Source organism: Rana temporaria, chromosome 3 (genome assembly GCF_905171775.1).
Source record: "Rana temporaria chromosome 3, aRanTem1.1, whole genome shotgun sequence".
NCBI classification, from domain to species: Eukaryota; Metazoa; Chordata; class Amphibia; order Anura; family Ranidae; genus Rana; species Rana temporaria.
In genome coordinates, this window is record NC_053491.1 from 340871782 (window position 1) to 341015960 (window position 144179).

The 144179-nt window shown below is 44.2% G+C and overlaps 2 protein-coding genes and 1 long non-coding RNA gene across 7 annotated transcripts in view; 2 read left to right on the forward strand and 1 right to left on the reverse strand.

Annotated features, from left to right (window-relative positions):
* Positions 1 to 6637: 6637 nt before the first annotated feature.
* MFAP3 (microfibril associated protein 3) lies at positions 6638 to 29605 on the reverse strand. The gene is made up of 3 exons (XM_040345106.1): positions 29511 to 29605; positions 24576 to 25117; positions 6638 to 7535 (listed from the first exon to the last, which is right to left on the reverse strand). Exons 2-3 carry the CDS (start codon positions 24988 to 24990, stop codon positions 6778 to 6780), a joined length of 1173 nt encoding a protein of 390 aa, XP_040201040.1. The 5' UTR covers positions 24991 to 25117; positions 29511 to 29605; the 3' UTR covers positions 6638 to 6777.
* A 31-nt stretch (positions 29606 to 29636) lies between these two features.
* Positions 29637 to 109769, forward strand: FAM114A2 (family with sequence similarity 114 member A2). Of its 5 annotated transcripts, none has more exons than XM_040345104.1 (15): positions 29637 to 29742; positions 39374 to 39634; positions 39665 to 39771; positions 43004 to 43097; positions 49285 to 49383; positions 55098 to 55204; positions 61044 to 61178; positions 67891 to 68049; positions 73903 to 74023; positions 79726 to 79805; positions 83187 to 83294; positions 84825 to 84961; positions 93236 to 93308; positions 95604 to 95657; positions 109234 to 109769. In XM_040345104.1, the coding sequence occupies exons 2-15, from the start codon at positions 39385 to 39387 to the stop codon at positions 109318 to 109320; spliced, it is 1611 nt and encodes a 536-aa protein (XP_040201038.1). In that variant the 5' UTR covers positions 29637 to 29742; positions 39374 to 39384; the 3' UTR covers positions 109321 to 109769. The 5 variants fall into 5 exon arrangements, with proteins under 5 accessions (XP_040201038.1, XP_040201037.1, XP_040201039.1 ...); XM_040345103.1 differs by having other exon boundaries at positions 29638 to 29742; positions 39374 to 39490; positions 39521 to 39771; positions 109234 to 109768; XM_040345105.1 differs by having other exon boundaries at positions 29638 to 29742; positions 39374 to 39477; positions 39538 to 39771; positions 109234 to 109768.
* A 30203-nt stretch (positions 109770 to 139972) lies between these two features.
* Positions 139973 to 144179, forward strand: part of LOC120932603 — a 16120-nt gene continuing 11913 nt past the window's right edge. The window contains exons 1-3 of the long non-coding RNA XR_005748018.1: positions 139973 to 140079; positions 143441 to 143509; positions 143757 to 143857. This is a non-coding gene — a long non-coding RNA (uncharacterized LOC120932603). The remainder of the gene's footprint in view (positions 140080 to 143440; positions 143510 to 143756; positions 143858 to 144179) is intronic.

Genomic DNA, 144179 nt, shown 5'->3' on the forward strand with positions numbered 1-144179 from the left:
CACTCTGTGCAATATCACTGCACAGAGCAGGTGATTATAACAGGTTTGTTATTTTAATTTAACTACTTCTACACCGAGGACGTCATATGACATCCTGGAATTCGTGAGGTGATATCTGAATGATGCCTGAAGCTACAGGCATCATTCAAATATTGTTGTTTACTGCCAGCGATTCTGTGCATGATTACGACGATCATAGCGGCAGTTCTGCCGATTGATCATTCTTAGAGGTGGCGGGAGGGAACGTCCCCCTTCCCGCCGCCGCCATCCGGTGCTTCTCCGGGCTCTCCCGTGGCATCGGGGGCCCGGAGAAGGAATCGGCCGGCTCACGACGATAGAGATTTCCAGTGACCAGATGGTCACCAGTCATCTCTATGACCGTCGGAGGCCTGGGCGCCACGTTGTGACGTCACGCCTGGGTACCTGGAAGTAAACAAAGTCGCACTTGCAGCATGAGATCGGTGATTTTTTTTCCCCGATCTCATGCTTTCCAGCCTGGAGGAGAGATGCAGGGTCTTATTGACCCCGCATCTCTCCATAAAGAGGACCCGTCACAATATATCCCTATTACAAGGGATGTTTACATTCTTGCAATAGGAATAAAAGTGATCAAAAAAAAAAAAAACTGTTCAAACCCCATGTGAGGTATCGCCGTGTGCGTTAGAGTATGTCCAACAATTGTAGCATTAGACCTCCTCTGTAATTTGAAAATGGTAGCCTGTAAAAAAAAATGAAAGTGTCGCCTATGGAGATTTTTAAGTCCCGAAGTTTGGCGCCATTCCATGTGTGTGCGCAATTTAAAAGCGTGACACGTTAGGTATCTATTTACTCGGCGTAACATCATCTTTCACATTATACAAAAAAATTGATCTAACTTTACTGCTTTTTTTTTTTTTTTTTAATTCATGAAACTTTTTTTTTCGCCGAAAAATGCATTTGAAAAACATTTGGCCAAATACTGTGCGAGAGATAAAAAGTTGCAATGACCGCCATTTTTTTCCCTAGGGTATCTGCTAATATATATAATGTTTGGGGGTTCCGACTAATTTTCTATCAAAAAAATAATACTTGAGAGGAGTGCTAGAATAGACCCGGTGTTGAAGTGGTTAACCACTTCAATACCGGGCTTTAAAACCCACCTCCTTCCCGGGCCTATTCTGGCACTTCTCTCCTACATGTACAAATCATCATTCTTTTGCTAGAAAATTACTCAGAACCCCCAAACATTATATATGTTTTTTTAGCAGACACCCTAGGGAATAAAATGGCGGTCATTGCAACTTTTTATCTTGCACCGTATTTGCGCAATAATTTTTCAAACGGCTTTTTTTTGTAAAAAAAATGGTTTCATAAATTAAAAAATAACAAAACAGTAACGTTAGCCCAATTTTTTGGTAAAATATGAAAGATGATGTTACGCCGAGTAACTAGATACCTAACATGTCACGCTTTAAAATTGCGTACACTCATGGAATGGCGTCAAACTTCGTTACTTAAAAATCTCCATAGGCTACACTTTAAAATTTTTACAAGTTGCCAGTTTAGAGTTACAGAGGAGGTCTAGTGCTAGAATTGTTGCACACGCTCTAACGCACGCGGTGACACCTCACATGTGTGGTTTGAACGACGTTTACATACGTGGGCGGGACTTGCGTGTGCGTACGCTTCTGAGCGCGAGCTACCGGGGACAGGGGCATTTTAATTTTTTTATTATTATTTTTTATTTTACATATTTCTTTATTTTTTACACTTTTTTTCACACTTTTTTTTTTTCAATCGCTTTTATTCCTATTACAAGGAATGTAAACATCCCTTGTAATAGGAATGTGTGTGACAGGTCCTCTTTAAGGAGAGATGCGGGGTCAATAAGACCCCACATCTCTCCTCCAGGCTGGAAAGAATGAGATCGTGAAAAAAAATTCACAGATCTCATTCAAACTAGCCGCAATTGCGGTTTGTTTACTTACGGGGACCCGGGCGTGACGTCATCACATCGCGCCCGGGCCTCCGACGGTCATAGAGATGACTGGTGACCATCTGGTCACCAGTCTTCTCTATCGCAAACATCCGGCGGACGGCGATCATCTCTCCGGGCCCCCGGTGGGACGGGAGAGCCCGGAGAAGCACCGGATGGCGGCGGGAGGGGGGGATGTCCCCTCCCGCCGCCTGTAAGAACGATCTAGCGGCGGAACCGCCGCTATGATCGTTCTTACGGTGCGCAGGATCGCCGCCGCTAAAAAATAATATCTCAATGATGCCTCCGGGTGCAGGCATCATTGAGATATCCCCCCGCAAAGCCCATGACGTCATATGACGTCCACCCAGGATAACAGGTCCCCGTTTTGGACGTCATATGACGGCGTGCTGGTGTCAAGTGGTTAAAAAGTGTTGGAGCAACAAGGCAAGAGAGGAATAACTGTATGGGAGTATTTTGATCAGGCTTCAGGGCTGCCACAAATTGTCTACAAGTGCGACACTTACAATAATCAATATTTTAAAAAATTAAGCAAGGTTTCTTTTTTTACTACTAGGGTCCCTTTTCTGCATTGTTTTTTATGCAAAAGGGTGAACCTAGTCTTTTTATAGCTCTTTCTTTCATGGTCATTGCACAAAACTACAAAAAACTGATGGGGAAGAAAAAATAAACAAATTATAAAACGTCAAGAAAAGTTGGTCAAGCAAATTGTGTGGCCTTTCTGCTTTACAATACAGAAGGGACAGGAGGGCCCTGCTCATGGAGCTTACATTCTAAAGGCCTGTGACATTCATCTAGCAAAAGTTTTATACAATTTGACCCCCTTGAAGGGCATTTCCACTTTTGCAGTCATAGTGGCATAATAAATACTTTATATTTGTTACATGTTGCCATTCACATAGCAAAATTAAAAAAAATGAAATAAATATGGAGCTTAACTTCAGATGCTCATTTCTGGAACTTTTAGCAAAGAAACATTTTACTTGGTCCTCTTTGTTATGAGGGGGGCTGGGAAGCTGTGTTTATCAGAACTAACCTGTCTGGAGGCAAAACTCTCCTTAATTGTAATGCATTTAAACACTTTAAGAGCCCTTTCAAACTGGGGCGGTGGGGGCGTCGGCGGTAAAGCGCCGATATTTTTAGCGGCGCTTTACCGTCGTTTTCGCGGTGCTATTCAGCCGCTAGTGCTTTTAACCTCCACTAGCGGACAAAAAAAAGGAGTTAAAAGTGCCCGCAAATGGGCAGGGGCGCTTTAGGAGCAATGTATTCAGCGCTCCTACAGCGCCTCAATGATGCAGCTAGCAGGACTTATTTTTACCTTCCTGCCAGTGCACCGCTTCAGTTTGAAAGCCCACGAGCTTTCACACTAGAGCCGCTCTTTTAGGGCGCTTTGTAGGCGCTAATTTTAGCGTTATAGCACCTGCAAAGCGCCTCAGTGTGAAAGGGGTCCAACAAAAGGTTTAGGAGTGCTGGGCTTCACCATTGTATGGTAATTACAACTGGACTCAGAGGGCTCATACAGACGGACGGACTGTCCGCTCAAAACGGTCCGCCGGACCGTTTTGAGCGGACATGTCCGCCCGGAGATTTATGTTTGATGGTTGTACACACCATCAGACAGAAATCCGCGCGTACACGATACGCGGGGACGTGGCCGCGCCGTCGCCGATGACGCGGCAACGTGCGCGGCCCTGGAAGTTCAAAGCTTCCACGCATGCGTCGAATCACTTTGACGCATGCGAGGGATGGCGGCCGATTGGACATGTACGGTGAGTCTGTACAGACGACCGAACATGTCCGACGGACAGGCTTCCAGCGGACAAGTTTCTTAGCATGCTAAGAAACATTTGTCTGCTGCAAAACGGTCGGCTGGACAAATGTCCGCTGGAAACCTGTCCGGTCGGCCGTACACACGACCGAACATGTCTGCTGAAACTGGTCCGCGGACCAGTTTCAGCAGACATGTTCGGTCGTGTGTACAAGGCCAGACAGTATCCAGCTATTGGGACAGAGCACGCCGAGCTGCAAGAAAGGCAGCCAGAGCACGCCGAGCTGCAAGAAATGCAGCCAGAGCACGCCGAGCTGCAAGAAAGGCAGCCAGAGCACGCCGAGCTGCAAGAAAGGCAGCCAGAGCACGCCGAGCTGCAAGAAATGCAGCCAGAGCACGCCGAGCTGCAAGAAATGCAGCCAGAGCACGCCGAGCTGCAAGAAATGCAGCCAGAGCACGCCGAGCTGCAAGAAATGCAGCCAGAGCACGCCGAGCTGCAAGAAATGCAGGCAGTCAGCTGTGGCACCTTATCCCCTGAAACTCCTAAAAAATAAGAATATGTTTAAACTTTTTTATGCTGTGAAAAAAGGAACACAAACATACAGTGGGGATTTCTCAAATTTGACTACAAAAGTGGAAATACACTGAAAAAGTACCTCAAAATAGTAAAGACCGAGGCTTTGATATAAAATGTGCTGCATCATAAGGTGAAAACCCTTTCAATATCAAAACCATAAGCCATGCTTACAAACAGACACACTAAACAGAAAGAAGTATTTGCCTATATACAATTTAAGTCAGGGGTGCCCAACCTTTTGAAGAGCGAAGGCCACTTAAGTGACCTGGTAAAAGGTCACAGGCCACAATGAGCACAGCGAGTGGATGACAGGTCCATGTCTGCTCTGTAAAAGCAGAGCGGACACGGATACAGACCGCTCTACTCTATGAGACAGCCAATCCGCCCAGACACATCAGATTGGACGTAGGCGGGTGGAAACAGACATAGGTCCATTTATATCTGCCTCTCTATAGAGGTGAACGGACAGTCCGATTAGAGTTGGCTCTATACAGAAAGCATTGGCTTATGCAGCTCTGCTCCGTAGCCACTTGCTTCCTCTACCGCCGGCTTCATTCACAATACTGATGCTCTGGGATGGTGACAATAAGTGCCAGGATCAGTGGTTGTGGCCGGTGACCTCATGCTCTGGGACCCGCCATCCCAGAGCATGAGGTTGCGTGCCACATCAGAGGGCTCCACTGCCCACCGGTTGGAGACCCCTGGTTTAAGTGGATGTATACTCAAATATTAACTTAAAGTTATGTTAAGTCTATCTGGAAAAAAAAAATAAGTTGTACCGAAGGGTTGAAACATTTTGCTGGAAAAAAACACGGATCTGGATACTTATTGTCATGTAACAAAAAGCATTTATTTAAAATTGGAAAAACGAAAGGATCAGAGTTTCTAATTGGCTGATCCTTTCAGCAGAGATCATCTGACCAGATGGAGGAAAACTCTTTCTTTCCCCTTTTTTTTCCCCCATTCATACCACATGATGCAGCAAGATTTTTAATATTTGAGTATACATCCACTTTAAGGAGTGTTAATACGTTTAATCAGTAATAAAAGATATGAATTTGCAGCAAAGTGACAACATATGTTTTTTTTTTTTTAACTATTGAATCAAGGTGGAATGAACAAAAATCATACTATCTGTAACAAGTTTAAGGTGTCAGTCCACCCAAAGTGACATTTCAGATATTTGTATAGACAGGTAGGGAGACGCGCCAAATGGCATCCAAGATCCCTCAAGATCTTCTCAGAGATCTTCGTGACTTTTCCTTTCACAGCGGTGGGATCTCATACCTCTGGCAAGAGAGACCTTTTCATAATGACAGCAGAAGGAAGTCTGTACTGGGTGTGTAGGTGCTCAGACCCTACATAGGAGTCGTAGCCAGTTAATACAGGGTAAAAAGACAAAAAGCATATCTGAAGTCAAAATGTTTTTTTTTTTTTTTTTTTTTTAGTTTTGCACTGAATGGTGATGGATTAGAGCTTAAATTGCTGTCTATGTCTCTGTCTCACTGGTTAGATTCACTCTCTCTGCTTTAAAAGCAATTGTCACAGGGACTAGGGAAGGCCATACATGGTTTGAATCTCGGCCTGGTTTAGCAGGAACTGGACAAAATTTGAACCATGTATGGGCAGGCTGAATGTACCAAGTTGACTGACTGATCAACTGGAGTACAACCAGCATGCAGGGTTTTACCTGCAATTATAGCAAGCATCACCGTCTTCTCACGGCGGGGGCAGCTTACATGCCCCCCACCCACCAGGAGAAGACAATGACCCGGCAGGGGGGGGATTCCCGCATCAACATGGTCTGTGGTTGCAGGAAAGAAATCCGCTCCACCTGTATGGCCTAAAAGTGAGGAAAAATCCTGAATTTTGATTCATCACTGGGACAGTAATAGATGTAAGGACTAAGTAATTTGTTCTGGTGAGAACTGTCCAAGAGGGGATTATCCTTACTTTGGAAAGAATGTGTTTACTATGTGTTGTGTATGCAAAACACCCTCCCCTACTTTATGCAAAATGAAAAAAAAAACAAAAAAAAAAACTTTGACTTCAGATATTCTTTCATTCCATGGCTTAGAGCAGGGGTCTCCAAAGTTTTCAAACAAAGGGCCACTTTATTGTCCTTCAGACTTAAGGAGGGCCGGATTGTGGCCACCAGGGGCAGAAAATGTCACAGCCCAGCGACAATAAATATGGCCTCAGGGTTGGTGGTCAATAGGAGAAGGAGTATTCCCGCTATTAATAAGGGGTATAGTATCCCATCATTGGTATCGGTGGAAGATATAGTGCTCCATTGTTGGTGTCAGTGGGAGGAATAGTGCCCCAAGGGCCAGATAAAGGCTAGAAAAGGGCCACATCTGTCCCTCGGGCCGCAGTTTGGAGACCCCTGGCTTAGAGCCAAAACTGAAAAATCAATTTGGGGTAGAAGGACTAAAGTGGCCCAAAAAGCTAGTGTGTTCATGCACTGGCTTCTGGTGCCAGATCCTGATCCACTATAGAGATGACTTCCTCAGGACACACTATAGGAGGACACTCCTGAGAATGGTTGGTGTTGATGCTCAGTGTCTCACACTGAGGATGAACAGACACATTAACTGCTATCTCCTGGCCTTGGACCGAGCCGTCTTCCGAATCACCAGCTGGAGATCCGCTCCGAGCCATATCAGGACCGATGGTGTAAATCCCCGAGCCGTGCTCCTTCTCCACCTGGTCCGGATCATCCAACTTCACTGCTTCAAACATCTCCTCCATGAAAGCTCTGCAGTTAAATATGAGAGGGGGCAGAGGAATACTTCTGGCCAGTTCTTCTATGTAACGGGCAAACTCCATGGTTTTGAACTGAGTCACCTTGGCCAGCTCCAGAGTCTTAGCAGAGGTGATAATTGGAATACGTTTGGCAATCTCAAATGCCTTCTGGAGCTTCTCAGCCCCTTCTGTGCGAAAGAACTCATTTATAGCCTTCTCTGTCTTGCGGAGGTGACTGCTCATCATGCAAAGCCGTGTGATGTTCAGGATCAGGGTGATGGTAAAGGTCACCAAGCAGACTATCATGTAGTATATGCTCATGTCCCCAGAAGTGTAAGTCACCCGAAGAGTAATTGTGTAGAAGGAGGTGCCATTGCCAACTGGACAAATGCAAGTATACCGTCCTCGATCAGCAAAAGTTACACTCGTAATGTTAAGGGCTCCAGTGGAAGAGATCAGCCATTTCCCTCCTGTAAAATTTAACAGAAAAGACAAATTTAATTTAAGCAAACCCAATCACTAAAAACATTTCACACGTTTATTTGAATTTTAAAAATGTATTTAATTTTCGATCTCTAAATATGCAGCAGGGGTCCCATTGACAGCATGCCATAGGACAAAACGCATCAGCACAGGATACTCTGCACTGTCTTGCCACTGTGCGATTTTGGGTAGCCAGTGGCTGCCCAAGTGAGTCATTTTACCTTTGTTTTTTATCTAAGGAACAATAAAACCTACTGAAAATCTATCTGATATAATTGCAAATATCAGTGTAGATATCCAGCATGATATTTTTCCCCATTGAGAGTTGATGAGTTTTAAAAGTGTTCCTTAAATTTTTTTTGAACAGTGTATTTAGAGTAGTGTTTCTCGACCTTTTTCCAGTCGGGGCACCCTTAAAGCGGGAGTTCACCCATTTAAAAAAAAAAAAAAAATCTCCCCTTAGCTTCCTGCTCGTTCGGTCTAGGGGAATCGGCTATTTATATTAAAATAGGTGCAGTACTTACCCGTTTTCGAGCTGTATCTTCTTCCGTCGCTTCCGGGTATGGGTCTTCGGGAGCGGGCGTTCCTTCTTGATTGACATTCTTCCGAGAGGCTTCCGACGGTCGCATCCATCGCGTCACTCGTAGCCGAAAGAAGCCGAACGTCGGTGCGGCTCTATACTGCGCCTGCGCACCGACGTTCGGCTTCTTTCGGAAAATCGTGACGCGATGGATGCGACCGTCGGAAGCCTCTCGGAAACCTGTCAATCAAGAAGGACCGCCCATTCCCGAAGCCCATACCCGGAAGCGACGGAGAGGATGCGTCTCGTAAACGGGTAAGTACTGCACATATTTTAAAATAAATTGCCGATTCCCCTAGTAATAACGAGCAGGAAGCGAAGGGGGAAAAGTGCCCTCTAAGGGTGAACCCCCGCTTTAAAAAGTATTTTCTGTCTTGAGGCACCCCAGTTCAAGGCTTGGTTCACATTACGGTGTGTCGCAGAACACTCCTGACATACAGACAAATGCTCTGCTCTTTAGGGTACCCCCACACATTGGAAAACATGGGGTGCTTTTGCTGCAGTGCAATTAAAAAAAAAAAAGTTTGGGGACTTGTTTCCTTGCATTTGTGGGTATGGAAATGAATGGACTGCCCTACATGCAGCTACACAGATGTGAACCAAGGGCTTGTTCACATGTCATAGGGGCGGTAAAACCACATGGTTGAGCCGTTTGTACCACCCCCAACTTCTCCACCTTTAGCTGCAGAGGCAGCAGCTGAGGGTGTTCACATGCTGTGGCTGGAGGGTAAACAGAGGGTGAATAGGGCTGCACTGCACTACGGTTGCGTTGTAGTGATGCTGCATTAATGGGCTTAAAAAACAGGTGGTAAAGAGGCAACATAATGCCTCTTTACCGCTTGTCAAATGCCTCTGAAAAGCGATCTGTGCATGGATTGCTTTTCAGAGGAGCAGCAGTCCTTGCTGCTATCAAACAAGCCCTACAAAAGCCATTCTCATGGTACAGGAATGGGGGGGGGGGGGGTTTGTCAGGATTAAAAGACACACTTATATACACATGCACACACACACATACAGACAGACACTCACATGTGTGCGCGCGCACACACACACACACACACACACACACACACACGTATAAAGCCATTTTAAAATGAATCTAGCTTCTAGCTCAGTACCTTTCCAGATTCCTCATTCAGCTGGGTACTGCACTCTAGGGGGAAGCAGAGAGCACAACACGCTCCTCTGCACTTTACTTTCACTTTTGAAGCCGACAGAGCTTCTCACAGATCGGCAGGAGAGCTCATCTGACAGCCTTCTCTCCACTGACCACGCGGCACACCCGAGAACCTCTGGCGGCACACTGGTTGAGAAACGCTGATTTAGAGATCACAGTGGCCGACATCTTACAATTCTATGCGATTCATTTCATGTTTATCTTATATTCTGTGAATTTTGCATACATGTTCACTTGTATCATTATTTTGGTTTAAAATATATGTTGGGCTCTACACTTTATATGGTTTTGCCTTACGACCTTTGTGTCAAGGTGCATTTGATAGTATTAAATTTAACACAGCGCAGAATTTTGCACATTATCACAATACTGTATAATGACTTTGGAAATTCTAGAGCAGGGCTCTTCAAACTTTCTAAACAAAGGGCTGTTTACTGTCCTTCAAACTTTGAGGGGGCGAAGTGTAGTCAGTGGCAGCAGGAAATGTCCTGGTGTCAGTGGGAGTAAACAATGGCTCATCTTTGGTATTAGGGGAAGGAATAGTTGCCCATCAATGGCGTCAGTGGGATGAATACTAGTAATGGGAGGAACGACGCCTCGACAGTCGCGTCAGTGGGAGGAACGGTGCCTCGACAGTCGCGTCAGTGGGAGGAACGGCGCCTCGACAATTCGCGTCAGTGGGAGGAACGGCGCCCCGTCAATCGTGTCAGTGGGGAGGAATAATGTCCCAAGGGTCGGATAAAAGCAAGCAAAGGGCCGCAGTTTGGAGACCACTGTTCTAGAGAAATGCATTACAAGTCAACTAAACCCACTGGATTTTAGTCAACTAAATACGACGAATAATAAAACAATTCAGATGACTAAAACTAAATGGCATTTTTTGTCAAAAGACTAGGACTAAAACCAAATTCAATGCCAAAGTTAACACTGCTGCCAAAACACAGTTTAGGAAGGTGGCGGCTCAAAGTAGATTCTCATTGATCAATGCAATCATGTGGCCACATTGACCAATGTCCGCTTGATATTGGAACTTACAGGGCTCCAGTGCTGTTAGTGCAGTGTATCGATCTTCTGTAAAAGTAAGCTAACCCTTTACAGCTCCGTCACTGCTTGTTAAAGCGGGGGTTCACCCGAAAAACACATTTTTAACATTAGATTGAGGCCAATTACGGGAAGCACAATCCGTTTTTTTTTTTAAATCGAAGCAGTACTTACCGTTTTAGAGATAGATGTTCTCCGCCGCTTCCGGGTATGGTCTGCGGGACTGGGTGTTCCTATTTGATTGACAGCCTTCCGACCGTCACGAGTTGCCGAAAGTAGCCGAAACGTCGGTGCGCAGGCGCCGTATAGAGCCGCACCGACGTTCGGCTTCTTTCGCCAACTCGTGACGCGCTGTATGTGATGGTCGGAAGGCTGTCAATCAAATAGGAACGCCCAGTCCCGAAGACCATACCCGGAAGCAGCGGAGAACATCTATCTCTAAAACGGTAAGTACTGCATTGATTAAAAAAAAAAACGGATTGTGCTTCCCGTAATTAGCCTCAATCTAATGTTAAAAAAAAAATTCGGGTGAACCCCCACTTTAAGGACATGCAAATACATAAATATCTATAGCCTGGGCACAGATACACTTTAAAAAGATGTCTGGTATTCCATACACAGAGAAGGACAAGCTAAAACTCAAAACAGGTCAACTATGTTAAATGAAAGTGAACTTTGCTAAATATTTTAATCCAACCCAAGCTCTTCTCCTCAATTCCCCACTGCAAATCATCTTATCTGATCATGAAAAGCAAAGGAGATTAATTTTATATAAGCCGATGTATATACAAAACAAGATCTATAATTGGATGCAGGAGATGAGCCTTGTTTTTAATTTGCGGTATTCTGATAAAGTAAATTGCCAGCTGACTGCTATGGGTTAAATCTCTACCTTACCGCCTAACCTTCTATGAAAGCTTCCTACGGGTAATGATGGTAATCTCAGGAAATAAATTTGCTCAGCCCAATAACGATTCTTTAGTACATGCATCACCAACGAGGAAGCCAGCCCAATAAAAGGTACTGTGGCAAATGATAATACTAGGACTGTGGCAATTCTATGAAATGACTTACCGTATATACTCGAGTATAAAACGACCCGAATATAAGCCAAGGCACCAAATTTTACCACAAAAAAACTGGGAAAACATATTGACTCGAGTATAAGCCGAGGGTGTCCATCTGCATGCCTCACTGTGCCCATGTCTAGACTTATGTTTAACATGGGAGTATATAGAAGGTGTAAAACGGTGCTCGGCGGACGTAGGTCTACCAGACAGAAAACTTTGCACACTTATAGAGGAGAACTGGGGCTACACGTGTGCCAGGTTTTGGGTCCAGGAGACCTACAGCCGGCCAGTACCGGGTAACTAAATTTACCAGAGAAATTACCGTTTAACATGGGAGTCTATGGAAGGGGTGCCCGACTTTGAAAAATTGGTGGTCCCCCGGACAACAAACTTCACGCACTTGTGGAGAAAGAGTGGGGCTATATGAATGCCAAGTTTGGGGTCCAGGGAAGCTATGGCCGGCTGGTACTGGGTCCCCAAATCCGGGAGATCAGGCACAAAAAGGGGACTCGAGTATAAGCCGAGGGGGGCATTTTCAGCACAAAAAATGTGCTGAAAAACTTGGCTTATACTCGAGTATATACGGTATATCATCTCATAAAGGCAATGCTCAGAAGTTACAAAAAAAAAAAGAGCTGTGGATCACCTTCATGAACTGAATCAAATGTATTGGAGACTTGTGCCTAGATTCACAAACATTGCCGCAACTTTGCGGCGGCGTAGCTTAAGGCATTTAAGCTATGTCGCCGTAAGTTAGCGAGGCAAGTACATGATTCACAATGTACTTACCTGCTAAGTTACGGCGGCGTAGCCTAAAGCGGGCGGGCGTAAGGGCGCCCAATTCAAATGTGTGTAAGGGGGTGTGTTTTATGTTAATGGGGCTTGACCTTACGATTTTGACGTTTTTTTTTTAACTGCGCATTCGCCGGGCGCCTACATTTCCCAGTGTGCATTGCGGCTAAGTACACCGCACGGGCCTATTGATGTGGACGTAAACCCCGATTCACGGACGACTTGCGCAAACTACGTAAAAATTTCGAATTTCGACGCGGGAACGGCGGCCATACTTAACATTACTATTCCAACTAGGGCCTAGCTCTAACTTTAGGCGGCCTATGTGATGGACTTTTTACCTATATGCTTCAGTTTAATCCTCCCTGCTTGTTTAAGGCTGTTAATTGTATTTACTCTTCTGCAGCTAGCCCTGTTTCAAATGTTAATTGTTCTAGCCCTGTGTTTACTGGTTACTGTGATTAGATAAGTGGCTCATGTTAATTATGCTGATTGCTTCATTGTGATAATTATCTCTCTATATGCGGTGCCGAACCGGCTAGATACTGACTAGTTCAAAGAAATATCTTTATTTCAAAGGAGCTGTATTGAAGACCCCCCACTGTGTAAGGGGGGGCGGAGATTTGTCATTGTAACAGTTGTAACCACATATAAGCTCTGGTTTCTTACGATTAAAAATCTGTGTTATACCAGCATTAAGCCTTGGCTCATGTATGGATGCTTCTGTGATTTATTTTATGGAAAGAAGGGACTGTTTAACAGGGATATCATACCAATATCGTCACAAATTGGTTGGCAGCGGCGGGATCTTCCCTTCTACTCTCCTTTACACCCGGATTCCAAGCAGACACTGGGAACAGTGAATGGAAGGCTGCTACACCCTGCCTAAAAGAAATACACTGAAAGAACTACTGGAAGTTCGTGGAAGGATTGCTAGCAACAAAACCAAGCGGGTCATCATAGCAGAATTAATGGAGCTAGACCAGGAGAACGTGATTGCAGCAACGCCAGCGGTACAAGAGATGGAGACACCAGTGATTCAGGAGGAGTCACCAACCAACAAGCTAATGAGAGAGAAGCTAGCGTGGTTCGGCCCGAACCCAACGCCGGATGTGGTGCTGAGAGTGATGGAGCTACAGGAGGCTAAAGAAATAAGAGACAAACAAATAAGAGATGCAGAACTACAGGAGGCTAAACAAATAAGAGACGCAGAGCTACAGTTAAAACTGGCAGCAGTCCAACAAGCAGCCGCACCTTCTACGAACAGTGAGTACAGCACAGCAGACGCAAGGAAGATTCCGTTTAGCGCTTTTAAAGCTTTTGATGAAAAGGACTGTGAGATTGATAACTACCTGGCGGATTTTGAGCGACAATGTAACCTGCACCGAATAGCTAGAGGAGAGTGGGTTTCAATATTGTCAGGCAAACTGTCAGGCAAAGCTTCTGATGCTTTCCGGACCGTGCCAGATCAGGATATCCATAGCTACGCCAGGGTTAAAGAAGCGCTCCTGGCTCGTTATGCAGTAACCCCAGAGTCCCACCGACAGAAGTTCAGGGACTCACGCAAAACCACGAAAGACTCTTACGCAGAATGGGCATGCCAGCTGTCCCTGTCGGCCTCTAACTGGGTTAACAGCAGCCAGGCCACCACCGCAGAGGACATTTTGCAACTAATGCTCCTGGAGCAATTTTACAATCACATCCAGACGGATGTCAAAGATTGGGTGAGAGATCGCAGGCCCATGACTCTACCAGAGGCCGCGAAGTTGGCGGATGAATATGCGGATACTCGCAAGACAAACCAGGTCACACCACGGGTACAACCTCCACGACCAACGGCGCCCTCACACCCACCAGCCGCTAGATACCAACCTCCTAACAGACCGATGACATCTAGCCCTCGCTATCCACGCCAGGAGGACAACGAACAACGCTGCTTCCGGTGCAAACAGCTCGGTCACTTCAAGCAAAATTGCCCCATGAACGACAACACCAGGTCAAATTGGTCTCAACCTGGGTACCGCCCACCAGCAGCAGCCCATTGTGTAGACTCGGCTTGGGATCCCCAGGAGCTGGGTCAGGAAGAACCATTGGGCCCCCTTTACGAAGCCCTCACGGTACAATCTGTTATTACGGACAACCGGAAACACCATTGTCAGCTGGTCATGGTTAACGGAAAAACCGCCCGAGGATTAAGAGACAGTGGGGCGACCATCACGTTGGTACAAAGACACCTTATTACTGCATCAGAGAAACCGGGGGAATCAATTGCTGTGAAAGTGGCAGGGGGGGCAGTATACCGTATTCCTACTGCACAGGTACACCTGGACTGGGGTGCGGGAGCTGGCGATGTTCATGTGGGCGTCATGAAAGACTTACCTTCTGAAGTCATCTTGGGCAACGACATTGGGCCCCTGACTTCGGCGTTCGCCTCTACCACCGCTCAGGAGGCCCACGCAGTAACCACCAGAGCACAAAGTCGCGCTGCCGAGAGCCATCCGCTTCCTACTGAGACCCAGGTAAGCCAACCCAACCTACCCTTGACTGTGGAACCCCTACCCTGGGACACCCCAGAGGACTTTGGGCGGGAGGTGACCGGAGACCCTTCCCTCAAAGTATCGAGAGAAAGCCAGGAGGGGCCAAGGGGGGTTAGAGAAGGAGCAATTTATCTGGGAGGAAGGCCGCTTGTACAGGCTCACCGAGACCCGGGGTAATGCCCCAGGGCCTAAGCAAAAACGCCAGCTGGTAGTTCCCCGGAAGTACCGGCAGGAGTTATTGAGGATTGGGCATGACGTACCCTTGGCAGGCCATTTGGGAATACGCAAGACAGGGTATCGGATAACCCAGAACTTTTTCTGGCCTGGGGTATCCGACGACGTCAGGGCGTATTGTCAAACGTGCGAGGTATGCCAACGTATAGGTAAAAAGGGAGACCACCCAAAGGCTAAACTAGTTTCCATGCCCATTATTGAAGAACCGTTCACAAGGGTAGCCGTGGACATTATAGGGCCCCTGGCCCAACCTAGCCGTTCCGGCAAGCGGTATATACTCACCGTAGTAGACTACGCCACCCGTTACCCCGAAGCGGTAGCTCTCTCTAACATACAGGCTGAGACTGTAGCAGAGGCCCTAGTTAAAGTATTTTTCCGAGTAGGCTTTCCCAAGGAGGTTCTGTCTGACCAAGGTACCCAATTCACGGCCGAGGTAACCCAGCAGATATGGAAAACCTGTGGAGTTAAATCCCTGACTAGCTCCCCATACCACCCCCAGACTAACGGCCTGTGCGAGCGCTTCAATGGAACGCTAAAGCAAATGTTGAAATCGTTCACAGGGGCGTACAAGGATTGGGAGCGATTCCTGCCGCACCTTCTCTTTGCCTACCGAGAGGTACCGCAGGAATCGACCGGATTCTCACCCTTCGAACTTCTCTATGGGAGGCGGGTGAGGGGGCCCTTAGATCTCATCAAGGATCACTGGGAGGGGCAAACAGAAATTGAGGGGACCCCGGTTGTACCTTATGTCCTGGAGCTGAGGGATCGCATGGAGGAATTAGCCCAGACAGTGCTAGAGAACCTCCAGGCGGCCCAACAGCGCCAGAAGGTATGGTATGACCGACGGGCTAGGCACCGGAGCTTTCAGATAGGCCAAAAGGTCATGGTATTAAGGCCGGTCCGAACAGACAAGCTCCAGGCTGCCTGGCAGGGCCCCTATAAAGTTATAGGACAGATATGCGACACTACCTACACGATAGCCAGTTGCGAGGATGAAGATGTGAAACGAACCTTTCACATCAACATGCTCAAGGCCTATCAGGAACGGGCAGAGGAGGTAGCCGCTATCTGTGCACCAGCAGGAGAAGACACAGAGACCCTACCCCTTCCCGACCTATTGGGCAGTAGCGAAGGGATGACCCAGATAGAGAAAGTCCAGCTAGGTGAACAGCTGGAGCCGCAAGAGCGGGCTCAAGCTGGCCGCTTACTAGAAGAAAAACAGGCCACATTCTCTCAGGAGCCTGGATACACACGCCTAGCCGTACACAAGGTGGAGACTCCAGGACAGACACCCCTGAGACAGCCTCCTTACCGTATCCCCGAAGCAGTCCGGGAAGGAATGCGGAAGGAGATAGATGAGATGCTTCGGCTAGGCGTAATCGAACCCTCAGAAAGTCCTTGGGCCTCGCCGGTAGTCTTAGTGCCAAAGAAGGATGGGACAACCCGCTTCTGTGTAGATTACCGGCGCCTCAACGACAAGACAGTTACGGACGCCTATCCGATGCCACGGATGGACGAGCTGCTTGACCGTATCTCTGCAGGGAAGTATCTGACCACAATAGACCTATGCAAGGGATATTGGCAGATTCCTCTAGCAGAAGATGCCAGACTCAAGTCGGCCTTCATCACCCCGTTCGGCCTATACCAATTCCGGGTTATGCCGTTCGGGATGAAGAACGCCCCGGCCACCTTCCAACGGATGGTGGATCAGTTACTTGGGGGTCTCCAGAGCTTTGCATGCGCTTATCTGGATGACATCGCCATCCACAGCGATACATGGGAAGCGCACCTAGAGCACGTAGGGGTAGTATTGGATAGGATCAAGGGGGCCGGGCTGACCCTGAAACCCGACAAATGTCATTTGGGTATGGCAGAGGTACAATATTTGGGCCACCGAGTAGGATGTGGTAAGCAACGGCCGGAGCCGGCGAAGATCGAGGCCGTTGCCAATTGGCCCACTCCCCACACCAAGACACAAGTCATGGCTTTCTTGGGCACAGCCGGTTATTACAGACGCTTTGTACCCGACTATAGCGCCCTGGCCAAACCCCTGGCCGACTTGACCAAAAAGAAGCTACCCCGACAAGTCCTGTGGTCCCCGGAATGCGAGGTGGCTTTCCAAACCCTAAAGACTGCTCTGGTTAATGCTCCGGTGTTGGTTACCCCAGATCCTAACAAAAGATTTATTGTCCACACAGATGCTTCAATGTTTGGACTGGGGGCAGTACTAAGCCAGATCGGGGAGGATGGAGGAGAGCACCCGGTGGCATACCTGAGTCGGAAGCTGTTGCCAAGGGAGGTCAGTTACGCCACCATTGAAAAAGAGTGTTTGGCCTTGGTATGGGCACTCAAAAAGCTCACACCTTACCTTTATGGCCGGGCTTTCACTCTCATCACCGATCACAACCCCTTGGTGTGGCTTAACCGGGTTTCAGGGGACAACGCACGTTTGCTACGCTGGAGCTTGACCTTACAGCCCTATGACTTTACGATTCATTACCGCCCAGGCAAGCAAAACGGGAATGCTGATGGATTGTCACGCCAAACGGAGTTAACCTCGGACTAAAAGCTCTGAACCCGTCAACCCTACTGGACCAGGAAAGGTCCAACCGGGTTTTCCGGAGCAGGGAGAAGAAGGGGGGCCATTGTGATGGACTTTTTACCTATATGCTTCAGTTTAATCCTCCCTGCTTGTTTAAGGCTGTTAATTGTATTTACTCTTCTGCAGCTAGCCCTGTTTCAAATGTTAATTGTTCTAGCCCTGTGTTTACTGGTTACTGTGATTAGATAAGTGGCTCATGTTAATTATGCTGATTGCTTCATTGTGATAATTATCTCTCTATATGCGGTGCCGAACCGGCTAGATACTGACTAGTTCAAAGAAATATCTTTATTTCAAAGGAGCTGTATTGAAGACCCCCCACTGTGTAAGGGGGGGCGGAGATTTGTCATTGTAACAGTTGTAACCACATATAAGCTCTGGTTTCTTACGATTAAAAATCTGTGTTATACCAGCATTAAGCCTTGGCTCATGTATGGATGCTTCTGTGATTTCTTTTATGGGAAGAAGGGACTGTTTGACGGGGATATCATACCAATATCGTCACAGCCTATATCTAACGTAAACGGCGTAAAAGTACTGCGTCGGCCGGGCGTACGTTCGTGAATCGGCGTATCTACTAATGGACCGCAATGGAAGCGCCACCTAGCGGCCATCCGAAATATTGCAACCTAAGATAGGACAGCGCAAGCCGTCGTATCTTAGATATGTTTAAGTGCATCTCTGATTGAGAATACACTTACCATATGCAACTAAAATGACATCAATTGGTTTTGTAATACAGTAGTAAATGTTTATTTTGTGAATTCTTCATTTACACAATTATTCAACCCCTTAAAGACTACCACTCTGAAGAACAGAGGTTCATTGAAGTGTTTTCAATCAGGTATTGAAAACACCGGTGGATGTCAGGGAGCTGCAATAAAGCCTAATAACCACCAATCAGGCAGCTTTCAAATGACTTTGATACTCGGCTCCTTCTAGACATTTACTAGTGTGGTTACAAACATGGTGAAGTCAAGGGAATGGTCTGGGAAGACAAGAGAAGAGGTGATTACTCTTCACAGGAAGGGCAATGGCTATAAGAAGATTGTAAAGATGTTAAACATACTAAGAGACACCATAGGAAGCATCATTCACAAATTAAAGGCAAAGGGCACTGTTGAAACGCTACCTGGTCGTGGCAGAAAGAAGATGCTGACTTCGACTGCTGTGCGCTACCTGAAGTGTAGAGTGGAGAAAAGTCCCCTTGTGACTGCTGAGGAACTGACAAAAGATTTGTCAGATGTGGGTACTGAAGTTTCTGCTCAGACAATACGGCTCGCACTGCATAATGAAGGCCTCCATGCCAGAACTCCCAGGCGCACCCCCTTGCTGTCTCCAAAGAATAAGAAGATTTGACTGCAGTATGCCAAAAATCATGTGGACAAACCACAGAAGTTTTGGGATTGTGTTCTCTGGACTGATGAAACAAAATTAGAAGTGTTTGGGCCCATGGATCAACGCTATGTTTGGAGGAGGAAGAACAAGGCCTATGATGAAAAGAACACCTTGCCTACTGTGAAGCATGGCGGGGGGTCAATCATGCTTTGGGGCTGTTTTGCTTCTGCAGGTACAGGGAAGCGTCTGCAAGGTACCATGAATTCTCTTCAGTAACAGGAGATATTGGATAACAATGTGATGCAGTCCGTCACAAACCTGAGGCTTGGGAGACGTTGGACCTTTCAACAGGACAATGATCCCAAGCATACCTCCAAGTCCACTAGAGCATGGTTGCAGATTAAAGGCTGGAATATTTGGAAGTGGCCATCGCAGTCACCAGACATAAATCCGATTGAGAACCTCTGGTGGGACTTAAAGAAAGCAGTTGCAGTGCGCAAGCCTAAGAATGTGACTGAACTGGAGGCTTTTGCCCATGACAAATGGGCGAAGATACCTGTAGATCGCTGCAAGACACTTGTGTCAAGCTATGCTTCAAGTTTAAAAGCTGTTATAACTGTAAAAGGATGGTGTACCAAGTACTAAGATTGAATGTCACTTGGGGGTTGAATAAAACTGATAATGATGTGAGCACAGAAAAGACATTTGTGGTTATTTCATTATAAATGTTATGTTATATTTGTCTGACCTACACGTGCCTCTTTGATTTAATTGTAAGCAGGATGACTGAATGATCAAAATCAATGTCAAACTGGCCAAAACAATCAATTTCAGTGGGGGTTGAATAATTTTGAATACAACTGTAGGTCGGCTTATCTACTGATAAGCCGGCCTAACTCTTACTGAATCTACCTATAGGTGTAACTCCAATAAGTCTGAATGGAGGTGTGCTTTTGTGCCGAGACTGAAATGTCTGCCATCAGAGGTCAAGCCCATCATTTGCTTCATTGTACATACTTTTCACAGTGGACCATACGTAAAATGTGCCTACAGAGCTTCCTGATGAAAACTGGCTCAGCTCACAAGTCGTTACTAATATCTGCACTTTGTGGTAGGTTGACATCTCCCACATCACTTCTAAAAGCTAGAGCTATGTGTGCGATATTTAGCAGCTCAGTCTTTATAATATAATTGCAAACGAGTGGTCACCATGGCTTTATTCATTCTTTTTTTTTTTTTTAAAAGGGCAATTAAGCACTTCAATAAAGATCTATGGCTTCAACAAAGCTGCTTAAAGGATAAGTTCACCTTCTGTAACATGTCACATCCATATTCAGGGTGTAACATGCTCCTGTTGCAGCAGTCCCCCACTACCCTCCGACCCCTGTTGTGCTAGCCAGCAAGAAATCTGCTCCCTGCACTTGCTGTCAGAAATTAAAACAAAAAGCCGCTGTGCAGGGCTCTGCCCACCCGGCTGTGTCATTGATTCACAGAGTTCTGTAAATGAGAGAACTACAGGTACCAGCATCTGTAAAGCAGAGAAGAAGGGGCTTCTAAGTGCAGTAATAAAACACTGAGCATGCTCCAAAACTTGTACCGCTCACTCTGATGTAACTTCCTGGTTGCTTGGATTCCATGCTTGTCCTGACAGCACAGTCCTCCATTTTGGATCAGAGAGACAGTGTTTACCTCCGCTGGAACTTCCACCTGTAGCTGTCTTTACTCCCAGGAGGCATCCCGCTGGATGTTATGGATTCATTTATATGCGGGTTTTCACTTCCATCTTGTAAGTGTTTTTAACCCTTCCTTGTCATTAAAGTGTTTTATTACTGAACTTAGAGGCGCCTTCTTCTCCGCTTTGTTTTTTCTATAGAGTGCGCTTCACTTTTTTGAAGTGCTGCTGTGGTGCAATAAATCACATCTCAAGAGCCAGTCATGTACTCTTTGTTAAAGCCTCCTCGTTATCCAGAGCGCCCTATTTTCCACACTCCTTGATACAGCTTCTGTGGCTGTCGGCTTGTAATTCTCAATGAACTACCAGGGCGCTGTTGAGCTCTCTAGGTAGTTCACTAATGCTTCCCGTCAGTGTGCAACTACCTGCCCGTATGAGGTACGAGCAGACCGCTTACACCGACTGTCTGCAAGAGCCCTGCATTGCACCCACAATCGGCTGATAAATGCACAATTTTTTACCTGCAAAAAGATGTGCATTTATTACATTTTTTCTTTTAGAAAAAGGTGAACGTATCCTTTAAAAGCTTTGCAAATATGTTGTAAAAGCTTGCTGTACACATCACATACCGAAGCCCATATGTACAAGAATGGCGATCAATTGCTAAGAAATGAAACATACAGCTCCCCAAGCTACACGTTAGCTTGCAAGATTAATCACTCCAATATGCTACTTGTGTAGCATATACCATTGGGAGCCATTTGTTCCATCTGTTTAGCGGTTACTCTTAGTGATTCATCTCTAGCAATTTTAGCAGTATGATGAGCTACTAAAAATCACCCGTGCATCTCTAGCTTCCATCAAATATCTATTAGAGGATCACCTAACACACACACGCAAGTGTTTTTAACAGGCTTTTCAACTTGGAAACTACAGATGAAGGCTTAAAATGATGACAGAACAATCAAACAGCAACCTAGCACTGCACCTCTGTACTGTTAGATTCTCCAGATGTAATCAGTCCACATTGAAAACAGGAAAGGAACACAGGGTCACACAGATTGTTTTTTAAGAGCAACATTATAGTCTGTGATTATGGGTTATACTTAAAGCGGAACTCCACCCAAAGGGGGAAGTTATGCTTTAAGTCCTCCTCTCTTGCCACATTTAGCATGTCACTTTATTTGGAGGGGGGGGGGTACCTAGTTTTGACAGGTGTCCACTTCCATCCGGGTCGCATAGTTCTCCCACTTCCATCTTCTGGGACACGCCACAGGTCCCAGAAGACTGCAGGACCATTCAGAAAGTGCAGCACAGCTAGGATGCCAGTGCTGGGAACCTGAAGACTAGTGAAGAACTAGCCCAGGTGGGGATGGGGCTGGATCCCTGAATAGGTAAGTGTCCCTTAATTAAAAGTGAACAACTACAGGATTTGTAGGTTTTTATTATTATTTTTTTACAGACTGAACCTCTTTATAATTCATCTAACAGCTGTCACATATCATGGGGTGCATGGATAATTAGTAAAGTGGTGTGGGGGGGGGAAGAAATCATTTTTGTAAATATTTTGTGATACCTTTTCATGTGACAACACTGAAGAAATGACACTTTGCTACAATGTAAAGTAGTGAGTGTACAGCTTGTATAACAGTGTAAATTTGCTGTCCCCTCAAAATAACTCAACATACAGCCATTATTGTTTAAAAAGTTGGCAAGAAATGTGAGTACACCTCCAAGTGAAAATGTCCAAATTGGGCCCAAAGTGTCAATATTTTGTGTGGCCACCATTATTTTCCAGCATTGCCTTAACCCTCTTGGGCATGGAGTTCACCAGAGCTTCACAGGTTGCCACTGGAGTCCTCTTTCACTCCTCCATGACAGAGTTGGTGGATGTTAGAGACCTTGCCCTCCTTCACCTTCTGTTTGAGGATTCCCCACAGATGCTCAATAGAGTTTAGGTCTGGAGACATGCTTGGCCAGTCCATCACCTTTACCCTCAGCTTCTTTAGCAAGGCATTTGTCATCTTGGAGGTGTGTTTGGGGTCGTTATGTTTGAATACTGCTCTGCGGCCCAGTCTACGAAGGGAGAGGATCATGTTCTGCTTCAGTATGTCACAGTACATGTTGGAATTCATGGTTCACTCAATGAACTGTAGCTCTCTAGTGCCGGCAGCACACATGCAGCCCCAGACAATGACACTCCCACCACCATGCTTGACTGTAGGCAAGACACACTTGTCTTTGTACTCCTCACCTGGTTGCCCCCACACACGCTTGACACCATCTGAACCAAATAAGTTTATTTTGGTCTCATCAGACCACAGGACATGGTTCCAGTAATCCATGTCCTTAGTCTGCTTGTCTTCAGCAAACTGTTTGGGGGCTTTCTTGTGCATCATCTTTAGAGGAGGCTTTCTTCTGGGATGACGGCAATGAAGACCAATTTGATGCAGTGTGCAGCGTATGGTCTAAGCACTGACAGGCTGACCCCCCACCCCTTCTACCTCTGCAGTAATGCTGGCAGCACTCATACGTCTATTTCCCAAAGACAACCTCTGGATATGATGCGGAGCACATGCACTCAACTTCTTTGGTCAACCAATTCTAGTGGATTCTCCAAAGGGCTATACAGAGAACTCACTCTGGTCAATAAGTAGTTCCACTAAAAAAGGCTGTAAAGACTTAGCAGGGGATCGAAAGCTTTTATGCTCATAGTCCTGTAAATATTTCCTATGTGCACAAAAGTTCACGCAACAGTCATAATTATTAGGATATCCATTCCTGGAGTGACGTATGCATTTGAGGTAACCCAGGGGTCCTCAGGAATTACTAAATTGTAAAAGATCCAAGAACTGCTCCACTATAAACTGCCTTGTTATAAAAATAAACTCCATTTAATATTTTTTTTGCATTACAACCACGATCAGAGAATTGCGGATGCAATGCTCAGGCTCCAGCCTCAGGTCCATACCAAGATACAAATGCTCCGTTATTGGGCTAGAGGAAATATCAATGGACTACAAGTGCACACACACACACAATTATCAGCTAGTTTTTCTTTGATTAAAAATGGGTGTGTGTATATATGTAGATAGATAGATAGATAGAGGTGTGTGTGTGTGCGTGTATATATATATATATATATATATATATATATATATATATATATATATATATATACATATATATATATATATATATATATATACACACACACACACACACATATACATACATATATATATATACACACACACACACACACACACACACACACACACACACACACACACTGTTTATATTGTTAATATTCATTTTTAACCCACTGGTGCTGATATTAGGAAGAAATAAGCCTTCTTCCTCTTATCACACCAGCTTCTCTCCCAGATTCTCCACCTCTGAGCTGGTGAATCTGGAAGGGAGATATTTCAGTGGAAGAGCTGTGAAATCTTCAGATCTCGGTTTATTAAACTGGCCGTTTGTGACAAAACAGCCATGTGCTGTGATGAGAAGTGAAGAACATGTTCTCTGCTCATTATCTCCGTTTATTAAACCGGCAATGCTCTGTGATAAGCCGTGATCATCATGATCTCGGCTTATCACAGTTTATTAAACGTACACCGTAGCTTGAATGGTGGAGATATCAGGAAATATCATCTCCAAAAGGTCCAATTTGTTTGAATACAATAGTCAGCAGGGGAAAATTCTCCATGCATGCCGTTTAGCTTGGATGGTGGAATCAATTGACCCATCTCTTTCACCCCGTGAGGGTGAACAAAAGAAAATCTAAACATGTATGGCTATCTTTAATCTGACAATGGGCACGAGAATCAGATTCCACCAGTGTAGCCAACCAGTATCCAACTACACCCATACCGAAGGAATCTATTTTGAGTTGTGTTTCAAGTACCTTATCTAAATTTAAAAGAAAAGAGCAGAAAATTTATCATAAGGATGTAGATCACCCATTTTATTTCAACTTACCTCCTTCCACCTCTCCCAGCGAGCGTCCTTTGGAGTTAAACCACATGACGTCCCCATTCTGGCTGGCATTAAGGTTACACTCTATGACTGTGCTGCTTCCTTCTTTGGCTATCTGGTCTCGATGGGTCGGAGAATTTGCAGAGATCTGCAACTGAGCGTGCATGGAGGCATTGTGGAGATTCTGCAACTGAGCGTGCATGGAGGCATTGTGGAGATTCTGCAACTGAGCGTGCATGGAGGCATTGTGGAGATTCTGCAACTGAGCGTGCAAGGAGGCATTGTGGGGAATCTGCAAAGAGGCATTGTGGATACTAAGGACCTGTGTGAAATTTCCCCTGCTCTGTGCAATGCAAAGGACAGTGCAGAGCAGGAAGAACAGGGTCCTTGAACAAAGGCAGGAAAGAGCCCTTCCCATTTGGTCAAACTAAAGACATAGATTCCAGGGCAGAGGTTTCAAAGACAAATATCCATTGGCAGATCTCTCAGATGACTCTAAGCCGTTGATTCATGGATTGTTCCAGCATATTTGTACAGCTCCATCCCTGTTAAAGAAAAGATAAAAAAAAAAAGGGGGGATTTTAAAGACCATATAAATCACATATTACAACAAAGTATTTTTAGTCAAACAGCATACGATTGCAGTGAAAAACAAGCCACACAAAAGCTAGTTAAACCATATCACATAACGTCAGCAGTTTTATTGTGATCACCAAGCGGCTGTCTACAAATGACTGAAATAGCTCTAGAAATATTAAAATGTATGCAGGTTCTTTGGTGTTATTCAAGAAAAGCATAGTTTTACTGGTTGTTGGGTAAGAATAACACTCGATTTTTGCAGCTAGTAAGCTAAAATAACCAGATTATTTATTAAAGCGGGAGTTCACCCATTTAAAAAAAAAAAAAAAATCTCCCCTTAGCTTCCTGCTCGTTCGGTCTAGGGGAATCGGCTATTTATATTAAAATAGGTGCAGTACTTACCCGTTTTCGAGCTGCATCTTCTTCCGTCGCTTCCGGGTATGGGTCTTCGGGAGCGGGCGTTCCTTCTTGAGTGACAGCCTTCCGAGAGGCTTCCGACGGTCGCATCCATCGCGTCACTCGTAGCCGAAAGAAGCCGAACGTCGGTGCGGCTCTATACTGCGCCTGCGCACCGACGTTCGGCTTCTTTCGGAAAATCGTGACGCGATGGATGCGACCGTCGGAAGCCTCTCGGAAACCTGTCACTCAAGAAGGACCGCCCATTCCCGAAGCCCATACCCGGAAGCGACGGAGAGGATGCGTCTCGTAAACGGGTAAGTACTGCACATATTTTAAAATAAATTGCCGATTCCCCTAGTAATAACGAGCAGGAAGCGAAGGGGGAAAAGTGCCCTCTAAGGGTGAACCCCCGCTTTAAGCACAATTGTGATGTGATGATTTGGGAGACATGTCATCTGCTGGTGTTGGTTCACTGCGTTTTATCAGGTCCAAAGTCAGCGCAGCTCTCTACCAGGGAATTCTAGAGCACTTCATGCTTCCCTCTGCTGACCAGCTTTATGGAGTTTCTGATCTAATTGTCGAGCAGGACTTGGCACCTGCCCACACTGCCAAAAGTACCAATACCTGGTTTAATGAGCACTGTACTGTACTTGATTGGCCAGCAAACTCGCCTGACCTAAACCACATAGAGAATCTGTGAGGTATTATTGTAAAGAGGAAGATGAGACACCAGACCCAACAATGCAGATGAGCTGAAGGCTGCTATCAAAAAAAAAAAACTGGGCTTCCATAACACTTCTATGTTAAAATTCTTTTTTTATTGGACTTATGTAATATTCTAATTTTCTGAGATACTGAATATTGGGTTTTCACTAGCTGCAAGCCATAATCAAAATGAAAAGAAAAAAAAAATGCTTGCAATATATCACTCCGTGTGTTACGCATGTATATAAAATATATGGATTTAACTTTTTGACACCGTGCCGGTACTGAGGAGCTGCAGGCAGGAGTTTTTAAACGAGGCCGTGGCGTCCGCGAAAATGGAAACGGTATATTGGGCATACGATACTTACTAAAACAAAACGGCCACAAACATGGAGGTTTGATTGAAAATGTGATTCTATTAGTGACAATATAGATTCTAAATACCCCACCAAGGTTAATGGTGTCCCGATGTTGTTCCTTAAATATACTTGCTGGCTTATTTGTGAATATAGTGAGATCACTACATGAGTGCATACATAAAGAACATCCAAATGATTATTTAAATAAATCAATGGATAATAATTACTGATAATGTAAATAGATGAATATATTATTGTCTGCAGTCTCTGACTATCCCCTGTACCATGCCCGCAGTCTCTGACCATCTCCTGTAGTATTTTGGGGGAGAGCCCCATAGCTCCTTTAAATTGTTGTCTGCTGTGTTTAGACTTTGCTACATGCAGGAAGTGTTGTCTTTTTTTTTTAAGAACAGATAGAGTTAAAAAAAAAAAAATGGAGTTCGCCTGACTACTTGAATTTTTTTGATGAAAGCCATGCGCACTTGCGCTGTAATCGTGATGCATTGCGGAATTCAATCGTTGACATGATAATCGTAATCGAATCATGAGGCCAGTGAAGATGCGCGCCTCTAATGATCATGGCAGATAATTACATGAAAAATATACATCAAAACATATATAAAAAGACAGTGGGACCTGATCACACAGAATAATAGGATAATTATAATCATAAACACATAGTCTTTAACCCCTTGCCTCTGATTGTACACATACAGCCTCATGGAAGCGAGTCTTTTTTCCATTGGGCCACATATAGGTGTACTTGTGTTTCTGCTGGGAGTACGCTCTCAACAGAGACCGGGCTCACTCCGAGAGCCCCGGGTCTCATACTAAAAATTGAGAAGTGGGAGTCCCTGTTCCCGATCACCTGATCGCTGTGATAGCCTCTGATTGGCCATGACAGTCACTGTACATTGTTCTCTCCTCTTGAATGGAGAAAAAGATACATTGTATCTTTTTCTCTCTGCTAGAGAAGAAAGTCATAAACAAAGAAATGTGTGTGTAAAAATAAAGATAAAAGAGCTAGATGAGGGTTTGATTTAGGTAGTGTCATGTTTAGGGTTAAAGGTCATGGTCAGAGTCAAAGGTCAGTGTATTTTAGAGAGAATAAAATCTGAGCTCACGGAATAATAGGATCATAAATGCATAGTCTTTAACCCCTTCCCTCTGATTGCACACATATAAACAGCCTCATGAAAGTGGGTCATTATCAATTGGGACACATATAGGTGTACTTGTGTTTGTGCATCATCCTGGTATTATTTTCTTTCACCCATCGGTCGACTTTCTTGTAAAAGCAATCCTTGCTGCTAATTAACCGCTGGATTACTTTTACAAGCAGTGGGAGGGAACGTTACTACCACCCCCTCTTCCACGGCTCTCTTGTCCCACTGAGGAACCCAAGAGTGCAGCCGGTGGTTTCGCCGGTTGACCACAGAGCTGATCAGAGACTAGAATGGCTCTGATCAGCTCTATGGTCTAAGAAGGTGGAAGCATGAGCATTTCATTACGTTTGGTTTTACAGGATGTAAACAAACCCTTAGTGGTTTGAAAAAAGCATTGGATCATACCGATCTTGGTATAATCCAGACCGTCCACCCCATGAAAAATTATAAGTCAGCAGCTACAAATAATGCAGCTGCTCACTTTTAATACATGGACACTTACCTGTTCAGGGAGCCCACGATGTTGGCACTGCAACCGAAATGCAGATCGGCTGACGGGTGCAGCCACCGCCATTGCTGGAACGGGAACCCGGCAGTGAAGCCTTTTTCGGCTTCACAGCCAGTTCCCTATTGCGCTTTCTAGTTGGCCCGGCGGAGGAGGGGGCCAAGCTTCGCCACGGCAACATCTCTGAGAGATGAAAAAAAACAGGTGCCAGTATCCCTCCTCCCCTCTGAAAAGGTGCCAAGGCTGACATCTGACGCTCCATAGGGATGCATGGAGCGGCCGTTCAGGTCCGCCGCCAAAACTGACAGGCGGACCTGAACGATCCGTCCGTGTGAATGGGGCCTAAGACCCCAGATCGCTCAGTAAAGAGTACCTGTCCATGTCTACTGCTATCACAGGCAGTATTTATGTTCCCTGTGATAACAAGAAAAGTGATTAAAAACTAAAAGCGCCCCCAACCCCCTGTGCTCGCAAACAAAGGTGAACGCAGGTGTCGGTCCCGCATGCACGCAAACAGCAATCGCAGTACACATGTGAGGTATCACCAAGGACAGCACTAGGCTTCCTGAGTAAATCTAAAATGGTAACCTGCAAAGGCTTTTAAAACGTCGCCCGATAATATAATTTTGGTAGTTTGTCGCCATTGCACAGGTGTGCGCAATTTTTTTTTAAACTTTACCAAACAACTGGGTAATGTATTGTTTTTGTGCATTAAAATAAAAAAAAAGTGTACTTTTTCCCCCAAAAAAACAGCGTTTGAAAAAACGCTGAACAAACACAGTGTGAAATAAAAAAAAAAATTGCAAAAACTTATTCTCTGGGGTATCTGCTTTAAAAAAAAATGTATGTAAAATGTTTGAGGGGTTCTCAGTAATTTTCTAGCAAAACAAAAAAAACAAAAAAAAATACTGTTTTTTACATGCAGCTCAAAGGTGAGGCCTCAGCCTGAGACGAGGTATGTACAGAATGTGTGCACAACGTAAGTAGAGGAAATGCCGCCTGCACCCACAGCCTGGAGCCCTTCTATGCTGTAATCACATTGTACGGAAGTGTCATCTTGTCACAAATAGTGCAATCTAAGGAAAAAGTCATGTACTTCCTTGTCACTATCCACTGCAATACTGGACTGACCTATATCTGTCAGGATAATAAGGCCCAGCTCTGCTCCACACAGATACCCCTAATGATGTGCCCTCCTCCCCGGTACACAGCTCCCCTCACCTACCGATCACACGATCCCCCGCTGCTGCATCCGCACACCTCCTCCGCCGAACTGACAACCACCTTCCGGAAGCGCAGCTCTTCCTGACAAATCACTTCCGGGGCAAGCTGTCCGCCTCGCTGACCTCGGTAGTGTTGGGTGACTGGAGCTGTCAGTGACGTGGCGGCGTGTGGTCCCCATCTCTGGTGACGTCATCGCGGAGGAGAACCCCGGACGGCTGGTGCGCCACACACAGGTAATGTCACGTGTGTCCAACCTGCTGGAGAACTACGAGTCCCAGCGTGTCCAAACATCCTCTGCCACGGCGCTGACCCGCTTCCATTGTCTCTTCTCCCCTCTGATGTGTCATGTCTCATGTATGCTGTGCATGTAGAAGATAATATCACTTTTATTGGTGTATTATATATGTATATATACATATGGAGAGATGGTGGGAGCACTGAGTCTGTAGGTCGTATTAGGTAATGGAAGCATTGATAGGAATAGCACGGTAGGTGAGGCTTTCTGCCCAACTACTGCCAGCATGGACCGGCTTATTCGCACTAATAGCCAGATTCACGTAGACGCGCCTAACGTTAGGCAAGCGTAGCGTATCTCATATACGCTACGCCGCCGTAAGTTAGAGAGGCAAGTGCTGTATTCACAAAGCACTTGCGTCCTAAGTTACGGCGGCGTAGCATAAATGTGCCGGCGTAAGCGCGCCTAATTCAAATTGGGAAGAGGTGGGCATGACCCCACGTAATTGACGTTTTGAACGTACAGCGCATGCGCCGTCCGTGGACATAACCCATTGCGCATGCTCCAAATTACGCCGCAAAGTCTCATTGGTTTCGACGTGAACGTAAATTACGGCCAGCCCCATTCACGGACGACTTACGCAAACAACGTAAAATGTTTACAATTCGACGCGGTTCCGACGTCCATACTTAACATTGGCTGCACCATCTTTTTGGTGGTTTATCTTTACGCCTGAAAACGCCTTACGTAAACGGCGTATCTTTACTGCGACGGGCAAGCGTACGTTCGTGAATAGGCGTATCTCGCTGATTTACACATTCTAGGCGTAAATCAGCGTACACGCCCCTAGCGGCCAGCGTAAATAGACAGCTAAGATACGACGGCGCAGGCGGTCGTATCTTAGCAACATTTAAGCGTATCTCAATTTGAGAATACGCTTAAATATACGACGACGCAGATTCGGAGTTACAACTCTACCAGAATCTGGCTGTAAGAGTCGTTGTCAATGCAGAAACGCAGGAGATGGTCAGATGTTCCTGTCTTTGTATTCTGCAGGATTTCATGAGAACCATCAATAGAATCCCAATGTCCCAGGTCTTTAAAGAGGAACTCCGGCTGTCTTCCCCATTTTCTTTTCTGTCCCATGTACCTGATGGTGGTATCAGGACAGAGACTCACCCATCCAGTGGATCCAGCGTTGACCCGCTGAGATCCTCTTATGCCCACCATGTTTTGTCTGACATCATCGAAAGCCACCCCCCCCTGCATTTTCAGGTTCAGCGGGCGGGCCTCTCGATAATGCGCTGATAGACCCACTCTCTCGTCCTGTTCTTGAATGGAAGGCTATGCCTCTTGGGATATGTGTACATATCCCGAGGGGCACAGAGGCAGTGTGCAGGTCGTTCGCCTAAGGCGGGTGATGGGCATGGGTAGAGCTGCAGGATTAATCGTTAAAAAAATTGCGATCTCGATTCAACCCCCCCTTTGCGATCTTCATCCTGCATTTCCTTGATTCAGTGCAGAGAGTTCTCTGACAGCTGTAAAAAAACAAACAACAAAAAAAAACAGGCAGCCTGCCAAGTTTATCACAACATTGTCAGTGCTGGGGGATAACTATAAACAAAGTATCATTTGGTTCTTTTAGGTCAGTTTCACCAGTTAAAGTGGTTGTTAAATTGGTTGTAAACCCACTTAAAGGTTGCATTAATGCATATGCATTAAGGTAAAAAAACTTCTGTGGCCCCCAAGCCCCCCCCCCCCCATTTTACTCACCTGAGCCCTGGAATGTCTCTGCCCAGGGTTCTCGGCTCTTCATTGGATAGATTGATAGCAGCGCAGCCATTGGCTCCCACTGCTGTCAATCAAATCCAATGATGCAGGGCCAAATCATGCAATTGGCGGCTATGGACGCCGAATGCTGGATTCGGGAGCGAGTCCGCAAGGTAACCCCCTTGGTAGAGTGCTTCTCCTAGGAGGTTATCTTATGCTGGGAGTGCCGCTAGAGCTGCCGAGGGACCCCAGAAGAGGACAATCGAGGCCACACTGTGCAAAACAAGCTGCACAGTGGAGGTAAGTATGACATGTTAGTGTAGTTTTTGATCCCTGGTGTCTATAAATGCAGAGATTTTCGATTTTGCATGGGCTTCCACTTTAAATATACTTTCTGTGGTTTGAGTGCGGGGTCTCCCTCCTTGGTGAACCCCCCCACCCACTCCTTCATCCCCTTTCCTCTTTCCCCCTTCTTCTCTTCCCTTTCTTTTCTTCGCTTCTCCCCCTGTTGTTTTTTATTTTATTTTACCCCATCTTCCCCATAACAAGGTTTTTGTATTTGATGCTCTTATCTCGGGTGGCCCTTTACGTTGACTGTACAGATGTCAGAACCCTATGCCTCAGTTCATGTTGTTGTTGCTGCCATGTAATGTAGAAAATGTACTAAATAAAGAATAAAAAAGAGACAGTTGCCTCTCTGTCCACACTGTAAACTGATTTCAGTGTGGAATTTCGTCAATGCTGAGGTGACTGAATTCCTACACTTGTGCAGGGATGATGTCATCTCAGCCCAGCCAATAAAAATGGCAAGGGATCAAGCCCCAGGGCTGAAGATGTCAGCAGCCGACAAGGAGCTCCGTGGAATTGCAGCACTGGAGAGAAGGTGAATATAGCTCAGTTTTAAAGCAGATGCACCATTGCCCTTTTTCACGTTTAGACAAAAAGTGCCTAGGCAGGTGAGGGGCATCTGTAGATAGAAGCAAACTTTGCATCTTTGACTAAAGTTGAATAATGCCCTTGCTATAGGTGCAGGCCTCACGATGCCTGATTGGAAAACTCCCAGAGGTCTCATCCTCCTGTCCTGTCTTGTTGATAGTATGCTGCTGAGAGACTCTCTACTACTACTACTACTACTACTACTCCCTACTGCTATTACTACTACTCCCTATTACTGTTTTTCTTCACAATCACTGGAGCAAGCGCACAAATACCGAGCTCAAAACTACTTTATCAAGGGACTGATAGCGCATGTGAGGCGGTTTGAATCGGAGAAAGAGCTCACTCCTGTGACGGTGAAGGTGAACAGTAAGAGCCGGGAGTGTTCTCCTATCAAAAAGGCAGGACAGTATGATGCCATCTCTGAGTTTTTTTTATTCAGGCTTGCAGGAGATATGTTAACGGCCTACACCTATAGCAAGGACATTATCCAACTTTAGTCAAAGCTGCAAAGTTTGTTTTTATATACAATCCCAGTTCCAAAATAGTTGGGATGCTTTTTATAATTAACATAAAAACAGAATGCAATGATTTACAAATCTCATAAACCCGTATTTTATTCACAATAGAAAATAGAAAGCATATCAAATGTTTAAACCAAATTTAAATTGATGGCACCAACGCGTATCAAAAAAGTTGGGACAGGGCAACAAAAAGCTGACAAAGTAAGTGGTAATAACAAGGGAGAGCTGGAAGAATATTTTGCAGCTAATTAGGATAATTGGCAACCGGTCAGTAACATGATTGGGTATAAAAAGAGAATCTTAGAGAGTCCGAGTGTCTCAGAAGTAAAGATGGGCAGAGGGTCACCAATCTGTGAAAAAGTGTGTCTAAAAATTGTCAAACAATTTGAGAATAATTAGTAGAAGAAAAAAGGGTTGGGACTCTAAAAGGTGTAAAAACTTCCTCTCAAAATAATCATTCACACACAAACATAGGTTAAAAAGGGATATATATCCCTCAAAACCTTAACCAGCTAATTCCCAAACACCAACACCCCTGAAGGTCGTGATTCATCCTACTATGTGGGAATAGTGTTGTTATATCTATTTTGTATATCCAGAAAACAGAAATAAAACATAAAAATATCAATATCAGATTGGGGAGGATAATCACAAGCCCAACACGTTTCGCCTTGTAGGCTTCTTCAAGGGCTCAGAGGAGTGTGGTAAGAAAGAGCTGTTAGATAGAAAAGAGACATAGACATAAGATACATCTAGAATAAATTAATTCATCATAAATGTCAACATTAACTATTTAGATTCAATACAAACCTACAATGAGTATGAGATAAAGTGTATCTCAGGAGGAGCCAGAAAGATCTCTCCAACTGCGGTCATACAAAGGATGGGCATAAGGTGGGAAAAAAAAGGGGGGGGAGTTGGGAACCCCTAGCATACACACCAGGTATATTTATAGTTCGAGTTGGTATATAAAACACTGGCAAAAGAGGGAGGGGAAATTAATTAAACTTGGAAATCTGTACGCGTACACCCACCAAGAGGAAAATACATAAACACACCTGCTGTACAAGTATACATGTGCATCTAATATAAGGACAAGTGGACTATCTAAAAGCATGGTGGTCTGAAATTGCACAAATAAAATAAACATCAATTCATTCATTAGTAGATCTAAATAGTTCCCAAGGAGAGAGATAATCCCAACATGAGGTAATCCTAAAAAATACTTTCAGCCACAATACCTCTAAATAGTAGTCCAATGGTCTCCTGCCTCAATGTCCACAGAGAGATGGCTGTTGCTCTAAACAAAAGCTCCATCCATATGTCCTACGGGATTGATCGATCGATCAACTTGGTACACTCAGCCTGCCCATTAATGTTTGGAATCTCGGCCCGTGCCTGCTGATTCGAACTATCTATGGCCAGCCTTACCAAGGGTAGTCTGCATGTACAGTTTGCCTAGGAATGCCCACTCCTACAGACTAACATCCACCCACCAAGAGCCAGGCCGCTGCTTGTGTCAGGGATGAATGCTCTTGAGAGGAGTACTGAGGCAAGGTGTTGTGATGTTTTTAGGATGCTGTGTACAGCACCATGCTGAGCACATCCACCAGTCATGATCTGCCTGCATTGCATAGGGAAGCATGAAGGCTTACTGGTGACGTCACTAAAATAAAATAAGGCTCACTGGGTCATAATTCATTTTATGTACTTCAGGGAGGAATCAAGGAAGGCATAATATACAGCAAGAAGATTAACTAGTTCACCTCTTTGGACATGTCTGGTAGCAGCTTTGAGCTTGTTTTAATTTTTACCTGCAGAATCCTGGTTTTAATTTAAACGCATAGGTGTGCGCTAGGTAGGCCTGGGCACACCCTAATCCTGGGGTTGGCAACCCGTCAATGGTGGGCAGGTGACAGGTAAACTGCAATCCTTCCTTGCCAACCCTCAGAACTTGGACTGGAAAAGCGGCGGGGTGGAATTTAGTGGAACCGATCTGTATTTTCCTCCTGCAGCAGCTGAAAGTAGGCTTCTCTTCTTCTCCCTCTCATCGACATTCAACTGCCACAGGAGGAAAATACAGGGAATCTGTACCAATATATGCCACCCCTCTTGTCCCCTTTTCTCTTCTTTCTGTTGCTTGGGTCCCCCTGTGTGCTCCCTGGCTCCCCCTTCCTCCCATTGTTTCAGGATGGAGAGTGGGAAAGAGGCCGGTAAATATGTCAAATGCATATGTGTTGGAGGATTAGGGTGCAAGCCATAATGCAATAGGCTGTGCACACCTATGTTTAAACATAATCGTGGCAGCCGATCATGAGCTGTGAAGCATTTAAAACGTCACCTATTGATTATTTTGAGTGCCGAAATATTTTGCCATTTAGTGCATGCAGTATTGAGGCCTGATGAATTTGGTGTCTATTTACTCTACATTACCTCATCTTTTAAATCTGTACAAAAAAAATTTGTTTAAATTAAGATTTTTTTCCTTTTAAAATATTGATTTATTCAACAGTTGTACAAATATTATTCGACATAAAACATTGCATCTGCTATATTTTTATTCAACAAGGCCTCTGCTTTCAGATAATTTGTAATATTCTGGAAGTTTTAGGTATTTTATAATCAAAAATGCAGATTTTAACCACTTAAGGACCGCCGCACGACGATATATACGTCGGCAAAATGGCACGGCTGGGCACAGGGACGTATATATACGTCCCCTTTAAGAGCCCAGCCGTGGGTCGCGAGCGCGCCACCGTGGGTGTCCCGCGATTGGGTCACAGAAGCTGAAGAACGGGGAGAGGTGAGTGTAAACACACATTCCTAGTTCTTCTGTGTGGCAATGTCAGTGATCGTCTGTTCCCTGATATAGGGAACGACGATCACTGACGTCACACGTCCAGCCCCGCCCCCCTACAGTTAGAAACACTTATGATGTCACACTTTACCCCTACAGCACCACCTAGTGGTTACCACCTTCACTACCATTGTCATTTTCACAGTAATCAGTGCATCTTTTTATAGCGCTTTTCGCTGTGAAAATGATGGTCCGAAAAATTTGTCAAAGGTGTCCGATGTGTCCGCCATAATGTCGCAGTCACGAAAAAAATCGCTGATCACCGTCATTAGTAGTAAAAAAAATTATTATTAATAAAAATGGCATAAAACTATCCCCTATTTTGTAAACGCTATACATTTTCTTTACTAAAAATAGGTAGAAGAATACGTATCGGCCTAAACTGAGGAAAAAATATGTTTTTTTATATCTTTTTTGGGGATATTTATTATAGCAAAAAATTAAAAATATTGCATTTTTTTTTGTCGCTCTATTTTTGTTTATAGCGCAAAAAATAAAAACCGCAGAGGTGATCAAATACCACCAAAAGAAATCTCTATTTATGGGAAAAAAAGAACGGCAATTTTGTTTGGGAGCCACGTTGCACGACTGCGCAATTGTCAGTTAAAGCAACGCAGTGCCGAATTGCAAAAAGGGGCAAGGTCCTTAACCTGCATATTGGTCCGGGTCTTAACCGGTTAACGTGTGTGAAAAATTAAAAAACTTGCTCTAGAGGAGAACTGTTTAGATTTCAGGTTTTAATTTAATATTCTTTATCGGTAATCCATAACATTTCAAAAGTTTGCAGGCAGAAGCTGTGTGAAAAGAAATTTGGCCTGGTGACGGTTTTGTAATTGTGGCAGTCACGTGTTCCGGGTCAGTGAAAAGATCGAAGCCAAAGGATCTGCATAATAGGCAGAGAACTAGATGTTCCAGGTCACATATATCTTTCATGACAGGTGTACTGTAACCTTTTTACTGCCTGACCAACTTTTCCATTTTTCACACACGTTAAAATCTGCATTTATGACTACAAAATACCTAAAACTCCAAGAATATTACATATTATCTGAAAGCAGATGCCTTGTAGAATACAAATATGGCAGTTGCAATTTTAGTCCAATAATATTTGCACAACTGTTAAATAAATCTATATTTTAAAGGAAAAAATATTTAAACCCATTTTTTTTTGTACAAAATAAAATATGAGATAATGTAGTGAAAATAGACACCAAATGCGTTAAGCCTTAAAATTTCATGCCTTGAAAAGTTACCTAAAACTATATATTATATATAAAACTGAGAACCTGAACCTTTTCTTTATTTTCAACACGCATACAGTCTAAAGGAGTGCCATAGTTTAACACAAAAAAAAGTCATTACATCTTGGCATTGTCCAGAAGAGGGCCAACACAGGTAAATTGAATGACAACAAAAGAGTAACCCAGACCAGTGTTTCTCATCTCCAGTCCTCAAGGCATCCAAACAGATCAAGTAAAATAATGGAAAGCCTAAAAACATGACCTGTTGGGGAGCCTTGAGGACTGGAGTTGAGAAACACTAACCCAGACCATAGAGGTGCAAGCTCAAATGCATATATGAGAGATAAGTATCTTGTCTGAAGGCATAGAAATTTACAGGTCAACTGTGATCGAAAGACAAAGGCACTCTCTCCGACTGAATAGCTCCATTTTGCATAAATGGGCAGAACTAAGAGGGTAAAAGACAAGAAGAGATGCTGAAACTGGGGTCCGAACCATTTTTGTACACGTTATGTTTTAGGCCTGAAAAGTATTTAAATTTGTTTCCGAAAGCAAAGAACCTGGACAACAAAACAGTAGTTGCAAATAATAATATTATTAGTATATTATATCAGGGCTCGACAAATCCCGGGTGCCAGGTCGCCATGGCGATTAGAAATAGGGTCCTGGCGACTTGGCTTGGAAGGGGGGCAAAAAAAAAAACATTTTTTTTATTTTTTTTTGTGAGCCGTTGGTATTACAAGTTATTACCACCAGATGTGTAAGCTGGCGCCATCTGGTGGTGGACGTTGGTATTACAAGTTAAGCATTAAGTTAAACAGCAATTCTAATGTAATTTTTCACTATTTTTCACTATTTTCACTGCCATCTTCTTCCCTCTAATTAGAACCCCCAAACATTATATTTATATTTTTATCCTAACACCCTAGAGAATACAATGGCAAACGTTGCAATACTTTCTGTCACGCCGTATTTGCGTAGCGGTCTTACAAGCGCACTTTTTTGGGAAAAAATGACACTTTTTTTAATAAAAAAATAAAACCGTAAAGTTATCCCCATTTTTTTTAATATTATGAAAGATAATGTTACGCCGAGTAAATTCATACCCAACATGTCACGCTTTAAAATTGCGTCCACTCGTGGAATGCCGACAAACTTTTACCCTTTAAAATCTTCATAGGCGACGTTTAAAAAAATATACAGGTTGCATGTTTTGAGTTACAGATGAGGTCTAGGGTTAGAATTATTCCTCTCGCTCTACCTTTTGCGGCGATACCTCACATGTGTGGATTAAACACCGTTTACATATGCGGGCGCTGCTCGCGTATGTGTTCGCTCCTGCACGCAAGCTCGTCGGGACGGGGCGCGTTTTCTGGCTCCTAACTTTTTTAGCTGGCTCCTAGATTCCAAGCAAATTTGTCAAACCCTGTATTATATATACAATATTAGAGCAACTTTTTTTTTTTAAACAAATATTTTCAGAAAAAAAATCAATGAAGTAAATTTTAGTGTGCAAAACCACAATATATTTGTTTGTAAATTATAAAAGATGAAGTTATGCCGAGTAAATAGATACCCAACATGACAAGCCTTAAAATTGTGCGTGTCAGTGAAACGGCAACAAACTTTAGTACCCAAAATTGTCCATAGGCGACATTTTACCCAGCGACACCTGCCAGGCCCATTCCAGACATGAGGGTGAAACAGCAGAGCCCTGGGTACATGGTAGGATGGAGGGGTTGCTTGGGAGGCTGTGAAAGTAATCGGGCAGCTTTACAGCCCCAGAGTCACTTACTTCAGAAAGCTGACATTTTGATTGACAAGTACACATACACTCATGAATGCTGTAGCTGCATTTGGATGCATATTTAGAGGTTCACTTTATTTATCGTGTCACTGCCCCCCCCCCCCCCTCCCCCCCCACACACACACGGTTTATAATCACCTTTCTTGGCTCCCATGCTGCCATATTTACCAGGAAAAAGAAAGAGCCCTTTGTAAGTTCCAAATCAATCTGGTTGGAGCTGATACAAGGCTAAGAACACTTGCCCCCAAGTGACAGGGCTGGGGCCTAGTGATCGGCTGCTGAGGCACACAACATTGTATCACCGAGGAAGGAAAAAGAGAGTCAGATGGTATCCCATACTCTGAAATATCAAGTTTTCCATGTAGCTCTGCGAGTAAAAGGAAGCTGAGTAAAAACAGCAGGTAGACCTGTGAATCTGTAATGTTAAGGTTTGCTCCTTATTGTTGGCTTTATTTAAGAATATCTTCTTTGTTTACATATCTTTTTTACCCCAGATGTTTTAAAAATGTCTGAAAAGGACAGCACTGAAAGCACTGGGGAGCCCAGCCACTCCCAGGAGGAACGAAATGCTGACCCCAAAGACGATAGTCCTGTAGAGGAGAAACATACAGGCTCTGAACCTGTAGAGGAGAAACATACAGGCTCTGAACCTGTAGAGGAGAAACATACAGTCTCTGAACCTGTAGAGGAGAAACATACAGTCTCTGAACCTGTAGAGGAGAAACATACAGTCTCTGAACCTGTAGAGGAGAAACATACAGTCTCTGAACCTGTAGAGGAGAAACATACAGTCTCTGAACCTGTTGCCATAACTCGGAAACGCCCCGAGTCAAAGTCCAGCAGTCTATCCATTGACGAGGAGGAGACTCAAACTACAGACAATCCGGAGCAGGTATGGGGATAAGAGAGCTGCTATTGTAGCTATTAATTCTCAAATGAATATACTGTATATAAATATATATATATATTTTATGTTGACCTGTTATTTTTGGGTCTTTTTTTTTTTTTTTTTTTTACAGGAAATCTTAATTTTGATGACATTGCATTTTAATTAGATAAATAAATTAAAGTCATTATGATAAGATATTACAGACTGCATGGAGATGAAAGGTCAAAAGGACCAGGTCCATACTGATAAACTTTTCTTTATCAGTATTGATGTGTTGTAAGCAGCACCAGGCATTTAGGTAATATTAATTATCACTTATATAGCATCCTACAGTTGTATGTGCAGATTTTTCCTGTTTAGTAAAACATTGATACACGACCGACGTCTAGGCTTCCTTGGTTTTACCGCAAGAACCTTAATAGATAGACGCACAGCATTACATACAGTGGAACCTTGGATTACGAGCATAATCGGTTCCAGGAGAATGCTCGTAATCCAAAGCACTCGCATATCAAAGCGAGTTTCCCCATAGAAGTCAATGGAAACGAAAATAATTTGTACCGCATTGACTTCTATGGCATGCAATACCGCATGTGGCCAGTGGTGGTGGGGTGTCGGAGAGCCTTGGAGATACTCGAAAAGGCACAGGGACAGCTCAGCTGAACTCGGAAAGGCTTGGGAAGGGAGTATTTCCGAACGGCTCGAATATACTCTGCTCGGCTCCAGCGCCCCACGCACCTCAGGCCAAATGCAGTACTGCACACCGCAGAAGCTTGAATCCTGCTCGTTTTGCGAGACAACACTTGCAAACTGAGTCAGGATTTAAAAAAAAAAGTGCTCGTATTGTGAAACGCTCATTAACCACGTTCACTTACAATCTGAGGTTTCACTGTATATAGTTACATTGTTTTATAAGGTTGAAAAAAGACACTAATGTCTTGTAAGCAGTACAGCTAGGCAACTCCTATCCTAATATTTATCAGTGGTTCTAAATAAATAACTACTGCATTAGGGAACAGACACAAAGAGAGACACTCTGCATCTTTCCAAATAACTGTTCTGGTTTTTCAGTACATTTGATATATATTTTTTGAAACCATGCTTATGTAAGTATCACATTGATATTACTATTGTAAACAGTACATAGATGGGCTAGTGTCTTTTCAGGGTCTTAGGAATGGGAGTATGTGGCAGAAAAGTTGGTGTGATGCCAAGGACCTTCCCTGTAGTAGACAAAGCATACAAAATTAACATATACAGAGTTGAAAAAAAATCTCACACAGATCCATCCAGTTCCACCTATGTCACATATTGCTGATCAGTTGCGCCCTATTCACACTTGCAAATTGGGGTGCAATTAGATAAGGAAGACCTGGGGGGGGGGGGTTCCAGACAGTTAGCTGTGGTCAGGAAGCCCCTGAGAGACAAACAGCTCCCGCAGCTATTTGCAGCTGCTCAAGTGTATTTGCAGGTAGAAGCAATTACCTGCAAATGATTGGCCCTGGGCTCAGACTGTCTGCAACCAACGCTGATCCTTCAGGCTCAGCTCGAAAATCAATGTTTCCCTATGGGAGCCGTCTTAACTAGTCCGACGCATGTCGGACCGACTTTGAAAATGCTCCCTGTACTACTTTGATACTACTGCAGCCCATTAAATATCATTGAAGTCGGATCAAAGTCCGAACGCCGTCTTGCATGCTCCGACTTTGGCATGCGACTTGTGCTCTGCTGATCTTGAGGGGGACCTCCACACCAAATTTTAAATAAAAAAACGGCATGGGTTCCCCCTCCAGGAGCATACCAGGCCCTTGGGTCAGGAAAGGGGGTGGGTACGAGCGTGCAGGGGGGGGGGCCTCTTTCTGACAACCCTGGCCATTGGTTGTCGGGGGCTTATCGGAATCTGGGAGCCCTGTTTAATAAGGGGGCCCCCAGATCCCGGCCCTCCACCCTAGGTGAATGAGTATGGGGTACATTGTACCCCTACCCATTCACCTGGAGGAAAGGTGTCAAGAAAAAAAAAACGCACTACACAGGTTTTTAAAGTCATTTATTAGGCCGCTCAGGGGGTCTCCTTCCGACTTTGGGGGTCTCTTCCGACTTTCCAGCTCCCGCTCTCCGGTGCCTTCTCCGCGCTCTCCGGTGCTTTCTGCCTTCTGCCTGGCTCCTCTGCTATCTTCTTCCAGGTCTTTTACTAGCGGTGGCCTGGTCTTCCCCGTTGTCTTCTTCCCTCTTCTCTTGTCCCGATGTTGACACAACGCTCTCTCCCGCTGTAATGCTGTGTGCGTGGTGCACAATGATTTATATAGTCATGGGGCGTGGTCATCTGGTGATGTCACCCGGTGACCCCGCCTCTTATGACGTCACAGTTCCATCATTCCCCGGGACTGTGATGTCATAAGAGGCGGGGTCACCTGGTGACATCACCAGATGACCATGCCTATATAAATCATTGTGCACCGCACACACGGCATTACAGCGGGAGAGAGCGTTGTGTCAATATCGGGACAAGAGAAGAGGGAAGAAGACAACGGGGAAGACTGGGCCACTGCTAGTAAAAGACCTGGAAGAAGATAGCGGAGGAGCCCGGCAGTATGCAGAAAGCATCGGAGAGCGCAGACTCAGAAACACCAGTGCAGCATTGGATGAAAAATGCAAGGGTCTGTCAGGAGCCCAGAAACTCATTGACCTTTTATACACACATACGAATTACAAGCAAACAGATTACAGGTGAGGATGGTTGCCTTTAACAGCCATTCAAACAGCTTTGTGTAATTTTGTGTGCATGTTATCAGGCCAAAAATCACCAGGGTATGTAAACTTTTGATCAGGGTAATTTGGGTAGTTTCTGTTGTGATTATGATTTAAAAAGAGAAAACACAGTTGATTGATAATAAATGGCTTCAGCCAAACACTAAACTAAAGTGATAATGTGCAAAAACAAATATGGGATATGTAGTACAGTAATTAAAATGTAAACGGCAGATTGGACACTGCAAAGCATGCATAAAATCAGAAAGTTGTGGAAAGAGATGGCCTGCAGACAGGCAGAACTCGCAACACGAAAGGAGATTTTTCAAATCAGATTATATTGTCAAATATAACCATTGTTTGTATTACTATTACAATGCTTATGTTAAAAAAATATAAGTGTATGCTGTGACCATAGAACTCCCTTAAATTATTATCTACAAGTTTTATTTTTATATCCTTGTCCTTATATCTATTTCTTCTGCAGGATTCTGCTACCAAATCCTCTTCATCCTGGGGATACTGGGGTAGCTGGGGAAAGTCTTTAATATCTACTGCTTCAGCCACTGTGGCGACTGTAGGTGAGTATTTTTGTCCAACCATGAAACCAGTCATATGAGCCTTAGCCCACAGTGTGTACCTATGTCTATGTAGGGCAAAGCAACAGGTTCCCTAGATCAGTGGTCATCAACCTTGTCCTGCAGGGCCCACTAACAGGCCAGGTTTGCAAGGTAACTGAAATACATCACAGCTGATATCATTTGCTGCTCAGTGATTGCAGTATTCTAGACTGCATCTCCCCAAGGTAATACATAAAACCTGGCCTGTTAGTGGGCCCTGCAGGAAAGGGTTGATGACCACTGCCCTAGATCACCCCCTTCCTCAATGCTCCTTCAAGCTGGACGCAGAATGGTGGATAGGATACTTACATTACACTTTAAAGAGACCCTGTCAACAGACAATTCATTTCAACAACTAACCTCTTTAAAGTTTTATATGTGCATTTAACATATTTTATGCATAAAATGTACTTATAAAAGCCTTTCTTGTTTAAACATCTCAAAGCTCTGAGACTGCCGCTAAGAGCTGCCATCTTGGATGTGATGTCACCAGACTCTTATAGAGCGTTTAGTATTTATTTTGCTCCCTCACTGCCAGTTGTATAAAAGGTTTTAGTGGGAAGTGAAAAGGAAAAGGGTGCAGGAGCTGGGTCAGCACAGACACTGATTAGACACTCCCAGGAAAGGTGGAGGCTATGGTGTCCAAGGGGAAAAAGGTGGTGTTGCTGGAGAATTGATTAGTCTTGCAATTTCTGAGGCATATTGCAAGTGTATCCAACACAATTTATGGAGAAGAAAAACACTCCAAGCAAGCATTTTTAAGTAGGAGAGAGATTTTTTTTTTTTTTTTTTTTTTTTTTTAAGCTGGACTTCATGAGATTAGAAAATATGTGAGGAGGCTAAGTTGTTTGGTGACAAACTGATTCTACCCTACATTATTAAAGGAGATTGGCCTACATACCATGGATAGTGGATGAGCATTTTGGGTAAGCTATTGGTCAAATTAACATGTGATTATTTGGAAATGAAAGACATACAGTGAGGAAAATAAGTATTTGAACAACCTGCTATTTTGCAAGTTCTCCCACTTGGAAATCATGGAGGGGTCTGAAATTGTTATCGTAGGTGCATGTCCACTGTGAGACATAATCAAAAAAAAAAAATCCAGAAATCACAATGTATGATTTTTTTTACTATTTATTTGTGTGATACAGCTGCAAATAAGTATTTGAACACCTGAGAAAATCAATGTTAATATTTGGTACAGTAGCCTTTGTTTGCAATTACAGAGGTCAAACGTTTCTTGTAGTTTTTCACCAGGTTTGCACACACTGGAGGAGGGATTTTGGCCCACTCCTCCACACAGATCTTCTCTAGATCAGTCAGGTTTCTGGACTATCGCTGAGAAACACGGAGTTTGAGCTCCCTCCAAAGATTCTCTATTGGGTTTAGGTCTGGAGACTGGCTAGGCCACGCCAGAACCTTGATATGCTTCTTACAGAGCCACTCCTTGGTTATCCTGGCTGTGTGCTTTGGGTCATTGTCATGTTGGAAGACCCAGCCTCGAACCATCTTCAAAGCTCTAACTGAGGGAAGGAGGTTGTTGCCCAAAATCTCGCAATACATGGCCCCGGTCATCCTCTCCTTAATACAGTGCAGTCGCCCTGTCCCATGTGCAGAAAAACACCCCCAAAGCATGATGCTACCACCCCCATGCTTCACAGTAGGGATGGTGTTCTTGGGATGGTACTCATCATTCTTCTTCCTCCAAACACGGTTAGTGGAATTATGACCAAAAAGTTCAATTTTGGTCTCATCTGACCACATGACTTTCTCCCATGACTCCTCTGGATCATCCAAATGGTCATTGGCAAACTTAAGACGGGCCTTGACATGTGCTGGTTTAAGCAGGGGAACCTTCCGTGCCATGCATGATTTCAAACCATGACGTCTTAGTGTATTACCAACAGTAACCTTGGAAACGGTGGTCCCAGCTCTTTTCAGGTCATTGACCAGCTCCTCCCGTGTAGTCCTGGGCTGATTTCTCAACTTTCTTAGGATCATTGAGACCCCACGAGGTGAGATTTTGCATGGAGCCCCAGTCCGAGGGAGATTGACAGTCATGTTTAGCTTCTTCCATTTTCTAATGATTGCTCCAACAGTCGACCTTTTTTCACCAAGCTGCTTGGCAATTTCCCTGTAGCCCTTTCCAGCCTTGTGGAGGTATACAATTTTGTCTCTAGTGTCTTTGGACAGCTCTTTGGTCTTGGCCATGTTAGTAGTTGGATTCTTACTGATTGTATGGGGTGGACAGGTGTCTTTATGCAGCTAATGACCTCAAACAGGTGCATCTAATTTAGGATAATAAATGGAGTGGAGGTGGACATTTTAAAGGCAGACTAACAGGTCTTTGAGGGTCAGAATTCTAGCTGATAGACAGGTGTTCAAATACTTATTTGCAGCTGTATCATACAAATAAATAGTTAAAAAATCATAAATTGTGATTTCTGGAATTTTTTTTTTTGATTATGTCTCTCACAGTGGACATGCACCTACGATGACAATTTCAGACCCCTCCATGATTTCCAAGTGGGAGAACTTGCAAAATAGCAGGGTGTTCAAATACTTATTTTCCTCACTGTACGTCCCAACTTTTTGAGATGGGAATGAGGGACACCTATTAGGAAAAGTATGCAGGCATAGGACAAACACCCTGCCACACTCCCTTAAAGGAGAATTATACAAAAAAAGATTAGTTAAACCCTCAAGTGCTTTTTTTTACCACAACTATTCCTTTATATTGGCTATTGAAATTTACAAATGCAGCAATTTAGAAATTGGATGAAAGGATTAGAACTGGGAAGGACTTTTTGAAAGATAAATAGTGCATTTTATATACAACTAGAAAAGGAGGCAGTACAACAAATACGTGTAACTACACGTACCAAGTGCATGTAAAAAAAAAAACTACAAAATTTGCCTAATTTAATGAAACTGTGGGCTAGATTCAGAGACATTTGCCCTATCGCAGCGTATCAGAGATACGCTACGCCGCCGTATCTTACCTGGCGGAATTTCGAATCCAGGAAGATTTTGCGCCGTAAGTTACGGCGGTGTAGTGTATTTCACGGCGCGTATTTCAAATTGGGTGGGTAGGAGGGGTGATTCATTTAAATGAGTGAAAAACAAAAGTGCAGCGCCAAACATGAAAATCTAACCAAACATAGGTGTGGCTAGAAAAATAAACACAAGTGTGATGTACTGTATCACACTTCAAGATTTAAGAGGATAAAACGCTGATGCGATATATTCAAACACTCATCCGACATGTGAGAAAAATAATCAATGAATGATAAAGTTCAACGTGAATGGTGAGAATTCGTAAAACACATTAATATTGTGTATATGGGGGGTTATCCACAAAGCCGCGGCGCAACGTAACTTTTCGGATTTAAGTTACTCCGCCGCAAAATTCCCAAGTTAGGTGCCGATCCACAAAGCACTTACCTGGAATTTTGCGGCGCTGTAACTTAAATCCGTCCGGCGCAAGGCGTTCCTATTCAAATGGGCGAGTCCCATTTAAATTAGGCGCGCTCCCGCGCCGGACGTACTGCGCATGCTCCGTCGGGTAAATTACCCGACGTGCATTGCGCTAACTGACGTCGCTCCGACGTCATTTGCTTAGACGTTAACGTAAATGGCGTCCAGCGCCATTCACGGACGTCTTACGCAAACGACGTAGAATTTAAAATTCGACGCGGGAACGACGGCCATACCTAACATGGCTTAAGACAACTAGGGCTTAGCCCTAGTTTTACGCGGCGGAACTCGACGTAAACGACGTAGATTTAGAGCGACGGGCCCGTCGGAGCGTTCGTGGATCGCCGTAACTGGTCATTTGCATATTCTACGCCGGCTGCAATGGCCTCGCCACCTAGCGGCCGGCCTAGAATTGCATCCTTAAGATCCGACAGTGTAATTCAATTACACATGTCGGATCTTCTGCCTAACTATGGGAAACTGAGTCTGTGGATCAGTTCCATAGTTAGGACCAGGGATACGACGGAGTAACAGCAGTTACTCCGCCGTATCTCTTTTGAGGATCTGGCCCATGGTGTCCATCCCATTATATCCAGCCTTCAAAGTTTATATGGTAACTGATGTTAGTAAATTTCAATGCAACAGTGGCTACGATCCCATTAACCGGTATTTCCAATCATCAAGAGGTAGAGAGAAAATAAAATGCCCTTACCAGAAGTGGTGGACCCAGCAACACCGTACGGTGGTGGGTCAAACGTGCTTAATCAACCCAACGAGTGGGGGGCAACTTCTCTCGATGGTTCTGGACCGTAGCTCTCCACGCTGGTAGAAATCTAAACCAACTGGATCCTTGACATAGAAGTGGTATCAACAGCTTCCTTGTAGGCATAGGATGGACTCATCATAAAAAAAGAGAAAGAAAAGAAAAAAACAAAAGAGGACGCCTCCTCATAGTGTAAAAAAGCAACATTTATTGTTCAAAAAGCCACACATGAACACACTCAGCAATACAACACTGAAAATACGTAAAACCACAGCAAGGAAAAAAGCCAAAAATGGAATATAAAAATATAAAAATCCCTGTATTCAATAAACAGCACAGTTAGGAATGGCTGGGGCCAATGTATGTGCCCGAACGGTTTCGTGTAATGACACTTCAACTGGGGCATACTGAGGGGGGGTGATTCATTTAAATGAAGCGCGTCCCCGCGCCCATTCAGATGCGCATGCTTCGTTTTGAAATTTCCCGCCGTGCTTTGCGCGAAATGACGTCGCACCAACGTCATTTTTTGAACTTCGACGTCAGTTACGTCCTTTCCTATTCACGGACGACTTACGCAAAAAATTTTTTTTTTTAATTCGACGTGGGAACGACGGCCATACTTTAACATTGCAAGTCTAACTATAGGCCACAAAATAGCAGCTCTAACTATACGCCAGGAAAAGCCGAATAGCGACGACGTAAGAGAATGCGACGGCCGCGCGTACCTTCGTGGATCGACGGAAAATGCTAATTAGCATACCTGACGCGGAAAACGACGCGAACTCCACCCAGCGGGCACCAAAGTATTGCACCTACGATCCGAAGGTGTATGAAGCCTGTCGGATCGAAGCCAAAAGCCGTCGTATCTTGGTTTGAGGATTCAAACTAAAGATACAACGCTGCAAATTTGAAAGTACGCCGGTGTATCAGTAGATACGCCAGCGTACTTGCTCTGTGAATCTGGCCCTGTCTTGCTATCAGCCTTTTGAAATTTACTGCACAGCAGCACTCAGACTAGAAGTGAAAGCTATTTGGGTTTGCTGAGCCCTTTCAGTTAACATCTTGAAGTGATTGTAAAGTCTTTTTTTTTTCCTATAAAAATAACAAATATGTTATACTTACCTGCTCTGTTGCAGTGGATTTGCACAGAGCAGCCCAAAACCAATTTTCTCGGGTCCCTCCCTCCTGTTCAGTGCCCCCACAGCAAGCAGCTTGCTATGGGGGCACCTGAACTGAGTCACAGCTCCCTGTGTCCATTTAGACATGAAGCCCCGATCCAGCCCTGCCCCCTCTCTCCCCTGATTGGTTAGCTGCCTTTGATTGACAGTAGCGGGAGCCAATGGCGCCGCTGCTGTGTCTCAGTTATTTAGGAAAGAGAATCTCAGAGACAGTCGTGGACATCGCTGCATAGAGGGGGACCTCAGGTAAGCATTAGGGGGGCTGAGGGGGGCTGCTGCACACAGAAGGCTTTTTATCTGAATGCATTAAAATAATTACAACCCCTTTAAACCTGTTTACAGGATGAGTGTGTGGAGTGATAGCCTGCCCCGTGTGCATCTTTTTCCTCAATATCAAGTCACAGTCTGGGATTAGGAAGATGACCGAACTGTATTGCTCAACTGCAGCAGAGAAGTGTGAGATCACTGGCTTGGCTTTGCTGTCTGGCAGGGGCACTTAGATCACAAGACTGAACACAGATAGAAGTCCTTTGATAGAGAGCAGGGTTTATGTTTGTGCATTTCAGAGGTGTATTCTACTATTTGCCTGGAATTCAGCTTTAATAGCCTTCAGAGATAATAGAGCTAAAACCTATTACCTGTTATCTAAACTCAATAAAGTGTGCACTAAATATTTTTTATTTTGATGCTTTTTTGATTCTTAAAAAAAATACATTCCCTTCAACAGGTCATGGAATCAGTACAGCTATTGAGAAGGCAGAGAGCACTCTGGGAGTTCCCAGTCCTGTAGAGCTGTCATTTAGGGACCGAGCTGAGGCAGCAGGAGGCAAGTCAACACTCGTGTTTTTTTCAGCATTCGTGATTGGATAGTATTTTTTTTTTTATATACGGAATTACCGTATTTATCGGCGTATAACACGCACATGTGTATAACACGCACCCTAACTTTAAGAGGTGAGTTTCAGGAAAAAACTTTCCACAACCCCCTGCGTATAACACACAGGCACAGTTTACCCTCTATTATCAGGGTAAAAAAGTGAGTGTTATACGGCAGTAAATACAGTAACTCAGGAAACTGCATGTTTCAATAAACCCTTCTCTAAAATACCTGTATCGGCCTTTCTCAACCAGAGGAACCCTTGAAAAAATGTTCAGGTTTCGGTAAGACCACTTTCACTGAGGCGCTTTTCAGGCGCTTTCACGCAAAAGAAAAGCGCCTGAAAAGCTTACAAAAACATATGTCCATTAAAATTAATGAATGCTTTCATACTGGGTCAGCGCACTGACAGAGCGGTGAAAAAACACCCCTCTCCATTTAAATGAATTGAAAGCTCTTCAAAAGCTCCTGAAAAGCTCTTCAAAAGCGCTCAGTGTTTTACTGGCAGTTTACAAGCGCCTCAGTGTGAAAGAGGCCTAAACCCCCTGCTAAAAGCAATTCATTGTTAGTGGGGAAAATTCCCTTGTTGGTAGTCAGTGAAAAGAATGTGCTCCTTTAGGCCCCTTTCAGACTGGGGCGGGAGCCGCGGTGGCGGTATAACGCCGCTAAAAGTAGCGGCGCTATACCGCCGGGATTGCCGTGGAAATCAGCCGCTAGCGGTGCGGTATTAACCCCCGCTAGCGGCCGATAAAGGGTTAATACCGCCCGCAATGCGCCTATATAGAGGCGCATTGCGGGCGGTATTGCCGCGGTTTCCCATTGTTTTCAATGGGAAGGAGCGGTGAAGGAGCGGTATACACGCCGCTCCTCTCACCGCTCCAAAGATGCTGCTGACAGGAGATTTTTTTGTCTCCCGCCAGCGCATCGCCTCAGTGTGAAAGCCCTTCGGCTTTCACATTGAGGTAGCTGGGCAGGAGTTTTTCAGGCGGGATAGCAGCGCTATTTTTAGCGCTGTACCGCCTGAAAAACTCCTCAATGTGAAAGGGGCCTTACTGTTGTGGTCAGAATTACACTCTTCCAGGCAGCTAAAAAGTTCATTGATGTCATACTGTTGGCTGTGCCAAATGGCAATAGACCTGGAACAATGCAGGCACCATCACATGGCAGGTCAATTGGGTACGGCTAAAGGAACCCCTAGCAACATCTGGAGGAATGCTGGATTTCCACGGAACCCTGGTTGAGAATGGCTAATTTACAGTATATGATAGGGATTGGGTCATGGTTAGATTTATACCACGCCAGACTCATCCTATTGAAGTTTCCACTTATGATAATGTTTGGAATGCAAAATACAACAGGAATACAATGGCCCAGATTCAGTAAGAATTGCGCCTAAATTACGGAGGCACAGGGCAACGATTTTGCCCTGCGCCCCCCGCAAATTTGCGCCGCTGCCCTCGATTCACGGAGCAGTAGCTCCGTAAATTGCGAGGGCGCGCCGGCAGGGGGCGGGAATCATTTAAATTAGGCGCGTTCCCGCGCCGATCGTAAAGCGCATGCGCCGTCGGGAAACTTTCCCGACGTGCATTGCGGCAAATGACGTCGCAAGGACGTCATTTGCTTCAAAGTGAACGTGAATGGCGTCCAGCGCCATTCACGAATCACTTACGCAAACGACGTGAAATTCAAATTTTACGACGCGGGAACGGCGGGTATACTTTAGCATTGGCTGCCCCTACTATTAGAAGGGGCAGCCTTACGCTAAAGACGCCGTACGGAAACTCCGTAACTTGCGTACGCAGGGCTCGCGCAACATTGTGAATCGGTGTTAGTATGCAATTTGCATACTATACACTGAGCACAATGGGAGCGCCCCCTAGCGGTCATCGCAAGAATGCAGCCAAAATTCTGCGTGGCATAAGAGCCTTATGCCACGCAGATTTTAGGCTGCAGTCGGCGTTACGATGTTCCTGAATCAGGAGCATTCGTAACGCCGGCGCAAGGAAGCAATTGCGCTGCGTAACTATGGGTACGCAGGCGCAATTGCTCTCTGAATCCGGGCCAATGGCTATAAGGTCCTAAATGTCCTGGTTTTTCAATGGTGCAGATTATATTGTATGGGCCAGATTCAAGAAGCTATTGCGCCCGCGCAACCATAGGTTGCGCGGCGCAATAGCTGTTTTGCTCCCGCGTAGCGAATGCCCCTGATTCAGGAACATCGCTACGCGGACTGCAGCCTAGGATATGACAGACATAAGCCTCCTTATGCCTTCATATCTCAGGCTGCATTCTTGCGTTGGCCGCTAGGGGGCGCGGCCATTGTGATCGGCGTATAGTATGCAAATTGCATACTACCACCGATTCACAAAAGTTGCGCGGGCCCTGCGCACGCAAGGTACGGAGTTTCCGTACGGCGACTTTAGCGCAAGGTTGCTCTTGCTATAGCAGGGGCAGCCAATGCTAAAGTATAGCCGCCCTTCCCGCTCGTGAAATTTAAATTTCACGTCGTTTACGTACAGTAGGTGTTTGTGATATTGTGCTTTTAGCACGACAGCGTCGCGCTGATACTCGGCGACATGGTGCCGAGATCTCGCACTCACTGGAATAGTGACAGCACATCCCAGCAAGCGCGTCATAGAAGCGACGGGAGATCCGACTTGGATTCCCGCCAATTCTACACGTGTGCGGCGTTTGTTATGAATCCTGAAGGGGAAGTCCCCGCCGGATTTTAAATAAAAATCCGGCATGGGTCCCCCCTCAGGAGCATACCGGGCCCTTAGGTCTGTTATGGGTTGTAAGGAGAGCCCCCCTACGGCGAAAAAACGGCGTAGGGGGTCCCCCTACAATCCATACCAGACCCGTATCCAAAGCACGCTACCCGGCCGGTCAGGAAAGGAGTGGGGACGAGCGAGCGCCCCCCCCCTCCTGAGCCGTACCAGGCTGCATGCCCTCAACATGGGGGGGTTGGGTGCTCTGGGGCAGGGGGGCGCACTGCGGCCCCCCACCCCAGAGCACCCTGTCCCCATGTTGATGAGGACAGGGCCCCTTCCCGACAACCCTGGCCGTTGGTTGTCGGGGTATGCGGGCGGGAGGCTTATCGGAATCTGGGAGCCCCCTTTAATAAGAGGGCCCCCAGATACCGGCCCCCCACCCTAAGTGAATGAGTATGGGGTACATCGTACCCCTACCCATTCACCTGCAAGAAAAGTGGTAAAAACACAAATAAACCACACAGTGTATTAAAATATTTTATTTTTCTGCTCCGGAGGCCGCCCCCTGTCTTCTTTATTAGCTCTTTTACCAGGGGGAGCTTCTTCTTTGACGTCTTCGGGTGGGTGGGGGCCGCCGTCTGGTTCTCTTCCACCGCCGGGGGGGGTGGCTTTTAAAAAAGCCCCCACCCCCCCCCCGGCGGGTTTCCTCCGGCGTCTTCGGCGGGGCTCTTCTTCTTCCGCTATCCCGACGGGTCTTCTCCGCTATCCGGGGGGTCTCGCCGCTCTCCGCTGTTGACTCGGCGCACCCCGGTTCTTCGTCTCGCAGTCCGGTCCCTTCTTCCGTGCTGTACGTCTTCTTCCGTGCTGTGAGTTCTTCTTCCGCGCTGTGACGTCATGTTCTTCACTTCTCTTCTTCTCCCGATGTTGACACGCCGGTCCTCCTCGCTGAAATGACGGATGCGCGCCTTGCATCGGACCTATATAGGCCTCACAGTCCCATCATGCTCTGTACCTACCCATGTGATACCAACCACGTGGGTAGGTATCACATGGGTAGGTACAGAGCATGATGGGACTGTGAGGCCTATATAGGTCCGATGCAAGGCGCGCATCCGTCATTTCAGCGAGGAGGACCGGCGTGTCAACATCGGGAGAAGAAGAGAAGTGAAGAACATGACGTCACAGCGCGGAAGAAGAACTCACAGCACGGAAGAAGACGTACAGCACGGAAGAAGGGACCGGACTGCGAGACGAAGAACCGGGGTGCGCCGAGTCAACAGCGGAGAGCGGCGAGACCCCCCGGATAGCGGAGAAGACCCGTCGGGATAGCGGAAGAAGAAGAGCCCCGCCGAAGACGCCGGAGGAAACCCGCAGGGGGGGTGGGGGCTTTTTTAAAAGCCACCCCCCCCCCCGGCGGTGGAAGAGAACCAGACGGCGGCCCCCACCCACCCGAAGACGTCAAAGAAGAAGCTCCCCCTGGTAAAAGAGCTAATAAAGAAGACAGGGGGCGGCCTCCGGAGCAGAAAAATAAAATATTTTAATACACTGTGTGGTTTATTTGTGTTTTTACCACTTTTCTTGCAGGTGAATGGGTAGGGGTACGATGTACCCCATACTCATTCACTTAGGGTAGGGGGCCGGTATCTGGGGGCCCCCTTATTAAAGGGGGCTCCCAGATTCCGATAAGCCTCCCGCCCGCATACCCCGACAACCAACTGCCAGGGTTGTCGGGAAGGGGCCCTGTCCTCATCAACATGGGGACAGGGTGCTCTGAGGTGGGGGGGCCGCAGTGCGCCCCCCTGCCCCAGAGCACCCAACCCCCCCATGTTGAGGGCATGCAGCCTGGTACGGCTCAGGAGGGGGGGGGGGCGCTCGCCCGTCCCCACTCCCTTCCTGGCTGGCCGGGTAGCGTGCTTTGGATACGGGTCTGGTATGGATTGTAGGGGGACCCCCTACGCCGTTTTTTTCGGCGTAGGGGGGCTCTCCTTACAACCCATAACAGACCTAAGGGCCCGGTATGCTCCTGAGGGGGGAACCCATGCCGGATTTTTATTTAAAATCCGGCGGGGACTTCCCCCTCAGGATTCATAACAAACGCCGCACACGTGTAGAATTGGCGGGAATCCAAGTCGGATCTCCCGTTGCTTCTATGACGGCTCTGTCTCCATCGCGGCAAGCCAGCTCGGCGCTGGCTCCCGCGATGGGGCTCGTAGGTGCTCAATCTCGCCGAGAAAGAGAGCGAGATTGACACAAAATCGGGTTCACCTACTGTAAGTGATTCGTGAATGGCGCTGGACGCCATTCACGTTCACTTCGAAGCTATTGACGTCCTTGCGACGTCATTTGCCGCAATGCACGTCGGGAAAGTTTCCCGACGGAGCATGCGCTGTTCGCTCGGCGCGGGAGCGCGCCTAATTTAAATGATTCCCGCCCCCGGCGGGATCATTTACATTAGGCGCCCTTACGCCGGGCTATTTAGCATATCGCCCGTGAAATTTACGGAGCTACTGCTCCGTGAATCGTGGGCATTTCAAAATATTTGCGTGGGCGCAGAGCAAAAATCGTTGCCCTTTGCCCACGCAAATATTGCACGGATCTACCTGAATCTGGCCCTATGTGTTTAGCACTGGTGTGCTTTGTGAGAAGTATTAAAGCTTGAATAGACTCATGCTCATATATTCGTTTATTTGAATTACTTCTATAGTTCAGGTCTTGTTGCACTACAGAAGACTATACACACCCTTACTGCTTAAAAGTGCAGCTATGCCAATGTAAATTGTACAGATGTACACATATACACTGTGCTACAAGTTTGAATAGAAGCTGATTACTCCAACAGTATGTTTTTGGTTAGTGATAGGAAATAGGAGAGTGCAGAGAAGACGCAGGCACAATGTGAAGAACATATAAATGTCTACATCCAATAGAAGGTCACACTGTTTTCTTTTATAGATGCCAATACAGAAGAGGGTGCTGAATCCAAAGAGGGTGAGGCCTCATCACCAATTTCAGGAGCTTTCGGCTTCCTCTCCAGCATCTCCACTGCTGTGCAAAGTACAGTAAGTCTTTTTACATTTCCTATTGCAGGATGGGTCTAATGCTGGTTCAAACTACATAATCATTTTGGATTATTAAGCAGGAAACAGAAAAAACCCTGGTAAATACAGCTTCTAGACAGCTGGCATCACCCAGAAAGCAGTGCTTTATTTGTAAATAGGAAATTGAGTCTATATAATTGCACTTTTTCTTAAATACTCCTAATTCTGATCAAGTCTCCTCCTTGGACACCACCCTTGCACAACTGCATACGTTGTTTTCTGAAGATACCGTTCGCATTGGGATTTCAATCTTGAAGGAGACCCTACACTGGACTCTTCAAATCATCATCTCCTCTGTCCTTCACATCCCTTAAGAGCAGATGTATAAATGGAACATCTTGGATATATGATCTTTGTTTGTTGCCAACACCCCTGATGAACAAGGAAAAGCGAGGAGTCCCCCGGTGTGGGGCTTTAACCACTTCCCGCCCATGGACGTCATATGACGTCCTGGACTTTCAGTGGGGATATCTGAATGATGCCTGCAGCTACAGGCATCATTCAGATATCCATCTCTTCAGCCGGCGAATCCCTGCACCATAAGAAAGATCATAGCGGCGGTTCCGCCGCTTGATCGTTCTTATAGGCGGCGGGAGGGGACGCCCCCCCCCCTCCCGCCGCCATCCGGTGCTTCTCCGGGCTCTCCTTTGCCATCGGAGACCCGGAGAAACGATCCGCCGGCGTCCGATGGAAACCATAGAGTAGACTGGTGACCAGATGGTCACCAGTCATCTCTATGATCATCGGAGGCCCGGGCGCGATGTTATGACGTCACGCCCGGGTCCTGGAATGTAAACACAGCCGCAATCGCGGCTGAAAACATTAGATCGGTGAATTTTTTTTCACGATCTAATGCTTTCCAGCCTGGAGGAGAAATGTGGGGTCTTATTGACCCTGCATCTCTCCATAAAGAGTATAAAAAAAAAAAAAATTACAAAAAAAGTGTGAAAATAAAAGAAATCGAGTAAAATAAAAAAAAAAAAATGTTTAAACGCCCCTATCCCCGGTAGCTCGCGTTTAGAAGCGAACACACACGTAAGTCCCGCCCACATATGTAAACGCCGTTCAAACCACACATGTGAGGTATCGCCGGGTGTGGTAGAGTGCCAGCAACAATTCTAGCACTAGACCTCCTCTGTAACTCTAAATTTGTAACTTGTAAAAAAAAAAATAAGCGACGCCTATGGAGATTTTTAAGTACTGACGTTTGGCGCCATTCCATGAGTGTGCACAATTTTAAAGCTTGACATGTTAGGTATCTATTTACTCGGCGTAACTTCATCTTTCACATTATACAAAAAAATTGAGCTAACTTTACTGTTTTGTTATTTTTTCATTCACAAAACTGTTTTTTTTCCCCCAAAAAAGGCGTTTGAAAAATGATTGCGCAAATACTGTGCGAGATAAAAAGTTGCAATGGCCGGCATTTTATTCCCTAGGGTGTCTGCTAAAAAAACATATATAATGTTTGGGGGTTCTGAGTAATTTTCTAACAAAAAAAATATGATTTATGCATGTAGGAGAGAAGTGCCAAAATAGGCCCGGTATTGAAGTGGTTAAAGGCAACAGTAATTGGAGTAAAAATAATATATGCAAAATAGTTTTATTTATCAAATGGAAAAAAGGGGGTTACACAGCATATTACATTTTAAAAACAAATGACATAGATAAAAGTTGAAAAATGATCCACAACATGAGTACAGGGCCCTAAGCGTTTCGGATATTCCCTTCTTCAGGGGCCGAAGTCTGTGTGGAGCCGGAATATATCTAATAAATTTACAAAAAGAAACAAACATATTGTCGGTAATGACTTACAGTACAAAGATAAATGGCAGCGTGCATATTAACGTGCAATTAGACAGCATCATACCAATCACGGCGTTTTCAACTTTGCAAGATACTGAAGGACATCCCAAACATGGCGCAGAAATTCCTCAAGGTGGTGAAATGCAGGAATAGGAGACTGGTATCTCTTATCTCAAAAAGCAAAGCCCTGGGCCAAAACTGCCAAAACGTAAAGGTTTACTGCCCCTGGGATTTAAAGGACAGTGTCCACATAAGCTTGTTAAAGTACAAAATTTCAAACATATAAGAGCAGGGATCTCCAAACTACAGCCCTCCAGCTGTTGCAGAACTATATGTTCCACGAGGCATTGCAAAACTCTGACATTTACAGACATGACTAGGCATAATGGGAATTGTAGTTCCTGAACAACTGGAGGGCCATAGTTTGGAGACCCCTGCTTAACCTCTTGACCACTGGGCACTTAAACCCCCTTCCTCACCAGACCAATTTTCAGCTTTGGGCGCTCTCACAATTTGAATGACAATTACTCAGTCATACAACATTGTGCCCATCTGAAATTTTTGTCCTTTTTTTCACACAAATAGAGCTTTCTTTTGGTGGTATTTGATCACCTCTGCGATTTTTATTTTTTGCGCTATAAAAGAAAAAACACTTAAAATTTTGTAAAAAATAAATAAAAATATCTTGTTTCTGTCATATTAGCAGGTATTGCGGAGTATTGGGTGGTATTGCAGAGTATGGGGGGGGGGGGGTTATTGCAGAGTATGGGGGGGGGGGTTATTGCAGAGTATGGGGGGGTTGTTGCAGAGTATGGGGGGGGGGTTATTGCAGAGTATGGGGGGTTAATTGCAGAGTATGGGGGGTTAATTGCAGAGTATGGGGGGTTAATTGCAGAGTATGGGGGGTTAAATGCAGAGTATGGGGGGTTAAATGCAGAGTATGGGGGGTTAAATGCAGAGTATGGGGGGTTAAATGCAGAGTATGTGGGTTATTTGCAGAGTATGGGGGGTTAATTGCAGAGTATGGGGGGTATGGGGGTATTGCAGAGTATGAGGGGTTAATTGCAGAGTATTGCACAGGGAGGGAGGGATGGATCTGTGACTGCATGTGTCACAGATCCATCCCATAGCAGCTGCTGCTGCTGCCGCTCTCCCCCCTCTCCTCTCACACTGTACCGATCGGTACAGAGAGGAGAGGGAGGAACCGGCGTCATGTCATGACGCCGGTTTGTTTACAAGTGATCGCTCCGTCATTTGACGGAGCGATCACGTGGTAAACCGCCGCTATCAGCGGCGATTTACCGCGATCTGTGATGCGCCGGGTCTTCTAGACCCGGCGCTCACAGATGATTCCGGGAGCGCGCCCCAGCGGCCGCGCGAGTGAAGGATTCTGGGAGGACGTCGTCCCGGAATAACTCCACCGCGCTGTAGCAGTATTTTCGCTATCGCGCGGTGGGGTAGTGGTTAAGAGAATCAAGAAATACCTATGTCCAGATTTCAGTTAGTGGATATCTGTCGCCTCCTGTATTCCAGGTCCAATGTCTATACCTTCTTTTCCCATCCCCAGCACTCCTATATCTGCATCAACTCTTTTTGGTCAAGCACATTGGTTGTTTACAGGATGCCTCTGTAGGTGCTTTCTCCCTGTCTGATCATGCCCAGTCTCCCTAGATGAGGTACTCACAGCTCTTCCAGTTAGGTTTTGGACCTGGCATTTTCATAATACCCTTTTGTAAGACTGCCTGATCCCAGCAGACGTTACACAGAAAGTGTGTATTTGTGGGGCTCTCATTAAAGAGGAACTGCAGTCTGCTCACGTAATTTGTAATAAAAACATCTTTGCCATTCTGAAGTTTCCCTCCAACCACTTTGCATATTATGTTATATATACTGTGATTCTGTACTTGCCAAATATGCTGCAGAAATGTCCCTCCACTGTCTGGCTGCAACCATTTTAACTGTGGGCAGCTGAAGCTGCTGTCTGTTTACTTTCTGGATTTACACAGACACACACAGAGGCACACCTCCAGCTCTGCAGCTCTCATCGGCCCTCCTATGACTCATCCCCCCTACCTTCCTGGCAAACTCTCACGAGAGTAAGAGAGAGAGCTGTGCATGGTGTCATAAGCCTAAGCTTTTTTCCAGACAAGAAACAGGAAGTAGGCTATATAAGGTATTTACTGGCAGAATTTTTTTTTTTGCTATCCAAAGTTAAAGGGGTTGTAAAGGTAATTTTTTTTGAACACAGCTCGAATGTGGCCAAACCCTTGCACAGGCCCTTAAAGCCCAATACGAACAATTCTTTATTTCAGAGGTCACCACCTGGTGGGACATTAGAGTGTTTCAAAGGTCAGGCCGGGTACACATTTGTGTGGGCGCAGTTCCCAGCATGGGATCCGGTGTGTCCCTATTCACCGGTTCAGGTGTGATTCAGGTCCGAATTTTTGCCTGAATTCACACCTGAACCGGACCCAAAGACGCACAGGACGCATATCATGCAAATTGGATGCGAGGAAACCCGTATCCAATTCTCACATAAGTGAAAACATGAAACCTGGTTTCAGACATAGGTCTTTTTTTGCTGTCTGTGTCCCCAATGGGGAGATTTACTCTTTCTAATGGTACTGACCACCAATGTTAATGAGAATAAAAGTGAGTATAAAGCAGACATTTTGAGTTGTCACCAAAAGAGGAATAAAGGGGAATTATTTTGGTGATTACACTGGTTCCTGTGACAGCTGTCAAAGCGGGAATTTCCCGTGCAAAAAAAAAGAAAAACACGTACTGGGTTAAAACAAGCAGTAAGGAGGCAACTTATTGCTTCCTCATGGCCTGTCAAACCACCCTGGAAAATTATCCACCACTGATCGCTTTTCAGAGGAAGGGCAAGAACTGCCCTAAATTCTAAGTAAAAAAAAAAATGTCTTTAGATATACAGGGCCAGATTCACAGAAGAGATACGACGGCGTTTCTATGAAACGCCGTCGTATCTCTCAGAGTATCTATGTGACTGATTCATAGAATTAGTTACGCATAGATAGCCCTTAGATCTGACAGGTGTAATTGTCTTACACCGTCGGATCTTAGGATGCAGTACCTCGGCCGCCGCTGGGTGGAGTTTGCGTCGTATTCCAGCGTCGGGTATGCAAATGAGGTTTTACGGCGATCCACAACGGTTTTTCGCGTTCGTTACGTCGTTGCTAGTCTAGTTTCCCATCGCAAAGTTAGTCGTCGTTTTACCTGCCCTAACTTTACACAGCCCATGTTAAAGTATGGCCGTCGTTCCCGCGTCGCATTTCCAAAAAAAAATTCTTGCGTAAGACGTCCGGGAATACAAAAGTACGCTACGCACGTCACCGTTCGAAAAAATGACGTCACTTCGCGCAAAGCACGGGAATTTCAAAACGGAGCATGCGCGGTAGGTCTGGCGCGTTAGCACGCCTAATTTAAATGGCACACGCCCCTTTGAATTACGCGGGCTTACACCGGAGGCCGCCGGCGTAAGTTTTCACGCAAGTGCTTGGTGAATCAGGCACTTGCGATGAAAACTTGCGGCGGTGTAACGTATATACGATACGTTACGCCGCCGCGATTCTACGTGAATCTGGCCCACAATGACTATAAATACACTTCAAACAGAAATTCCAGGAAAACAGCAACAGACACCCTTCGAAAATACAAGATTTATTTTTTCTGCTCAGTAGTCCTTGCAATTCACACACCCCTGCCCCAAGCACACAGCTTCATTTTTCATCCTCCTGTCATTGGGCAGTAAAATTGTAGTGTGAATATGATTGTCAAATGAGCAGATGATACAAAAAACTGCATAATTACAGCTCTGCTTATTGAAATGGAAAGGTAATTTTAAAAAACATATATAGTATAGCTTCTGTAGCAATTGTATATGCTATACATTTTTTTTCATTTGCTATAGTTTTTTCCATGAACGTGAAATTACCCTTTAACTAGAAATATGTTTATGCTATTGTTTTAGGGGAAGACTGTCATCACAGGGGGATTGGATGCCTTGGAGTTTATTGGGAAAAAAACAATGGATGTGATCGCAGAAGGAGATCCAGGATTTAAGAAGACCAAAGGGCTTATGCACAGGAACACTACCCTGTCCCATGTAAGCTTTTACACCTACCATAAATATGTTGGTGTCTTCTGGGCACTTTTTTCTTTCTCTTCTTACTTTACTCTTTATTTGTTCTGTTCTTCTCTTTTTTTTTTTCTTGTTTTTTTTTCGGTAATATTCTGTAGGGCATTCTAGATGGAGATAGCCACAATTTCAGAGCAACTCTTGCCCTTTATACACCCATTTCGGGTGCTATCTGTAGATCGATACATTTGGTATAGTAAACATAGTTGGGTTTTTTATTTTATTTTTATCTGCAAAGATCTGTGTCTTACTATAATTTTGCTCTAACTAAGCGTATGCTGTACAATTGTGACGTGTTATTCTAATTTAAGTCTTATTTTGATGAATGCTCTCCGAAGTGTCTTTTGTTTGTTAACTTAAAAGAAAATAATAAAAAAAGAACATATACATATAAATATGTATACATATACATATAAATACTTTAATTAAAGTGATTATAAAGCCTTAGCATCATTGTTTACCTTTTAATGCATTTCTTGAAATAAGGGAAAAAATGTCTAGGCATCGGCATTGGCCCCTCACCCCCCTTCCTCTCTTATGCTTATCTAAACTTTCATTCAATACAGTGCTCTGAACATCTGAAGCAGTGGCGACTGGTGAAGTTTTAGGATGGGGGGGGGGGGGCGCCAGACCCCACCCTTCCTTTTTGACCCACCCCACTCCTTATATAATCCACCCATTCCGTCCCCTGTATTCCACCCATAGTGTCAGGTGTATACAGCACAGCATCACAGGACAAAGTATATAGGTCAACATTACAGATGGGGTATATAGGGCAGCATTACAGATATATAGGGTATATAGGGCAGCATTACAGATAGGGTATATAGGGCAGCATTAACCCCCCTGGCACATGGGACTGGCAATACAACAAACCCCCCCCCCCCCCCGCAGGGGGCTTGTGGCACTGGCAGCACCAAACCCCCCCCATGGATGGGGGAGCGGCGGCAGGGATAGGGGGGCGGCACCCTTGCACCCTCAATGCACAGGATGCCACTGGTCTGAAGCTGTTCTCTCCCCTCACTTCCCTGTCTCTCTGGCTTTGCTGGGACGCCGGGACACCGGGAGCCATTGGCTCCCATTGCTGTCAATCAAAACTAGTGATGAGGGAGCATGGGGCAGGACCGAGTCCCCTGTCTGTGTCAGTGGATGCAGCAGTGGGGTTCTGGAGCGAGTATTCATGAGTGCCCCCATGGGAAGTGGCTTCTTATGGGGGCACTGGACAGAAAGGAGGGGGCCAGGAGCACCAGCAGAGGACCCGAGAAGAGTAGGTTTAGAGCCGCTGCTCAAAATTTTTGGGGGGACGCAAACAAACGAAAAAAAAAAACATAAATTGCAGCCTCACTGTGCCCATCAATTGTCACCACTGTGCCCATCAAACTCTGCCACTGTGCCATAAAATTGTCGCCACTGTGCCAAAAAATTGGCGCCACTGTGCCATGCCATCAAACGCAGCCACTGGGCACATCAATTGTCGCCACTGTGCCATGCCATGCCATCAATTGTCGCCACTGTACCATGCCAAACACAACCACTGTGCCCATCAATTGTCGCCACTTTGCAATGCCAAATACAGCCACTGTGCCCATCAATTGTTGCCACTGTGCCCATCAATTATTGCCACTGTGCCATGCCAAATTCAGCCACTGTGCCATTAATTGTTGCCACTGTGTCATGCCATTGTTGCCACTGTGCCCATCAATTGTCGCCACTGTACCATGGCAAACGCAGCCACTGTGCCCATCAATTGTCGCCACTGTGCCATGCCAAACGCAACCACTGTGACCACCACTCCATGCCATCAATTGTCGCCACTGTACCATGCCAAACACAACCACTGTGCCCATCAATTGTCGCCACTTTGCAATGCCAAATGCAGCCACTGTGCCCATCAATTGTTGCCACTGTGCCCATCAATTGTTGCCACTGTGCCATGCCAAATTCAGCCACTGTGCCATCAATTGTTGCCACTGTGTCATGCCATTGTTGCCACTGTGCCCATCAATTGTCGCCACTGTACCATGGCAAACGCAGCCACTGTGCCCATCAATTGTCGCCACGGTGCCATGCCAAATGCAACCACTGTGCCCATCAATTGTCGCCACTGTGCCATACCAAATGCAGCCACTGTGCCATCAATTGTCGCCACTGTGCCATGTCAAGTGCAGCCACTGCGCCATGCCATTGTCGCCACTGTGCCCATCAATTGCTGCCAGTTTTCCCCTAAAATGCTGCCAGATTGCCCCCCCCCCCCCCCCCCCCCGCCTGGCACTTACCTCTCTCGGTCAGCTAACCTCGGATCCTCCTTCACAATCCCTTGAAGTAGTCTCTCCCTCGATGTCGCTTCAGCCAATCAGGTTACCAGTAACCAGAACCGGTGAACCTGATTGGCTGAGATGCCTGTCAGTGTTAACCAGGGAACGTACACCCTGTGCGTCCCCTGGTTAACTATTTGGAAGCCAATTACAGCCCTCAGGCTGTAATCGGAAAGCCTATCAGAGACGCTGGCTCTGATAGACACTTCCAAAGCCAACCAGCTGCCGTTATTCAGATGGCCATCACTCACCAGGGGGTCGGCCATCTGAATGCATGAATCTGTGTATTGTATTCACTGGCGGTGCAGGAGCGAGAGGGGGCGGCGCTCCTGCGCCCTCTATGGACGCACCGCCACTGTTTAGAGCAGGTAAGTATAGAGATGCTTGTTATTTTTTCAAAAAGAAAAAACCTTTAAAAATCACTTTAATTTATGTATTTAGTCCATAGTAAATGTATAGTGTATTTTCAGGTAGCGTACATTATTGCAGTGTATACCTCAATGTTATTTATGTAAATTTTTTAGGCCTTGTTCGCATGGCCACATGGTGTACACCTGCGCAAGTGTTGTGTCCCGTGCATCCACATGCATTCAGTCCCATTCATGTTTATCAGTAGCAGCTGCTGCAAAGACACTGCTGCTGCTCTAAATTTTGTGTGTGTCCCTGAATTCACACGGTTTGGGTTCGGAGGCAATACATCCACATGGATGTCGAATTGGAAACTGTGGCTGTGTTTGTGCAGCCACTGATTCCCAATAGATATGAATAAGAATGTCTGCACACGGATGCACGGAACATCTGCTCATCCCATGTGAGCAAACAAATCCCTCGCACAGGTGTACATTTAGGTACACCCATGTGAACGTGGCCTTACATGTTTTACATGCTTCCTATTTCTTATTTATGTTGTTGTAGATCTGAAGAAAAGTCACTAGAGGGAGTCTAGAGGGGTTTGTTCTTAACAGCAGATGAGACAGGATTTGCAAACTAATTTATAAGGGCAATTAGAGCAATGCGCTGTATCCAATTTCAGCCAGTCACATGATTCAAAATCTGACTAATGCAAATTTAAATGAGGTTGATGTGAGTAACTAAACCTTGTATCATGTGCTCACTGCCTTTATTTTATAAGCCTTTCTATTTAGTTCAGATTAATATAATTAAAATGTAAAAATGAATAATAACTTACTTTATATACTGTATTTATTGGCGTATAACACTCACTTTTTTACCCTGAAAATAGAGAGTAAACTGTGCATGCGTGTTATACACAGGGGGCTATGGAAAGTTTTTTTCCTGAAACTTCCCTCTAAAAGCTAGTTTGCGTGTTATACGCCTGTGCGTGTTATACACCGATAAATATGGTATTTAAAGCGGGGGTTCACCCGTACATAACACTTTTTACCCTTAGATGGATGCTCATTTTGTCTAGGGGAATCGGCTAGTTGTTTTAACCACTTCCCGACCGCGTCATGTAGATATACGTCGGCAGAATGGCACGGACAGGCACATCAACGTACCTGTACGTGCCTGCCTAGACGTGGGTCGGGGGTCCGATCGGGACCCCCCCGCTACACGCGGCGGTCGGGTTCCCTTGGGGAGCGATCCGGGACGACGGTGCGGCTATTTGTTTATAGCCGCTCCGTCGCGATCGCTCCCCGGAGCTGAAGAACGGGGAGAGCCGTATGTAAACACGGCTTCCCTGTGCTTTCACTATGGCGCTGCATCGATCGAGTGATCCCCTTTATAGGGGAGACTCGATCGATGACGTCATTCCTAAAGCCACACCCCCCTACAGTTGTAAACACACACTAAGTGTACACTAAATCCTACAGCGCCACCTGTGGTTAACTCCCAAACTGCAACTGTCATTTTCACAATAAAGAATGCAATTTAAATGCATTTTTTGCTGGGAAAATGACAATGGTCCCAAAAATGTGTCAAAATTGTCCGAAGTGTCCGCCATAATGTCGCAGTCACGAAAAAATCGCTGATCGCCGCCATTAGTAGTAAAAAAAAAAAAAATAATAAAAATGCAATAAAACTATCCCCTATTTTGTAAACTCTATAAATTTTGCGCAAACCAATCGATAAACGCTTATTGCGATTTTTTTTTTACCAAAAATAGGTAGAAGAATACGTATCGGCCTAAACTGAGGAAAAAAAAAATGTTATATATGTTTTTGGGGGATATTTATTATAGCAAAAAGTAAAAAATATTGCATTTTTTTCAAAATTGTCGCTCTATTTTTGTTTATAGCGCAAAAAATATAAACCGCAGAGGTGATCAAATACCACCAAAAGAAAGCTCTATTTGTGGGGAAAAAAGGACGCCAATTTTGTTTGGGAGCCACGTCGCACGACCGCGCAATTGTCTGTTAAAGCGACGCAGTCCCGAACTGTAAAAGCACCTTGGGTCTTTAGGCAGCATATTGGTCCGGGGCTTAAGTGGTTAAAATATGAGCTGTACTTACCGTTTACGAGATGCATCTTCTCCGCCGCTTCCGGTTATGGTCTGCGGGACTGGGCGTTCCTATTTTGATTGACAGTCTTCCGAGAGGCTTCCAACGGTTGCATCCATCGCGTCTCGATTTTCCGAAAGAAGCCGAACGTCGGTGCGCAGGCGCAGTATAGAGCCGCAACGACGTTCGGCTTCTTTCGGCTACTAGTGACGCGATGGATGCGACCGTCGGAAGCCTCTCGGAAGACTGTCAATCAAGAAGGAACAGCTCATATTTTAAAACAACTAGCCGATTTCCCTAGACAAAACGAGCATCCATCTAAGGGGAAAAATTGTTTTATGGGTGAACTCCCGCTTTAAGCACTTCCCATCCGTGTAGCAGCACAATCTGTGAACGGGGTACAGGGCCCCAGCCCTGACCAATTGCACATATAAACACAGGCTGCACCCCCGCAGTCTGAAATCTCTTGGCACTGTACTTATACACTGAAAAAAGAAAGAATCGATCTGTCAGTGTCACAAGAGCAATACAATGTCATTATGTTGACATTGTACTGCTCTGTTTAGTGATCAGTGACACAGTATGCCATTGCAGCATCATTAGCCAGAGCAGTACAATTTTTTTTTTTTCCCAATGTAAATGATTAAAATTGTAAAACATACAATTGAAAAAAAAAAATCAAGAGCTCGTTCACACGTGCTGTGCTCTATGAAGAGTGATCCATGTTTGAATCTCTTTCCAGCATTTAAAAGGAGGCACAAAGGCATTGTATTGCCTTTTTCCCCCCTAAATGCTAGACTGCTGCAGGTGCAGGGCAGTTACAGCACAGCCCCATTCACTTGAAAGGGTTGTGCTCCACAAATGGTAGTGCCTGCTAAATACTACAGGGGGGATGGTTCTTGCTGTGGTATGTGTACACACCCAGCCGCCACCTTCCTAGCTAAAGGGGGAGCGGTTGATGGGCAATAAAAATGCAGCTCAGCTGTGGGGCTTTACCTCCCCCAGTCACAAGTGTAAATGTGCCTTTACACACTTGCCACACCAGTGCAGCCAGTCAGTGTCCCTGGACTTCACCACACCAGTCCCAGTGTCACTCTAGGCACATCCATGCGTATTCTATGCGAGGGCCATGTTTACCTGCATGGGGATGCACATGTGTTCATGCATCCTCATGCAGGCAGTTCTATTCATGTCTTTTGGGACACAGTAGCTGCATGGACACAGCTGACATCTGTGTAAGTGCAAAGCCCAAACGCAGACAATGTGAGTTCGGGGACGCTTAACCACACGGATATCAGATTGGGAGCTGTTGTCTGTGCAGCAATATTCACCATTCCTCTTACCAAATAACTTGGATTGCCTACTTTCCAAAAAAGGGGCATTTGGGGAGTACTTGTGTCCTGGCATGTTGGGGCCTGAAGAATAGAGATAGGTAGTAATCAATTTTCAAATATACATAACATGGTTTATAGACTCTATAACTTTCACACAGACTAATAATATACTTTGACTTGGGTTATTTTTACCAAAGAAATGTAGCAGTATATATTGTGGCCTAAATGTATGAAGAAAGATTACTTTTTACATTATTTTTCTAAAAGAAACTAAGAAAATTATTATTATTTTTTTTTTAAATGTTCAGTCTATTTCCCAATAAAAAAAACAGTGGCGATTAAATGCCACCATAGGAAAGCTCTATCTGTGTCAAAAAATATAACCTTGATTTGGGTACAGTGTTTCATGACTAATTGTCATTCAAAGTTTGACAGTGCTAAAATCTGAAAAATGGCCTGGGCATGATGGGGATGACACAGTCCAGTCTTTTAGTGATTAAATAAGTATTTTTCCAATTCTTCTTCCATGAATTATCACCCTATGTTATCTGTTCTGATACCCTTTTAGATTTTAAGGGAAGCAAAGGAGAAAGAGGAGCAGCGTGTCAGCAGTGACGTTACGACAGAGACAGAGCGACGAGCGCACTACGGCCTGTTGTTTGATGATTTCCAGGGCCTGTCCCACCTTGAGGCTTTGGAACTGTTGTCCAAGGAAAGTGAGGGGAAGGTATATATACCCTAAGTTGCTATTTCAGTCTCTGCAGTCAGTATGAGCAATTACATTTCTAAAAGCAATTATTTTAAGATGTAATATGCTTTATATATTTTTTAGATCTGCCTTTTTGTAATGACTTTCTTTTTTACAGCCAGACATATTTCTACAAAACTACGCAATATATTCAAAATAATTTTCATTGCAGCACTAACAGTGTTTTAACGGGATCCTTATTCTAGGACTCCTCTGCTTGGCTCATTTGCCCCAGAAGCATGCACAGAAATTGAGCTTCAGTACTTTGCAGTCTGTTATAAAGCTTGTAATAAATTGCATATTTGGTGAGATACTTGTACACAGTTATGCAAAGCTAACAGATACAGGGTGTGTAATTTTTCTTACCACAGCTCTGAGAATGATCTTGTAATTAAAGACAGTAAAAGCAGATTCTCCCACTTAAAGGGGTGTTCCAGTCATTTGTTATGTTTATTAAAAGTCAGCAGCTACATAAAGTGTAGCTGCTGGCTTTAAATAAACATACACTCACCTGCTCCACGTTCCAGCGACGCGCCGGCCGGGGCTCCGCTCCTCTCGCCCCCTCTACGGCCGGCATCTTCATTCCAAGTGTGGGCACCCGGCCGTGACAGCTTTCGGCTTCACGGCTTCACGGCCGGGCACCCACTGCGCATGCGCGAGCGGCCCTGCGCCATCCAATTGGACAGCCATGACAGCTGACAGCTGTCACATGTCCCAGGCGATCGCCTACAGGGAGGGGCTGCAGAAAGGCGATTAAAGGCGGAAGGAGGAAGTGGGACAGGAAGTCCCACTCCTCCTACGCCCCCCTACATGTAAGGGGGCGAGGAGTGGATTTAAGGCTGGGTTCACATATACAGTTGTGTTCAAAATTATTCAACCCCCCAATGCTGTAAAGGGTTTTAGGGAATTTAGTGTACATTTGTAATTGTATTCAGAATGAAATCCTACAAGGACTTCTTAAAGAACCATATGCAACTAAAATGACATCAATTGGTTTTGTAATACAGTAGTAAATGTTTCTTTTGTGAATTCTTCATTTACACAATTATTCAACCCTTTAAAGACTACCACTCTGAAGAACAGAGGTTCATTGAAGTGTATTCAGTCAGGTATTGAAAACACCTGCGGATGTCAGGGAGCAGCAATAAAGCCTAATAAGCATTAATTAGGCAGCTTTAAAATGACTGTGATACTCAGCTCCTTCTAGACATTTACTGGTGTGGTTACAAACATGGTGAAGTCAAGAGAATGGTCCAGGAAGACAAGAGAAGAGGTGATTACTCTTCACAGGAAGGGCAATGGCTATAAGAAGATTGCAAAGATGTTAAACATACCAAAAGACACCATAGGAAGCATCATTCGCAAATTCAAGGCAAAGGGCACTGTTGAAACGCTACCTGGTCGTGGCAGAAAGAAGATGCTGACTTTGACTGCTGTGCGCTACCTGAAGCGTAGAGTGGAGAAAAGTCCCCGTGTGACTGCTGAGGAACTGAGAAAAGATTTGTCAGATGTGGGTACTGAAGTTTCTGCTCAGACAATACGGCGCACACTGCGTAATGAAGGCCTCCATGCCAGAACTCCCAGGCGCACCCCCTTGCTGTCTCCAAAGAATAAGAAGAGTCGACTGCAGTATGCCAAAAGTCATGTGGACAAACCACACAAGTTTTGGGATTGTGTTCTGTGGACTGATGAAACTGTTTGGGCCCATGGATCAACGCTATGTTTGGAGGAGGAAGAACAAGGCCTATGATGAAAAGAACACCTTGCCTACTGTGAAGCATGGCGGGGGGTCAATCATGCTTTGGGGCTGTTTTGCTTCTGCAGATACAGGGAAGCTTCAGCGTGTGCAAGGTACCATGAATTCTCTTCAGTACCAGGAGATATTGGATGACAATGTGATGCAGTCCATCACAAACCTGAGGCTTGGGAGACGTTGGACCTTTCAACAGGACAATGATCCCAAGCATACCTCCAAGTCCACTAGAGCATGGTTGCAGATTAAAGGCTGGAACATTTTGGAGTGGCCATCGCAGTCACCAGACTTAAATCCGATTGAGAACCTCTGGTGGGACTTAAAGAAAGCAGTTGCAGTGCGCAAGCCTGAGGCCTTGTACTCACGGCAGGACATGTCCGATGAAAACGGTCTGCAGACCGTTTCCATCGGACATGTCTGGCCGGGGACTGCCCGGGGACTTCTGTTCGATGGCTATACACACCATCGAACAGAAGCCCGCGCGTAAACATTACGCGGGGCGTGTCCGCGGTGTCGCCGCGTCGATGACGCGGTGTCGCCGCGACAATGACGCGGCGACGTGGGCGGGCCGCCTTAAAAATGCTTCCACGCATGCGTCGAAGTCATTCGACGCATGCGAGGGATGCGGGCGGCAGGACATGTACGGTAGGTCTGTACAGACGACCGTACATGTCCGGGCGGACAGGTTTCCAGCGGACTGTTTTAAAACAAGTCCGGGAAACAGTTGTCCGCTGGAAACCTGTCCGATCCGTCCCAAAATGGTCCGCTCGGGCCAACACACGGCCAAACATGTCTGCTGAAACTGGTCTGCGGACCAGTTTCAGCAGACATGTTTGGTCGTGAGTACGGGGCCTGAGAATGTGACTGAACTGGAGGCTTTTGCCCATGACGAATGGGCGAAGATACCCGTAGATCGCTGCAAGACACTTGTGTCAAGCTATGCTTCACGTTTAAAAGCTGTTATAACTGTAAAAGGATGTTGTACTAAGTACTAAGATTGAATGTCACTTGGGGGTTGAATAAAACTGATAATGATGTGAGCACAGAAAATACATTTGTGGTTATTTCATTATAAATGTTATGTTATATTTGTCTGACCTACACGTGCCTCTTTGATTTAATTGTAAGCAGGATGACTGAATGATCAAAATCAATGTCAAACTGGCCAAAACAATCAATTTCAGTGGGGGTTGAATAATTTTGAATACAACTGTATGCAAATTGGTTGCAGGTTTTCCCAGATCCCAAAAAAAAATCATCCAGCGGTTTACAACTGCTTTATTGTATTCCCTGCATTAACACTTCTGGACCACCCCACGCAGATGTACTGCGGTAGGGTGGCCATCCTGTGCGAAATCCTGTGCAAAATAAGTGATTGCATGCGCAGGATCTGGGGCACATCCGCACGCCGCTGGTGATATGCTCCTGCTGTGATTGGACACAGCGGGAGCCAATTAGCGGGCCCGGCTGGCGTGATGTCCGTCGGGACTCACCGATTGTTTTGAGAAGAGGCAGAATGGCAGTCTGCCTATGTAAACAAGGCAGATCGCTGTTCTGCTAGAGGTAAAAATGGACATCTTGTGTTTCTGCTAAGCAGAAACACAGATCTCTGTCTTCCCCCTAGTCAAAGCATCCCCCACAGTTAGCAAGCACTCCCTAGAGACACATTTAACCCTTTAATTGCCCCTAATGTTAACCCCTTCCCTGCCAGTGTAATTTTTACAGTGACAGTGCATTACGCGTATTGGGATTTTTTCATTGGATATGATTTATAGCAGAAAGTAAAAAATATTGTTTGTTTTTTTTTCAAAATTGTCGGTCTTTTTTTGTTTATTGCGCAAAAAATAAAAACCGAAGAGGTGATCAAATACCACTAAAAGAAAGCTCTAAAAAGACATCAATTTTATTTGGGTACAGCGTCGAATGACTGCACGTTTTTCAGTTAAAATAACGCAAGTGCCATATCGCAGAAGATGGCCTGGTCATGAAGGGGGTAAAACCTTTCCGGGGCTGAAGTGGTTAAGGCAAAACAATGCCCCACCTCCTGTTCCTCCAAACCCCCCCCCCCCCCAACACTTACCTGAGACTTCTCCACTGCTACTGTCAGTAAAATCCTGTGAGGAGAGAGCAGAGTGCAGACACACACAGCTCAGCTCAGGAGTGCAGCTCCATGTGTGCCCCCATAGCAAGCAGCTTGGGGCCACATCCAGGAGAAAAGGAGTGGATAGCACTGGAGGGGACCCCAGAAGGAATAATGGATAATGGATAATTTCAACATGCTCCCACTGCTGCAGCCACTCCCTGCTACCTTCTCTTCCAGTGACAGAGTACATGGAGAAGTTCCCTGTACTAGCTGTCACTTTTTGAAAACAGCATGCCCGTGCTGGGCTCTGCCCACATGGCCAAGTCATTTATTCACTGAGTTCTAAAGTGTATGAATGAACTACAAATCCCAACATCCTTTTCACCTGTCAGCTTGTAGTTCTCAATGATCTACCACACGCTGTTGAGCCTTATGATGCATGGGGCAGACAACTCGCACTGACACTCTGCAGGAGACCTGTATGGCATCAACAATGTGCTGATTGCCGGTGCAATGCTTTCCAGGCTCCTAAAAAAATAAATTGTAAATGCACATTTTTTACCTTCAAAAAAATGTGCATTTATTATTACTTTTTTTATTTTTTTATGTGAATTTATCCTTTAAAGCTCAGCTCCATAAACATGTAAAAAAAATCCACCCGTGTCAAAAGATAATCCTGTATGATTGGTCTCCAACAAACAAAAAAATGTATTGAAAAGAAAAACAATGCTGCTGGTGTTAGTTGGAGTTTGGCTTTAATTTGTTACTGTATTTAAATCTGATTGTACATCTAACACTCTCCTCCCCCAAACTGACAATGCTGCTATCCAAAGGTGCCCCCTGTGCTCACTAATTCCAGAGTGGGGGTTGCGGGCTAGATCATCAGGGAAAATGTGAGGGGGGAAAAAGGCCCTCCAAAAAAAGAAAACGAATACAGCCACCACATCTAACGATTGATAAGCTGCAATCCTGAGCAGCTGTCTATCCTGTTTATTAAATCCTTGTGGTATCCAGTCATGTGGTATCATTTGCTCATTTTTTTTGAACCTGTAAATTGCAATAAAACGATTTGCTGGTTGATCTGCACGTTTTGTGGTCCTCATATCTGCTGAATCTGAATGAGGTGCATTATGTAGAAGTCATGTTAAAGTTATACTTTGCAGACTTGCTGATTTTGAACAATTACATTCTATCCCAGTTGATAAGGAACACAGGTGCAGCGCTCATTTCAGGGTCCTAGATTAGCAATGCAAGGAATCTGGATAATTGGTGCTCTGGCTCCAAGTGTCCTCCGTTCACCCGAACAGACTGCAGATAAAGGAAGGGAGCCGATGAGTGTCCCCCCGGTGGATTACCCCCCTTGTACTGCGCTGGACCTCGCTGTAAGTGGCCAGTCAGCCTCACGTCCTCGCTTCGCTTGCTCGGCCCCCTGGCTCTTTTTGTAACATCCTCCATGTCCACGGGGATGGTAAGGAATGAGCCTGGATGTCAGAAGTGTGCGCAGGCGCCGTCTAGAGCTACATGTTTTGCAATTTTTTGAGGCAAGTGCCACGCCTGCGCAGTACGGGGGGAGGCATAATCCGCCGCGGGACCTTTTTCGGCAAAACACCGGCAACTCATACATCCGTGATGAAATCTTTATTCAGCTGCAGGATAGTGACAATAAAAACTGCTTACACGTTTCAGCAAATAGCAAATAATACAGACTGGACTTACAAATTTATACACACTCTCCACCCCCATACTGATCGGTGCAATTAAAAACAAATTAGAAAGAAGCATGTAGATCTATGTAGCAGCAGTAAAAAAGAGTAATACAGATGATACAGATAATCAATCTAAACAAGTTGCTGGCTCCTTTCATCTACCTGCATCCTATCCTAGTTGGCCTTAGCAATTTTATGGTTTTTACTGATTGTCTAGAGTTGCTTTTGAGTTTATTTTATTTTCTGTATTAGTTAATATAGCATTTATATTCAGACTTTGTTTTTCCCAGGTAAAGTCCATCCTTGGTGCTCTGTCGGGGGAAGAGCTGACAAAACTCAAACTGGAGTTAGAATCCTTAAAGGAAGTTTTCTCATTGGAAGAATTTGATGATGAAGATGATGTGGAGAAGGGTAATGTTTCTGAATTGCGCATCTTTTGTTCCTTGAATTCAAACAATGTATTTTCTGTAAATATAAAAAAATCAGCTTTTATGAGCATCATTGAAGGCAAAATTCACAGACCAGATCTAATGTGGGTTAGCTTATGAATATGTTAAAATAATGTTTAGGATTCTTTGTTGCTGAGACTGGTTAAATCAGTTAGAGTGAGGGCCCGTACACACGTCCGAGAAACTCGACGGGCAAAACACATCGTTTTGCTCGTCGAGTTCCTTGTGAAGCCGCCGAGGATCTCGGCGAGCCAAGTTTCCTCATTGACTAACGAGGAAATATAAAACATGTTCTCTATTTGGCCCGACGAGATCCTCGTCGGTTTCCTCGGCCAAAAGTGTACACAAAACCGGGTTTCTCGGCAGAATACGGCTCCGATCGAGTTTCTGGCTGAATTCTGCCGAGAAACTCGGTCGTGTGTATGGGGCATGAAACTTTACGTGCTCCCAAAAAATGTTATCAGACAGGCTTTTTAATGCACAAGAGACATATGCAGCTTTCTGTGAAATCTCAGCATGCCTTAGTTCCAGAATTAATCCCCTCCCATACACAAGAACAGTGCCTTGAAAAAGGATTCATACCCCTTGAAATTTTCCACATTCTGTCATGTTACAATTAAAAACATAAATGTATTTTATTGGGATTTTAAGTGATAGACAAAAACAAAGTGGCACATAATTGTGAAGTGAAAGGGAAATGATAAATGGTTTTACATTTTTTTTTTTTTACAAATAAATATCTGAAAAGTGCATTTGTATTCAACTCAGAACAACCTTTTGCTGCAATTACAGATTTCAGTCTTTTTGGGGATGTCTCTATCAGCTTTGCACATCTAGAGAGTTAAATGTTTGGCCAGTCTTCTTTGCCAAATAGCTCAAGCTCTGTCAGATTGGATGGGGAGCGTCTGTGAACAGCAATTTTCAAGTGTTGCTACAGATTCTCAATTTAGGTCTGGACTTTGACTGGACTATTCTAACACATAAATATACTTTGATCTAAACCATTCCATTGTAGCTCTGGCTGTATGTTTAGGGTCATTGTCCTGCTGGAAGGTGAACCTCTGCCCCAGTCTCAAGTCTTTTGCAGACTCTAACAGGTTTTCTTCTAAGATTGCCCTGCATTTGTCTCCATCGTGCTGAAGAAAAGCATCCCCACAACATGATGCTGCCACCACCGTGTTTCACAGTAGGGATGGTGTTTTCAGGGTAATGTGCAGTATTAGTTTTTCCCCACACATAGCGTTTTGCTTTTAGGCCAAAAAGTAAAATTTTGGTCTCATCTGGCCAGAGCACCTTCTTCCGCATGTTTGCTGTGTCTCCCACATGGCTTCTCACAAACTACAAACTGGACTTCTTATGGCTTTCTTTCAACAAAGGTTTTCTTCTTGCCACTCTTCCATAAAGGCCAGATTTGTGGAGTGCATGACTAATAGTTGTCCTGTGGACAGATTCTCTGTAGCTCCTCCAGAGTTATAAGAAATAATAAGCTGCGCAATAACCGTGAGTATGTCCTAATGAGCTTGGTACTAGAGTACAATCATTAACAACACAAATGCATGACAGAAAAAATTCAATATCCAATATGAATCAAAAATGCATCTTTCTCCTAGGTTGCGTCAGCAGTTGCTGCACAAATGTACAATAATATCCAATAAATCCCAATGGATAATTAAAAGGTTGATATTGTGAACAAACTAAGTGTTTAACAAAAAAACATAAAACAAAAAGAAAGCCAGTAAGTTTATGCTGAAAAGTCCTCCTAAGGTTTAATTAGTGACATCACACCACAGGACACCCAGGAACAGAGCTGTGTGATGGGAAATAAATCATCCACCTTCAAATCAACTGCTGCTTACCAGAAGTAAAGATCCCAACTAGAGATCTCTGTTTGCAGATGGCCTATACCCCAGCCTGGGTCTCTGTATAACCGCATCAGATATCTCCACTCCAGCAATACTTCTGTCCTCAGCCTCTCTTATAAGGTCACATATGCTCATAACTAGATGGGGGAAGAAAAAGCCATCATAGTGTAATCCAGTTTGAACGTTTTATTAAAATAGTAAAAATTACACTTACAGTGTGAAGATATATTTGCGTGTGAAATTGTATGTATAGCTGGCCGGCTTACACAGCTCGTTCCTTTCAGGACCTTGCGCTGTAATTGTGGTGACGTCAGCACGCCGCTCCTCCCTACGCCGTTTTGTCCAGGGGCTCCTCCAGAGTTACCATGGGCCTCTTGGCTGCTTCTCTGATTAATGCTCTCCTTGCCTGACCTGTCCGTTTTGGTGGATGGCCATGTCTTGGTAGATTTGCAGTACGCTTAAAATATTCGGATGATGGATTGAACAGTGCTCCATGAGATGTTCAAAGCTTGGAATATTTCTTTTTTTTATATGTTTCTCCACAACTTCATCCCTGACCTGTCTGGTGTGTTCCTTGGTCTTAGTGATGCTGTTTGTACACTAAGGTTCTCTTACAAATCTCTGAGGGCTTCACAGAATAGCTGTATTTATACTGAGATTCAATTACACACAAGTGGACTCTATTTTCTAATTAGGTGACTTCTGACGGCAATTGGTTCCACTAGATTTTAGTTAGGGGTATTAGAGTAAAGGGGACTGAATACAAATGCACGCCACACTATTTAGATGTTTATTTGTAAAAAATGTTGAAAAACATTTATCATTTTCCTTCCACTTTACAATTATGTGCCACTTTGCGTTGGTCTATCACATAAAATCCCAATAAAATACATTTATTTTTTTAGTGGTAACTTGACAAAATGTGGAAAATGTCAAGGGGTTTCAAGGGGTATGAAAAGATGGCTGAAAATACCATACTCAGAAGACTGGGCAAAGCTGTTGGTGTCATAGAGGGAGCTCATGAGCGTAACATTGCTGGAGGGGAGGTGGCTTTATTTCCAATTTATCTAAATTTCCAATTTAGACATTACAGGGTATTCATCACACAGGTACAATACAGGAGCAATGTATATAAGCCAGTAGGATCCTATGTATATACTTGTTGGAGTGCCCGTGTTTAAAGAATAAAGCAGCAAGGAGTGCTGCTGTCCATCAGACTCAGGACTTGTAATGACATAAAAAAGGACTGCGGTGGAAATCTGATTAAAGGTGGATTTTGCAGCAAATCATTATTGTTGTTATACACGATTTATATAGCGCCAACAGTTTACACAGCTCTTTACAATGTAGAGGGGGGATAGCACAATTACAGTACAGTTCAATACAGAAGGGTCAGGAGGGCTTTGCTCGTAGAGCTTACATTCTAAAGGGAGGGGGTGATGGTACAAAAGGTAATAGATGCGGGGAATGATTTGATGGGGGTGCCTCTGTTATTTTGTCCTTCTTCTGTTTTTGGCTGGAGTTTTGCTTTAATAATAGATCAAAGCTGGAAGCTGCACCACTGGACTCAACTGCCCCTTGTCTGAGCATTATGGAACATTCTGCTATTGTGGTTCCCAACGTGGACTGGCTTTGTACATTGCCATTTCATCTCTTGCACTGTTTATTACTAACAAGCTATATACAATTACTTCACTGCTATTTTCACATCAGTGAAATTTCCTGGCCAAAATAATTTTTCTTTAGTAGCTGAACTTGTTCTATAATCAGTGTAAACCCATTTGATCACAAAGTTTTTATTTTTTTCTGGGTTTCATGACCTTTTTCACAGTGAAATCCTCACAAAGCACTGTAGTGACTACTCTATGAAGTACGGTATGTTTATAAGGGTTAGAATCTCAGATTCACAATACAACCAGGTAGAGCTGCATGATTAATCGTAATTTAATCGCAATCTCGATTCAAAACGCCCACCCCCGGCAATCTCCGGACTGGAATGCCTCGATATTTCGGGTCTCCCCCCCCCCCTGATGTAGAATGGACTGAGGAGAAGCCGTCGGAACTAGTGTGGAACGCAAATGGCGGCGATATCAGAACTGACATCAGCAGCCGGAACTGACATCAGTTGGCAGAGACTGATGCGCCGCTGGATGGATGCCTGGGCGTGGGTGGTACCATGTCCTCTTGGCCGGGAAACACCGCAGTGAGTCCAGCATTGATCCGATGGCCGATGCCAGACATTTCCCAACAGAAATGTGAGCACATATTTAATCATAAAGACTACACAAATATATTGCTGTACTTACTGCTTGTTTGCCTGCTGCTGATTGATATGGATGGAGAGGGACCTGTCAGTTTTTATTGCAGTTTCTGCCACCATTAGGGAGATTCACCCTCTCTGTTTGTTCTGTTTACCATTATTATTCAAAGTAAAAGAAAATCTCAAATTTTGGGTTGTCCCCAGAAAAGTAATAGAGGGGAAATCTTGCAATGGGTACACTAGTTCTGGTGACCTGGGGGTCTCCATGGAATTCCCTTAATTTCTAGGGATTTCCTCTTACTTCCTGTTTGGCTATGGGACAGGAAGTGAAGGGAAAGCTCTGCAATGGGACACAGATGCGAAAAACAAAATGACAGGGGTTATAACCCTCCCCTACTCCAAAATGAAAAAGTTTTGCCTATAGTTCTATTTTAAGTCACTTTCTTTTAATCACTGATAATTCACTTGAATTTTCTGAAAAATAAGCTTGTCCATGGCCACTATGAGGGGTTGATTTGGAGTAAAGACAAGCAGAGAAAGTGTAGCTCTTCAGTATTTAAGAATGGGATTTTTTGTTACATTTTCTTAAGGAATAACAGCTGGAAACTTTTCAGTTGTGATGAGCAATATCACCACTTTAGTGTTTATTTACTAAAGCTGGAGAGTGCAAATGCAGGCTCACTTCTGCATAGCAGCCAAACAGCTTCTAACCTCAGCTTGTGCAATTATACTTTGGCAAAAAAAAACAGGAAACTGATTGGTTTCTGTGCAGAAGTGAGCCTGAATTTGCACTCTCCAGCTTTAGTAAGTAAACCCCACTGCCACATAGGGGGTTATTTACTAAAGGCAAATCCACTTTGTACTACAAGTCCAAACTACAAGTGCAACGTGCACTTGAAATTGCACTTGGAAGTGCAGTCGCTGTAGATCCGAGGGGGAAATGCAAGGAAAATAAAAAACAGCATTTTAGCTTGCACATGATTGGATGATAAAATCAGCAGAGCTTTCCCTCATTTCAGATCTACCCCTCAGATTTACAGCGACTGCACTTCCAAGTGCACTTTCAGTGCAATTTCAAGTGCACTTTGCGCTTGTAGTTTGCACTTGTAGTGCAAAGTGGATTTGTTTTTGTAAATAACCCCCATACTCATTTAGGATACAGTGACTGACTGTGCCTTCTGCTTTGGCTAAAGATACTTAGCTCCATTGGCTTGCACTGAAAACAATCTTACGCCAGTATTGCACTACATCCTGTATGGTGAACACACTTTAAACCTAGGAGCACAAGTATTGAAAGGGTTTGGCGACCCCTCCTCTTTTGGAACCTTTGTGAACGTAGCCTAAACTGGACAAGAAAAGGTTTGCGAATTGTTTGGAAATAAACAGTTTTTCTGCAGTAATTTGCCATTAAATGTGATCTGATGCTCATCTAAGTCGCAACAATAGATAAACACAATGTGCACACAACAAACAATTCTAATTTCTCATGTCCATTATGTACCTTGACACTTGGCCTCATATATACCTTTCCTTTACTCACAGGTGATGAAGACTTCATTCAAGAGTTAGCAGTTTGGTTTCAAGGCTTGCACATCTCCATGAGACCAGAGAAACTTACAAATGTAAGTGCATTTCCTGGATATATACTGTATATGTATGTTGAGATTAATACTGACCATAAACACTTTGTTGCATAATTTTCCAAATTAGATCAGAATTAGATCTTATTTATAAGTCTGGGGCTCCATGCAAGATCTCACCTCGTAGAGTTTCAATGATCATGAGATCGGTGAGAATCTTGTCAGTGATCTTAAGGCAGCTGGGACCATAGTCACTAACAAAACAATTAGTAACACACTACGCCGTGAAGGACTGAAATCCTGCAGTGCCCGCAAGGTCATCTTGCTCAAGAAAGCACATGTACAGGCCCATCTGAAGTCTGCTAATGAACATATAAATGATTCAGAGGAGAAATGGTTGTCAGTAGTTACTTATCTAAGAGATAGACTTTTTTTTATCGCTCAGGGAACCCCTAACAACCTCTGTAGGAAGCCTAGGGTTCCACAGAACCCTGGTTGAGAGTGGCTGCCTTCAGCTGACCATACATGGATTGAAATTTGCCCGGTTCAGCAAGGACCAGTTGACCAACCGACCATTTCGCGTGAGATTCTTTAAACCATTAAAATTCCATCTAAGTGTGTTCGTCCGAGCACCAACAAGAATTCTCCTGCCTTTGTGGCTGTATGTGGTGAAGAGATGAGCTTGGGCGTGTTATTTGGATACACCGTATTTATTGGCGTATAACATGCACCTTCACTTTAAGAAGGAAGTTTCAGGATTTTTTTTTTTCATTTTAAATAAAGAACTGTAAGGCAAAATAAGGGTCAGTGTCCATGAATGCAGCCTTACCATTGCCATGAATGCAGCCTTACCATTGCCATGAATGCAGCCTTACCATTGCCATGAATGCAGCCTTACCATTGTCATGAATGTAGCCTTACCATTGCCATAAATGCAGTCTTACCCTAGCCATGAATGCAGCCTTACCCTAGCCATGAATGCAGCCTTACCCTAGCCATGAATGCAGCCTTACCCTAGCCATGAATGCAGCCTTACCCTAGCCATGAATGCAGCCTTACCCTAGCCATGAATGAAGCCTTACCATTGCCATGAATGCAGTCTCAAATGCAGCCTCACCATTGCATGAATGCAGCCTCATCATTGACATAAATGCAGCCTCACCATATGCCACCAGTGCAGCCTGATCGATGCCCATCTGCAGCCTTGGAGGGGACAGGGCGGGATGAGCACCAACAGATTATATACAGGAGAATCTCCTGTTTTCTCAGCGGCCTCTTTAATGCAAAGTTCCACCTCCTATGATATACAGAACAGTCGTCCAATGGCAGCCCAGGAGATGGGACTTCCTATTGCAGAGGCCGCCGCGTAAACAGGAAATTCTCACTGTATGTATTCTATTGGCGCTATTCCAGCGCCCTCCCTGTCCCCTCCGAGGGGGGTATATGTATATGTATGTATATATATATATATATGTATATATATATATATATATATATATATATATATATATATATATACATACATACATAAATATGGGTATTTATCTTTTGTGGCTCCCGCTACGCTCAGGGATTCATTGGGGGCCACAGAAGTTATATATAGCCAAATTACCAGTGGGGCCGTTTGCAACCGAAACACGGACCGGACTTTGGACATGCCTGCTGTACAAAGTTCATTTTGCTGCAGATCTGATTTTTTTTTTTTTATTATTTTTATTACATAGCAGTAAGGTTTTTATTTTGAAAATATAAAGCAGTAAAGAGTGCAGCAAAAGACAATAGCAATACTTCAAGGTATGATTACCAAGAGAATGTATTACATTTTGGTGCACAGCAGGTATTGAAACATGAGGCAATAGCTTATCTAATCCATGAATCGCTTAAAAAAGAGAAAGTGTTGATTGCAAGATGAAAGCACTTCAAAGGTGAATATTAAGTACAGCTCTGTTGCTATATTTCAATTCAGATTGTGATTCCAATATAGTGTTATCAAGGATGTTCAAGAAGAAAAAATAGAGGCAGAAAGATTTTCAGGAGAGATTAGAAAGGGGGAATAGAAAGGAGAATCAGAGAAAATAGATGAGGAGTGAGAAAATGGTAAGTCGCGCCATGGGGATAAATGCTACCTTATGTCCTATGGCAGGAAATATATTTAATTGGAACAGGAGCCTGTAACCCTATAGAAAGGGTTTGCAATTCACAGATTTTTAAAGTATTAAAAGCAGCCTTAGACATAGTGAGCAGATATGGTTATCTTCATGTTCCTGTGTTTAAGAGTGCCAAATCAACATCTTTAAGTGTGGCATCTCTAACCAATATGCCTTTTGCAGTGGGGCCAGGAAGAGCTCAGATTTTTTTAAGTTGAAACAACTTTATTTGCATGTCTAACACCTGAATTTGGGTACTATGGGATTGATTTACCAACATTTTAGAGTGCATAAATCTGGTGCAGCTCTGCACAGATGCCAATCGGCTTCCATTTTTTTTTTGTTAAAACTTAATTGAACAAGCTGAAGTTGGACGCTGATTGGCCATCATGCACAACTGCACCGGATTTTGCATTCTCCAGTTTTAATAAATCACCCATGTGCCACACCTCCAAGTTCTATCTAGCTGGTCTCACAAATCCTTTATTTATATATTTCATTTGATGCTTCTATTGCACTCTGAGCATAATTGTCCATTTAAACGTATTTGTTTTCCTGCAGAAAATAATTGTGCATTTTACTGCATAAAAATAAATTTCAAATACAAATCTTTATTTTTATGTAGCTAGGTCTGTAGCTTGGTAGGTTTAAGCATGCTGCATCTGTAATCCAATTCTGGAGTGAGCAGCCTAGGGTGACAATGCTGCTCCCTCATTGTCACCCTCCCTAGGAGAAAAGGTGTTTTACTGGCAGGACAACCTGGTGAAAATAAAGAGACTGAGAAAAGGAAAACTAGTGCAGCCACCACATTTTAGGACTGGTAAGCTGCAATATATAACATTTTTTTCCCCTGAATTTAGATATACTTTATGCAAGGTTTTGGAAACATCTGGAGAATGCCTATTACTTGTCCTTTTTTCAAAATGCACAGAATGGCATACAAAAGCACATATTGCTAATAATGAGGGAAAGGGCCCTGAAAGTGGCAATAAATCCCATCTGGGATAATGTGCCTGTGTCTCATGAGTCCACTAGGTGTCAGTATCCTCCTTCATAGATTTCTTCTTAGGTTTCAGCTGCTGTAAGAGTCCACTTCATTTATCATTTTGTGCTGACTCAATTAAAACTGTCACAGGAGATTTGTGCTCTCCGGACATAGTTAATCTCTTTCCAAAGTGACCCTTTGGGCTCCCAGCCTAGTTTCCTCAGTTAACCTCTTGATTGATTTCTGCTTCCTTGTATCAGTTTCATGAGCCGTCATCTTTTGATGTTTCAGGCAAGGAAAGCTGCGTACAGGTGGATGAGTAAAGTGGAGGAAGAGGAAAAGATTACGACTGAGGAGGAAAATACTGACGAGGAGGAGGCTCAAAAATACACTGTGGAGGTATCCAAAGAGAATATTTTTTGCTGACAAATTGCTTAACTTATTTTTCAAATGTAGCACGTGTTTATCAGGCTAGGTTTACACTAGTGCTAATTGGATGCAGGTTCTCTGCATCCAATTGGCAATAGCAGAAGATTGTGACCATCCCTCTATGGAGCCGGATCACATATCTCTGCAGCGGCTCCTTTTCAGGTTCGTCTTTTGGTCCGTTTCAAAAATTTGTGCCGAAATCAGACCTGAAACGGTGAACGAGGACTTACCGGATTCCTGCTGTGAGCCGTGGCGTGTACATATGTGAACCCAGTTTTGGTCTTTTGTTATGTGTGTCCAGTCTGACAGTCTCAGTCTCCAACCACCTTTTTGTAGCATTCGATATAAAAATGGCAACCACTCCAATTAATTTATATAACTAGCTTTTTAAAGCGGTAGTAAAGTCCTTAACCACTAGGCTTGACAGCGGGACGATAAGCCTCTCATTCTGGGAGGACGTAGGGGAAGCGCGCGCCCCCGCCGCTGTGTCACTGGGAACCCGATGCGCGTGCCCGGCGGCCGCGATGTCCGCCGGGCACCCGCGATTGCCCAGTAACTGTGTAGGACCGTGGATCTCTGAGTGTAAACATACAGATCCACGTCCTATGAGGGAGAGGAGACCGATGGTGTGTCCAGGCCCGGATTTCCCACAAGGCCACTGAGGCCAGGCCTTGGGGCGGCAGGGCGCCAAGGGGCGGCAGTGGCATGGAATCCCCCGACGCCTGGAACATACAGTTAAGGGCAGTAAGTTATGGGGGAATCCGCTCGCTCGTTAACAACTGATTTTGGCGATGTCACCGAAATCACTTGTAAAATGTGTGCTCCCGTCCGTCCTCCCCTCTCCCCCCACCCCAAATACCTCTCTTTGCTGGCTCTGTCTTCAGAACTCCGCCCTCTCCTGTCCCTGCTGCCGATGTACACAGTGAGAGGGGTGAGCTGTGCTCTTCCCATCTCAGCTGTGACAGGAGTTCTAGCACAATGCTAGGACTCCTATTTTGGAGGTGACAGGGTCAATAAAGAGAACATGTCACCTCCAATTGCTATCACACAGGGAATTGTTTAAGTTAAGTGAACAAAATTGATAACAAATAAATAAATAATAAGAAATTATAATTAAATTAATAAAATAAAAACGTAAAGAATAAGAAAAATAAGGAAAATTAATAAGAAAATTATACAAAAATTAAAAAAAGTATTAACACCAGTTAAAAAGTGGACTTGCTAGAGTTAGGGACTACACTTCACAGAGGGACCTTAATGAGGCAATGTGGCTTCCATGTATATTTTACAAATGTATGCGACAAAAAACCCTGGTTTTGAGCACAAATTGTTAAGCAGTGTAATTATTACAAAATGTTGGCTACTTGATAAGTGTGCTAAGTTATCTTTATACCTGTAGCATGTCTTCAGTTTGTCAAGTCTCAGGCCATTTTTTGTAGAATTACAAACACTAAACAATATGTGCGGAGAGAATTAAAATGCATTTTTGTCTTGTGTCAGGATATTCATGAATCAGCAATACGAAGCTTGGCAGAGCTAACAGCCTGTTCAATGGAAGTGTTCCACAAAACAGCCACCTTAATCCTGCATGGAGATGGCAATGTGGCAGCAGTGTGTCGTGGCAAGGCTCTCTCACAGTAAGTGTTTGGATCAGTTATGTTGGTCACATCAGTGAAACGTACTTGGGACTGTGGATATAAGGCCCTGAAGAATATCTCTATGTTTACCTTAGGTGGTTGTTGTCATCCAATTTTATGATAATAGTACAACAGAGAATCTGAATTCTAGATTTCTAGACAGTAAGGCCTCCGGAATCACCTTGGCTTGTGGAAGGGATGGGCAATTTAGACTTAAAACCCCCACGTTGTAATGTTGAAATCCAAATACGAGACTATTTCAGTGTTAAAAAATATTTGCGAAAAACGTTTATTGGAGGCTGTACCTCTGCCCCTTCATGAAGGCTTGGAAAGAGTGAACCAGCTACTGATGGTTTACTATGTAAATGCATACCAATAGCATCCAACTATAGTCTGACCATTAAGCTGACACACACTTTTTTCACTGCTTTACTATATTCACCATTACCCACTAAAGGTGCCATCTCTCTCCACTTATTTTTATTGTCACTTTATTACCTTTACTCTGAACTTTTACATCCAACTCCATTGTCTAAATTCTGATCTTGGGTAATCATTGACATGAAGTGGCAGCATATTTCAACTACATGCTATTTTATATCACCCAACCTCTTCTTTTGCTCCCCACTGTCTTACGGATTCTCCAAACTTTTCATACCCTCTCTAATTAGATCTGGTTGACGTACTACCGTGTTTCCCCACAAATAAGACCTAGCATTATTTTCCAGGAGGGCTGCAATATAAGCCCTACCCGGAAAATAATCCCTAGTTTAAAATGCTTGTATAATCCTATAAAGGAGAGGGGGGGGAGGCAGCACATTACATGGTAAGACCTACCCCGAAAATAAGCCCTACTGTGTCTTTTGTAGCCAAAATAATATAAGACCCAGGCTTATTTTTGGGGAAACACAGTAAAACCCCGTTTCCCCTTCAAATGGGCTCAGTTCTGCTATTTCATATCTGGGTACACTGACTCCAGACAATCTTTCTTGCATCATAAAACTGAACTTCATTTCTTTCCTTTGCACTCTTAGGCCCCGTACACACCATAGAATCCATCCGCTGAAAAATCCCAGCAGATGGGTTTCAGCGGATAGATCCTATGGTGTGTACACGCCAGCGGATCTATTTCCGCGGATATTTCTCCCCTGGGATGCATTCCAGCAGATCGAATATTTGCTGACATGCCAAGCAAATCCATCTGCTGCAATCCATCCCAACGGATGGATCCGCTGGTCTGTATAGACTCACCGGATCCATCCGTCCGAAGAGATCCCCTGCATGCGTCGTAATGATTCGACGCATGCGTGGAATTCCTTATATGACAGCGTCGCGTACGTCGCCGTGTCATAATCGCGGCGACGGCGCGACACCTCATCGCCAGAGGATTTCAGCGCGGATTTCAATGCGATGGTGTGTACACTCCATCGCATGAAAATCCGCCGAAATCCTCGAGAGGATTTATCCGCGGAAACGGACCGTATTCGCGGATAAATTCTCTCGTGTGTATGGGGCCTTAGACTTTGAATTTTGGCAAAAACACACTCTCACATGGTTCAATAAATGCATCTTGAAAATAAATGCAATACCCAGGATGCTCTATGTTTTACAAAGCTCTGATCATGAAATCACTCACTCAGATTATTGACCAGAATAACAAACTGTTTTTTCCTTAAGCATAACTTGGCACCAATGTCAAATATTTTTCGTGCTGTTCCAGACAAGATCATGCTCCACACTCTACAGTGAAATCTCTGGTGCTGGCTCGGCTCGTTTCCACCTAAGCAATCAATCAGCAATAGGAATAGCAGTAGCAATAGGAATACCACACAACAAGATGCAAAATAATCATCCTTTTTTTTAAATAGCCAGCAGGAACAAATTCTCTTCTGACATGTTTTGCACTAAGCACAGCTTTCTCCGTGAAGGACAGAAACACTTCTCATACATCATTACATGGAAACATTAATAATCCCATATGATCATTAAATTTAAACACATTTCTTTGTACAGTATATATATATATATATATATATATATATATATATATATATATATATATATATATATATATATATATATATATATATATATATATATATATATAAAAATGGAAAATAACCAATACAATTTGTACTAGTTTCACAGCATGCCATCTAATAGCAGAACTGCTAGAGTGCAGCCTGCTATAGTATTAAACAAAACTCTTCCTCCTACTTATCGAAATTAATAAACAAGTACCATAACTAGAGACATACCCCCCTAAAAAATACAAACTGATTTATAAATCCTCACTTAAAGTATAACTGAAGGCAAAACTTTTTTTTTTAGTTTTGAAACACGTCACATTTTATTGGTGCCTGTGCCCCCCATTAAGGAGATTCTCCCTCTGTATGTGTCCTGTTTACATTTATCATTGAAAATGAAAGTAAAAGATTTTGGGTTGTCCCCAGAAAAGGAATAGATGGGAAATCTTCCAATGTGGACACTAGTTCTCATGACCTTGGGGTCCCCAAGAAATTCCCTAAACTTGCAGAGATTTCCTCTCACTTCCTGTTTGGCTTTGGGGCAGGAATGAATACAAATCTCTGCTATGGGACACAGATGGCAAGAAAATAAATCTGACAGGGGTTATAACTTTCTCTTGTTCTATCCAAAATAAAATAAATTGTCTATAGTTCTACCTTAAAAACATGAAAAGCACCATTTACCGTATTTATCGGCGTATAACACGCACCCTAACTTTAAGAGGGAAGTTTCAGGAAAAAAACCTTCCACGGCCCCCTGCGTATAACACGCAGGCACAGGTTACCCTCTATTTTCAGGGTAAAAAAGTGAGTGTTATACGCCAATAAACTCAGTAATTATAGCAAAAAATAAAATGTTTTTCTTTTCTCTCTCAATACCTACTCAATTCTCAGCTGTACAGGGGGTGAGTAACATCACATTCAAAGTTCATACCAAATGGAATACTGGTGTTTGAAGAAAAAATCCAAAAAACTCTCTTGCACAGCTTAGAAAATGTAGCCCCACCTTTTTCTGCCCTTATGCCGCGTACACACGACCGTTTTTCGGGTTCTAAAAAATGACATTTTTAAGGGTCTAGAAAAAACAAAGTTTTTTTCAACCCGATTATTAAAACAGCCTTGCCTACACAGGATCGTGGAAAAAAAATGCTCTAGCAAAGCGCGGTGAGGTACAACACGTACAACGGCACTATAAAGGGGAAGTTCCATTCGGATGACGCCACACTTTGGGCTGATTTTGTGTTAGTAAAAGACAATTCACGCTTTTCTGTCTGTTACAGCGTGATGAATGTGCTTACTCCATTACGAACGGTAGTTTTACCAGAACGAGCGCTCCCGTCTCATAACTTGCTTCTGAGCATGCGCGGATTTTTCACATCGTTAAAGCCTACACACAACCATTTTTTACAACCTTAAAAACGACAACGTTCAAAACGTCGTGAAAAAATAGAGCCGGTTCGAAAAAAAAATTGCCAATTTTTAGAACCCGAAAAATGCTCTGAAGCCCACACACGATCGTTTTTAATGACATTAAAAAAAACGTTGTTTTTTACAATCTCCTCTATACTCTATGGCCCAGATCCACGAAGAACTTAGGGCGGCGTATCTATTGATACGCCGTGTAAGTTCTACGATGCGCCGGCGTATCTTTGTTTTGTATTCACAAAACAAGATACGCCTGAATGTGGGCTAGATCCGTCTTAGTACGCCGTCGGATTATAGGTGCATTTCTACGCTGGCCGCTAGGTGGCACTTCCGTTGATTCCTGCGTAGAGTATGCAAATTAGCTAGATACGCCGATTCTTAGAATGTACGTCTGCCTGTCGCATTTTTTTACGTCGTTTGCGTAAGGCTTTTTCCGGCGTACAGTTACCCCTGCTCTATGAGGCGTGCACAATGTTAAGTATGGATGTCGGACCAGCGTCGATTTTTCCGTCGTTTACGTCGTTTCCGTAAAACGTTCACAAATAGGGCTTTGCGTAAATTACGTTCACGTCGTCTAGGCATTGAGCGGGCGTAATTTAATTTGAAAATACGACGTGACACTGAGCATGCGCGCATGCGCCGTTCGAAAAAAGCGTCATTCACGTGGGGTCATGCTTAGTTTACATAAAACACGCCCCCCTGTTCCTCATTTGATTTAGGCGCGCTTACGCCGGCACATTTACGCTACGCCGCCGTAACTTTAGATGCAAGTGCTTTGTGAATACAGCACTTGCTTCTCAAAGTTGTGGCGGCGTAGCGTAACTACGATACGCCCGCTGAATTTTACGCCTATCTACGTGGATCTGGCCCTATATCTTCTATATCTGTATATATTACTTCTGAATTGCGTTTGGCAACAAAATTGGTTCCTTTACTACTCATTATGGCACCTAAATTATTAATTAACCTTTGTCCTAATCTCCTGATAGTGCGACCTACATACTGAATATTGTATTCCTCAAATGTTATCGGATATACAATATAATGTATATTACAGTTGATAGAATATTTATTGAGGAATGACCTATTTAGTTATGCATACAACAATTCTTTACCTACCTTTACATGTGCACAAAAAGGACAATGATTACTGTAACATTTATAAGATCCCTTAACACTTAACCTCAACCTCAGTCTCTTCATCTGTTGCACCCTGGGTCAGAGAATCTCTTGCAAATGAAATGCTTACCATTTTCCTCTTCAATTTCATCCATCATCAGTCACCCTAAGTTCTTCCTGGTCATGCTAACAAAATGTTCAAGTTGTAGATAAAATGCAATCATTTTAGGGCAGTTCACTTTACTTCTTCAGCTGGCAGATACCTGAACCGGCTAAAAACACAATCTGCTTATCCATTTTCGACCAAAATGCGCTGTCTTTCATCCTTTTTAAAGAGATTTGGTCACAAATTGACACCTTAAGTCAGTGTCCTCATCAGTCACCTTAAAGGAACACTAAAGGCAGATTTTTTTTTTTTTAAATAACAAACATGTTATACTTACCTCCACTGTGCAGCTCGTTTTGCACAGAGTGTCCACGAATCCGGTCTTCTGGGGTCCCTCGGCGGCTGTCTCGGCTCCTCCTCGCAAAAGCTTTCCACCTTCATGCTCGCTCGCTCGCATGGTGGAAAGCTTTTGCGAGCGTGCTCCCGTGATACAGCGGCGGGCATAGCCGCCGACTGTATCACTCGGCCCCGCCCCCCGGCGCACCGCGTCATCCGCTGTGATTGACAGCAGCGCCAGCCAATGGCTGCGCTGCTATCAATCTGTCTAGCCTAGCCAATCAACGGGCAGGCTGGGAACCGAAGAGGATCACGTGGACGCGCGCGGGACTTTCGAGGGGTCAGGTAAGTAAAACGGGGGGTTCGGGGGGGGCCGGTACCATCGGATGTTTTTTCACCTTAATGCATAGGATGCATTAAGGTGAAAAAACATTTACCTTTACAACCCCTTTAAGTCAGGGGTGTCAAACTCAATTTCATCATGGGCCGCATCAGCATTATGATTGCCCTCAAAAGGGCCGGTTGTATCTGTAAGATTAGATGTCCAGCGCATCCCCTCCCCTTACATTAGGTGTCAAGAGCCACCCCACCATCAAAATTTGAGTCCCCCACTCTCCTTACATCACAGTGCACCCCCTTTCCTTATGCTGCTGCTGGGAAGAAGCTGGATGCATTGCTTGAAAGCAGAAAGTAAGTGTCTGGAGTAAGACCAGAGGAGGGCTGGAACTCTCCTGCAGCTGCAGGAGAGGTGTGAGGGCCACATGAAATGGCCTGGAGGGCCAGAATCGGCCCGCGGGCCTTGAGTTTGACACCTGTGCCTTAAGTGATACGCTCTCCATTTCTTAATAATCATTTCTGGCTGCTTATAATTTACCCCCTAAATCATTCTTAGAAGTTTGAAAAGGAACCTAAATTCTATACCATGTGATTGACCTCATTATTTATTTTTCATACCAAACCTCTATTAGCAACAGATACCAAGAAATTAATCAAACTCATGACATGGACTCCCTTGCTGCTTTTTCTTATCTTTCCCGGGATTACACACAGGTGTTGAGATGTGGTGAAGCCAGGGTAACTCTTGTACGCATATTTTGGGACTATTCCAAGTCCTGGTCACACAAAATAGCTAACCTAGCTTGCAGACCTTGACCTTGGCTTTAACCCTACCACCTGTCTATTACTTCTTACACCCATTTCATAATTCAGGTGCAAGAAATCTTTATTTATAGCTAATAATGGCAAAAGTGTCTCTTCAGTTGGTATGGGCAAATTGACAGTCCAGACAGGCCAAGCAATTTATAAAGCAGTCCACAGGTGTAGTGATGAAAGGAAATCCTTAGGTAATAGTGACAACGACCACTCTGTGTTCAGAACAAACAGGAGACCTCCACCACAAATAGTACTGACTCTTACCAGAATTCAGTAAATAATAGGCATAAAGATAAATCCAGCAGCAGCCCACAAGATTAAACTTCAACCAGCGATATCCGTACATTAGTAATCATCATTGGAATCCAGACTCCATAGATATAAAGGAAACACCAAAGGAGGGATATAGCGTAATACTGCGCTGGTTTATTGAAACTTAGAGCAGCTAAATGCTTACTTACATTTGGCAGTGATAAAAATGGGCATCAAGCGAACATAAAATAGGTAGCAGAGTAAAAATCAAACAGCACAGCCGGCCGGACTGTGTGTGGGCGTACGTCCGGATATCAGGATCCTTACACTCAGTAACGTGGTAACGTCAGGGCGTCTCCTCCCGACGTTTCGTCACAATAGGGACGTGTTCACGGGGTTCACGTTAGCTATTCATAATATGCACCTACCCCATTGAGGGTGTTTATCACCATATATAGAACTGTTTTACTTTCACGTATTGTTTATTTTCATTAATCACTGGTGTTTCACTGTATTTTTTCAATTTAATTAGCGCGACTTTTCCCTTTTTTACTATGTTCGTTTGTGCTGTATGGCACACTTAAGACGCGGCTGACAATATATGTTTGTATCACACGTTGGGTCTGCGCAACAATATTTCCCTTTTTTCTAAATCTTTATTTATATTGATGGAGCTCAAGCCTCATGTACCCAGAAACAAAACTTTCCTCCTACCTTTGCTGTCTGCTTTGCTAGTGTAAATGACATCAGATGCATGGAAAATCCAACTGCAACACTTAAAGATAAATCTAGCAAATAGGGTTTTATTAGACGCAACATTTTTTACTGAGTTTACGTCGGTCCTTCCGAGCATGGCCTCAAACACTGCTTAATCTTGACTTGGGCCTATGAACCATTTCTCCAGCCATGGTGTGTTGATGTTGCAGTGTAAATAGGAGAATTCAGGGTTCAAACACTGTTCCTTTCCTATATTGGAAGAGCGACCAACAAGCCTTCCCCCCACTTCCCAGAGGAGGCCATCACCCACCAATTCTTCCCTTCTCACACCTCCTTGCCTTCCTTGCTTTTCTTTTCCCCTATGCTGCTCTTGCCTCCTCTTTTTTACCCCTGCATATTTTTCCCTCATCCCTTGTTTTTTCCTGTCGTTAATAAAATATGCACACCTCGAATGGAACCACGCTGCATTCATTTTGCATTGGCAAATAGGAGTATTCTAAAAATTTGGGTGGATGTAGAACTCTGTGACTTTTCATAAAATGATTCAGTATTCAAAGCTATACCAGAGTTTGTAATGAACTATCACCATTTCATGACGTCAGATTGTTCACGTCTGTTTTTTGAGTCACTATGTGCCATGGTTCACATTTGCATTTTTTTTTTGTATGAGTTGTGAAAATAAAGACTTTAAAAAAAGCAGAAGCTGAGAAGTGTCATCTATTGTTTTGGCTCTGTGAAGGTCATTAGTCACTTTTGTGATTTTGAGATTGCGTTGAATATATATGGCTGAAGAGTCATGTGTGAGGAAGAGATTTATGCTGTTATAGGCAAGGCGATAGAGAACGAAAATGGGCAAACACTGAAGATTAGAGAAGGGTCCAGAGAAGTTTATATAGTATGGTCTTCTAAAAAAAAAGGGCAACCTGCAGCAAGATTTTCAGGCCTTCTCTAATTTTTAATACGATTCCCACAAGTTGCATGTAAAGCTTTTTTCAGGAGGAATCCTCTGTAAAAATAAATAGATATTTGAAATGATTGTTGGAAAACGACCTGTGAGAAGCTATAGTTTTATAAATTGTTGGTCATTCTTTCTGGAACGTGTGATGGAGATTGATGCTTTTTCTGCTGATTATTTTTTAGGATGACAATTATGTTGTGCAAGGAGATCTCACAGCTTTCAAAGAAAATGACCACTCTCCTGACAACAGTTGGGGTAAGTGAGTTGTCCTATTATGACATGCTAACGCTTGCTGATACTTCTATTTTAATAAGGAGACTTTGTAATTCAGATAAGTGTAGCGCTCCCCCCGGAGGAGCCGCCGGTTGTTTTTTGGGATTGGCGTATTAAGTTACCTCTATGTGTTGTCTAGGGGTGAATGTAGTGAGTAGAGCAATAAGCGAATGTCCAATCCGTAGATAAGGTTTTCTGAATGCTTTATTTCTTGGCCCAACACGACCAACATCAACTTGAGGTAGACAGAAAAAGTTGATGAAGTGAAGAACTTTGCGGTATCAGGCTTGGATGAAGAAGAAAGCAATCCTGCTTCAGCAATAGTAGTACAATTCGTCGCTACTCCAGCCAGAGTGGGTGAAGTGCCCCCGGACAGACCCCTGCCACAAGCCTGGCAGCCGAAGTGTCACTTTAAGATGCTGGGAGAAACAGGTCTCTGCCACAGACCTGGCTCTGATGGGGCCTCTGCCACAGGCCTAGAACTTGGATGAGCTAAATAGATGAGCTTATCCTCCCAGTAAATTTGCGCTAGGGTCACCGGTTGACAGTGCAAGTGTACCTGTCAGTGTCCCAGTCACCTGATCCCCGATGGTTCGTTCAAGCCCTTTTGGACAACCTGCCTCCAGGTTCTCCTCAAGCCGATCCCCCACCGAACGGCATACAGCCTGGGATCTCCTCAGTAGAAGGGGGACCCAGTCAGTCACTGGGGCCCCTTTGTGGCATCAGTTGCTCCAGGCCAGGAGGGCCCAGAGTCCTGGTGGGTGCCGAACCAGGAACCCGCGAAGAACCAAAAACAACGGCCTCCGCCACAGAAACACCACCTCCCAGCAAGCACAGCGAGGCCCAACTCCTCCCATTGGCTGCTGGGAAGAAGCGGCCCCGCCCGGATCCCCTCAGGCGCCGTCCAGAGACGAGACCACATCTCTGGACACACAGACTGACCCACAGGACAATCCAGAATTGGCGACAGCCAAATTCAACACAATCAAGAATGAGAGCAACTTACCTCTCTCATTCTCCCACTAACTTTAGCGTAGTGCCCTTACTGAAAGTAAAGGGGGCGCTACATAAGGAAAATAGATAAACTGTAACATGCTATAAATATAGCAAAACTACTAATAATACTAATAATAATAATGCACAGTGGGAGAGATAATTCACCAAGTGTCCAAAACAAAATGCCTCAACCAGTTAAGGCTCAGTGTTCTATTTATCTAATTAGCAGGACTCAGTTTTCATTGGTAGTCCTCTGGGACAGTAAACGAAAATGGAAGGTGTTATACATAGCAATAGTACATTCAGAATGTACTGGTACTAATAGCATATCTCTGAACAAAGCCATTTAGGCAGTTGGAAACCATGGGCCTGATCCACAAAAGGGATACGCCGTCGTATCTACTGATACGCCGTCGTATCCCTGTTTCTATCTATGGAACTGATCCACAGAATCAGTTTCTCATAGATAGGCAGAAGATCCGACATGTGTAAGGGACTTACACTGTCGGATCTTAGGATGCACTACCGCAGCCGCCGCTGGGGGCATTTCTCGTCTAAATCCAGTGTTGGGTATGCAAATTAGCACTTACGGAGATCCACGAAGCTTTTGCGCTTCGTTTTTTCTCCGTAAGTATTAGTTTACCGTCGCAAAATTAGGGCTGCTTTTACAAAGTGTAAAGTTAGTACACCATGTAAAAGTAGACCCTTCTTTCCCGCGACGCTGTCAATTTTTTTTTTTTTTTTCCCGCCGCATCTCTTTTTTTTCCCGACGCAACTTTTTTTACCCGGCACGATTCACAAAACTCGGCGTAACGTAAAACCGCGCAAAGCACGTCGGGAAAATAACGTCGGGAGCATGCGCAGTACGTCCGGCACGGGAGCGCGCCTAATTTAAATGGGACTCGCCCCATTAGATTAGGAACGCCTTGCGCCGGACGGATTTAAGTTACACCGCTCAAAATTTCTAGGTAAGTGCTTTGTGGATCGGGCACTTAGGTAGAGATTTTGCGGCGGTGTAACTTAAATGTCAAAAGTTAAGTTACGCCGGGTTTTTGTGGATCAGGCCCCATGTGATTGGCTGTTTCTACACCAGTACATTCTGATACCTCACTGCCCAATTGCTGCCCTCTAGCAGATTTTTTATCATTGCATACAGCACATGAGACTAGTAGGACAGGGAGTTCTGATTGTGTGTGTATTTTTTGTTTTTTTAGGAAATCACAGATATTAAGGGAAAATTGTATATTATTTCTAAACCTCTGTCTGTTATTTTCTTTCCAGGCTTCTGAGAAGTCAGACATTCTGAATCCATTAATTACAGGAGTGTTTTTAGAGGTGAGTATATTTGTGATTGGGAAAGTATTATTTTCCTGCATACAGACTCCTATATCATTTATCACTGCCAATAAGAATATATCTAGATCGTAGTACCCAACCAGTGGCCCGGGGGCCATATGTGGCCCACAAAGTGCTCTGATGTGGTCCGCGACCACCTGATCTCTGATAGTTGGTTGGCAAGCCCAGATCGCGTGAATGAGGTCGGCAGTAGAGGAAGCAAGTGGCTGCAGAGCAGAGCATAGGCCGATGATTCCTGTATAGCGCTGCTTCTTTTCACAGGTGGAGTGATACCAAATGCACTCTGCCTGGGACAGCAACAGCCAGCGATACCCGAATGGAAGACTTATTAAAGGTAAGTTTATTACTAAAATCAACGTGTAGATTTGGGCATATCTGTTCTGCAGTGGTTACTGGGCTGATTTCAAACTGATCCACAGGTGCAGCGCAGTGCACCTGCAGGTTACCTGCACTGAGCCATAGACTACTGTTATTATCTGCAGGTTTGGTGCGCTTTCAGAAAGTGTACCCCCCACCTGCATGATATAATAGAATTCTATGGCGAAGTGCAGCTAACCCACAGGAAAGCCGCAGATGCCACTCATTGTGACCCACGACCAGTTACCAAGTCGCTTAAGTGGCCCTCGCTCTTCAAAAGGTTGGGGTGATCTAGATGATATTTTCTGTACTCTTTTCAGGGTTTGTAACCAAATATTTTGTATCCAACCATTACATTATACATAACTGTTAATGTGACCAAGTTTAACCTCTTCAGCCCCGGAAGGTTTTACCCCCTTAATGACCAGGCCATTTTTTGCGATATGGCACTGCGTTACTTTAACTGACAATTACGCGGTAGTGCACTGTACCCAAATAATGCTTATGTAATTTTTTCCAACAAATTTTTTTTTTTGGTGCTATAAACATAAAAAAAGAGCAACAATTTTGAAAAAAAAAACCACAAACAATATTTTTTACTTCTATAATACGCATTCAATAATAAAAAATGTAAACAAATCAAATTTCTTTATCAATTTCGGCCAATATGTATTCTGCTACATATTTATGGTAAAAACAAAATCCCAATAAGTGTATATTGATTGGTTTGCACAAAAGTTGTAGCGTCTACAAACTATGGGATAGATTTTATGGACTTTATTTTATTTTTTTACTATTAATCGCGACAATCAGCGATTTGTAGCGGGACTGCAGCATTGCGGAGGACAAATTTGATACTGAGGCCCCGTACACACGATAGAATCCATCCGCTGAAAAATCTCAGCGGATCGGTTTCAGCGGATAGATTCTATGGTGTGTACATTCCAGCGGATATTTCCGAATTCCAGCAGATAAAAATTTGTTGACATGCCAACAAATCTATCCGCTGGAATCGGATCCCACGGATCGATCCGCTGGTCTGTACAGACTCACCGGATCGATCCGTCCGAGGGGATCCCCCGCATGCGTCGTAATGATTCGACGCATGCGTGGAATTCCTTATATGACTGCGTCGCGCACGTCGCCGCGTCATCATCGCGGCGACGGCGCGACACGTCATCACCAGAGGATTTCGGCGCGGATTTCGATTCGATGGTGAGTACACTCCATCGGATGGAAATCCGCGCAAATCCTCGAGAGGATTTATCCGCGGATACGGTCCGCTGGACCGTATCCGCGGATAAATCCTCTCGTGTGTATGGGGCCTGAGTGACACTTTGTGCGGACCATTGACACCAATACAGGGATCAGTGCTAAAAAAAAAACACTGTCACTGTATAAATGACACTGGCAGGGAAGGGGTTAACATCAGGGTAGATCAAAGGGTTAGGGCTGGGTTCACACTTGTGCAGTGCGAATTCCAGCTCCGTATTCTCTGCGAAGAGAAAAAATAGCTGTTCAGCGGTTCGTCTCCGTTGTAGCTGCTTATTAGCTGACCTGGGAGAGGGGTGGGGGGGGGGTTGGGTGTAGTGAGCAGCCAGAGAATTTGTGTTCAGAATGGAACACATCTGCGAATCAGATGCGTTCCCATAGAAGATAACGTGCAGACATTTTGCACCGCAATGCCTAGAAAATGCAAGTTTTTTGTGCAATGCGCAGTGCGAATGCCCCGCAGATATGTGAACCAGCCTCATTAAAATGAATGTATTTTAAAATGTTATGCAAATTCTATGCGGTGTAAGCCGCATCCAATTCACACAGGTGTGAACCCAGCCTTAGTGTGCTCCTAGGGAGTGCTTTCTAACTGTGTTGAGGATGGCTTAACTGGAGGGAGAGAGAGATTTGTGTTCCTGATTAGCAGGAACAGAAGATCTCTCTCTTCCTCTCTGACAGAACAGTGGTCTGCCTTGTTCACTGGAGTGGCAGAACGGCGGTCTGCCTATGTAAACGATCGGCAGGTCTCGGCGGCCACCGGACCCCCTGATTTGCTCCTGCCGTGTCCAATCACGCACGCCCCAGAGCCGACAACAATTGCGTGATTTTGCACTTAAGGGCTGCACTGCCGCAGTACATGTAAGTGGGGCGGTACTTAAGTGGTTAATTATATGCTTCTATTTGTAGAATGGGGACTATGATGGAAAATATATACAGTATCTCACAAAAGTGAGTACACCCCTCACATTTCTGTAAATATTTAATTATATATTTTCATGTGACAACACTGAAGAAATGACACTTTGCTACAATGTAAAGTAGTGAGTATAACAGTGTAAATGTGCTGTCACCTCAAAATAACTCAACACAGCCATTATTGTCTAAACCGCTGACAACAAAAGTGAGTACACCTCTAAATGAAAATGTCCAAATTTGTCCCAAAGTGTCAATATTTTGTGTGGCCACCATTATTTTCCAGCACTGCCTTAACTCTCTTGGACATGGAGTTCACCAGAGCTTCACAGGTTGCCAATGGAGTCCTCTTCCCCTCCTACACAATGACATCACGGAGCTGGTGGATGTTAGAGACTAGGGTTGTCCCGATACCACTTTTTTAGGGCTGAGTACAAGTACCGATACTTTTTTTCAAGTAGTCGCCGATACCGAATACCGATACTTTTTTTAAAATGTGTCCCCAAATGCAGCGATGTCCCCCCACAGATGCAGCCATGTATCCCCCCATCCAGCCATTGTCTCCCCCCATCCAGCCATTGTCTCCCCCCCATCCAGCCATTGTCTCCCCCCCATCCAGCCATTGTCTCCCCCCCATCCAGCCATTGTCTCCCCCCCATCCAGCCATTGTCTCCCCCCATCCAGCCATTGTCTCCCCCCATGCAGCAATGTATCCCCCCATCCAGCCATTGTCACCCCCCATCCAGCAATGTATTCCCCCAGCCATTGTCTCCCCCCATCCAGCCATTGTCACCCCCCATGCAGCCATTGTCTCCCCCCATGCAGCCATGTATCCCCCCATCCAGCCATTGTCTCCCCCCATCCAGCCATTGTCTCCCCCAATCCAGCCATTGTCTCCCCCCATCCAGCCATTGTCTCCCCCCATCCAGCCATTGTCACCCCCCATCCAGCCATTGTCTCCCCCCATCCAGCCATTGTCACCCCCCATGCAGCCATTGTCACCCCCCATCCAGCCATTGTCACCCCCCATCCAGCCATTGTCTCCCCCCATGCAGCCATTGTCACCCCCCATGCAGCCATTGTCACCCCCCATGCAGCCATTGTCACCCCCCATGCAGCCATTGTCTCCCCCCCATCCAGCCATTGTCACCCCCCATGCAGCCATTGTCACCCCCCATGCAGCCATTGTCACCCCCCATGCAGCCATTGTCACCCCCCATGCAGCCATTGTCAACCCCCATGCAGCCATTGTCACCCCCCATGCAGCAATGTATCCCCCCATCCAGCCATTGTCACCCCCCATCCAGCAATGTATCCCCCATGCAGCCATTGTCACCCCCCATGCAGCCATTGTCACCCCCCATGCAGCCATTGTCACCCCCCATGCAGCCATTGTCACCCCCCATGCAGCAATGTATCCCCCCATCCAGCCATTGTCACCCCCATCCAGCAATGTATCCCCCCATGCAGCCATTGTCACCCCCCATGCAGCCATGTCTCCCCCCCCATCCAGCCATGTGTGTCTCCCCCCATCCAGCCATGTGTGTCTCCCCCCATCCAGCCATGTGTGTCTCCCCCCATCCAGCCATGTGTGTCTCCCCCCATCCAGCCATGTGTCCCCCCCATATGCAGCCATGTGTGTCTCCCCCCATCCAGCCGTGTGTCTCCCCCCATCCAGCCATGTGTGTCTCCCCCCATCCAGCCATGTGTGTCTCCCCCCATCCAGCCATGTGTCCCCCCCATATGCAGCCATGTGTGTCTCCCCCCATCCAGCCACGTGTCTCCCCCCATCCAGCCATGTGTCCCCCCCATATGCAGCCATGGCCCGCTTACCTGCTACCGCCGACTGTGTAAAGTACTACGGCCGGCCAGGAACATTACAGCTTTGAATAGCTTTGTAATGATTGGCGCCACGCTGCGTGTATAGACACTCCCCCTCGCTCGGGATTGGACAGTTCACCCGAGCAAGGGGGAGTGTCTATGCGTGGCGCAAATCATTACAGCTATTCAAAGCTGTAATGTTCCCGCCCGTATTACACAGTCAGCGGCGTAACGGCGGCGGATCGCAGCGGCGAATTGCGGCGGCGGCGGTCGGCGATTTCGGTCGGCGGCGGCGCGGGGGGGGTTAAGTATTCTATTTGTGTATCGGGGCGGGGTATCGGCGTCTGACTACCGCCGAAAAAACTCGGAATCGGTCCCGATACCGATACTAGTATCGGTATCGGGACAACCCTATTAGAGACCTTGCGCTCCCCCACCTTCCATTGGCGGATGCCTCACAGATGCTCAATAGGGTTTAGGTCTGGAGACATGCCTGGCCAGTCCATCACCTTTACCCTCCGCTTCTTTAGCAAGGCAGTGGTCGTCTTGGAGGTGTGTTTGTGGTCGTTATTATGTTGGAATACTGCCCTGCGGCCCAGTCTCTGAAGGGAGGGGAACATTCTCTGCTTCAGTATGTCACAGTACATGTTGGCATTATTGGTTCCCTTAATGAACTGTATTATTCTCAACTTTATCCTTCCTGATCTTCTTATTTTTATTGATGATAATATTAGAATTAAAAGCATCGTCTAGTAGTTCCTGAGGATACCCCTTTTCCCTAAATTTAGTCTTGATAATAAGGCCTTGGGTCGTGTAATCCATCTGGATCCTGTTCATTAGCTGGATCATCACGAGTGACAGTTGCAACACTGTCAGGGTCCAGAACAATATCAGTACTGGAAGCATCACGTTTGGCGAAAAATCTTTTGAGGGTGAGGAGTCGAACAAACTTATTTAGGTCTTTAAAAAGTCCGAATTTATTCGGTCCGGTGGAAGGACAAAAACGTAACCCTTTACGTAAGAGGGTAAGCTCAACTGGGGTTAAAGTATGGCTAGAGAGATTAAAGATTGTGATGGTACTATCTTTTAATCCATATCTGTCTTTTCTTTTTTGTACAATCTTGGATCGGGATCCTCCTCTTCTACCTCTTGCTAACCTTTTTTCCTCATTTGTTGACCACTGTAATAACAATGAGTTAGGCCTTACGTTTACACATGTCTTTGATAAGGATAATTTGATTTTTTTGGACTTGGTACTGTCACATGACCAGGAGGTTATTACCACCAGTAATCACATCAAACCTACCAGTGGTAATTCCTATTTACAGTTTAATAGCTGTCATCACTCGTCGTGGAAATCTAATATCCCATACAGACAATTTAATAGGCTACGGAGAAACTGTACCAAGACACAGGATTACACGACCCAAGGCCTTATTATGAAGACTAAATTTAGGGAAAAGGGGTATCCTCAGGAACTACTAGACGATGCTTTTAATTCTAATATTATCATCAATAAAAATAAGAAGATCAGGAAGGATAAAGTTGAGAATAATATAAGGTTCATTTCTACATTCAACACCAAACATAAAAACATAAGTAATATTATTAATAAACATTTCAATATTCTTCATCTAGATCAATATTTGTCATCTTCTCTCCCCCCTAAACCTCAGATTACCTTTAGAAGGGCCCGGACCATTCGGAACATTATTGCACCTAGTAAGGTATCTAAGATCAACTCTACCCGTCCACTAGATATTCGGGCCTATTTTAACAGTAAAACCGGTATCTTCAGATGTTGTAAGAGGGGATGTCTTACATGTCAGTCTATCCCTAAAGGTGGTACCGATTTTATTAAAACCAAAGACTGCAGGTTCCAGATTAATCAATTTCTTACTTGTTCTACGGAATATGTTGTTTACATATTGCGTTGCCCATGTAATTTGTTGTATGTAGGAAGGACTATCCGTACCTTACGGATACGAGTAGGCGAACATAGACGCCTTATTAAAAAGGGCTGTGATAAACACAGCGTTCCTAGACATTTTCTGCATGTCCATAAGAAAGACTTTAAGTGCCTTGAGGTTCTGGCTATTGAGTCCATTCCGTCAGGGTCACTTACTGATAATGAGAGATTTTCCCTCTTATGTAAGAGGGAAACTTTTTGGATTTTTCGGCTGGGTTCTTTGTCACCAGGTGGCCTCAACGAGGAGCTAGACATTCTTAGTATCACCAACTAACATCATTTTTTGTATACATAACGTTATGGTCTGATATACATAACGTTATGATTTTTTATGGATTTTTTATGGATGAATGTATCTAGGTGTTCGTGCTAGTATCATTCATGGTACTGTCAGTACATGCTATAAGTTGATTATATGGATTGTGTGCGTGTATACCTGTGTATGGGCATATAGATATATGTGTATATTTATACATGTGTATGTATGTTTATATTGTATTATTTTTATTTTACATATATTCACTTTTTTGTATTTTTTTGTATACGTGTTATGATTGCGTGCTTTTGTGGGTGTTTTCAGATTAATATTTATATATTTTATATGTCTTTTAAAACGGTGGTGATGGTGGGGTTAAAACTTCAAATCCGTCCCCCCGCCTGCCATTGTCCAATTGGATGGTTATTTTCCATTTATTAATCTGGTGGTGATGCCTGTCCGTGACTTTGACAAAGCGTCTGGCACGCGAAACATGTCAGTCACGGCTCACCCCCATTTCGTTTGATGCCCCCACTTGTACACAGAAGCCTGTCATGATACACTGACATTCTGGGAATTCCTCTAGTGACGCCAGCGCTTCTACCATCATTGCTCGTTTTTCACTTCCACTGATTGGCCCCTGGAGTCACATGATTCCTGAGGGACAGGGTCCGGATACCACTCCCTTCCTCTCTGTGTGACTCAGTGGAGATTCCGCCCCTCCCTCCTCGCCTTTGACTGACGCGGCGGCGTCCTTGTACTGGCTCGGTGGTTCCCATCCAGGATCTTCCCCGCTGCCCTACACCTTCGTCGTGAGGAGATATCCCGCTCTCATCGGCCTCCCTGTTGGTTTGGATTTACAGCAATATCTCCCTCTGCATGTGAACAGCACCAACGTTTGCTTCCAGCGTGGATGTCACCCCTCCACTGCTTGATTCCATCTCCCTGCATAGAGGCACATAAACGGCTGCTGAGGTATTGTATCACCTCCACATACCACCGTATGTACACCAGTTGGAAGTTCTTTCAACATCTTCCCAGAAGTGATTTTTGGTTTCTATCCCACTATCACCACACGACTTCTGTACATGTGCTGGGGACTGTTCATTAGATTTTATTTATTTTTTCATTAACTGTTTGCCATCTGCCTATTACTTTTTCAGTTCATGTATACGCATTTTACCAATTTTAAGACTATAAAGTGATATTTACTCAACCCCTGAGCGCTGTATTTTTTGTTTTATTGCTTCTGGGACAGCAGCCATGCAGACCAATTTTGATGCAGTGTGCGGCGTATGGTCTGAGCACTGACAGGCTGAGCCCCCCACCTCTTCAACCTTCGCAGAAATGCTGGCAGCACTCATACGTCTATTTCTCAAAGACAACCTCTGGATATGATGCTGTGCATGTGCACTTAACTTCTTTGGTTGACCATGGCGAGGCCTGCTCTGAGTGGAACCTGTCTTAAACCCCTGTATGATCTTGGCCTTCGTGCTGCAGCTCAGTTTCAGGGACTTGGCAATCTTCTTATAGCCTAGGCCATCTTTATGTAGAGCCACAGTTTTTTTTTTTTCAGTTCCTCAGAGAGTTCTTTGCCATAATGTTGAACTTCCAGTATGAGAGAGTGAGAGCGATAACACCAAATTTAACACACCTGTTCCCCATTCACACCTGAGACCTTGTAACACTAACCAGTGACATGACGCCAGGGAGGCAAAATGGCTAATTGGGCCCAATTTGGACATTTTCACTTAGGGGTTTACTCCACTTTTGTTGCCAGTGGTTTTGACATTAATGGCTGTGTTGAGTTATTTTGAGGGGACAGCAAGCTGTACACTCACTACTTTACATTGTAGCAATGGGGGTTATTTACTAAAGGCAAATCCACTTTGCACTACAAGTGCACTGCAAGTACACTTAAAAGTGCACTTCTAAGTGCAGTTGCTGTAGATCTCTGTAGATCTGAGGGAAAGCTCTGAAATGAGGGGAAGCTCTGCTGATTTTATCATCCAATCATGTGCAAGCTAAAATGCTGTTTTTTATTTTCCTTGCATATCCCCCTCAGATCTACAGCAACTGCACTTTCAGTGCACTTTCAAGTCCACTGACAGTGCACTTGTAGTGCAAAGTGGATTTTCCTTTTCGTAAATAACCCCCAAAGTGTAATTTCTTCAGTGTTGTCATGTGAAAGGATATAATAAAATATTTACAAAAATGTGAGGGGTGTACTCACTTTTGTGAGATACTGTGTATTTTTTGTTTTCATGATAACCCTATTATCTATTTTCTTTTTTAAAGGGTTGGTTTACTAAAAGTTATATTTTAGTTATAGGTGGGTTCTGGTAGACCAAGTTAGACAATGGCTTTTTATTTCCCTTTTATACGCCAACAAGAAGATCTCCAAGTCATAATTCCCCCTGCAAGAAAGGTTTTGTAGGAAGGTGAGGGAACAGGGGGAGGAGAGTAATTAGACTCGCCCACAAAACAAGAGTATGACATGTAAGGACAGGGGCTGTGTTAGGGAACTGACTATTCTGAAGCAATCAGATTTGCTAGCAAAAGTTTAGAGACACATTGCATTTAAAAAAATTTAAAAAAAGCATTTCAAAGTAAAGCAATATCTTTGCTAATTAAAGATTCACTTTAAAGCACAGCACTGCGACCTGTTTGCGGAAGTTTGCCTATTTTAGTCTCATTGGTGCTATTACAGTTACACTTGTGAATTGGGTTTTAATCCTCAAACAGCTCAAAACTATTTAAATTTTAATATTATTAGCGCTAGAGCAGTGGTTCTCAACCTGGGGGTCGAATGAGGATTTGCCAGGGGTCAGCGAATCCTGGTCTTTTCCTGAAGCCTGCATCACTCTCCCAGCCTTTTTGCTATCCCTGGAGCCTGTGGCCACCCAGATGGGTTGTTCCTGGAACCCGCAGCCACCCACTCAGCCTCTTCGCAGTTGCCCATTAAGTTCACGGCATGGCTGGGGGCACAGACTAGAGGTCAGCTGACTGGTGAGAAATGTGAAGTAGGAGGGGCTGGAGGAGACCCTATCTCCTGATTTCGGCATTTGTGTCACTGCTGCGAGACACCACGAAGTTGGAAACACAGTGAGTGACACTACCTGTGATTATAGTTGCCATTAAAAGGACTCTGGGAGCGCTAAATGTCTGTGGGTTAGAGGCGCAAATTACTTGTCTTGCCTTGGGTGCTGACAACCCACGCTACAAAAATAATTTTACTGTTGGGGTCCCCACAACTTGGGAAATTTTATCAAGGGGTCACGGCACTAGAAGGTTGAGAACCACTGCGCTAGAGGATAAGTGTCTGTAAATCAAGTTTGTTAGCATCTGGTATGTATTCTAAAGCCTAGTACACCCCATCAGAATATCTTACAAAAAATACTGCTTTCGAAGCAATCGTACAATAATCTGATCGTTAGTACGCAGCTTTCGTCTGAAACTATCTGAAGGAACAAACATGAAAAATGTTCTCGTACGATACCAGATTGTACAATCTTTAGTACAGTTTTTGTTCGAAAATAATACAACTACAATACATTACATCACTTCTAAATTTGTATTCTGTCGTAACAAGAATTTGTGTACTTTAGTAACCTATTTGTTTTCGATATGGAGACTAGCATGCAACAAAAAATAAATTAAAAAAATGGATGATCATTCATCGGATAATCTCATCTTGTATACCAGGCTTAACTTGTTGCACCAAAATTGGTTTCTCATTAAAGCGGTTGTAAACCGATGGAAAAAAAATCCTACAATACCATGTTATAATGTGCTAGTATGCATCGCATATTGGCACAATATGAGAGACTTGCCTTCGAACAAAGCATTCCAGCTGACATCTTCACCCGGTCTTCCTTCTGGGCTTGCGGCCTCCGGCTACATGTGTGGCTAGGGGCGCGATGACGTCACTAGCGCGCATGCGCACGGGAGCTGCCGTTTTTGCCACAGGCTCTGAAGGTCCGACATGGTAAGCCGGAAATTCAGAGCGCATGCGCTGATGATGTCATTGGCTGCAAGCACTTTGAATATCTCCAAAACTGTGCAAGTATAGGAGATATTCACAGTACCTACAGGTAAGCCTTATTATAGGCTTGCCTGTAGGTGGTCCAAGTGGTGTAACAGAGTTTACAACCACTCTAAAATGCATCTGTTTGTTAGCCACATTGATTACACTTGTCCTACAAGCTAAACAATTATTAGTGAAATACAGTCCCGTATTTAGGTTTATGTCTAGTTCATCATGAAATGACTGACCTCTTACTTGCCATTACTAGTTAGACTCATATTTGACACTGTTAATGCATTCATATTCTACACCAAAACAAGCAAGAGAATTTGTTTTTCATTATAACTGTGCAGCCATAGTGTGGTGCAGATGGCAAGCAATCAGAATTTATCCTGTATGTGTCAGGCTTTAGTAAATTGAATTCTGAATGGTTCCTACAAGATTGAATACTGCACTGTTTGATCCTTGCCCAAAGCTATGCTAGATTTATTTGTCAGTGTGATTGAAGTCAAGGCTGAACTTTTTGTGTACTGGATAGTGTGAAAAGGGGGATAAACATATCTAATTTATCTTTGTGTTATTCCCTGTTAGGGAGAATTGCAGTAAATTCCTGTACATATGATGAGCCTGTCTGAGACAGGAAGTGATGATAAATCACAAGGCAATAAAAACATGACAGAGGTTCTTACCCTTCCTCTTCTGTCCAAAACACATTTTTAGTGGATCAGAAAAGGTTTAGAAACAATGTCAAGTTTTTAATTCTGCCCGTGTAGTCACCAGGACAGGGTTTTGGATGCAGTGGATCCAGAAAGTATTCACGGCGCTTCACTTTTTCCACATTTTGTTATGTTACAGCCTTATTCCAAAATGGATTAAATTCATTATTTGCCTTAAAATTCTACAACAATACCCCATAATGACAATGTGTTGTTTGAAATCTTTGCAAATGTATTAAAAATAAAAAACCAAAAAAATCATACACATAAAATCATACATTTTCATCGACACTTTGTTAAAGCGGGAGTTCACCCATTTATTTAATTGTTGCCCTTTTCCCCTTAGCTTCCTGCTCGTTTGGTCTAGGGGAATCGGCTATTTGTTTTAAAATATGATCCCTACTTACCCGTTTTCGAGATGCATCTTCTTCCGTCGCTTCCGGGTATGGGTCTTCGGGAGCGGGCGTTCCTTCTTGATTGACAGTCTTCCGAGAGGCTTCCGACGGTCGCATCCATCGCGTCACTCGTAGCCGAAAGAAGCCGAACGTCGGTGCGGCTCTATACTGCGCCTGCGCACCGACGTTCGGCTTCTTTCGGAAAATCGTGACGCGAAGGATGCGACCGTCGGAAGCCTCTCGGAAGACTGTCAATCAAGAAGGAACGCCCATTCCCGCAGCCCATACCCGGAAGCGACGGAGAGGATGCATCTCGTAAACGGGTGAGTACGGATCATATTTTAAAACCAATAGCCGATTCCCCTAGACAAAACGAGCAGGAATCTAAGGGGAAAATGTGCTCTCTAACGGTGAACCTCCGCTTTAAAGCACCTTTGGCACCAATTATGGCCTCAAGTCTTTTTGAGTATGATGCTACAAGCTTGGCAGACCTTTTTTTGGGCAGTTTCTCCCATTCTTCTTTGCAGGGCCTCTCAAGCTCCATCAGGTTGGATGGGGGAGAGTCGGTGCACAGACATTTTCAGATCTCTCCAGAGATGTTCAATTGGGTTCAAGTCTGGGCTCTGGCTGGGCCACTCAAGGACATTCACAGAGCTGTCCTATAGCCACTCCTTTGTTATTTTGGCTGTGTGCTAAGGGTCATTGACCTGTTGGAAGATGAATCTTCTTCCCAGTCTGAGGTCCAGACCGCTCTGGAGCACTCTTAATGCAAGATGTCTTTGTACATTGCTGCATTCATTTTTCCCTCGATTCAGTTCCTGCCATGTAGGCCAAATAGTTTAATCTTTATTCCCTAGAATTTAGTTTTTCATGGTCTAAGAGTCTTTAAGGTGGCTTTTGGCATACTCCAGGTGGGCTGTTATGTGGCTTTTACTGAGGATTGGCTTCCGTCTGGCCACTCTACCATACAGGCCTTATTGGATAGAGTGCTGCAGAGAAGGTTGTTCTTCTTCTGGAAGGTTTTCTTCTCTCCACAGAGAAACTTTGGAGCTCAGAGTGACCATCGGGTTCTTGGTCACCTCCCTGACTAAGATTCTTCTCTCCCGGTCGCTCAGTTTGCACATTCATCCTGTGCTTGCGTGGTTGCCCTCCATTTTCTCCAGTTCCCTCCCACAATCCAAACATATACTGGTAGGTTAATTATCTAAATTTACCCTATTCGTGTATTTCAGGCGAGGAGCCACAGAAAAGTAAAGTTCCAAGGTTAGAAGATTACAATGCAGTTATGGTAATAGGGATGGCAGGGAGAGGCAGAGTAGAGGCTAAGCACTGATGTAACACAGCCGATTCTGCGTACAATATGCTTCTCGCTTGCTGAAATACTGCCTGATCTCAGCCACTAGAAAGGAAATGGCAACAGAGTGACATGTCACTGGCGTAGCCAGCATAACATAACACTGTTTTAGAAGGTAAGTTGGCTCTTCTGTTGCTGTCGAGTTGTTTCCATTGACAGAATCACTAGTGTGCCACAGACCCATAGTCAGGCATGACCCCCATGTTTTGAGGTAAAGAAGTATTTGGATTGTTGCTGATATTCCTGTATTCTGTCTCTGCCATTCATGTATCGGTTTTCTTTTTTGATTGGTATAGAAGTGTTGGATAGCACTGCTTTCTGATACCGCCTTGACCTACAAGTTGAAATCAGCACTTGATTTCCTTTAATTATCATTTAATTTTTTTTTTTTTTATTGTACCAGTTGAATCTCTGTTTTGAAACAGGAAAGTTCCTAACTTGACCTTCTTATACCATTTTGTCTTAATTTTCAGGCCTCCAACAGCGCTTCCTATATCCAAGATGCTTTCCAGTTACTGCTTCCAGTACTTGAAATCTCCCATATCCAGTGCAGGACTTAATTTTTGTTACACAATACATCATCCTTCTAGGTTATGGTGCCATGCTTTAACTCAGAGCGCCAGAGTGAAACTCTCTACTTGGTGAACATGTTCTGCTAAACTGGAAAAGCCAAACAGAAAAAAAGGCACATCAAAAATTTTACATTGTCTTCTGCCACTACAACTATGGCAATTCTGTCCCTTTTAACTGTATGAATATATGAAGAGGTATGTAAAGGTTATCGGGTAAAGTTAAGACGTTATTTAAGGTTAGAAAATTATTTGCTTTCATTACTATTTCCATGATATTTCATTATTTTTATTATATTATACTAAATTACAACATAAGAGCTGCGCAAAAATGATTTAGGATTGAAGCGAGACCTGTTCTTACCCATATCTCCAGTTGTTAAGCCTCATACACACGACCGGTTTTCCAGACGGGAAAACTGCCATGTTTGCTTTTGGTCGGGAAAACCGGCCGCGTATGCTCCATAGCAGTTTTCCCGACAGGAAAACGGGGAGCAAAAAAATGAGAACTTGTTCTCTTTTTTCCCACCGCTATTCTTGGTGTTTTTTTGCTCTGCAGTTTTCCTATGGGAAACACTGCAGTGGAGCATACACGTGGCCAATTTTCCCGACCAAAGCTGTCATGACAGTTTTCCTGTCAGGAAAACCGGCCATGTGTACACAGGGAAAAGCAACCAAGCAGGTTCTCGGTTTTCCCGGCGGACTTTTGACTGCTGGGAAAACCGATCGTGTGTATTAGGCATTAGGCATTAAAGAGCAATCTGGGGGGGTTCTAAAAAAAGCCCATAGCCACCAATGAAATCTCTTTTCATTCTTTTAGGCTGCCCTGAGAGAATAGAATACGATTCTCATTGGCTGTTGTGTGCAAGAAGAACTCCTAGCCCTTCAGACACCACGTTACTGACCATTGAATCATGTTCTAAAGAAGAACTGAGTTACCAGCAGCTGCCAATCTGGTTTAGGAATGTACCTGTTCAATTTGATTGTGGACTATGAACATTTTAGAAAGTCACTTGGCATTCACTGGTATATGATGCCAGTTGTCGCTTTGCCAAATATTCTATAAATGCCACAATAAAAAATGTGTAGAGCCATATTGATAGTTTTATATCATTATTCTTGTGCCAAGTTTTAGAAAGTTTGGCAACCATATCCTGAGTTCTGTCATGGATGCAAATTGCAGACAGTTGAAAGGGAGCCAAAGTTGGAGCATATTATCTGATTCGTGGCTTGGGCAATATACGGATATTTTAAATATGGAAGATATAATGCTTGTTTTGTCTAGGACGATCTATTAGCAAAGAATGCTAACGCATGATTCCAAAGGCTTCCTCCCCCCCTCATCAGGAAGGGCTGATCTGTCCCCCAAAGCTACGTTTTTTTCTCCACTCAGGTTATCGACATCATTACATAGAATGCAGGACCATTGGATACTGCTGTTCCTGCATTAGTACTTTATGATATCGATCCCCCTTAGACAAAACAAGCGATACATCTTGCATATGTTTGGGAAGAAGTGGGCAGGGTGACAGTCACATTTTGTTTTAAGCCAGCTCTGAGTACATTTTGAGATAGCGCTGACTTAAAGTGGTTGTAAATGTTCTTTTTAAAGAAAAGAAAATAACAAACATGCCTATACTTATCAGCTCTGGGTAATGCTTTTGCACAGAGCAGCCCGACTCTTTTGGGATGCCCTGCTGGCGCTTCATGCCCCTCTTCTTCAACAGGCGCCCTCCTCGGTCTCGCTGCTGCATCCATTGACACTGCTGCTCCCATGTCCCATGTCACCGCTTTTGATTGACAGCAGCGAGCACCAGTGGCTCCTGCTGCTATAACTCTATCCATTAAGAATAGACATCGCTGAATTGGATCAGGCTCAGGTAAGAAAAAGGGGGGTCTGGGTGGGGCATTGCGGCACACCTTAGAATGCATTAAGGTGAAAAACCGTAAGGCTTTACAACCACTTTAAAGTTATCTTAGTTAATGAAAGGCTTAATATAAAATCTCTAACTTTAATGAGCTGTGAAATGCACCAGTTAGTAACCTGTGGGTAAACATACCTATTTCAGCTACAAATAAATACAACAGTGGTTTCCAAAAATGCTCGGTCTTGTTTATAACATATTCAAAATTAGAATATGCTGCCAACGCAACCAATTTCAGGTATGAAAATATAAGGAAGGACCTAATCAGGTGGTTTGGATAACGTAATTTTATATACCGGTAATAAAAAATAAAACCTGTAGTTTTCTTTCAATGGAGCAAACTATTAATAACAGTACAGCGTATTTACAGCAATATTGTGAAATATAGGACATTTAGAGTAACAAATATTTTCAGGTCTGCTTTGTATGTACTGATTTATTCCTGTGTTATGTCATTCCGTTGTACGCCCTTTGTTCTGATTTTTGGTCTTTGACATCTAGATTCTTCTTCAGCTATACTTTCAATTTAATTACATTATTTCTTCAGTTTTTCTAATATGATTTGTTCTGCAGATTCAAATAAACAAGATTAAATTGACTTTTAGAAATAAAGGGTCAGTTTACCTAATGCATCTATTTGAAAGATACCCTTGGATTGAAGCATGAGTTCTTATATTTTTTGTTAAGGGAGGGGCACTGTGAATGGAGTTGTAATAACTCCAATGGACATTCCAGCTACGCCCCCATTGCCATTTTCTTTTCTAATTTGACATTAAATGAATTCAGCAGGAGACTTCTTGGATTGGTCATGGCAAGTGGGTGGAGCTGAGAACTGAGATGTACAAATCCCTTTACCTAAATTCCTGAGGGATATACAGTATAGGAAGTTGCAGGGGGATTCAGACCACCATCACCTAAATAATAGGAAGCAGCCCTGTGCACACCTTCATGAAATCTGCTATTGACACCTAAGACACACAAATAGGAGCAAAGACAAATATTTTATAGTGTAAAATATCAGCAAATGTACCTTGATCACCTGGAACCAGTGAAAATATGTTTTTGAATTGTTTTCTGAGTGCATTTGTAGTATAATAAAGTACACTTTATTTTCCAGTATTTTTTGTTGCCATCTCTTAAAGGGTCAGTCCACCTAAAAAGTATCTTTCTGTTAATAGTAAATATTAAAACTAGGCAGCATAAGGGTGTAGGTAAGGGTTAATTTAACTGTCATATATTTTTATTTGGCATATAAGTAATATGTGTAGCAGGTATTATTGAAATATCTCCAGGCGTACAGAAGTTATGTGGGAACATACATTTCCCATTGATTTGCATGGGACTTTAAACAAAAACCCCGACCCTCACAAATGGGGGTAGTTAAGGGATAAATTAACTATCCTATAGTTTAAGTGGACATATACGTAACATGTGACCAAGTGTTATGGAAATATCTACAGCCATTTGGAAGTTATGAAGTAACATGTATTTCCCATAGAGTTGAATGGGACTTAAACCACCTATCCTATGTTTGTTGCTGACATATAAGTAGCATGTGTGCCAAGTTTCATGGTAATATCTTTAGCCGTTTGGACGTGATGCTGGAACATGAAGTAACATGTATTTCCCATAGAGTTGAATGGGATTTTAAAGAAAAACCCCGACCATGGCAAACGGGGGTGGGTAAGGGTTAAACCACCTATCCTATGTTTGTTGCTGACATATAAGTAGCATGTGTGCCAAGTTTCATGTTAATATCTTTAGCCGTTTGGACGTGATGCTGGAACATGAAGTAACATGTATTTCCCATAGAGTTGAATGGGATTTTAAAGAAAAACCCCGACCATGGTAAACGGGGGTGGGTAAGGGTTAAACCACCTATCCTATGTTTGTTGCTGACATATAAGTAACATGTGTGCCAAGTTTCATGTTAATATCTTTAGCCGTTTGGACGTGATGCTGGAACATACATACACACACACGTTGAGTTTTATATATATAGACTAGTAATGGCGGCGATCAGAGACTTATAGCAGGACTGCGATATTGCAGCAGACAAATCAGACATTAATTGACACTTTTTGGTGACCAGTGACACTAATACAGTGATCAGTGCTAAAAAATATGCACTGTCACTGTACTAATGACAATGGCTGGGAAGGAGTTAACATCAGGGGCGATCAATGGGTTAACTGTGTGCCTAGCTGGTGTTTCAGTGTAGTGGGGATGTGCTTCTTCTAGTGGAAGGCATTGAGTGGTATCCCTGCTTTACAAGAACACAGAATCCATTCCTTCTGTACTGACAGAATAGCAACCTGCCTTGTTTACATAGGCAGATGACCATTCTGCCTCTGTACCGAAGCATTTGCTTGTGCTGGTTAAGCCGTTAAAGTGCACCTCTGCTTAGTCTGGCCCCTAATCTGGCAGAAGTGCAATTAAGGTGAAATATGTTTGAGTGGACTGACCTTTTAATAATTCATATTTCTATTGGATTAGACATTAAATCATTTTTTGACATTGTTTTATGCACAAATTCCTTAATTCTAATTTCCACTGTGTGTATTTACAGCAGTGGTCCAATTTCTCAGTAGGTAATAGCCTTGTGAATATGAGAGAAGGTCACAAACTATCTTCTTCCACAGTGACTTATTTAGCTCTTTTCTTGGAGGAACTCTTATGAATATAGTTTTAGGCTAAAGAATGGCTTCCTGAATAGGGTGTAAATGCCCTAGGGAGCTACTGGTTCCTGTATAAGTGGAATTTTGCTGATATGGGTTTCAAATGGAAAACTTTTATTGTACAATACACTATCGGTATCAGTGTCATAGACAGCACATGCAATATATGTATATATATATATATATATATATACACAATTTATTATAAATGTACTGTGGAAAACACTATATATAATATTATATATATATTTTTTGTTTTTATTTATTATAAATGTACTGTGGAAAACTATATATATATATATATATATATATATATATATATATATATATATATATATATATATATATATATATATATACAGTATATATATATATATAATCTGAAAATATATATATTTTTTCCGATCGGTTAAACTCCATACATGTTGAACCCAACTTTCATATAACAAATCCCCTTTTGCCTCCACCCTTAATTTGGAAAGCAACTATCTAAGAATGTGACCTCCAAAGACAAATTAAAAGCACTAACATTTTAATAATGTCCATTGCCCAACACATCATCTCACCAGAGTGACTTCCTCTAGAGCTCCTGAAGAAGTTGGTCTGACAACAAGACGCGTTGCTCTGGCTTAATTATGTCAATACGCTAATGCTCTTTGCTGTTTTGATCATCATCAACACATAGTAATATGGCCACGATTAAATGTGAGTGCTTTTAATATATATGTATGATTGTGATAAATGCTAAGCAATATTTCACCGTTGGAAACGTTTCTGTTTATGCTTGGATATCAATATTTATGAATGAAGTAATGTTTGCAAGCTTTTTAACACAAGAACTTTTTGACTTCTCAGTGGCTTGGAGGTCAATTCATTTTTGTAAGTTTCTTTTTAACGAGGGGAGAAGGCACTAGGTAAATTATAAGAAAGTCATGCAACTGTTAAGAAAAAAAAAAAAAAGAAGAAAAAATTATAAAAGTCTGGATTCAACACATGAAGAGCCTGACATACTGGAAAAGGATTTTATTGTGAATTTTTCATTGTTTTACTGCACAATGCATATATATATATATATATATATATATATATATATATATATATATATATATCTTCTGCAATTTATTTTCTACAATATGCATCCCACTGATATTGATCGTGTATTGTACATTTGAATTTGGGTATACTAAATAGCAGTATTTTATTTATTACATTTAGGTGGAGAATCTTTTTTTTGTTTATTTTTGATGGAGCCAGGAAATGTAACACCATGTCACGGTTAGAAAACTAATATAATTCTTAAAGGAAAAAAATATAGCTACAATAAAATTGTTTGCATGTCACTGATAGAACAAAGGGGCAGATTCACGTAGAATCGCGGCGGGGTAACGTATCGTAGATACGTTACACCCCCCTAAGTTTTCATCGCAAGTGCCTGATTCACAAAGCACTTGCGATGAAAACTACGCCGGCGGCCTCCGGCGCAAGGCGGGCCAATTCAAATGGGCGTGTGCCATTTAAATTAGGCGCGCTCCCGCGCCGGACATACTGCGCATGCTCCGTTTCGCAATTCCCGTCGTGCTTTGCGCGCCGTGACGTCATTTTTTTGAACTGCGACGCGCGTAGCGTACTTCCGTATTCCCGGACGTGTTACGCAAACGAGGTTAAATTTTAAATTTCGACGCGGGAACGACGGCCATACTTTAGACAGCAATACGATTGCGGACTAAAGTTAGGGCACCCAAAACGACGACTAAATTTGCGACGGGAAACTAGACTAGCTGCGACGTAGCGAACGCGAAAATCTGTCGTGGATCGCCGTAACTCCTAATTTGCATACCCGACGCTGGTTTACGACGCAAACTCCCCCCAGCGGCGGCCGCGGTACTGCATCCTAAGATCCGACAGTGTAAAACAATTACACCTGTCGGATCTTATGGCTATCTATGCGTAACTGATTCTATGAATCAGTCGCATAGATAGAAACAGAGATACGACGGCGTATCAGGAGATACGCCGTCGTATCCCCTTTGTGAATCTGGCCCAATGCCCACAACACAGGCTGACAGCGTGGACCTATGAAGACAGGACTCCAGGCATGCAAATTACATGGCTCAAGCATAAAGCAGCCAAATAATCCATACTACTAGTATCAGGTTTAATATAGAGTCCGCTAGTATTACAGAGTCCCTATGTCTCACAGTAGTGGTCAAACCTCAGTTATGTCTACTAATAGCTCAGGAGTGAAATCTGTATTTTTTGTATGTATATTTGTTACTTGTATCGATAAAAAAAAAAAATCTTAATAAACTTGTTTAACTTGGCATCTTTGTGTATAAGACTCTTTGACTTTTCAATATTGTGAAAAATGGTAACGGAAGACGAAAATCTTTGATAAAGCTGGGTCAGAGTTTTAATTCCCATAATAACTAATCAGACTTAAAGAGCCAGTTCACACACTAAACCGTAGCGGTTCCGGTTGCAGTGAGCCAGTAGTAGGGGGCAGTGTGATTTCAGCGCATAACACAGTTTCTTTTTTTTTTCGTGTGTGTGAACTTTGACGTGCACAAAGTGACACTTCATTCATGTCACTGCACAGCAGTGGCATGCAATGACTTCCTGTGCACTGTGATAAAATGTTTGTAGTTTGTAGCAGCTCACTGCACCGCACTTCTCTGCAGCATTGAAGTGTGAACAGGACACATAGAACTAGCGGTGACCTGCGTTCATCCAGCTAGTGCCTACTACTTGATATTACCATCCACAGCTTGATTTTGGCCTATTCCGTAGGAATCAGCTAAATTTGGGATGTATATAACAGGCTTAACTTTTCCTTTAAGGCTGGGTTCACACTAAAGAACAGAGCGGCTCACAGCAGGGAGTCCGGTGCGTCTCCATTCACCGTTTCAGGTCTGATTTCAGCCCAAATTTTTGGATGAATTCGGACATAAAATGGACCAGAAGACGCAAAGGACTCCGGTGCATTTCGCACCGGAGCCGCTCCAGAGATGTGTAAACTGGCTCCATAGAAAGTCGATCACAATCTCCTGACATGTGAATTGGATGCAGGGAACTGCAGGCATCGAATTCGCACTGGTGTGAAGGCAAGGTTCACCTTTGGAACATGTTACACCCATATATAGGCTGTAACATGTTGCATTACTTGAAGATTTGTCAAACAGTGGAACTGCAGTTCAATTTTTCAAAATGTAAAATAATGCACCTAGGGAAAAAGAATCCCTTGCGAGACTGCAACATTGGGGGTACAGTGTTGGCCAGAACTACAGAGGAAAAAAATTATGGGGGTACGTAGTTCAGGTGATTGAAAAATTAGCAAACCGTCTGGCCAGGCAGTGGGAAAAGCAAATAGAATTCTAGGAGGGCTCACTAGCAGGAGGAAGGAGGTCCTAATTCCCCTATATAGATCTTTATTAAGAGCTCCTTTAGAATACTGTTTCCAGTGCTGGAGACCTCAAAAGTTTTCGATTAGAACAAGTCCAGAGACAGGCAACAAAAATGGTGAAAGATCTGAGGGATAAAACACATCAGTAGCGACTACAGGAACTTAATATGTACAGTCTGGAGGAAAGGGAGACCTGAATGAAACCTTTAAATACATCGAAAGGGTGAAACAGGTTCAGGAGGGCAGTTTTTTCAATATGAAGCCATAGGTGTGCGCACAGGGTGTGCCGGGTGTGCCTGGGCACACCCTAATCACCCCATGTGAATTAGCATTATCCAGATGGGCACCAGATGGGTGGTTGGGGGGTGCCAGGGGCCAGTGTAAATGCCACCATTATATTAAAGGCTAGGTTCAACTTTAGAAACACATTACACTTGTATTTAGGGTGTAGCGTAATATTCTCCCAATCAACTGTCTCCCACCACCAGAGCCTTCTCCCTGTGACAGCCAGTGGCATTCATGTGTGTTTGAGCTTTGGGGTGCACACCCTAATGCAATAGGCTACGCACGCCTATGTATGAAGCTAAGATCGAGAACACTGGGACATGACTTCAAACTAGCAGGGGAAAAGTTCAGAACTAATCTTGGAAAGTATTATTTTAGTGAAAGGGTAGTTAATGCTTGGAATAGACTTCCAACAGAGGTAGTGAGTCAGTCAACAATAAGACCCCTTTCACACTCGGTCGGTTTGCAGGCGCTATAACACTAAAAATAGCGCCTGAAAACCAACCTGATACAGCCACTGCTGTCTCTCCATTGTGAAAGCCCCGAGGGCTTTCACACTGGAGCGGTGCGCTAGCAGGACGGTAAAAAAAAGTCCTGCTAGCTGCATCTTTGGAGCGGTGAAGGAGCGGCGTGTATACCGCTCCTGCCCATTAAAAATCAATGGGTCACCGCGGCTATACCGCCGGCAAAGTACCTCTGCAGAGGTGCTTTGCGGTGGTTTTTAACCCTTTGTCAGCCGCTAGCGGGGGTAAAACCGCCCTGCTAGCGGCCGAACTGTGCCGTAAAATTTACTGTAAAGCGCAACTAAAAATAGCGGTGCATTACCGCCGACGCCGCCCCCGCTCCAGTGTGAAAGAGGCCTAAATGGCTTCAAACACGCTTGAGGCAAACATATGCTCAGACAAAAAAGTTAACAAAAAACAACAACAAATATAAACATGTAAGAATTTAAAATAATGGGGTAGACTCAATGGACCACTTTGTCTTTTTAATGCTATCAATCTGTTTCTATGTTTACATGCAGCGCTCAGCTCAGAAGACCACATCCCCAGAATTCTATTCTTTCTTTTCCTTTCTGTCTGAACTTGTCAGACAGGGATTGGCTAAGGGAAGTCCGGGTGGGGATGTGGCCTTATGTTACTGAAGAAATTAAAGTGTGTCAAGTCAAAACTTTTTTCTAGTTTTGGATAAAATGACGAAGGATTGGAACTTTTTCCACTCTCTGGGGTTCTGTTAAAGAGATGTACCCTCACTTCTATTAGTGAGACCGATGTCTCCTTACTTCCTCTCTGAATAGAGATTTTTCCTCATTTCCTGTCCCTGAGAGAGGTTTATCCTCACTTCCCTTCCTGCTGACTAATGGATTCATCAGACAAGAAGCGAAAATCTGCAACAGGGAAGCGGTCAGGAATAAAAACGTGACTGGGTTTTATCCTTGTACTCTAAGGCTGGAAGAAAGGTCCACAAAGGCTAAAATGTAGAAGAGCCTGAACACGGGATGCATCTGTAGCCAGAGCAGCTTTTGCATACAATGGCTTGAAAAAGTATTCATATTCCTTGAAATTTTCAACATTTTGTTATGTTACAACCAAAAGCGTAAATGTATTTTATTGGGATTTTAAGTAATAGACCAACACAAAGTTGCACATACTTGTGAAGTGGAAGGAAAATTAAAAATGGTTTTCAAAATTTTGTACAAATAAAAATATCTTAAAAGTGTGGCGTGCATTTATATTCAGCCCCCTTTTCTCTGATACCCCTAACTAAAATCTAGGGGAACCAAATGCCATCAGAAGTCACTGAATTAGTATATAGAGTCCACCTGTGTGTAATTTAATCTCAGTTTAAATAGAGCTGTTCTGTGAAGCCCTCAGAGGTTTGTTAAAGAACCTTAGTGAACAAACGGCATTGTGAAGGCCAAGAAACACACCAGACAGGTCAGGGATAAAGTTATAGAAGTTTAAAGCAGGGTTAGGTTATAAAAAAAATATCCTAAGCTTTAAACATCTCACGGAGCACTGTTCATTGCAAACCTACCAAGACATAGCCGTCCACCTAAATTGACAGGCCGTGTTAAGGAGAAGAAGAAGCTGGAGAGATCCACAGCTCAGGTGGGAGAATCTGTCCACAGGACAACTCCACAGATCTGGCCTTTATGGAAGAGTGGCAAGAAGAAAGTCATTGTTGAAAGAAAGCCATAAGACGTCCCATTTGCAGTTTGCGAGAAGCATTGTGGGGGACACAGCAAACATGTGAAAGAAGGTGCTCTGGTCAGATGAGACCAAAATTTGACTTTTTGGCCTAATAGCAAAACGCTATGTTTGGCGGAAAACTAGCACTGCACATCACCCTGAACACACCATCCCTACCGTGAAACATGGTGGTGGTAGTATCATGTTGTGGGGATGCTTTTCTTTAGCAGGGACAGGAAAGCTGGCCAGAGTTAATAGGAAGATGGATGGAGCGAAATACAGGGCAAACCTGTTAGGCCATGTACACACGATCAGTCTAAACCGATGAAAACGGACTGAAGTTCAGTTTCATCGGTCCAAACCGACCGTGTGTATGGCCCATCGGTCTTTTGTCCTTCAGGCCAAAGTTTTAAAACTTGCTTTAAAATCGGACTGATGGACTGATGCCCGATCGGTCAAAATCGATGGTTAGTACGCAAAAGCATCTTTTCAAAACCCACGCATGCTCAGAATCAAGTCAACGCATGCTTGGAAGCATTGAACTTCGTTTTTTTTTTTAGTACGTCGTTGTGTTTTACGTCACCGCGTTGGACTCGATTGGACTTAGAACTGATGGTGTGTATGCACATCAGTCCATCAGACTTCAGCCTTCAGTCCGTTTTCATCAGTTTGGACTGATCGTGTGTACACGGCCTTAGAGTGTGCAAAAGACTTGAGACTGGGGCATAGGTTCACTTTCCAGCAAAACAATGACCCTAAACATACAGCAATGGAATGGTTTAGATCAAATTATATTCATGTGTTAGAATGGCCCAGTCAAAGTCCAGACCTAAATCCAATTGAGAATCTGTTCACAGCTGCTGTTCACAGACGCTCTCCATCAAAAACGACAGAGCTTGAGCTATTTTGCAAAGAAAAAAAGGGGCACAAATTTCACTCTCTGGATGTGCAAAGCCAGTAGAGCTGTACCGAAAAAGACTTGCAGCTGTAATTGCAGTGAAAGGTGGTTCTACAAAGTATTGACTCAGGGGGGCTGAATACAAATGCACGCCACACTTTTCACATATTTATTTGTAAAACATTTTGAAAACCATTTATCATTTTCTTTCACTTCGCAATTATGTTCCACTTTGTGTTGGTCTATCACATAAAATCCCAATAAAATACATTTACGTTTTTGGTTGTAACATGACAAAATGTGGAAAATGTCAAGGGGTATGAAAACTTTTTCAAGGCACTGTATCTCTACTCTCTGATCTGGCATGAAAAGTCTTATTTCATATGGGCGCAAAAGATAAGTGCTACTGCAGTCACCTCCCATGCAGAGCACTGAACATAGGGCACATGTTCATTACCCGGTGTGCAAAAAGATTTTTTAATAAATCTCATCACGTCAATAGTCACAAACATAAGCAGTGACTAATGGCGCGAAAACACGGTCGGAATGTCCGACAACAAATGTTGGATGTCAGCTTTTGGTTGGATATTCCGACCGTGTGTATGCTCCATCGGACATTTGCTGTCGGAATTTCCGACAAGAAAAATTTGAGAGCTGATTCTCAAATTTTCCCACAGCAAAGGTTCTTGTCAGAAATTCTGATCGTCTGTATGTAATTCTGATGCACAAAAATCCTACGCATGCTTGGAATCAATTCGACGGATGCTCGGAATCATTGAACTTAATTTTTCTCGGCTCGTCGTAGTGTTGTACGTCACCAGGTTCTTGACATTCGGGAATTTACGAAAACATTTGTGTGACCGTGTGTATGCAAGACCAGTTTGAGCCAACATTCCGTCGGAAAAAAATCCACAGTTTTGTTGTCGGAATTTCCGATTGTGTGTACGGGGGGCATAAGAGTAACCAGGGGTTAGTATCTTTCCTTCTGCCTTCTGTCAACACCAAGATATTCCCAGTGTAGTTTTTCATTGGCCAGTTTGGTAAAAAAAAATACTGAAACATGCTAGTAAATAAAAATATGAAATTAATTTGGTCAGCCATTTGTCAATCTAAAACTTCTCCTTGATAGCAACTGCGGCCTGCCTAAATGGCCTCTCCACCCAGGTTTCTCCGATCTCACCTTAGTACCGCCTTGCAGCAGAGTAAAATCTGAATCCCCAACCACTTGCTGTGGAATTTGATTTTTAAAATACCTGTGTACCTGATTTGGATTTTACCTCCTCCCCCATTCCGGTGCCCTAATGCGGCTAACTAGAAAGCAGGCAAACTAAAACATCCACGCTGCACCTGGTAGGAGATTCCAGGTATTTTAAAAATCACAATCCCCATGTATCTGGGGATTGGGAATTTACCACCCCACCCCCACCCTGGCACTATAAGGTGGCTGCCTTGGCAGCCTTATGCTGGCACCGACCCTGGATACTCTCCATCCCAATATAAAACCCCGGAGGATACCCTCCATCCCAGTATACATACCTTATAGTACATCCCACCTACCACCCCATACACATACCCCAGTGCATGCCCTTTTTGATTGCATCCCATCTCTCCCATATGCCCCCTGATCGCCTCACACCCAGATGCCCCCCCCAAAAAAACATACTTCCAGATCGCATCCCCCAGATACCCCCACTCTGATCACACACCCCATATACTCCCCACATTGATCACACTTCCCCAGATAACCCCACCCTGATCCCACCACCAGATACACCCACCCATTCTGATCACACCCACTACATACCCCCTATGTAATCACACACCTCAGATACCCTCCCCACCATGATCAGATCCCCCTCTCTGACACATACCCCCAGATCTCTCCACTCTGATCACATCCCCCAGGTACCACCACCCTCATCACACCCCCCAGATACCCCCCTCTCCCATCACACACACCTTGGGAATGACCAATCTCACCGTTCTTGCAGCCCCTCCTACAGATGTGTGGTGGGGAGGATCTGGCCAGGGCTAGGAAGGGTAGTTGTTTCCCCGAGCAAGCTGGAAAAGATCTTTGCGGATCCTCTCTGACAGCGGGATGCACCCATCGCCCCATCTGCCTACTGTGATCTTCATTCTCTCTCTGACCACAGCCTTCTAAACAGCAAGCAAGCTAAAATATCAACGCTCCGCCCTCTCTCATACCAGGGGAGGCCTGCTGGGGGGAACGGCAGACAGGTATTTTAAAAATCTGAAAACCACAGCAAGTGGTTGGTGATTTGGTTGCTGCCAATGTTTTAACCTTTTCACTCTATTCTGCTTGTAAAAAGTATCTACAGAGCCTTGGCCTAACCATAACATAACACTTAATAGCACTATAGGTAAAAAAAAAAATCTAATTTTGGAGGGTTATAACCCATGTCAGATTTTATTTTCACCATCTGTGTCCCATTGCGGAGATTTCACTTCAGGTCCTGTCCCAAAAACCAAGCCAGGAAGTGAGAGGAAATCCCTGCAAAAAAAATTATATTTTTTACTTTTTGCTATAATAAATATCCCCCAAAAATATATATAAAAAAAAATGTTTTCCTCAGATTAGGCCGATACGTATTCTTCTACATATTTTTCGTAAAAAAAAATTGCAATAAACGTTTAGCGTTTAAGTTATAGCGTTTACAAAATAGGGGGTAGTTTTATGGCGTTTTTATTAATATTTTTTTGAGGTGGCGATCAGCGTTTTTTTTTCTGTACTGCGACATTATGGCGGACACTTTTGACACATTTTTGGGACCATTGGCATTTTTATAGCGATCAGTGCTATAAAAATGCATTGGATTACTATAAAAATGCCACTGGCAGGGAAGGGGTTAACAATAGGGGGCGGAGAGGGGTTAAATATGTTCCCTGAGTGTGTTCTAACTGTAGGGGGGGTGGCCTCACTAGGGGAAATTACTTGACTGATCGCTGTTCATACATTGTATGAACAGACGGTCAGGCATTTCTCCCCTGACAATGCCGGGAGCTGTGTGTTTACACACACAGCTCCCAGTCCCCGCTCTGTAACGAGCAATCGCGGGTGCCCAGCGGCGATCGCGCCCGCCAGACACGCGCACGGGAGTCAGGAACCTTTGCAGAAATGCTGGCAGCACTCATACCGTATTTTCCGGCGTATAAGACGACCTTTTGGATGCAAAAAAATGCATCCAAAGCCGGGGGTCGTCTTATATGCCGGTGACAGTCTCGGTCGGGCTACGGGCATCCATGATTTAAAAGCCGCCCCTCCTCCTCAGACAGTTCCGTGATAGGCGGAACACATGTTCAGTTCAGTGTTCCGCCTATCACGGATGCCTTCTCATCCTCGGACGAGAGGACATCCGTGATAGGCGGAACACTGAACAGAGGCACTGCTGGGAAAATTTGTGTTCTGCCAATCACGGAACTGTCTGAGGAGGAGGCGCGGCTTTTAAATCATGGATGCCCGCAGCCCGACGGATACTGGAAGCCAGAACCTGCAATGAAATAAGGTAGGGAGATCGTCTCGGCCGGCACAGTGGGTGCAAGTGATGGCACAGTGGGGGCAAGTGATGGCACAGTGGGGGAAAGTGATGGCACAGTGGGGGAAAGTGATGGCACAGTGGAGGCAAGTGATGCCACAGTGGGGGAAAGTGATGGCACAGTGGGGGAAAGTGATGGCACAGTGGAGGCAAGTGATGGCACAGTGGAGGCAAGTGATGGCACAGTGGGGGCAAGTGATGGCACAGTGGAGGCAAGTGATGCCACAGTGGGGGAAAGTGATGGCACAGTGGAGGCAAGTGATGGCACAGTGGAGGAAAGTGATGGCACAGTGGGGGCAAGTGATGGCACAGTGGGGGCAAGTGATGGCACAGTGGGGGCAAGTGATTGCAGAGTGGGGGCAAGTAATGGCAGAGTGGGAGCAAGTGATGGCACAGTGGGGGCATGTGATGGCACAGTGGAGGCATGTGATGGCACAGTGGAGGCAAGTGATGGCACAGTGGGGGCAAGTGATGGCACAGTGGGGGCAAGTGATTGCAGAGTGGGGGCAAGTGATGGCAGAGTGGGGGCAAGTGATGGCACAGTGGGGGCATGTGATGGCACAGTGGAGGCATGTGATGGCACAGTGGAGGCATGTAATGTATTGTAATGGCACAGTGGAGGCATGTAATGTAATGGCACAGTGGAGGCATGTAATGTAATGGCACAGTGGAGGCATGTAATCTAATGGCACAGTGGACGCATGTAATGTAATGTAATGGCACAGTGGAGCCATGTAATGTAATGGCACAGTGAGATTTGAAAAAAGCCTGTTTCTGTAAGCGGTTGTTCCGGCTAGCCCTCAGCTTCCAGAAAGACTAGTAAGAAGGGGGTCGTCTTATATGGCGAGTATATCCCAAAACCAAATTTTTTCCTGGAAAAATAGGGGGTCGTCTTATACGCCCAGTCGTCTTATACGCCGGCAAATACGGTACGTGTATTTCACAAAGACAACCTCTGGATATGACGCTGAGCATGTGCACTCAACTTTTTTGGTCAACAACAGCGAGGCCTGTTCTGAGTGGAACCTGTCCTGTTAAGGCGCTGTATGGTCTTGGGCCCCGGTCTGTAGCTCCATTACAGGGGCTTGACAATTTTCTTATAGCCTAGGCCATCTTTATGTAAAGCAACAATTCTTTTTTCCCGATCCTCAGAGAGTTCTTTGCCATGAGGTTCCATGAGGTGCCATGTTGAACTTCCAGGGACCAGTATGAGAGAGTGAGAGCGATAACACCAAATTTAACACACCTGGTCCCCATTCACAACTGAGACCTTGTAACACTAACAAATCACATGAGGGAAAATGGCTAATTGAGCCCGATTTGGACATTTTCACTTAGGGGTGTACTCACTTTTGTTGCCAGCGGTTTAAACATTAATGGCTGTGTGAGTTATTTTGAGGGGACAACAAATTTACACTGTTAGGCCACTTTGACAATGACAGCACGGGGGCATCAGCGGTAAAGCACCGCTAGTTTTAGCGGCACTTTACCGTAATTTTGGAGGCTCTTTTCGGCCGCTAGCGGGGCGCTTTTAACCATCACTAGCGGCCGAATAAAGGGATAAAAGCGCCCGCAAAGCGCCGTTGCCTGGGGCGCTTTGCAGGTGCTTTGGCGGCGCTCCTAAAGTGCTCGAAAGATGCTGCTTGTAGGATTTTTTTTAACATCCTGCCAGTGCAGCGCCCCAGTGTGAAAAGGGTCTTATACAAGCTGTACACTCACTACTTTACATTGTAGCAAAGTGTAATTTCTTTAGTGTTTTCACATGAAAACTAGGGCGGCACAGTGGTGCAGTGAGTAGCACTTTCGCCTAGCAGCAAAAGGTTCGCTGGTTCGAATCCCAACCACGACACCATCTGCCTGGAGTTTGCATGTTCTCCCTGTGTCTGCGTGGGTTTCCTCCGGGTACTCCGGTTTCCTCCCACACTCCAAAGACATGCTGGTAGGTAAATTGGATCTCGTCCAAATTGTCCCAGTATATATGTATATATGTCTGTATGACTGTGTGTCCCTAGCGTGTCATGATCCTACGGGGTAAAAATGACCGCACCAGCCAAGTAGATACTGGCTGGAAAAAGCGCCCAGAGGCGATTCAGTTCGCATGCGTTGCGCTATACAAGTCATTCATTCATTCATTCATTCAAAAGATATAATAAAATATTTAGAAAAATGTGAGGGGTGTACTCACTTTTGTGAGATACTGTAAATGTCCTCAGCGATAAGCAGTAATAATATTATGCAGCTGCCCCATTAACCTGAATATTTTTTTTCAGCCAGCGGTGGGCTTTTGTGTAGAAGTAATCCGAGTGGCTCTACAGCCACCTGATTACTTTTACAGGGTGCAGAAGGCCCCCCTCCTCCCCCTGCCAATTGGGGAGCCCAACGTCGGCCTGGTGAACGCAGAGGAGAAGAAGATACATCAATCCCCAACCCTTCCTCTATGACAAATGAAAATGGAAACAACAAGGATTTTGTCACTTCCAGTTTTGGCTTGTTGTTTACAAGCTGTTAACGGCTTGTTAAGCATCTAATCAAACTGATCTCTCAGTAAAGAGTACATGTCACTGCTCATGCTATCACAACGGATGTTGTTCATCCCTTGTGCTAGCAATAAAGTTGATCCAAAAAAATTAAAGCACCCCCATCCCCCATGCTCACATGCAAATGCGAACGCATATTTAGGTCCCCCACGCATATGTAAATGGTGAAGTATGGCCACAAACGTCAGAGTGAAAAAAAAATCTAGCATCAGTCCTTCTGTGTAACCCTAAACTGGTGACCTGTAAAGGCTTTTAAAGCATTGATAATTTAATACACCATCAATTATCACCATTCTACAGGTGTGCGCAAATTTAAAGTGACATATTAGGTATTAGGTATCCATTTACTCTAGTGTGCTAGAAGGATAGTGTATGTTTTTGTAAGAGTAGGTAAGCCAAGCCTGGGTGTGTTTTGATCTGGGTTGGGAGTGACTCACAGGCAACATCACCAAGACCTCCCACTTCTTTCCAGAACGTTCTTGTGTTTTATGGAAGGGGAGGTGGAGCTGTTTGGGATGTTCTGAGAAACCTTGACCAATCCCCAATCTGGATTGGCAGGGGGCAGGCCTCCTTAAATACCCAGGGTCAGCCCAGCTGCGGGAGGAGTTTTTCAGGTGGAAGCTGGAGAGGGAGTGCTAGGCTGTTGGAGCCTTTGAGGGAGCTCCCCAGGCTGGGGGGGGGGTGACCCTGGGCCTGTGACTCGGGTGCAGACATGACCCTTTTCACAACACAGGGAGTTGTCCTGTACAGGTGGCATGGGAACAAGAAAGGACAGCAGGAGAGCACTGCCAGGCAAAGTCTCCTGGAGTAGAACAGCAGGTCGCAGCCAAGAGGGCTGGTGAGTGACACACAGCCAGGAGAGGACTGGGGAGGCATGCCTGAGGACTGGGATATTGCAGTCTAAAATGGGTGCAGAGCCAGGATGGACTGTGGTGTTGTGGGCAGTGGAAAGAGAGGCAGCTGCAGCCAGGTGGGCTGGCAGGGCCTGAAGATGTGGTGTTGGGCTCTGTAGCCACGTGAACAGCTAGCACTAAGGACTACCATATTTTTGCTACACTAAAGGGGCCCGTGGTCCCTACCTGCAAAGGGCATTCACCCTAGGCCTGGCTGAGCCAGTGTCAGGCCTACAAATCAGTGCTAGCTGGTCTGGGAAGTGCAAGCAAGTGATGTGCTGGATGTGTTGAGGAGAGATAGCGTGCAAGCAAGTGATGTGCTGGAGTTGAAGATTGGAGTTGTATATACCGGAGGTGTATATAGTCGGTTCCATATATATTTTTCTGCAATCAGTTTGGGCATTTCATGTATATCCCATCCCCATCCAAGTTTATTCCCCTCAAAAAAAATACAAAGTTCAAAGAATGCAGTGTCGATCCTGACCTCCCTGGGGCCCTAAGTAAAGTGACATGTCACATTAAAGTTGAGAAGCGGGGGGTGGGGGGCGCTGCCGACAGTAACATGTCACATTAAAGTTGAGAAGTGGGGGGAGGGGGTGTTCTGCAGTCGGAAATGGGAAATGAGACAGTGATCTGAGACGTGGGGTGAAGGGGCCTCTAGTAATTTGGGGGGCCCTGGGTGAATGAGAACTGTTCGCCTGGCTAGGCAGGGTGACCGACAGACTACAACACTCAGCAGCCCTCAAGAGGGTACCGCTACATCTGTGTAACATCATGTTTATATTTTACCAATAATTGGGTATTATATTGTGTTTGTGTGAACTAAAATTCATTAAAGTGTATAATTTGCGCTTAACAAACCTCTGCGCAAAAAAATGTGTGACATAAAAAAAATGCAACAGACATTATCTTATTTTCCATGGCCTTTTTTCTGAAAATGTGTAATGTCTGGGGAGTCTAAGTTAATTTCCTAGCAAAACAAATGTAGATGTTTACATAAATTACAGAATTGGAGTGAATCTGAAGTAGTTAAATTAGGCTATATTTATTAACAAAAACATTTATTGAGCATTGCATGACTCACGTATGAATGTGCGCCTTTAAAAAAAAAAAGCTAAAATGTAAACAATGACAGTTAAAAAATTGAAACAGCCTCTGAAATTGTAAAGTACACATAACAAAATTTACACTGCTGGGAAAATCCTTGACCTACAGGTTTGACTTGTTCTATATGGAGGAACCATCTGTATGTGAATAAAGTGCAAAGTGTGAAGAAATACAAAGAATTTGAAGCGGACGAATACATGTCCTACTATTGTTTTATCATTTCATATTAATCCCAATCTCCCAAAAACTATTTTTAAGGGCCCAATCATACCTTGTGTGTTGTAAGCCCAGGATCTCATGGCTCAGACCCCACCATGGACTCACAAGGGGTCCTGCTATTGCCCCTCCTGACACCATGTAATGTAATGGCACAGTGAGATTTGAAAAAAGCCTGTTTCTGTAAGCGGTTGTTCCTGTCAGTGGTTGTTCCGGCTACCCCTCAGCTTCCAGAAAGACTAGTAAGAAGGGGGTCATCTTATATGGCGAGTATATCCCAAAACCAAAATTTTTCCTGGAAAAATAGGGGGTCGTCTTATACGCCCAGTCGTCTTATACGCCGGCAAATACGGTACGTGTATTTCACAAAGACAACCTCTGGATATGACGCTGAGCATGTGCACTCAACTTTTTTGGTCAACAACAGCAAGGCCTGTTCTGCAGCTCTATTTCAGGGGCTGGACAATTTTCTTATAGCCTAGGCCATCTTTATGTAAAGCAACAATTATTTTTTCCCGATCCTCAGAGAGTTCTTTGCCATGAGGTGCCATGTTGAACTTCCAGGGACCAGTATGAGAGAGTGAAAGTGATAACACCAAATTTAACACACCTGGTCCCCATTCACAACTGAGACCTTGTAACACTAACAAATCACATGAGGGAAAATGGCTAATTGAGCCCGATTTAGACATTTTCACTTAGGGGTGTACTCACTTTTGTTGCCAGCGGTTTAGACATTAATGGCTGTGTGAGTTATTTTGAGGGGACAACACATTTACACTGTTAGGCCACTTTGACAATGACAGCACAGGGGCATCAGCGGTAAAGCACCGCTAGTTTTAGCGGCACTTTACTGTCATTTTGGAGGCTCTTTTCGGCCGCTAGCGGGGCGCTTTTAACCATCACTAGCGGCCGAATAAAGGGTTAAAAGCACCCGCAAAGCGCCGTTGCCTGGGGCGCTTTGCAGGTGCTTTGGCGGCGCTGCCCATTGATTTCAATGGGCAGGGGCGCTTTAGGAGCGGTGTATACACCGCTCCTAAAGTGCTCGAAAGATGCTGCTTGCAGGATTTTTTTTAACATCCTGCCAGTGCAGCACCCCAGTGTGAAAAGGGTCTTATACAAGCTGTACGCTCACTACTTTACATTGTAGCAAAGTGTAATTTCTTTAGTGTTTTCACATGAAAAGATATAATAAAATATTTAGAAAAATGTGAGGGGTGTACTCACTTTTGTGAGATACTGTAAATGTCCTCAGCGAGAAGCAGTAATAATATTATGCAGCTGCCCCATTAACCTGAATATTTTTTTTCAGCCAGCGGTGGGCTTTTGTGTAGAAGTAATCTGAGTGGCTCTACAGCCACCTGATTACTTTTACAGGGTGCAGAAGGCCCCCCTACTCCCCCTGCCAATTGGGGAGCCCAACGTCGGCCTGGTGAACACAGAGGAGAAGAAGATACATCAATCCCCAACCCTTCCTTTATGACAAATGAAAATGGAAACAACAAGGATTTTGTCACTTCCGGTTTTGGCTTGTTGTTTACAAGCTGTTAACGGCTTGTTAAGCATCTAATCAAACTGATCTCTCAGTAAAGAGTACATGTCACTGCTCATGCTATAGTGTATGTTTTTGTAAGAGTAGGTAAGCCAAGCCTGGGTGTGTTTTGATCTGGGTTGGGAGTGACTCAGAGTAGAGCTGGGTGACTCACAGGCAACATCGCCAAGACCTCCCACTTCTTTCCAGAACATTCTTGTGTTTTATGGAAGGGGAGGTGGAGCTGTTTGGGATGTTCTGAGAAACCTTGACCAATCCCCAATCTGGATTGGCAGGGGGCAGGCCTCCTTAAATACCCAGGGTCAGCCCAGCTGGGGGAGGAGTTTTTCGGGTGGAAGCTGGAGATGGAGTGCTAGGCTGTTGGAGCCTTTGAGGGAGCTCCCCAGTCTGGGGGGGGTGACCCTGGGCCTGTGACTCGGGTGCAGACATGACCCTTTTCACAACACAGGGAGTTGTCCTGTACAGGTGGCATGGGAACAAGAAAGGACAGCAGGAGAGCACTGCCAGACAGAGTCTCCTGGAGTAGAACAGCAGGTCGCAGCCAAGAGGGCTGGTGAGTGACACACAGCCAGGAGAGGACTGGGGAGGCACGCCTGAGGACTGGGATATTGCAGTCTGAGATGGGTGCAGAGCCAGGATGGACTGTGGTGTTGTGGGCAGTGGAAAGAGAGGCAGCTGCAGCCAGGTGGGCTGGCAGGGCCTGAAGATGTGGTGTTGGGCTCTGTAGCCACGTGAACAGCTAGCACTAAGGACTACCATATTTTTTCTACACTAAAGGGGCCCGTGGTCCCTGCCTGCAAAGGGAATTCACCCTAGGCCTGGCTGAGCCAGTGTCAGGCCTACAAATCAGTGCTAGCTGGTCTGGGAAGTGCAAGCAAGTGATGTGCTGGAGGTGTTGAGGAGAGATAGCGTGCAAGCAAGTGATTGGAGTTGTATATACCGGAGGTGTATATGGTCGGTTCCATATATATTTTTCTGCAATCAGTTTGGGCATTTCATGTATATCCCATCCCCATCCAAGTTTATTCCCCTCAAAAAAAATACAAAGTTCAAAGACTGGTTTTCTGCCACAGGGTGAATGCAGTGTCGATCCTGACCTCCCTGGGGCCCTAAGTAAAGTGACATGTCACATTAAAGTTGAGAACCGGGGGGGGGGGGGGGGGGGGGCTGCCGAAAATTACATGTCACATTAAAGTTGAGAAGCGGGGGGTGGGGGGCGCTGCCGACGGTAACATGTCACATTAAAATTGAGAAGTTGAGAGGTGGGGGGTGTTCTGCAGTCGGAAATGGGAAATGAGACAGTGATCTGAGACGTGGGGTGAAGGGGCCTCTAGTAATTTGGGGGGCCCTGGGTGAATGAGAACTGTTCGCCTGGCTAGGCAGGGTGACCGACAGACTACAACACTCAGCAGCCCTCAAGAGGGTACCGCTACATCTGTGTAACATCATGTTTATATTTTACCAATAATTGGGTATTATATTCTGTTTGTGTGCACTAAAATTCATTAAAGTGTATAATTTGCGCTTAACAAACCTCAGACATTATCTTATTTTCCATGGCCTTTTTTCTGAAAATGTGTAATGTCTGGGGAGTCTAAGTTAAATTCCTAGCAAAACAAATATAGATGTTTACATAAATTACAGAATTGGAGTGAATCTGAAGTAGTTAAATTAGGCTATATTTATTAACAAAAACATTTATTGAACATTGCATGACTCACGTATGAATGTGCTCCTTTAAAAAAAAAAAAAAAAAAAAAGCTAAAATGTAAACAATGACAGTTAAAAAATTGAAACAGCCAATGAAATTGTAAAGTACACAGAACAAAATTTACACTGCTGGGAAAATCCTTGACCTACAGGTTTGACTTGTTCTATATGGAGGAACCATCTGTATGTGAATAAAGTGCAAAGTGTGAAGAAATACAAAGAATTTGAAGCAGACGAATACATGTCCTAGTATTGTTTTATCATTTCATATTAATCCCAATCTCCCAAAAACTCTTTTTAAGGGCCCAATCATACCTTGTGTGCCCCCTCCTGACACCAGTTTTTTGTTTTCTTGTATTGATTGATTGATTTTTGAGCTTAGTTAGGCGCCAAATGCCCACTGTAAAGTGAGCGTCTAAGCGCCGCTTTATTGGACCTTTTGATCTCAATGGCAGAGCCACCTTTCAAACTTCGCAGTCATGGCATTTTTCAACTCAAGCTGCAAAGCAAAGTATTAACACTAGGGATGAGCCGAACATACCCACGTTCGGTTCGCACCAGAACGTTCGAACAGACCGACCGTTCGCACAAACATTTAGAACCCCATTGAAGTCTATGGGACTCGAACGTTCGAATTCAAAAGTGCTCATTTTAAAGCCCAATATTCAAGTTATTGTTGGAAAACGTCTTTGAGAACCCGGGTCTTGCCCCAGGGAACATGTATCAATGGAAAAAAAAGTTTTAAAAACTGTAGTTTTTTCTGGAGCAGCGATTTTAATGATGCTTAACCCCCCTGGCGGTATCCCCGAGCGTGACTCGGGGTTGATTTTTTCTGCTGCGATCGGTATCCCCGAGTCACGCTCGGGGTAGATATGCAGAGCCTGCAGCGTGCGCTGGCTTACCTTGTCCTGGATCCAGCGATGTCACCGCGCTGTGTGAGCGAGCGGGACCTCGCTCGATTCACACAGCGTCCTCCTGTGCCGCCGATCTCCGTTCCCTGCGACGTTACAACGCACGGGAGCGGAGATCGGCGCCAAATTCAAAAAGGTAAACAAACACTATACATACAGTATACTGTAATCTTATAGATTACAGTACTGTATGTAAAAAAAAACACCCCCCTTGTCCCTAGTGGTCTGCCCAGTGTCCTACATGTCATTTTATATAATAAAAACCTTTCTTTCTCCCTGCAAACTGTAGATTGTCCATAGCAACCAAAAGTATCCCTTTATGTCAAAAATGGTTTTAGATCAGCTAAAAAACAGCGATAATAAATTATAATCACTTGCAGAATTGTGCGATAGCGATTTGTGGGGAACATCGTCATAAAAAAAAAAAAATAATGACAGCGACAATTTTGCAACTGAGAAAATTTCAGTGATTTTGATTTGATTACATTATTGAATAATTTTTATTAGAATTATATTATTATTTGTTATAATTATTTATAATTATTTATTATATTATAATTTATCATTTTGTTTTTAAAAAAATGTCATACCCGGGATGCCTATTAGATTCTTGTTTGGTCAGATTTAAGTCAGTTATTCCTAAGAATTACAGGCCTACAGTACAAATCACCAAATTTCCTTGCAAAATAATTGTACCGCTTTTGGTACGTAATTCCAGACAGAATCATACCGCCAGGGAGGTTAAAGTGGGAAAAAAAATCAAAAATTCCTTTAAATATCGTACCTGCTGGGTGTCTATAGTAGTGGCACGTGTTTAGAAATGTCCCTGCACAAAATAAGATAACTCTCAGAAAAAAAGTAATTTAATACTGCTTGCGGCTTTAATGTAATGTTTGGTCCCTGCAATATGGATAAAAATCATGGAAAAAAATAGCATGAGTTTTCCTGCCACCACTCCCCCCAGGTCTTTACAAGACCCAGTGCCGATCCTGACCTCCCTGGGGCAAAAAAACAGCACACGTGCAGTAAGAGCGACTGTGTTTATGGGCAAAAACACAGCAAACGTGCAGTAAGTGTGACTGCGTTTATGGCCAAAAACACAGCAAACGTGCACTAACAGCAACTGCATTTATGGGCAAAAACACAGCAAACATGCAGTAAGAGCGACTGCGTTTATGGCCAAAAACACAGCAAACGTGCAGTAATAGCGACTGCGTTTATGGCCAAAAATACAGCAAATGTGCACTAACAGAGACTGCGTTTATGGGCAAAAACACAGCAAACGTGCAGTAAGAGCGACTGCGTTTATGGGCAAAAACACAGCAAACGTGCACTAACAGCGACTGCGTTTTTGGGCAAAAACACAGCAAACGTGCAGTAAGAGCGACTGCGTTTATGGCCAAAAACACAGTAAACGTGCAGTAATAGCGACTGCGTTTATGGGCAAAAACACAGAAAACGTGCAGTAATAGCGACTGCGTTTATGGGCAAAAACACAGCAAAAGTGCAGTAACAGCAACTGCGTTTATGGGCAAAAACACAGCAAACTTGCACTAACAGCAACTGCGTTTATGGGCAAAAACACAGCAAACGTGCACTAACAGCAACTGCTTTCATGGGTAAAAACACAGCAAAAGTGCAGTATGAGCGACTGCGTTTATGGGCTAAAAAACAGCACACGTGCAGTAAGAACGACTGCGTTTATGTGCAATTAAATAGCCCACGTGCACTAACAGCGACTGCGTTTATGTGCAAATAAATAGCACACGTGCAGTAACAGCTAATGCGTTTATGTGCAATTATATAGCACACATGCAGTAACAGCAACTGCGTGTATGTGCAATTAAATAGCACACGTCCACTAACACTGAGTACTATGTTTAGGTGCAAACTAAACACTATGCAGGCAATACAACACGTTAGAGCACTGCATCTAGCACAATCTACTGCCTAACAAAAGGGATAGCTGATCTAGCTAAGCTATACAGTGAATAAATATATGTACAACGCTAGGGTGTATATATATCCTCTACACACCGTAAATTGAACTAAACTGACTAGCCTGCCTGCTCTATCTATCTATCTATCTATCTATCTATCTATCTATCTATCTATCTATCTATCTATCTATCTATCTATCTATCTATCTAGTAGACAAGACACTGTGTCTCTATCTATCTCCCTCTCTCTAACTGTCTGACTGACTTCTCTTTAACAAAGCCGGAATACACTACACGTGACTGCCTTACAGGCGGCCTTATATAGTGTGGGGCGTGTACTAAACCCCCTGAGCCATAATTGGCTTTGGTTCTTCATTTTTTGCGCGCTGTGATTGGCCAAGCATGCAGGGTCATGGTGCATGCTTGACCAATCATCAGCGTGCAATGCCGCAGTGAATTATGGGCCGACGCGCGTCACTCGAATTTGGCGCGAACGATCCGTTTTGTTCGAAATTCGTCGAACGTACGAACAGACGATGTCCGAGTCAAACATACGTTCGAGTCGAACGACAAGCTCATCCCTAATTAACACTAGTAAGACCTCATCTGGAATATGCAGTTCAGTTTGGGGCACCAGTTCTCAAAAAGGATATCGAGGAAAAGTGCAAAGAAGGGCAACCAAACTGATAAGAGGCATGGAAGAGCTCAGCTATGAGGAAAGATTAGAGAAACTGAATTTATTTTCTCTTGAGAAGAGGATATTAAGGGGGGATATGATCAACATGTTCAAATACATAAGCGGTCCATATAGTGAACTTACTGTAGTGTTGAGATATTCACTTTACGGTCAACACAAAGGACAAGGGGGCACTCTTTACATCTTCTAGAGGAAAAGAGATTTCATCTCCAAATATTCTGTATATATATATATGTGTTGTTATACAACTGAGGTGTTTTTTATTACCTCTGTAATAAAATGTGTATGTTCACAAGTGTTGTCTCCTAATGCCCTGTACACACGATCAGTTCGTCTGATGAAAACAGTCTGATGGATTTTTTCATCAGATATCCGATGAAGCTGACTGATGATCAGTCTTGCCTACACACCATCAGTTAAAAAAACGATCGTGTCAGAACGCAGTGACGTAAAACACAACGACGTGCTGAAAAAAATGAAGTTCAATGCTTCCAAGCATGCGTCGACTTGATTCTGAGCATGCGTGGATTTTTAACTGATGGACGTACCCACAGACGATCGTTTTTTTCTATAGGTTTTTTGTCCATCAGATAATTTTAAAACAAGTTCCTAGTTTTTTGACTGATGGATAAAAAACCGATAGGGCCCACGCACGATAGGTTTGTCTGATGAAAACGGTCCATCAGACCGTTTTCATCAGACAAACTGATCGTGTGTATGCAGCATAAGGGGTATAGTCAAAGTCCTATTTTTTTTACATTGCTTTTTGAGTACTTTTAACTTCCACTGATGCCATGGTATTTTTTACTGGCTACTGTACATCCCCCAACAGTTTAACCTGCAGTATAGTGGCCCCTTTTGTAAGTTGATGGACCCCTGTTCTAGTGGGTGGTAAAGGGTCTGCAATGTTTGTTATTACCATGTGATCATGTGATTATGGAATGCTTAAATTAGCACTCACTTTCCACAAGCTCACTATAATAATCTATCACAACATTTACATAACATAAGCAGATATGCATCTGCACGGAAGTGTGCAAAAGGCTTTATCCAAGTCGTTATAATTCATATAAATGACCTGAAGAGAAATGTTTTTCTTTCCTTATACCTAACTGGATTGCCACTTTAAATCAATAAGCTAGAAGCTATAATTTGCTGACATCTGAGTAGTGATGCTGTAGGTGTATGCCAAGTTTAATATTTTGTCATCTCTACCCTGAGCCACTCCTTGATCTACCACAAGTTCTGCAACTCAACAACTAAAGGCTGGGTTCACACTTAATACTGATGCGGCACCCAGCAGGGGACCTGTGTGTCCCTGTTCACTGTTTCAGGTCCTATTTTAGCCCAAACTTTTGGCTGAATTCAGACCTGAAATGGACCAAATGACGCACAGGGTTCCTGTGCAAATTTGCACCGGAGTTGCAGCGGAGATATGTGAACCGGCTCCATAGAGAGCCGGACACAATCTCCTGCTATTGCGAATTGGATGCAAATTCGAAATGGTGTGAACCCAGCCTAAAGGGATTAAGCACATGGGAGTGCATTGACAGATGAATTACTGAGAGCAAATACTTTATTTTTCAAATATAAATTTTTATTTATTTTCTTACAAAACATAAAAAACATACATACATGCATACATAAACTACAATACAGTATTGTCCACCAGAAGGGGCAATGGAAGAAACACGTGCATTCTTATCCCGGACAGGACCAGGTATTCGCAGGTGTACAAAGCATAACATGAGAAAGTATCGGCCCTATATCACAAGGCTACCCGTATAGCCCCCTCCTCCTATGCTGGCCTCTGCTACAAAAACATCGGGCAGTTTGCGCTACTATCTCGTAACTGTCTGAAATTCAATTGCCCTTTCCAGGTCTCACCTGTCATTTGCTAGAAATAGAGAGCGATAGCAGGGGAGCAGCGGGGATAGAGTAAGCAGAGGCCGAGGGGGAGGGGGGTAGGGTAAAATAAATAAAAATAAAATAAAGAAGAAAAATGAAAACTGGGGGGAGAGACAGGGAGGGGGGAAAGAAGGGGCGACCCGGGGTTGGGAGTAGGCCCCCCGCCGCAGCAGACAACGGGGCCATGTCTCCTGATCAAATTAGGAAGCAAGCATTGCCGACCCTTCATCTGAGAAGATATACATGTTCCAGAGCCTCCACGCCTGAGAGTGCCTCTCCTGCTTGTTTTGGGCGGTGAGGACCAAGTCCTCTAACCGCTTGATATCTTCCACCCTCCGTATCCACATGCCCACAGACGGGAGCGACCTCTTCTTCCACTTAAGAGGAATGCAGGACTTAGCCGCATTCAGTAGAATTCCATACACTTGACTTCTTGTAGGTCCGTTCCGGGATTGGGGTGGCATGGAGCAGAAAAAGGCCGGGTCATTCACGATTACGTGGTCTGTGAATTTCTGGGTGATCTTACCGACCATCGACCAGAAGTGCTGCAATTTGGGACAGGACCAAAAGATGTGAAGGAACCAGGGCTTTTTTTCTGGGGGAACTTGGTGGAACTCAGTTCCACAACCTCTGGCTCAGACCCTTTGGTGCCTGCTCACCACAATCACTTGTAAACGCAGAAGTCTGGTTTCTGTGTTTACAAGTGACAGCTCTGCACTCTGTATGTAATGCAATCCTGGTATTTAATGCCCCTTTAGGACCTTCCTACTGTTTTCGTGAAATTTGACCGACCACACTCACTATTTGATGTGATTTGGAGGGTGTGTGTAGGGGGGCCGTGGTTAAGTTCCAGCACCTATTGTTTGAGAAAAAAAGCCCTGGAAGGAACGTTCCTACCTCCGACAGACATCTCCAGCATAAATTGGTGGACGTGGGGAAAAATCTGTGCAAGACCTGAGGGGTATAATACCACCTGGTCAGGATCTTATAATTAAGCTCCTGAATTTTTGTACAGATCGATGTTTTGAGGGAAAAGCAAATTATCTTATGTCTTTGAAGATCAGTAAAGGAGCGCTGCAGTTCGGTTTCCCATTTCTGCAGAAAGGGCAAGTCGGGCTGCGTCGGGGGGGAGTTAAGCAGCTCGTACGTTTTGGACAGCACCTGTGGCATTGTCCCCTCATCCCTGCAATACACCTCGAAGGACGTTAGCTCCCGCTGATAGTGCGCTGGGTTCGCAATGGAATGTAGGAAGTGGTGCAGGCAGATCGCCTTCCAAAACGGAAGTCGGAACTGACCGGTATCGCTAGTCAAGGCCTAAATAGAAGGCCAATGATCCCCCTCCAGGAAGTGGGAGGCTCGGACCCTCCCCGTCAATGCCAGAGCCCCGTATTCCGCTACCTCCAGTTCCGGAAAGGAACGCTGGGTTTCCAAAAATCGGGTACAGCGGAGAGTCACCTGACGAGAGGTGGGATGAGAACAGGGTTGCCGCCCTCACCCCCAGGGTAGTGCCAATGACCGGGTGGGAAGACATGTCTGAAGGTAATCGGTCAGCGCACCAGGGTGCCCCCCCCCAACGGGACCTCTGCCTGTGCCTAACTTCTGTATTTTTTAAACCTTTGAAAGCCTAGCTGTGAAACAAGTATGTAAGCAGTAATCGGCATTCCCAACATGATTTGAGGGTGCCTTCTGGGATCTTCACATGTGCTTTAGCTAAATACTTAAAAATTGCCACAAATTGCCCCAAAATTGTCAACAAGCCAGAGAGTGGATCAAGCCCACCCTTTTTGTTACACAAAGCCACAGGTTTTTATTGTGCATTATTACAACCTTGTGCACAGCGTGGGTCAGCCACTGGCATTCTAACAACCAATGATGTCATTGGTTGATAAGGAGGACATCGGGCATCTGCACAGGATCCTTGTTTGCCCCTCTCTGTCAGCACTAGCAAAGAGAGAGAGAGAGATACTAAGGGAGAAGAGAAATGATAGAATACTAGTCAGTACCGGTGTGCAAAGTTGGAGGACTAAATAACCTCTAATGTTGGGTGGCGCACATGTATGGATGATTCTGTGATATGCAAAAAAAAAAATTTATATTTTAGAATGGAGTGCCTTAATGTGCATAATTTTAAAGGGTGCCTTGACTGAATAAAAGGTTAACGAAACACTGATTTGGAAAGAGGATTCATAGATTTAGAAGGGAGCTCTGTCATTCTAGTATTACTGGTTATGATGGGTGTTGGCTGTTGTACATCATCAACCCATCCCAGCTTTTATTCTGTACTGCTGGTGTTTTCTGTGTATTAGCTGCAAAGAAGACAGACCATCTACAGCCATCACTTTGACAGGTAACTATTACATTTCCCTCCTTATCCCTCCTTATTGTACTTACTATTGTACGTATTGTGCATGTGTTACACTGTATATTGATAGAAGGGGACAGTTTTCTAGTACGTTTTATAGTTTATATAAAAGTAAAACTTTTTTTCTTTTTCATTTTGGATGAATCAGGGTAGGGTTAGACTTTGTTTCATTTGCTGATTGTGTTCTGGCAGAGAAGAGCAAAGCAGAAATCCAAATAAAAGCAACTTTTGCTGCAATATTCTATTTTAATTCAGAGATTTCCCCACTGACATTGTCAGTCTGATGGTCAGCACTGTTGAACCCACCTACTCTAAATCCAGGTCATTCTGGACCCAACCCAGCCTGTGACTGAATAGTGAAAGGAGAAGCAGCACACTGATGAGCTCAACTCTCTATCACTATGTTCGCTCTTCCTATCAGCATGCTTCCTGTCAGCAGATGCACTGATTTGGACCTTCTGAAGCTATGTTCTCTCACATGCCAGCTCTGCTTAAAGGGATTGTAAAGGTACAACTCCCCCCCCCCCCCTAAATAGCTTCCTTTACCTTAGTGCAGTCCTCCCTCACTTACCTCATCCTTCCATTTTGCTTTTAAATGTCCTTATTTCTTCTGAAAAATCCTCACTCCCTGTTCTTCTGTCTGTAACTCCACACAGTAATGCAAGGCTTTCTCCCTGGTGTGGAGTGTCGTGCTCGCCACCCCCCCTTGGACAACAGGAAAGTCAGGACGCTCTCTACATTGCAGATAGAGAAGGGAGCTGTGTGTTAGCGGGCGTCCTGACTCTCCTGTAGTCCAAGGGAGGGGGCGAGCACGACACCCCACACCAGGGAGAAAGCCTTGCATTATTGTGTGGAGTTACAGACAGAAAAACAGGAAGTGAGGATTTCTCATAAGAAATAAGGACATTTAAAAGCAAAATCGAAGGATGAGGTAAGTGAAGGAGGACTGCACTAAGGTAAAGGAAGCTATTTAGGGGGAAAAAATTGTACCTTTACAACCCCTTTAAGGCTAAAAATCAGTTTTGTGTTCTGCCTGTAAAAGCAGCTCAATGTGTCCATGCACATTGGGACGATTAGAGGTATATTTTCAGCTGAATGTTTAGAGGCAGGAAAAAAAAACTTCTGGTTTGTGTTTCTGATTGGAGCTTTCTGGCAGAAAAAATGCTAATGCCGCGTACACATGATCGGAATTTCCATCAAGAAATGTTCGATGTGAGCTTTTGGTCGGAAATTCCGACCGTGTGTAGGCCCCATTGGACATTTTCTGTCGGATTTTCCGACAGCAAAAATTTAAGAGCTGGTTCTCAAATTTTCCAGCGGCAAAAGTTCTTGTAAGAAATTCCGATCGTCTGTATGCAATTCCGACGCAGAAAAATCCTACGCATGCTCGGAATCATTGAACTTCATTTTTCTCGGCTCGTCGTAGTGTTGTATGTCATCGCGTTCTTGGCGTTCAGAATTTCCGACAACATTTGTGTGACCGTGTATGCAACACAAGTTTGAGCCAAAATTCCATCCGAAAAAAATCCACGGTTTTGTGTACACGGCATCACTCTCCTAAACTTGCCTAAACTGTGTACAAAATCTCTCATCTGTATATGTTTTTTTCTGCCATGGGAACTTTTTTTTTAAGTCCAGTGTGCATGGAGCCTTACAGAGATGGCAAGAGGCTGGCAAATGCAGGTACTTACACTGCTTGCATTAAAAAAATAAAATAAAGGTAATTCAAGAACAGGCATACCCCACTTTTAAGTACACAACGGGACCCGAGCATGTATGTAAAACGAAAATGTACTTAAAGTGAAGCAATACCTTTTTTCACTTCTCAGTGCTGCATTGCAGTAGTCATTTACAGGCATAATTGATTACCTAGACAAACTGGCCGACCCCAAAATTGGATATGTTGTAGTCCTGGATCCCCTCTCAATGCTCCCCAAGGTCCTTGTCTCCAGGGAGGTGTGGTGGTCTCTGCCCCCAGGGGGATGGGGTGGTCCTTGTCCCCATTGCAAGTGGGGTGGTCAGTATCCCTAGAGAAGGTGGGGTGGTCTCACTGACCATGATGCAGGGTCAGGTTGAAGTAGATTCCGGCCAGCATGGTCTGGCTATGGCACTTGCGTCCACCTGGCTGTTGTAGTTTGTGAAAAAGCATAGAGTACTGCGGCCGGCTGCCCTCCCAGCATTTGTTTATTATTGCTTCAGCTCCCTTCAGCAGCAGCACAGAGTGGATAATCAGCATGGGAGGCCGCACCTCCACCCCACGGGCTCTCTGTGGGACATCTCCGTGAAGGGGCAGGGTTGGGGGACAAGCCTGTGGTGTCCTCCGTTGTTTCGTGAAGCCGGCCCTCATAGGCTGCAACAGTATACTGGAAGTTTGTCCAGCAGAAGTATGCACTGGAGGGCTCTGTGCAAAGGAGGGAATGGGGGTGACTTGAGGGGTCTCAGAACTGGGGAGGACACTGGACTGAGTGGCAATTTATGGGGCAGGACAGAGGGGCCAGCCCAGGACGTTGGTGGAGAATGTGAGACTGAGATGCCTAATGCTGGTGCCTGCCCTAAACGGAGCGGTGCCTGGCAGTGCGCCTTGTTTGTTAGGACATGCAGCCCTGGTGTCACTAGGGTGCGGGCCACACCCCCATAGCGAAGCTTGATCCTTTCTATAGTGACTTGTCCAAGGGACTGAATGGGAAGGAAAAATCCAATTTTGAGTTGTCACAAGAACAGAGAGAAAATCTTCCAAAGCTCTTCTAGTGACAACTGATTACGGCGATAATCCCTCACTTTGGAGAGATTTTTTCTCACTTCTTTTAGTGTCTGCAAGACGGGAAGTAAATGGAAATCTCCCAAATGGGACACAAAATGGCAAAAAATGTAAAAATAAATTCTGTTTTGAGTTGTCACCCGAAAAGGAATACAAGATTTTGAGAGGACCTCACTTTGGAAAGATTTCCTTTCACTTTCTGTTTCTCTTGGGCACGGATGAAAAAAAAAAAACTATTAGGCAGGGTTCACACCTATGCAAATTAAATGCGCATTTCACATATCTCCGCAGCGGGTTCGGTGCGCCAGAAAAACGTGTGCCTTTTTTTGGTGCAGTTCAGGTTCTATTTCAGCCCAAAATTCGGGCTGAAATCGGACCTGAACCGGTGAACCAGCACGCATCGGACCCCTGCTGTGAGCCGCATGCAGGGACGGTGTGAACCCGGCCTCAGGGGTTTTAACCTTACAGTAACTGAAACTAAAAACCAGAAAGGTTTTTCTCTAGATCTTGAGGATGGATGCTACCTAATGATCAGACCGACAGGAATACAGTCTGTTTCACTTAAATAATCTTTTTTATTTTTATTAGGAGTAAAGCAAAGGATTCATAAATCTGCGTAACCTGCGCACTCCACAAAAATGTCAGGTGTTATGAAATGTAAGTATCATTTTCAACATATATCTGGATTATTGTAAAATTCACTAAAAGACCATATTTATCTTAGAAGCTCGTCATATGTGTTCATTTACAGTCTGTACTATAAAATCACTTACCCCTTTTCAGTACCCAATCATGTAACATACGTTATTATATTGATGCCAACTCCACAATTATTTTTCTCCTATATGTAATAAGTATGTGATCTGTAATGTGATTTTTGATTATCTTTTGATAAATAATGTAGTTTTTGGGAAGGGTGATGATGAGGACAAGAATAAGAATAAGGACAAAGATGAAAAGCATCACAAAAAGGATAAAAAGGAAAAGAAAAAGAAAGATAAAAAGGTGAGACTTTCAAACTGGGTTTTTTATTGATGTGTTTCAAAATGACCTTCACTGTATGGTATTTGGTAGATGAAATTAGAATATTATATAAATTATCCTTTTTTTTCAGTTGCCTAGATTACAGATAGAATGTAGACCAATGTGGATAAGTTATTACAATAAAGAGCACCTCATCCCAGGGTTTTAGAAACAAGTAGAGCAAAAAGGATGGGACTATAATGGTGCAAGAGTCAAACCGAGAAATAATATTATGATAAAATCTTCAAATTTATTAACAAAATTATCTTAAAAAGTCATGTTAAAAACATATAAGCTTAAACCC

What these genes read in the sequence shown, in the direction of transcription:
- FAM114A2 (XM_040345100.1), top strand. Translation starts at nt 39,385, where the DNA reads ATGTCTGAAAAGGACAGCACTGAAAGCACTGGGGAGCCCAGCCACTCC. An exon ending in GGAACACTACCCTGTCCCAT is followed by an intron (nt 61,179 to 67,890) that starts GTAAGCTTTTAC and finishes ATACCCTTTTAG; the next exon opens with ATTTTAAGGGAAGCAAAGGA. An exon ending in GACCAGAGAAACTTACAAAT is followed by an intron (nt 79,806 to 83,186) that starts GTAAGTGCATTT and finishes TTGATGTTTCAG; the next exon opens with GCAAGGAAAGCTGCGTACAG.
- MFAP3 (XM_040345106.1), bottom strand. Translation starts at nt 24,990, where the DNA reads ATGGGAAGGGCTCTTTCCTGCCTTTGTTCAAGGACCCTGTTCTTCCTG. An exon ending in GCTGGGAGAGGTGGAAGGAG is followed by an intron (nt 7,536 to 24,575) that starts GTAAGTTGAAAT and finishes TAAATTTTACAG; the next exon opens with GAGGGAAATGGCTGATCTCT.